At 36.1% G+C, this 144,179-nt stretch overlaps 2 protein-coding genes across 5 annotated transcripts in view; one reads left to right on the top strand and one right to left on the bottom strand.

Moving 5' to 3' along the window:
* LOC123560704 (signal transducer and activator of transcription 5B-like) overlaps nt 1-46,099 on the bottom strand; it is a 58,128-nt gene extending 12,029 nt beyond the window's left edge. For all 3 annotated transcript variants that reach the window (XR_008372804.1, XM_053553157.1, XM_053553158.1), the window contains exons 1-20: nt 45,970-46,099; nt 38,019-38,178; nt 37,565-37,715; nt 36,064-36,153; nt 34,828-34,923; nt 33,535-33,616; nt 33,143-33,276; nt 32,517-32,671; nt 31,629-31,802; nt 31,064-31,198; nt 30,385-30,520; nt 28,323-28,364; nt 26,911-26,991; nt 24,473-24,565; nt 23,363-23,557; nt 22,531-22,625; nt 19,685-19,827; nt 8,395-8,553; nt 7,904-7,973; nt 2,992-3,111 (exon numbers count right to left, since the gene is read on the bottom strand). Coding sequence is in view for 2 of the 3 variants with exons in the window: in XM_053553157.1 (XP_053409132.1) it covers nt 2,992-3,111; nt 7,904-7,973; nt 8,395-8,553; nt 19,685-19,827; nt 22,531-22,625; nt 23,363-23,557; nt 24,473-24,565; nt 26,911-26,991; nt 28,323-28,364; nt 30,385-30,520; nt 31,064-31,198; nt 31,629-31,802; nt 32,517-32,671; nt 33,143-33,276; nt 33,535-33,616; nt 34,828-34,923; nt 36,064-36,153; nt 37,565-37,715; nt 38,019-38,146 (2,279 nt within the window). In the remaining variant the exon portion in view is untranslated. The remainder of the gene's footprint in view (nt 1-2,991; nt 3,112-7,903; nt 7,974-8,394; nt 8,554-19,684; nt 19,828-22,530; nt 22,626-23,362; nt 23,558-24,472; nt 24,566-26,910; nt 26,992-28,322; nt 28,365-30,384; nt 30,521-31,063; nt 31,199-31,628; nt 31,803-32,516; nt 32,672-33,142; nt 33,277-33,534; nt 33,617-34,827; nt 34,924-36,063; nt 36,154-37,564; nt 37,716-38,018; nt 38,179-45,969) is intronic.
* A 31,394-nt stretch (nt 46,100-77,493) lies between these two features.
* LOC123561469 (uncharacterized) lies at nt 77,494-143,879 on the top strand. 2 transcript variants are annotated; one of them, XM_045353858.2, is made up of 47 exons: nt 77,494-78,048; nt 78,747-78,836; nt 79,451-79,604; nt 80,367-80,542; nt 81,194-81,327; nt 82,514-82,655; nt 85,473-85,602; nt 86,546-86,649; nt 87,626-87,750; nt 91,642-91,760; nt 92,011-92,105; nt 92,497-92,649; nt 96,993-97,117; nt 97,355-97,507; nt 97,778-97,993; nt 99,106-99,195; nt 99,873-99,953; nt 100,391-100,523; nt 112,511-112,614; nt 113,970-114,193; nt 114,928-115,073; nt 115,542-115,662; nt 115,917-116,062; nt 116,362-116,531; nt 116,769-116,944; nt 117,648-117,737; nt 118,979-119,138; nt 119,718-119,816; nt 120,564-120,735; nt 121,083-121,137; nt 121,769-121,923; nt 123,165-123,304; nt 123,924-124,069; nt 124,529-124,721; nt 125,730-125,882; nt 127,131-127,290; nt 128,018-128,139; nt 128,987-129,162; nt 130,375-130,456; nt 130,878-130,992; nt 131,370-131,516; nt 134,117-134,245; nt 135,957-136,085; nt 137,216-137,344; nt 138,281-138,463; nt 141,448-141,614; nt 143,331-143,879. In XM_045353858.2, exons 1-47 carry the CDS (start codon nt 77,811-77,813, stop codon nt 143,538-143,540), a joined length of 6,657 nt encoding a protein of 2,218 aa, XP_045209793.2. In that variant the 5' UTR covers nt 77,494-77,810; the 3' UTR covers nt 143,541-143,879. The 2 variants fall into 2 exon arrangements, with proteins under 2 accessions (XP_045209793.2, XP_045209794.2); XM_045353859.2 differs by lacking the exon at nt 77,494-78,048 and adding an exon at nt 78,135-78,308.
* The last annotated feature ends 300 nt before the right edge of the window (nt 143,880-144,179 follow it).

Raw genomic sequence — 144,179 nt, 5'->3', positions numbered from 1 at the left:
TTTCTCATGGCTGGCCTCAATTTCGATTACTCTGATGTATCAGGATGTATACAATATAAAGACTGAAGTTTTTACAAGATAAATTGTGCTGAGCCGATCAGAAATCGAGAATTCATCACTAAAACAGAAACATGTTTAGCTTTTGAAAAATGGCACAGTTTTTATAACAAATAGTTGCCATATTAAAATAAGAGTACTCATATTTTTTTGTGAGTTCCAGTCATTTCTGCTGACTATTGTGAATTTACCTGCAAGTGCAAAAGATCATGCCTGACTCGTGATAATCTATGTATGCAACTATGCAAGCCTTTGATGTTAAGGACATCTTAGCAATTCCTATATCATTGGAAATCATACATTAAAATATTGTAAATTAAAGATTTTGTACAGACACCTGATTACCCTTTGCTACACGTGAACTTGCATTGAATAGTAATTTAGTTTAAACCAAATATCAAATTTTCCCGTCACGCACCAGAAAATATATTCAAGGATTAAAATTGAAAAAAATGAAAGAAAAATTTCCTTGAAATTTCGAAGAACTTTTATGAATTGGAATGCCTAGTGAACACACATGAGATAACCGGCGTCCTACCCCATGGAAAAAATGCCCGCTGGAAATTTAACCAGATGATAAAATCGGTGTAAAGTTTTTCATTTACTTGAAACGAGCAATCTTGCAAATCAACTTGACAGTTTTGTCAAGGAATAAACATAGTTTACATTTACAATTTCTGGGCCGAAAACGATCGTTATGTTTCTAGAAATTCGCTAACAATTCCTTCAGTTTGAAAAATCGAACAAAAATCCAGTTCCGCTCAAATTGTTTTGTTTAAGAACAACCTGTGAAAACTTTTTATCATCTGGTTTAACAGATGTGTCCTTTTGAAACACTTGTTTGAAGTTTCCGGGTTTTACATTCCTTCTGAAAAAATATATTAGCCGTTAAATAGGTATGGTCGAAAAAAAAAAATGACTGTCGAAAACGGCCGCTAGTGCTGCCGCTGAACTCGGATGTTAACATTTATAGACTATCCATTAACTTCGATGATTCTGAATACCTTTGTATGTAAAAAGTATTACTGGCAGTGATTTGACGAAAACTTAATCATTTTTAAAAATGGGACTTTCATATCAAGAGGCTTTATGACTATATTCCTTCACACCCGGGCTGAGATTTAACCTAGTACACGCGTTCTCGCCATTTTTCCGCCATGCGAAAGCCAACGATATAGTTGTTTTTTTTTTGTTTTTTTTTTTGTTGGGCTTGCAGTCACACCGATACAATTCAGTACATATTGCGACTTTTCCAGCTTTGGGTGGTGAAGGAAAACCAGTACAGGTGCCTCCGGGCTACTACAGAAAGTACTTTCACCTCGGGTTTTGCAAGTGCAAATGATTGCTTCTAGTCGTCAGTCCTTTGAATATCGTTTGAAACATTCAGTATCTTTAATGATTCTGAAATGCCGGTTCTTGTTTTGAAAAAGTGTTCTTATTGCGTAGCTAGATAGGTGTATAATCTTATTTGCTCATACATAATTATTTAATTTCTCCTAATGTAAATCTGCTATTTTGTTTTATTCATAAATACCCTTTCAACAAATAGCAGTTTATTCATGGTCTATAACTGCAAGTTGTTGATGTATAGAGAACAATTGTTTCAAATCTAAATAAGCAGAACTTTGCAAAATGTTACATGACTGTTTTAAAGAATGGTGTTCCTTTATCAAATCAGTTATTTCTTAACATGCCAGCCACATGTAGCTTTAATCAACATATAACACGGTAGATCGGAACTCTTCTTGCTACGACCATACTTTAAAAATCAATACTTGAAAATCAGTCCATGCATGTAGAATCACAGCCCGGACAAGACACTACGGGCGGAAAGGAACTAAGCAATTTTTAGACCCTTAACCAAAAGGACAATGATAATGAAATCAACCAAAACTCGACATGACAATAAGGACCATACATAAAAGTACTGTTTACTGACTGTAAGTATACACATTGTACACAAATAAAAGACGAAAGAAATCGCAAAAACACAGATAGAGTAAACAGACACAAAATATACATGAAGAAGAGACACTTCGAGGCATATAACATGTCTACAAGACAGTGTTTTTACTTTCATACTGCTGTATTCTCGATATCCCACAGCTGACTTCAACGACTACCTATTGCAAATACAGCGGCCGTTTTCGACAGTCATATTTTTTCGACCATGCCTATTTAACGGCTAATATACTTTTTTCAGAAAGAACGTAGAACCCGGAAACTTCACACAGGTGTTCCGAAAGGACAATCTCTTAACCAGATGATAAAAGTTTTCACAGACTGTTCCTAAACAAACATTTTGCGCGAAACTTTGGATTTTTGTTCGATTTTTCAAACTGAAGAAATTGTTAGCGAATTTCTAAAAACATAACGATCGTTTTCGGCCCAGAAATTGTAAACGTAAGCTATGTCCATTCCTTGACAAAATTGTCAAGTTGATTTGCAAGAATTGGCTTCGTTTCAATAGAAATAAATGAAAAAACTTTACCTTCCGATTTACATCTGGGTTAAATTTCCAGCAAGATTTTTTGTCCAGCGGGCGTCAGGACAGCCGGTTATCCAGACTGTGTAATATTACCGAAACTCACAACATTTGTAAAATGGAAATTTAATCCTTATTTGAGCCGCGCCGTGAGAAAACCAACATAGTGGATTTTGCGACCAGCGTGGATCCAGACCAGCCTGCGCATCCGCGCAGTCTGGTCAGGATCCATGCTGTTCGCCAACAGTTTCTCTAATTGCAATAGGCTTTGAAAGCGAACAGCATGGATCCTGACCAGACTGCGCGGATGCCCACGCTGGTCTGGACCCATGCTGGTAGCAAATGCATTAGGTTAGTTTTCTCATAGCGCGGCTCATTTATTACTTTTCCATTCAACACTACTGGGTCAAAACAGAAACGTGTAAATCTAACCTATTACAGATACTTACGTTGCCTCCGCTTCTAGTGTCCCTGGTTGATTCGCATACGAAGGGCTAGAAACAGGTCCTGCGCACGCACCTGGGTTCTGTGGGTTGTTGAAATCAATCTCTCCCGGAGGCTGTGTAGACCTTATAAAACAGAACCTATTTTAGCGATTTCATTAAAACACTTCTTCGTTTTTTTTTTCTCTCACACGATTTTGTAAATAACAATAAAATCAACCATTTAAGTTGGCAGGTAAACTTTCAAATGGGGTCTTATATTTCGCCGAATTGAACTAAGCAATTTTAGCAGCTGAATACGAATTAGCTATGTATATTAACGTGTTTTAACGTAACTGTACTTGCAAGTTAAGTAATAATAAACAATGGTAAATCTTTTTTAAATCAAAAGTATTCTTCTTTGAATAATAAAACACTTCAAGCGAGGTCAGGGTACAGGTTAGTGTTACTCTAGTGATTTCTAATAGAAAAGTTGCACTCTGCTATCCCTGACCTGTAGCAGGAGTGAATTGTTCCTGACTTGTAATGGTCATGGATCATTGAACAGGGCGAAATCAGTTTTCTTTATTGCAAGGGCCAAGGCCGTGACTGTAAGTTCCCTATAGGTAGAAGTCCGCTTAGCTCAGTAGGGAGAGCGTTGGTCTACGGATCGCGAGGTCGCGAGTTCGATCCCCGGGAGGGGCGTATGTTTTCCGTGACGATTTGATAAAAGACATTACATGTCTAACATCATTCGTCCTCCACCTCTGGTAAATCATGTGGGAAAGTTGACAGTTACTTGCGGAGAACAGGTTTGTACTGGTACAGAATCCAGGAACACTGGTTAGATTAACTGCCCGCCGTTACATGACTGAAATAATGTTGAAAAACGGCCCAAAAAACAAACAAACAAAGGTAGAAGTATTTGAAGACCTCAAGTTTTTATTTCAAGTACTAGCGGCAAGGTCCTTTTACAAATAAGAAATATATATTAACAGTCTGAGCATATGTCAGGCCGAATATTACTTCTGGGAAATCAATTCAAAATCAGACCAACGTTTAGAAGATTGTTTACCCGCCCACTAGTAGGGAAATTTTGGATAAATAAAGAAAAAAAACATTCTTGGGAAAATATCAGCTAGGAAAATTTCGGTGAAATTGTCATGTAGGTTAAAGTTTACAAAAACAATTGTACACCTGCTGGTACAGTATTTTCACATGCAGATACTATTTGAGCCGTGCTATGAGAAAACCAACATAGTGCATTTGCGACCAGCATGGATCCAGACCAGCCTGCGCATCCGCGCAGTCTGGTCAGGATACATGCTGTCGCTTTCAAAGCCTATTGCAATTAGAGAAACCGTTAGCGAACAGCATGGATCCTGACCAGACAGCGCGGAAGCGCAGGCTGGTCTGGATGCATGGTGGTCGCAAAGCCACTATGTTGGTTTTCTCATGGCGCGGCTCATTTTATATCTGCAGGTACATTTCTGATTTTTACCTGACGGTACATTTTTAAACCTGCGTGTACAATTGTGGCACCGTTAAATGTGGCAACACCGCTAAATGTAAAAATTTGCCCACCGTTATATATCGCAACACCAATGCTAAATGTTGCACTTCCTATTTGACACTATGACATATATAATCAATACCTTGTGTATATTTCAAAATTTTATTTTACGTAATTAGTCTGAATCTTCAATAATAAAATAATGTGGTGTTAGTTTTAAGCCCGACGGAAGTCATACGCATACATTCTTGTATACTTTTTCGGGGGAAGAAGAATTAACATGTTTATGTTGTACATATAATTATCTTAATAATAAGTGTTGTTACGTAAAGAAACAAGAGGGCCTTGGAGGCCCTAGATCGCTAACCTGAGTTCCGAACTTTGCTTGAACAGTCACACAAGAAAAAATATCTATGAACTTATTTCGTAATAGGGCCAGTGTTTTAGAACAGAAATACTTTGAAGTTCTCCTAACTAAATATAATTTGGCAGTGGCGTTTTGTTTGTCGGGGTTCAGTACGGATGGGGAACGGGGTGAATGATGACACAGAAATCTAAGACACAAATACCAAGACAATTGATAGAAAATATATACATATATATTTCGAAGAGGGAGAGGGAGGGGGTTTATGTGTGTGTGTGTGTGTGTGGGAAGGGGGGTGGGGGGGGGGGGGCGGAGAAAGGGGAATAACGTGGGTAGGGAAATGAGACTAAGCCAGACAATTTTAAGAAACTAAAAGTAAAAAAAGTATCAAAACGCCCGCTTGTATCTGAAATAATGTACAGAGGGACACGTACGACCTTCCTCTGCCATTGAAGCTGGATAGTCGCCTTATGACTTTAAATGTAAACCTCCAACAAGGAAGTAGAACCAATGACAGATTACTAGAAAATCTTCGTTTTCTACAGCTACATTGGTACAAAACACCGTAACACTGTTTAGGTTAACTGGCTGCGGGTATATAATAAGTGGCACGGACAGGTTTAATTAAGTCTCTCATGTGCACCCCTTTATATGAACGTGCTTAACAAGATCGTGCAGTTCACACTGCTCGCATGTGCATCAAATTGTGACTGAATGTCTTTCAACCTATCAGGGTTCAATCCTTTGGTGGCAAGGCATTTTCAATGTCGCAATTCTTACATTTTCATATTACAAAAATATGTTTTGTAGCAGCTTTTACTGAAATGAAACAGACTGGGCTTGGCTGGGCTAGTTAAGGCTAAATATCTGATAGAAGCCACTCGCTTTTTATACGCCCGAAGGGACGTATAATATTATATGACTCCGGTGTCCGTCCGTCCGTTAGCAATTTTGTGTCCGCTCTGTAACTCTTGAACCCCTTGAAGGATTTCGAACACAAATGTTCACCATATCGAAACGACGTGCGGGACGCATGTTTTGGATGGCTTGCTTCAAGTTAAAGGTCACACTTAAGGGTCAAGGTCATATGACTTTGTTTCGTGTCCGCTCTGTAACACTTGCAATACTTGACGGATTTTAGAGAAACTTGGCACAATTCTTTACCACATCGAGACGACGTGCAGAGGTCATATTTTGGATGGCCCGCTTAAAGGTCAAGGTCACATTTTGGGGTCAAAGGTCATACCTTCGGGCGTATATTGCTCCGCATTGTGATGCTCTTGTTATCTCTTGTTATGTTTGGTATCGTGAAGGTAAGGTTTTTCGGCAACTGTCTAAAACAAATGTTATATTTTAGTAAAGTACAGTGGTATGTATAGGACGCACACTTATGTTGTTGTTTCACTTATCACGAGCAATCAAAATAAGATGTCGTGCGATCGAAATAAGGAGTCGCGAGCTCGAGATAAGATCTTGAACGCTCGAGATAAGATTACGTGTGATCGAGATAAGAAGTCTTGATCTCGAGATAAGAAGTCGTGCTCTCGAAAAAACAGTTGTCGTGCAATCGAGATTTGATGTCGTGAATTCGTGATTACATGTCATGCTCTCAAAACATGCCCATGACAGTATGACACGACAATGCGACACGACGCGCAACATTGATGTCACGTTGTCGCGTCGTATTTTTGCCCGTCGTATCGTGTGTCGAGCGTCGAACTCTTGAGCATCGATTTGTGTAACAGGCCCGGATCGCGACCAAGGTCGACCCCCACCCCCCGCCACACACACACCCTACAGTTGGCTGAAAAGTGACATATTCCCATCAAAGTTGCACCAAACTATTTTGAAATAATATTTTCTCAAAATTTAGACCCAAAACACACCAGAGGCCAACATTTCAAACCTATATTTCAGAATTTAGCAGGAGGAGAACCGCCTGACCCCTCTAAAATGAGCGGAGCATCCTTCCAGTACCGTAATTAAGACAAAAAATGCACCAGAGGCCACCATTTTATACCTGTATTTCACAATTTCCAAGAGGGAAAGCCCCCTGACACCCCCATCTAAAATCACAGGGGTATCCTCTCCCATACATCAAAATTTATAAGAAAAATGCACTAGAAGGAAGCATTTCATACCTGTATTTCAAAATGTTCCAGGGGGAGAGCGCCCGAACTCTCCTAAAATGAAGGGGAGTACCCCTCCAGTACCAAAAAAGCACCATAGGCCAACATTTCATACCTGTACATAGAAAACATCCCCTCCCTAATACGGATAGAGGACCCTCCCGTACCTACCGCACCTCACCGTCGACACCTTTGTTCTAAACTTGTGCCACCTCCCCACCAAACCCCCCACCCCGCATCCCCAATCAAGTATTTCTGGATCCCGGCCTTGTATTCTTCCAGGTCGACGCAAGACATGCAATACAACGCATATCTCATTAAGTTTAACATAGAAATACGTAATCCTGAAATAATTTTAGTACTGTAGCGAGTACCGAGTTAGTGCTCAAACCTTTTAAATATAAACTATGTAGGCGCGGATCATTGAAAAGGAAACGGCAGTCAGAACGTATTTCAGAATGCATACCATGTATGCAATTATGCATCACCCAATCTAATGAACAATTGGACATTAGCGTTGCGACATTAACGTCCACATTGACCAAATTCAATATTTAAATGCTAGAATTATTCCAGTCCATACCAAAATATCACGTATTAATTTTGTAATACATACAGTTTTATTTAGTTGTGATCCGCAAGATGACAACTTGCTTGAAACTTATAAGTAAATCTATAGTTACTCTATTACACATGAGTGATGCTTTGATATCATACTTGCAACAAATCTTAGGATAACGTGTTTGATTTCCAGCATCCATGCTTCAACTTCATATGGATACTTTACAACCACAACCAGAGGTTCTTACTTCTTATCAAATGTCCTAAACTTTTGTAATAAGACTGGTAGCATTAGGTATTGATCTCATTTCATGCACACATACAATTCATTACTACAACCCGTGTCCTTCTACTGTCTAAAGGTATACTTACGGTTGTTCATCAATAACAAATATGAGTTTAGTTTTAACGTAGCCTCCATTTTCCACTTTCTGTGAGCTACCTAAAAATAAAATTACACTTATGAAATCACGACAAACAGTATCCCCACAGTATATTTCAAAAATATAGCATCGCATAGTGCCATAATTATATTTGCGATTATTCCTAAACTTTGCTATTCTTTTTATTAGTATTGTGTTTTTTTGTTCACCGAAAGTTCTTGTACTGTTAAAACATGACAAACTGCATTCTAAGATAATACTGCACTTAACCAATTGTGACACACTACTGTTGAAATGAGCACATCAACTAGATATCAATTTAGACGGAATCAGGAAACAAGAAGTTTTAAGCAAATGGACTCACTATCAACTCTAAAACACTATCATCCAAACTAAACCATGCAAAACACTGGTTTGTTTGATCGACTTAAAGAGTGAACTATATAATTAAAAAAAAAAAAAAACAACAAAAAACAAAACCTATATCGGGTTTAGAAAAGTAGCTCTGGAAGGCGGTGTGTTTTGGAGTGTCCGGATACAGCGCCACTAAGGTAGTCAAATCCTTGATACGATCTGCTAAACCACGTAATGCAAAGTCTTTGGCACTTAGTGGTGCCAAATTCCATACCTGGCTCTCACCTTTAACAGCAAAACTTTGTTTTATAAATACATGTACTGATCTGACCAAAAGACCCCCTATCCCATTTATTAGTTTTCCAGTATCTTAATAAACGCTTAAAAGAATGATGTTGTTTTAAAGAAAATAGCGTTCATTTAGAACAATATATTGAAACATTGTGTACAGTGCACTGCAAGAATGCCGAACACCTTCCGGACCTGAGCTACTGACGGGTTATGACAGAAGCTTTTTTTCGAACTATTGATATAAAACAAATTAAATAATTTGTATTTATCAGTAAAACAATAAGAGAAATTTATTACGCCAACATAGAACAGAACAAAGAGAATTTTTTTCCTAGGCTGAGAATTATGTCCCTTATTTATATAATATTACATAAACGGCATTATTATCATTATACCGGATTTATATAGCTCCCTGTAGCCCAGAGCAGAGGTGTTCATTCTTTTCAGAACGGGAGGTTTTCAGTGAGGAGATCATACAACAGAAATCAGAACATAAATTATCTGAGCAAAACCAGCAACAACAACGGAATGATGTTTATGCCTGTACCAAGGAACTGGCTCATGGGGAACGGTGCATGGGCAAATCAATAGAACTTACATGAAAGTCAAGTTCTAAAAACTATCTGGTCGTTTTTATTACAACGACCTAGAGTCTGATCAAATTAGTTCAAGAAATGTTAATGTTTCATGTTGTTCTAGTTTAATCCATGAGGCCCTCTCAAACCGTTGTGATTATTGTACATTGTTTTGTAATAATCCATACATTTGTGAAAATACTTGCAGCGCTGGTTCCTTATTTACTGGACCCAGAACATTCATTTCATCTAGCAATGACAGTGATTGCACTACTAGTTTTTCCTATAATGATAACTCTTCTAGTTCTTCATACACTAATCAATTATGTTTGTTATTCAAATACTGGAAATATTTTCACCAGTAATTTTTCTTACATTGGTAATGATACTTGTATTCCAAATGTTGAAAATAATTTCACAAGTAATCTTTCTTACACTGGTAATGATATTTGTATTTCAAATGCTGACAACACTGGTAATGATACTTGTATTTCAAATGCTGAAAACACTGGAACTGATACCTGTATTTCAAATGCTGAAAATGATTTCACCAGTAATTTTTCTTACACTGGTAACGCTACTTGTATTTCAAATGCTGAAAATAAATTCACCAGTAATATTTCTTACACTGGTAATTATGATATTTGTATTTCAAATGCTGAAAACACTGGTAGTGATACTTGCATTTTAAATGCTGTAAACACTGGTAATGATACTTGTATTTCAAATGCTGAAAACACTGGTAATGATGCTTGTATCTTAAATGCTGAAAATAATTTCACCAGTAATTTTTCTTACACTGGTAATGCTACTTGTGTTTCAAATGCTGAAAACACTGGTAATGATGCTTGTATCTTAAATGCTGAAAATAATTTCACCAGTAATGTTTCTTACACTGGCAATGATATTTGTGTTTCAAATGCTGAAAATAATTTCACCAGTAATATTTCTTACAGTGGTAATGATACTTGTTTTTCAAATACTGAAAATAATTACACTAGTAGTTTAACATTTCCTGAAGACACTTGCACACCTGACTCTTTAGTGCCTGGTAAGGACTCTTGCTCTTCACATCCTGAAGATATTGATACTAATTGTATCTCATATACTGAAAATAATGATTCTACCTCTCACACTGTTACACATGTTGATGATAATGCATTTTCTTCACCTAATACAATTGGTCATACAGTTATACAACCAGAAATAGGTTCATGGTTTAAAGACAAAGGTTTAAATATTCTTCATTTGAATGTACACTATTTTTACCCCAAACTTGATGATGTCAGGATTCTAGTATCCCAGCAAAAAAATATTGATATTCTATGCTTTTGTGAAACATTTCTAAATAATACTTTTACTGCTGATGAGCTTTCTACTGACAACTATAAAATACTTCGCAGGGACCGGGGCTCAAATTGTGGTGGTTTAATTATCTATGTCACATATTCGTTACAATGTACACAAAGATATGATCTTGACCACACTTTTATTGTGACAATTTGGCTTGAAGTGAAACAGCCTAAACCTAAGTCCTTTCTACTCAATTATACTTATAGACCTCCCTCGTCTTCGTCTGAGTGGCTAAATAATTACTCTTGATCTCTTGAAAAAGGTTTTCTTGAACAAAAAGAATGCATTGCTCTTGGAGACTTTAACTTTGATTTGCTTAAGTGTCAAAATGTAACAAAAACCTGGATTGATATGATGGAGTCATTCAATTTTAAACAGTTAGTAACTAGTCCTACCATGATAACTGATCATTCGGCTACATTGATAGTTTTTTCAAATATGCCTAATAATGTATCCACTGTAAATGTTCCGGTTTATTCTATAAGCGATCACTACCCTGTATGTGTAACACGCAAACCGTCTTTTAATTTTGTAAATGGTCTTGTGCATAAGGTTATTAAGTATCGTTCCCTCAAACACTTCAATGAAACTGAATTCGTTACAGACTTATGTAAGCAGTCATGGTCTATTCTTGATGCATTCAATAACCAAGATGATGCTGTAGACCTTTTCATAGATATCTTTCTTTCCATTCTAAACAGACATGCACCGAATAAGAAAAAACGGGTCAAGAAACCTAACCAACCAAATTGGATCAACAAAAGCATTCTTGATGCTATTAAATCAAGAGACTATTTTCTTAAAAAACAAGACTCTGCAAGTTACAAGTTCTTGAGGGGAAAAGTTAAAACCTTAACATATAATGCTAAAAATCAGTACTATAATGACACAATAAGCAGTAACAAACAAAATCCTAAAGAGTTATGGAAAAATCTCCACGAATTGACAGGATTACATTCTCATGTTCAAAACAATGATATTGATGATGAAAAAGGTCAACCAATAACTAACCCGTTTTTGGCTGCTAATACATTCAATGCTTATTTCAGTTCTATTTGTAAACCCTCCCCAACTTCCATTGCAGGCAATAACCTTACTTCTTCCAAAATTAGGGTTAATACGCCTGACACACTGTTCAGAATTCCATCTGTAGATGTGTCATTTGTCGAAAGCCAACTAAAAAATCTAGACATAAAGAAGTCCACAGGTTATGATAACATAAGCCCAAAATTTTTAAAAGCAGCTGCTTCTGTCAATGCTCCGGTGCTCACTAAAATATATAACAATAGTATTGCTACCAACTCATTCCCACAGGCATTCAAAAAAGCCAAGGTTATCCTTATTCATAAAGAAAGGTCCTAAAAATGACAAACTTAATTATAGGCCAATTTCCATTCTTCCAACAACATCTTTGATACTTGAACGTCATGCTACCCTGCATTTAAGACAGTACCTTGAGTCGAATGATTTGCTGTATAGTCGTCATTCTGGTTTCAGAGTAAATCACTCCTGTCAAACAGCCCTTGCTAAACTCTTAGATGATTGGATCACAGCAATTGATAACAATGGAATAGTTGGGACTATATTTCTTGACTTGTCTAAGGCATTTGACTTACTAGATCATGACATCTTGGTACATAAATTAAATTCATACGGTTTGCATGATTCCACTGTTTCTTGGTTTTCATCTTATCTTCATGACAGGACTCAGCAAACCTTCATTTCTGGTGTATATTCAGATCCCAGCATAGTAACATCAGGTGTACCTCAAGGATCGGTGCTAGGGCCCTTGCTATTTTTAATATACATAAATGACCTTCCCTTATCGGTTTCATCGGCAGTCACAGATATTTTTGCAGACGATACAACCATATCAACATCAAACTCAAATCTTGAAAATGTGACTGAAACATTATCCAATATTAGTAAAAATGTTGATGCATGGTGTAAGACTAACGCAACGGAGATAAACTCTGAAAAAAAAACAAAGTAATGTATGTTGCATCAAAACATAAAGTCAAGCAAGTATATGACGAGCCCCCAGTTATTCATTTCAGAGATGAAACTCTAGACTGCAGTACGAAAGAAAAGTTACTCGGCGTTACTATTGAAAATGATTTGTCTTGGAATACACATGTTGATAATATTTTGAAAAAATGCAATTCACTTTTATACCTGTTGTCTCGCATCAAAGTATATCTTTCTGTACATATGAGGAAATTGTTCTATAACTCTTACACACTGCCTTACTTCGATTACTGTTGTGTAATATGCGGAAGCTGTTCTAATTCATTAGAAGACAAAATTGTTAAGTTTCAAAAAAGAGCAGCTCGCCTAATTCTTCATAAAGACTTCGATAACCCTTCTGCTGAATTATTTCGAGAATTAAACTGGATGACTTTTCCGGAGCGGGTAATATTTCAAAAAGCAGTTTTAATGTACAAAAGTCTAAACGATCAAGCACCTATTTACCTCAGAAATTTATTTACATTTAGCTGTGATATACATGACATACATGCTCGAACTTTGAGGTCAGATTCTAATTTGCAGCTTTACCTTCCTCGGCCGAAAACTGAACTATTTAAACAAAGTTTTACATATTCTGGTGCTACTATCTGGAATTCCTTACCAAATCATATAAAAAGAGCATCATCAGTAAAGCAATTCAAATTACTATACATAGCTTGGCACAACACACAATCATAATACTTAATATATATAATATTGCACTTCGTATAGTTACAGTATAAACACAATACTGGTATTAAATGCACTTGTCTGTCTTCTATATGTTACAATGTACCATGTAAATATTTTAGATCTGTATGTTATGTATTGTTTTGAGGGTCTCATGGAAGATTGATGTTGTTCGTCAAATGAGTTTTCCTCGTTAAATAAAGGCTTTATTATTATTATTTTCATGATAAACACATTCTAAGGCGCTTTACATATAACAAACGCAGCAATACAGGGCGTGAAATTCATCCTCTACAAGTACAGACACAGAGCGATCAGACCAGAGGGACATATTGAGATAAAGCGACCAGAACAGATAGGGAGACATCCTTTTTAGATACAGGCATGTCTGGCTAATTTGCAAATAAGACAATCTGGTTCTTTAACGTACATGGTGTATAGCACAGATACAAGCCAAGTCGTCTTTCCTAGGAGCCTCTTAACTCAAGAGCAACTCAGAAGTTGGATTTGAACCCCCGACCTCTTGATTGACAGTCAAACATGTTACCACTAGAACACCGACCCACCTCATAATCAAGATAGATAGATTAGATAAATAGATTTATTTCGGTAAGGGGTGCACATACATGGACATTTAAAAACACCATATTATTTATTTATTTATTTTTATGAGCAATACGATAATGACTGAAATGTAGAAATGCTGTTTAAGTGGAATAAAGATTAGACAATCAAATCTATTTGTATTAGGTCAGTATTCAAAATTTGGATGAAATAATTGAACCGCGCCATAAAAAAACCAACATAGTGCGTTTGCGAACAGCATGGATCCAGACAAGCCTGCGCAGACTAGTCAGGATCCAGGCTGTTCGCTAATGGTTTCTCTAGTTGCAATAGGCTTCGAAAGCGAACAGCATGGATCCTGACCTGACTGCGCAAACGCACTATGTTGGTTTTCTCAGCTCACTGACCCAGCAGTATGGCCACAAGTATTTGGTCCGAGAGCTCACACACTTTTATTGCAACAACTGAGGCCAAAAGAAGTTTATACTTTTTTGGAAACAGTATTTCACATCCTCCATGAAAACCCGTTTCTTAAGTGTCAAAGCCGTGCCTATCTATATTTTGTTCAGTTATGTTTGTGGTAGGGGAGGTAAAACTCACTTGTAAAAATATTAGGGGGTAGGGTAAAGTTAACGTCTACAAGTTGCTTCACTGTTTAATTACAGTAACTATCTTATTGTCAGTAAATGTATAATTGTCAAACGATGACAGCAATAAAAAAATCATCAAAAGGACTGACGGGCAAACTGGATATTCAAGGTCAAAGGTCAGATTTATGTTAAAATCACAAAAACTGGCACATTTGAAATTTATTTTTATTCTTAAAAAAATAGTTTGTTATCATAAGTCACTCATCTTTATTTATGTAATGTGTATATATCAGCCAAAATCAGAAATGCAAATTTTATTGCAAAAAGTCAAGGTCAACCCTGATAACTGAAGGTCAAAGTTCATTTTCATGCAAAAATGTGAAAATTATTATCTTAACGTTTTTTAATCTGTGTAATATGTCTTCACATTATTAGTCACTGAAGTTAATTCGTTTTAATTTTTGTATGTCAGGCAAAGTCACCAGTGCAGATGTAACCCCAAAACTGCCCAGAGTAAAGCTAATATCAAAGGCCAAAGGTCAAATTTGTGTGAAAAATTGAACAAATAGCTTCCTGTTTGAAATATAACAGATATGTTTTCATCATTATAAGTAAATGCTCGTGGTTTATTTTAATGTATATATGTCTTACAATGTCAATAAAGAAGATATCGTCTAAAGTATGACAAGTTCAAATGTAATATTAAAGGTCAAAGGTCATTTTCAAGTAAGAGAATGAAAAAATAGCTCTTTTACTTTTCTCTTTGTTGACAATATCCTGTCGATCTAGTCAATGGTATCTGTTCATTTTAATGTATAAATGTTAGGCGATCTCTGGTATGCACATATGATTTCAAAACATTCAAGTTCAACCATAATATGAAAGGTCAAAGGTCAAAAAGTGAGTAAAATGTTGCAATAATATCAGCTATTTGTAATAATTTTTATTGTTTAAATGTATTTGTTTTGTCATTTCAGTAACTAATCGTTGTTCATTTTACTGTATATATGTTAGACGATGTCATGGAAGAGAAAATAAGTCAAGGTCAAACCTGGTATTAAAGGTCAGGTGTCATTTTTGTGTAAAAGATCAAAATGTAGCATACTTACTCATTACTTTGTTCAAAAATAACTTTTTGTTATAACTCAATGTTAGAAATTTATTTAAATGTATACATGTCAAGCAAGGTCAGCAATGTAGGTTTTGTCCTAATAAGTCGAAGCCAGTCCTTTTTATCAAAGATCAAAGGTCAAATTTGTGTGAAAATTCAGAAAAACAGCACTTTTGTAAGGATTTTTCTTTATTGTTTTAGGGTATTTTTGTCAACACTAGTACCTGATCATTATTCATTTTAAAGTATATATAACAGGTGATAACAATCTTCCTTAATTATAAAAAATAGTCAATGTCACACCTGACATTAAAGGTCAAAGGAGAGCGTCTTCAAGAAACTTGCCATTATGAAAAATGGCTTGAAAAAGTTGGGGAGCAAATGAAAAGATCCTACGGCAAGTCTACACAGGCACCGAACGGCCCATAGCAGAGTAAGCATCCACCTCATGGGTAACTGCTTCCATAACCAGTAAAGATAAACTGGACAACGTTCAAAATTCAGGCCTGAGGATAAGTCTTTGAGCAATGTAAACAACTCCAATAAAGGAAATGAAAAAGACATCCAACCTTGAGCCATTAGAGACAAGACGAGAGTACAAAGCCCTTGGGCAGGCAGAGAAGGCAAAGAGACTACCATCACACCCACTCTATTCAAAACTCGAGAGCAGAACAAAGAACAGACTGAAACGACAGAGTCTCAACCATATCGTCAAAGGACTGCAGAAAGGAAAAGCAGAAGCACTGGACATAGAGGCAGAGCCGCTTGTGCCCGGTGAATGGGTCCCTAGACAATGTGCTCCAAAGATCAGATTGGAGGTGCCAGGAGTAGAAGAAAAGGGAAAACAACATCAGGTTCATCAACAATCTTTTACGCTAGACATGATCAATGACCCTATCCAGCATACTCTTGGATCCTAGCATATACCGATAGATCAGTGGAAAAAGCAGTTCAGAATGCTGGGAGTGGTGCCTACATCAAATTCTCTCACACTCTGTCATCCAGTCGGCAAGAGATTCTCCAACTTTAGAGCCGAGACGCAAGCCCCCATTTCGGCCACACCCAAACTGTATAAGCGAGGAGAAAAGGGACAAAATATTGTTTTCCTAACAGACTCCAAGTGAGCTCTTCAGGCTCTCTCGGCAGGTCCATCAGACATCTTAACGAGACAGCTGCTGGAAATGTGGGCATAGCCGAAAATGAAGCTGCGGGCGAACTTTGCAAAGGAAGCTTCATACAGAGAATCTCAGATTCTGCTAAAGAATAGAATTGCGTCAGACTAGAAGAACTTAAGTGATGGAGGCTACCTGCCAAATGATAACGGTCTGCACAAGCTAATCAGAGAAAGCCAAACAACTATCCTCCGTAAGGGCACTGGACACTGTGGCCTGAGAAAACATATGACGAAGCGGGGTGTTGCAAAGACACCAAAACGCCAGTGCGTATCAGAGGAACAAATACCATTCCACATCCTGCAGAGCGGTTTCTATCTGGAAGAAGTACGCCAGAAAGTTTGGCCCATAGACATCCCATAAGAGACCAAGCTGTGGGGAAATGCCATCGACCTGCAGAACCGGTGCAGTTCACTGCCGCATCTAGTGGCAAAGCCATGCCTATCTATATTTTGTTCTGGAAATTTGATGTAGGCACCACTCCCAGCATTCTGAACTGCTTTTTCCACTGATCCATCTGTATATGCTTGGATCCAAGAGTGTGCTGGATAGCGGTCATTGATCATTTCTAGCGCAAGAGATTGTTGGTGAGCCTGGTGTTGTTTTCCCTTTTCTTCTACTCCTGGCACAACCAATTTGATCTTTGGAGCAGATTGTCTAGGAACCCATTCATCGGGCACAAGCGGCTCTGCCTCTGCATCTAGTGCTGCTGCTTTTCCTTTCTGCAGTCCTTTGACGATATGGTTGAGACTCTGTCGTTTCAGTCTGTTCTCGGTTCTTCTCTCGAGTTTTGAGTGGAGTGGGTGTGATGGTAGTCTCTCTGCCTTCTCTGCCTGCACAAGGGCTTTGTACTCTCGTCTGATCTCTAATGGCTCAAGGTTGGCTGTCTTTTCCATTTCTTTTATTGGAGTTGTTTATCCTCAGGCCGAAATTTTGAACCTTGTCCAGTTTATCTTTACTGGTTTTGGAAGCAGTTACTCATGAGGTGGATGCGTGCTATGATATGGGCCGTACGGTGCCTGTGTAGACTTACCGTAGGATCTTTTCATTTGCTCCCCAACTTGTTCAAGCCTTTTCATAATGGCGAGTTTCTTGAAGACCCTCTCCCTTGACCTTTAATGTCAGGTTTGACCTTGACTAATTTTTCATTATCAAGAAAGAATGATATCATCTGTTATATATACTTTAAAATGAATAATGATCAGTTACTAGTGATGACAAAAATACCTAAAACAATAAAGAAAAATCATTACAAACATGCTGTTTTTGAGAATTTTCACACAAATTTGACATTTTAACCTTTGATAAAAGAGTTGGTTTTGACTAATTAGGAAGAAACCTACATAGCTGTCCTTGCTTGAAATGTATACATTAAAATAAATTGCTAAAAGTGAATTATAACAAGAAGCTATTTTTAAACAAAGAAATGAGTAAGTATGCTACATTTTGATCTTTTACACAAAAATGACCCCTGACCTTTAATACCAAGTTTGACCTTGACATACTTTCTCTTCCATGACATCGTCTGACATATATACAGTAAAATAAACAACGATCAGTTACCGAAATGACAAAACAAATACTTTTAAACAATAAAAATTATTACAAATATGTGATATTATTGCAACATTTTACTCACTTTTTGACCTTTGACCTTTCATATTATGGTTGAACTTGAATGTTTTGAAATTATTTGTGCATACCAGACATCGCCTAACATTTACATATTAAAATGAACTGATATTATGGACTAATATCGACAAGATATTGTTAACAAAGAGAAAAGTTAAAGAGCTTTTTTTTCATTCTTTTACTTGAAAATGACCTTTGACCCTTAATATTACATTTGAACTTGTCTGATTTTAGACGATATCTTTATTACTGGCATTGTGAGACATATATACATTAAAATAAATCACGAGCAGTTACTTATAATGATTAAAACATATCTGTTATATTTCAAACAGGAAGCTATTCATGCCATTTTTCACACTCATTTGACCTTTGACCCTTGATATAAGCTTTACTCTTGGCATTTCGGGGGCTACATCTGCACTGGTGACTTTGCCTGACATACAAACATTAAAACGAATTAACCTTATTGACTAATAAAGTGAAAACATATTAAACTGATTAGAAAAAGTTATGGCAATAATTTTCACATTTTTGCATGAAAATGAACTTTGACCTTCAATTATCAGGGTTGACCTTGACTTTTTGCAATAAAATTTGCATTTCTGATTTTGGCTGATATATACGCATTACATAAATAAAGATGAGTGACTTATGATAACAAACTATTTTTTAAGAATAAAAATAAATTTCAAATGTGCACAATTTTGTGATTTTAACATAAATCTGACCTTTGACCTTGAATATCCAGTTTGCCCGTCAGTCCTTTTTGATGAATTTCTTATTGCTGTCATTGTTGGACATATATAGATTTACTGACAATCAGATAATTACTGTAATTAATCAGTGAAAAAACTTGTAGACGTAAACTTTACCCTACCCCCTAATATTTTTACAAGTGAGTTTTACCTCCCCTATCACAAACATAAGTGAACAAAATATAGATAGGCACGGCTTTGACACTTAAGAAATGGGTTTTCATGGAGGAAATGAAATATTGTTTCCAAAAATGTATAAACTTCTTTTGGCCTCAGTTGTTGCAATAAAAGTCCGTCAGCTCTCGGACTAATTATCTTCAGTATCATATCCAGTAAATAATCAATTTGTAACTTATCATTTTCGAATTTATTATTTTGGAAATGAAATGATTTAACTTTTCAAACAAACACTGCATAAAAACAATATTTCACATTTTCACAAAGACTCTGGTCCTGATATGTGTGTCTTAAATAAAAAAATATATTCACTATAATACGCAGTTTTCTTTATATTTTCTTACATTGCACATGAAATAGAAATAAAACACAAATCATTAACGCATCAAGGAATATTCTACAAATGAAAAAATGCGTTCTTGATCTAAACCTCTCATTGAAATGGCGATAAAAATATCAGGCCAAAAAGCTATAAAAAAGAGATCTACACGCATACCTGGTTTGTCCGGGTGCTGTTTCACATAGGCTATAGTGAGCGCTCCTTCCGTACCGTCACTGAACCGTAACAAAAATGTCCCTATAGGCCGGGATAACAAGAGCTCGTTTGACTCGGTTTTATCCATGAACCCTATTATTGACCTAAAACAAGACTGCTACACTGTAACTAACAATCTGACACATTATTTTGCCAGTTAACAGATGTATATAAAATAGCTTCCCAACAACACAGAGTAAGTATAGACAAAACATGAACAGAAAATGAGGTTTTCAACACACTTGCCACTTCTCATGAAATAAATGTGATCTCTACTTAATGCTGCCTTGTAACTTCAAAATCGACCCCTTATATCTGGGATAATGGTCGTTTTCAGACTTTTAAAACCGTTTTACAAAATAAGGACAAGAATATAGTTTTGTAGGCATAAAACTACATAATTGAGCCGCACCATGTGAAAACCAACATAGTGGCTTCGCGACCAGCATGGATCCAGACCAGCATGCGCATCCGCGCAGTCTGGTCAGGATCCATGCAGTTCGCTTTCAAAGCCTATTGCAATTAGAGAAACCGATAGCGAACATCATGGATCCTGACCAGACTGTGCGGATGCGCATGCTGGTCTGGATCCATGCTGGTCGCAAAGCCACTATGTTGGTTTTCTCATGGCGCTGCTCATATCTTATTTTACCTAGATTAGTCCTATATGTGATGTATCACAACACCGGTTCTATGTTTCCAAAAGATTATTTTACTGATTTTATTAACTATCACAACAGCAATCTGTAAGTGCCATGTGGCGGCTGTAAAAAGTCTCATCGTACTTGGATTCAGTATTGTTATATTTCCGGTCCTTTAGGATCATGGAGTCCAATCAATATCAATGTAATTGAGTTCCACTTAAGCCGGTGCTATAGGGTGCGAGAGGTGTTGCACATTTCATTAACTCTCCTGGACAAACTCGATCAAACAGAGTCTGCTATTATTTTGCTTGGTTGTATTCTATGCTTCCAAAGGATCTTCTTGATAGATTTTATTGTAAATGAGACATTTTGTTACAAGCAAACATGTACTAGCTTCACTATAAAATAGTGAGTGATTCTTTATTTTATTGTCGATATATAGAAAGGGGTTTTCAAGACAATAAACTGACAAAACGCCTTTCAATGATTCGTACTGACGAATATGTAGAATTTGCTTTTATTGTAAAAAAAAGCATTATATTACGTCTAAAGCCGTAGCTAAATTTAGAAATGATAGCCAGTTTGCCAATGTTTATGGTTTTTTTTCATCTCCTCATTGAAACAGAAATATCTGATATTTAAAAATATGACCATCTAAAAATATCTTATTCGAAATGTGCAACTTCTATATTGACCGTTCTTCATTGATTAAGTTGGATTTCACCAATTATAGCCAATATCAAAAGTCTCCACAAGTAAATAAATTCAATAGAGTATAGTGTTGACCTGTTTTCAACATTTTGAAAGAGCTTTAACTACATGTGTATACTCTATCTTTTCTTTTTATTAAAATCAAAATTCAAGACCGGCCAAGATGCTAAGAGTGAAACAGATCAGAATATGTTCCTTATTATAAACTTACCCAAACCATTAGACCTAAAACTGTCCTGAAAAAAGCTAGTGTAAACAAACCCATGCAGCATTTTACCGTCAATATTTTCCAATGATTACCTTCAAAGCTGGTAATAACTGTTATAATGGTTTGGTTATATAAACCTACTGGAAGTCCCCACATAACATGTTTTTTTTAAGTTATGTTTAGGCTTGTGAGGTCTATGTATTATGTGATTTGTACATTGATATTGATTTCTAAAGTTACTCCCTTACATTGTTTGTAGCAATAAATATTACAATTTTATTTAACTTAAGTTACAACTGATGACAGCGGCCCATTACCTTACCATTTTTGCAGCGAAGTACCCCTGAACAGAAATGCTTTATAGCAAAGCATCAAAAACATGCTGGAAATGATGAAATGAAAAGAGTTGTTACAAATATCTGATACAAGTTTTAGCTTTATTGTTATTTCCCATTGTCTTATCAAATTTTGTGTATCTTTAGTTTAAAAGCTAAAACTTCATATTTGCAGTAACGACTCTTTTAAACCGTAAAATTACTTGAAATTGATGCGTTTTTAATTTTGAAGCAAGGAACTTTTTGGCGGAGCCTATGGACAACTTATAAAATAACTGTTTGGCATATTTCAACTATTAGTTGCCATACAAATCTAGTCTTTTAGATATTGCAAATAAATAAACCGTAATATTCACTATCTACCACATTCAGTTTTCAAGAGAACAATACCTTACAATTTTAAAGTTATCGTAAGATCAAACTTTTAAGACTGCCCGACAGACCGACCAACTGATATACAGACATACAAAATAACAACGAATAATTCAAATTAATTTAGATTAAGATTTAAATTGATCTGAACAAATCCTTTAAATGACACCAATTCGACCGACTTCGTTTTACAGTACTACCTCCATGGCAATTTATATATATGAGCCGCGCCATGAGAAAACCAACATAGTGGGTTTGCGACCAGCATGGATCCAGACCAGCCTGCGCATCCGCGCAGTCTGGTCAGGATCCATGCTGTTCGCTAACAGATTTCCTAATTGCAATAGGCTTTGAAAGCCAACAGCATGAATCCTGACCAGACTGCGTGGATGCGCAGGCTTGTCTGGATCCAGGCTGGTCGCAAACCCACTATTTTGGTTTTCTCATGGTGCGGCTCATATATGATCTTTCCTAACCAAAATGTGTTTATTTCTTAACTATAGATATTTTCACAGAAAGAAATCAGGCAATACGTACCCATCAGTCCATGGTCCCTGTAAATGTTCTTTCACAAGCTTGGCTATGGACCAAAACCATTCCCAAAATGTAAACTTTTTCCCTGGAAAAGGCTTCTGTAATGCGATGTTAAAGTGTTTTACAACAACAAGGCATTTCGCCTATTTGTTAAAGAGCAGAAGTAACGAATAGTTTTGCAGGCTTGTAAACATTAGGGTCACAAAGCAAGGCACTATGACAACATAATTTAGGAATACTATCACTCACTTCTACATAATACTAGCTCACATAATTCTTTTTTTAATAAAGTGTAAGAGTTTGAACAGGAGGGCCATAATTTTTAAAAATGTAAGCTATAGTTACTGACCCTATCATCTACGATCAACTCGTGATACCAAATTTTTAAGGAGTTTGAAAGTATTTGGTTTCTGAAACAGTAAACAATTTGTGATATCGACGCCCATTTTGATGTCGCCACTGGTGAAAACTCATTTTTCAAAAAGCTCGGCTGAGCTAAAAATCTATAACCATAAATGATACTTGCTTTATATTTAATCTATTTTCAATGGATGATGATCAACTGGCTTCGTAAATTTCATAGTCATTCATACGTTTGATGAACTTTCGTTCAATAATAATGACATAATTAACAATTAAGGTAAATATATAAACACTGATCTGTCATAAAAATATCACTTAGATGTACTTGATCCAAACACTAGCACTCTTATATCGAAGCTTTTGTTTTGCTTTTTTCACCGATATAGATTTATCATTTGCAAAACTGAGTCACAAGAGTAACAAGAATCACAGAGTTTAATCAGTCGAAATAAATAAAATCATTCATATCTACCTTGCTAAACTCTTCCCAGGTAACAACAGCGTTACTGAAATCCACTATACCACTTGTTCCAAACAATTTATTGCCGAGATATTTAAGATTGCTCTCACTAAGCCCTCGTCCTGTCATTGCACAGAATTTTGTCGACAACATGTTGGCCACACCAGACCACGGTACTCTGTTTGATACTTGGAAAGGTATTCTTCCCTACAAAAAATAATTAGCTAGATTACAACAAAGAAAATTTAAGACAACCAAAAGTTAAGTGACTATCTTTGCCAATCTTTCTTTACTAATACATCTTCATTCATAATAGATATGTTATAAACTTAGCTTTGTGACTGGAAATAATTTTTCTTCACACCTTGCTTATTTTCATAACACAAAACCTCGACCTATTTTCTTCACGTTAATTCCTTTTTTTCTCACTAGAATTATATTTTTGCACTTATTGTACAGTGTTTTATAATATATTTGTACTTTCTTCATAAAACGTATACAGTTTCTTCTTTTTGACTATGTTTTTTCACAAACTTTATACCTGATTATAAAATAATGTTGTAACACAGCTTGCAACACCCATTGATAAACGTAAATAATTTAATAATTGCCTTTTTGCAGAAAGTTTATACTTACAGGTGTTACTTTTCCCATGGCAATGCTGCCTGGCAAAATAAAACTGATGGGCTTCAAATGCAGATTATTAAAGATAAATTTACTGCTGTTGCCTGGCAACTACGTTTGTCTTACAGGTATGAAAAATATTGCCACTTTATATATAGAACTGATTATTCTAGATACATGTTGCTATTGCCAGACAACTAAATATTTTCTATTTCTGAAAACTGGTTATCATAGCGATGTTTTGAGTGGCAACTCTATACTTACAGATTCTGAGAACTGACCAACCCAGAGATATGACGCTATTTCCTGTCAACTGATTGTCCAAGATGTATGTTGCTATTGCAAGGTAACTGTATATTTAAGTGATTACAACGTATCACAGGGAAATTTTGCTGTTGCTTGACAACTGATTATACCAGAGATATACAGCAGTTGTCTGGCTAAATACTTCTACGTTCTAAGATATATGTTGCAGTTGCCTGGCAACTTCGCACTTACTTGTTCTGAAAACTGATTATCCCAGACGTACGTTGCTGTTGCCGCGCACTCCTGGTTCACATGTACTATAGCCACCACTGGCAATGACAGCGTCTGTAAAACAAACATAATTGCATGCTCTAATTCTTCAGTAATTTACTCAAGTGAGATGATACAAGTCAAGGTAAACCAGAGCTATCACTAAAGGTGATGAATGTACCCCCCCATGCACTGACACAGTACATTGCAATTTGACGCACACAAGATTGCATAATTATGTGGACTGTATGTATATAGACTGTATGTATACAGTATAGTAACAAAAAAAGTCCCATAACTATGCATAATATTTATATAAAAGAACGTAACATGCACCATGCACAACTAGGGTTGGTACTGATCACTTGTGTGAAGTTTCATTAAATTGTGTGCAAGGGTTCGGAAGATTAGGCGCGCACAAGATTGCATATACAGACTGTAAGTACATAATATGATAACAAGAAACAAAGTCCCATAACTCTGCAATTTTTATTGTTGAAAGAACCTAACATGCCTCATGCACAACTACTGTTGTTACTGATCACTTGTGTGAAGTTTCATTAAATTGTGTCAAGGGGATGAGGAGAGACGGTGCGCACAAGATTGTGCCTATGTATATAGTATAGTAACAAAAAATACAAAGTCCCGTAACTCTGCAAAAAAAATTTCTGAAAGAACCTAACATGCCCCATGCACAACTACTGTTGTTACTGATCTTGTGTGAAGTTTCATTAAATTGTGTCAAGGGGATGAGGAGAGATGGTGCACACAAGATTGTGTCTATGTATATAGTATAGTAACAAAAAACAAAGTCCCGTAACTCTGCAATTTTTTTTCTGAAAGAACCTAACATGCCCCATGCACAACTTCTGTTGTTACTGATCACTTGTGTGAAGTTTCATTAAATTGTGTCTAGGGGATGAGGAGAGATGGTGCGCAAAAGGTTGTGTCTATGCATATAGTATAGTAACAAAAAAACAAAGTCCCGTAACTCTGCATTTTTTTTTCTGAAAGAACTTAACATGCCCCATGTACAACTACCGTTGTTACTGATCACTTGTGTGAAGTTTCATTAAATTGTTTCAAGGGGATGAGGAGAGATGGTGCGCACAAGATTGTGTCTACGGGCAGACAGACAGGCAGACGGACAGACAGACAACCTGGAACAGTATACCCCTCCTTACAACTTTGTTGTCGGGGGATGCAAATATTTTATAGCAGTAGTCCTCCAGTTCCGGCCGCTCAGACATTATTTTGTTCAGCTAGAGAGGTGTTAGGGTGCAAATCAGATCTGCGTTTTCATGTGCACCTCATACAGTGAGGAATAGACATGAACTATGATTAAAACAACAGAACTTCTGTAGTATATGTGATAGACTTAGTTACTGCAAAACATAAGCATTTATTTGGGACATTTTGCGAATTGTGTCGTGAGGTCATTACACCAAAGAAGGTTTCAGTAAACCAGTAATATTCTGAATTCATGTGTGCTAAAACGTAAAACAGAAGATTTTATAATCCCACCCAAAAAGCCGTTCTTTTTTTTCAATTTGGAATAAACAAGTGTACAGTTTATCTAATAGAAAGCCGTCTCAAGCAAGTCCGTACTGATAACTCTGCCATTGCATGCAACTACACAAATATAGGGAAGCTGTTTGCTCAAAATCCGACTGATGTTTACTATCAAGCACTTTTAAAATGACACATTTTCACTTATCATGTTACTGTTGAAATGACAAATTCTCACTTACTAAGCACTGTTGAAATTACCAATTCTCACTTATCAAACTATAATTAAAGTACACTTTGAAACGTGATAAAGACTTGTTAGAAGTCATGTCAATATGGCCTATCAGTCGGACACCCCATAGATAAAATGAGCGTTTGTACGGTTGGGCTTTAAATAGATAGTACTTGCGTATAGATTTAACTTTTATATTTGCGTGCTTTGATAACATAGTTATCCGTTCCTAACAAATAAGAGACAAAATTTTGGTATTTGATATTTTATGATACTTATGATTATGCAATTATTTAGGGCCATTGAAGAAAAATATTACAGATAGTGGAACACAGGCTCTGGACCGTGTCTTTATTAGTGGAATGTTTAGAAGATATGTACAGGACACATATTAAAGGTTTAAATATTAGACATTTAGTTGCAATGACATAGCTGGAACATTGCTTTTGCAGGTCATCATATTTAATACATATCCTTCAATAAGTAACAGGGTCCTCCGAGGCCGAGTGGTTATGGTCCTCCGAGGCCGAGTGGTTATGGTCGCTGAGTTTTTTTCCACTTGATGTATTTTTATGAAGCTTCGGAATATTTTCCTTCTATCTTTCAAATTGTATAACATGTTTTCAAGGACCATTTTGACAAGAAGAAGAACAAAGCAATAAGCTTATTTTAAACTCACCCAGACATGAAACTGTAGCTCGTTACCACCTACACTGAAATTCGAAGAGAAACATATACAACCCTTCTCCTCTGCTACTCTCTGTAAAAGTAAAATAGTCATGACAAAAGTTGATTATCTGTTAAACATGCTCTGTATATTAAATGAAAATGTTTCATACAAAAAACGTAAAAGCAAAATATGCAATATTCTAGCTAAATAAAAATAGCGATAAACTAGAAGATGATTTTGTAGAAAAGCCCCCAATGCATAGTAGTAATAGTCAAGAAGCCAATAGGGGACACGATCAAAAGTCCAAGAGACACCGTTGGTTGGCTGAATAGGGATCATCTACTCGGCATGTCCAATCATCCCAAGAAGTTTCAACATTCTGGGCCTAGTGGTTCTCATGTTACGGATTGGAAACGGGTTTCCATGTTCTGGCCCCTGTTACCTTGACCTTTGACATCAATAAGGGTAATTTACTCTGCATGTCCAATCATCCTATGAAGTTTCGACATTCTGGGCCAAGTGGTTCTCAAGTTATTGATTGGAAAGGGTTTTTCCATGTTCAGGTCACTGATATCTTGACCTATGCTCAAGTGACCCCCAAAACAATAGGGGTCTTCCGCTTTGTAAGTACTATCACTCTATGCAGTTTAAAGGTTCTGGGTCAAATGGTTCTCAAGTTATTGATCAGGAATTGTTTTCCAACTTCTGGCACCTGTGACCTTGAACTTTGATAAAATGACCCCAAAATCAATAGGGTTATTTACTCTATATTTCCAATCATCTTATGAAGTTTCAGCATTATGGGTCAGGTGGTTCTCCAGTTATGGATCAGAAACCGTTTTCCATGTTCAGGCCCCTGTGACCTTGACCTTTGATCTAGTAACCTCCAAACACATAGGGGTCATCTACTTTGTAAGCCGTATCGGCCAATGAAGTTTGAAGGTTCTGGGTCAAATGGTTCTCCAGTTATTGATCGGAAACGGAGTGACTGGCGGATGGCCCCTGTGACCTTAACTTTTGACGGAGTAACCCCCAAAACGATAGGGGTCATCTATTCTGTAAGTCCTATCATCCATTTAAGTTTGAAAGTTCTGGATCCGATGGTTCTCAAGTTATTGATCGGAAATGGATTTCTATATTCTGGTCCCTTAACCTTGGCCTTTAACAGAGTGATCCCAAAATCAACAGGGGTTTTCTACTCTGCAAGTCAAATCATCCTAAGTTTCAACGTTCTGGGTCAAGCGGTTCTCAAGTTATTGAGATTATTCAGGCCCCTGTGACATCGACCTTTAGCAGAGTGACCCCAAAATCAATAGGGGTCATCAAAACAAGGATAACTATCCTACGTATTAAATTTAAAACACGTAGCCCCCCCCCCCCCCCCACTTACACCGTAATACAAAACTAATACTTGCACGTACTTCTGTCTTCTTTTTATCAGCTCGTTTGATACTTTGTAACGACTGAAAAAAAAATTGTATTTTTACATTTCTTGCATTTCTACAACAAACGATTTTATTAAGCATCATTTTAAAGGTCTTCGGGTGGTATTGGGTATTTTTGAATTTTGATAATAATTTAAATAATGTCGATTTATGGCCAAAATAATTTTCCCTGTGTAAATATCTGGTTCATAACAAAATTTAGACATTTTTTAAAGTTTACAAAATTGTTAAATTAAAATGTTGTTTTCATACTGTTAACTGAGATATCCTGAAAGTTTTATTACAATTTATCAACAAATTAAGTGTAAAAATTAAACCTAAAACATTTGGTGTCCAACTAAAGCTGAAATTCACAAGGTAAATAACCTGATGAAAATAGGTACTATAAAATTCAAAATTTATCAAGAAATTAAAAACAAGAGGACCATGATGGTCCTGAATCGCTCACCTGTCTCCACATGACCCAGTTTTGAACTGAGTATGACGTCGTTTTTTTCTATTATTTGACATAGTGACCTAGTTTTTGAGCTCATGTGACCCAGTTTTGAACTTGACCTAGATATCATCAAGATAAAACTTCTGACCAAGTTTCATGAAGATCCATTGAAAAATATGGCCTCTAGAGAGGTCACAAGGTTTTTCTATTATTTGAACTAATGGCCTAGTTTTTGCAGACACGTGACCCAGTTTTGAACTTGACCTAGATATAATCAAGGTAACATTCTCACCAATTTTCATGAAGATCTCATGAAAAATATGGCCTCTAGAGAGGTCACAAGGTTTTTCTATTTTTATACCTACTGACCTAGTTTTTGACCGCACATGACCCAGTTTCAAACTTTATCTAGATATCATCATGGTAAATATGGCCTCTAGAGAGGTCAAAAGGATTTTCTATTTTTAGACCTACTGACCTAGTTTTTGACCGCAGTTGACCCAGTTTCAAACTTGACCTAGATATTATCAAGATGAACATTTAGACCAACTTTCATACAGATCCAAAGAAAAATATGGCCTCTAGAGAGGTCACAAGGTTTTCCTATTATTTGACCTACTAACCTAGTTTTTGATGGCACGTGACCCAGTTTCAAACTTGACCTAGATATCATCAAGATGAACATTCTGACCAATTTTCATGAAGATCCATTCAAAAGTATGGCCTCTAGAAAGGTCACAAGGTTTTTTCAATTTTTAGACCTACTGACCTAGTTTTTGACCCAGATTCAAACTTGACCTAGATATCATCAAGATGAACACTCAGACCAATTTTCATACAGATCCCATCAAAAATATGGCCTCTAGAGAGGTCACAAGTTTTTTTTTTATTATTTGACCTACTGACCTAGTTTTTAATGGCACATGATCCAGTTTCAAACTTGATCTAGATATCATCAAGGTGAACATTCTGACTAACTTTCATGAAGATCCATTGAAAAATATGGCTTCTAGAGAGGTCATAAGGTTTTTCTATTTTTAGAAATACTGACCTAGTTTTGGAGCGCACGTGACCCAGTTTCGAACCTGACCTAGAGATCATCAAGATGAATATTCAGACCAACTTTCATAAAGATCCCGTGAAAAATGTGACCTCTAGAGTGGTCACAAGCAAATGTTTACGGACGGACGCACGCACGCACGCACGGACGGACGACGGACGCTGCGCGATCAGAAAAGCTCACCTTGTCACTTTGTGACATGTGATCTAAAAATAAAGAGCTCTTTTTCATCCCCTGGTGTTCTATTGTCTTATGTTTCATGAGACATAAAGAAAAAAAACTTGGACAGGACGGATCAATCAGTAGATATATGGATCCGTAAATAACATAACTTGCCATTGTTTCAGAAAAAGCGGATGATTATCCTTATCTCGAGACAAACTTCTAAATCTTTTTATATTTCTATTTATACAATGTCCAATATTTAATTATACCCATAAGAAATTTTTCAAAAGCTATTGAAGTTCATCGTCCTTTTCATCCAAATCGAACATATTTCATTCCAGTTTTTTATGATAAAATTTACTGTAATATATATCTACCATATTTCTAAATGTGACACTAAGCTGTCCAGAGTGCTTTTGATAGTCCATCTTCCCTTCATTGTTCAAAATATCTCCGAATTTCTGATCTAGTCTCACAGCCCCATTTTGTATTACATTTCTCGCTTGTTGTTCACTGTAAAAACATAATAGATGCTACATTATAAAAAGTGCAATCTGGATTCATTTATTCTAGATTATGCAAAAGCCTAAGATATTTTGTGTTGTTCGGGCAATTGTAAGTTTGTTTAGTTCAAAGGAAAAGTTCCAACTGATTGTGAGGACAGATTCCGTCCATCTTCTCTCTCCCCGCCCCCCCCCCCCCCCCCCCGCATACCAATCTACCGAACCGCATGCTGAGTGGGTGAAAAACAATGATTCCGTTTCTCCTTTCATTCGGAATCATTTTATTTTCATCCTCAACTATGGCGTATAAAAATCCATATGACAGCAGATAAAAAGTCTCGATACAAATAGTTGCAGTTTTGAGGTTTTACTTGTTAAGTAAGGTTTCATAAAACAAAGATGCATACATTGAAATATCACAAGGTAACATACCGTACCGAATATGGCTTCATGCAAGATCTCAGAAACAATTTGAAAGGACAATCATGAATATGGAATTATAATCGTAGATCCGGGGAAAAACACCTGTATCAAATTCATTTTGCAGGTATACCTGATAAACGTCGCTTGAACTCTGGGAGGAGTTAGGTGCAAACTCAGTTTCCCACCAACCAACAATCTAACTGTGGCTGTAAATCCCGTTTCTTTCTTCACCACTTGAGGTGGCTGATGTTCTACTATTAACGCACTGAAACAAATAATTCATCATTCATTGTAAGGTCAAGGCATGACACGCTTTTCTCTTTAGTGTAGGTTTTTTGAAAGGAAGCAATGCTAAGGTCAAAGATCCAGTTGGAGAAAAGCAACGTTCAAATCTTAAACATAAATAAAAAATACAACACGCAAAATTTAAGAATCCAGCAGCTCATTAACAGACTCCCTGCAATAAAAATGCAGAAACAAAATTGGTTGTTATGACAAGTACCTGGGTGGAACTATCGACCTTTCGCAAACCTTCAGAATGGTTGCTCATATAAAAATGCACTCACTGAACATATCAATAAAGGACAAGAAGTTGGATTTTGGCAACCTTAACTGCTCTGGCACAGAAGTATTCCTGCACCGATGTCCCATGTATTATAACAGTATTATCAAACGTATAGAGAAACTGTACACACTTGGTGACAAGGCGTTCAAGAAGAGCGGTAACAGTACGGTTCAATTCCGGTTGAAGATCTGTCACACCATCAGAAGCATCTACAGGTATAGGTATAGGCAGCTGTTGTCGCAGTAAGTCTACTTCGATTATCTGCATTCTGTTACGCCAGATAAGATCTGCTAATGACTCACACCTGAAGGTACAAAATATCTGGTAAAAAAATTGTAAAAAATACTTTAGTCTCTAGTTTTTGCATGTGCACTTGTATTGACAGTAACTTGATAAATGCATTCTGTAGTGTCAGTACTTCAAATATACTCTGAATTTTAAAATGAAGTGATTTCCTGAGCGTACACGTAAGAGTTTGCTCAACTATCTTGCTATATAACATAAATTTACATTGTAATTTGGACAAACATATTTCATTAGAGTGAAGCATTCATGAATCATGTTGAAGTCAATGTGATTAAAGTTATTTATTCTTCCTCTGTAATTTATCTTATTAAAAGTTTCTTACATAAATGAAGTTATTGCTAGTTACATACTGATACAGTGTACTTTTAACTGATAAGACGAATACACTGAATATAATTGGTTTTTGCTTTATCAACATTGCGTCCAGTATTTCAATACGTTCAATAGAAATATAATATACAGAGATGTTAACTGACATTCTTTTAAATTTCTGCTTAATACATTGAATCACCATATTACTAAAATAAGCTGTAAAATGTCGTTCAAGTACCAAGCAGTGTGCAGTGTATAACTGCAGCATGACTAAACAGCTGTTATCAACAACAAAACAAACCAAAAAATAGACTGTGTGCTCCACGTGCTTGACTTGACTAAATGCTCGTATGCACGCAAAAACACACGCCACACACGCACTCATACCAGCAAATATTACCATTTCTGAAGAACATCAATCATTGTTGTGTCAAATGATGCACCATTGTAAGACAGCTTCTGCTTTTGCTTCCATGCAATTAATTCATCAACAACAATTTGCTTCGTTATTGATTCTAATGTTGCCAATGTGTCTTTATGTTTTCTTGCTAATGCCTGAAGTAGAAAATTTTGAAGTGTAATTATTGATGAATGGTTCACTTGGTTATTTCAGTCTTTGTCTATAAGTTCCGAAAAAATGCAAACAATACTGTAGACTGATCAATGATTGTCTTATTGTTTTTTCGCATAGTTGTGGTAATAAGATTTATACGCGATGTGCACACATGTACTACGAGAGCCAAAAGCTGCCAAAATTTTTTAATTTGATGATATATTTTGTAAAACTGACGTTACTTCAGTTTATTGTCGAGCCTTTAAAATGGCATTTGCTAAAATGACTAGTGCTATGATGCAATGAATGAAGACCATAAAATTGAAGACACTTGTGTACAAATTGTGAGATGTTTGGTGGTGAAATTGCTGGCTAGCAGTTCAGCTTTGTAATTGCCAAGCATTGAAAAATGTCAATATTGGTCCGCGGCTCCAGACGGTAAGTAAATGTTTTCTTAAATAAATCAAACAAACAAGTCTTTGCTGAAGAATCTGTTGAGCTGAAGCAAGAAGCTGTCGATCCATTTCTTCTTTTTTCTGTTTTAATCCAGTCTCCATTTCAGTACGGTTTGCGCTTGTTGGTTGCTGCTGTACATGTGCAAGGCTTGCTATAAAAATAGTAACACAAACAAATTGCATTCAAAATATAGGAACGATGTAATGTAAAATCTTTCAATTTTGTAGGGATAACATTTCGTGGTTCAATCAAAAGAAGTACTTTAGTGGAAATAATTTAAAGGGTTTCATTTTTTCCAAGTGTTATTAATGGGAAGTCTATCAATCCGTTAACATTTATTTGCGTGAATTAATGCTACTACACAATCTCGATATCAGTTCTTTCACAGTATTGCACAAAACATACAAACCAGAGATTTTAGCTTGGTTTTGATGATCGATTACAAATTTCTCCTGTATAAGCTGCATGTGACGTAAATCGTGACCTGATTCCTGTAATGACAAACATAATGAAGAGAAAAAATACAGCCTAATTAACATTTGTTAAAAATTCTTTCAAGATTACATCAGCAATTTCTAATAAGATCTTTTAAATGTTCCTTCTTAAAACGTACTGCGAAATGTGATTACTACGGTGGCACAGAGGTGACATGCACTACTCTTTTTTTTCAACTGCACTTGTCTTTTTTATGTCGTTCCCACGAGAACCTAACTCGAGGGTACGACTTAGTATGTCGTGGTAACGAGTTACTAAGTCGTGGGAACGACATAAAAAAAAGAGAAGTGCAATTTAAAAAAAAGTATTGCATTGAAAAAAAAAGGAGTAGCGCAATAAAAAAAGTGCCCACGACATAGTTAGTCGTTCCCACGACATAGCTAACTCGTTCCCACGAGTTAGTAAGTCGTTCCCTCGACATAGCTAGCATGCATTACTCTTTCTTTATTGCACTATTCATTTTTTTTTAATTACACTACTTTTTTTTTATTGCGCTACTCCTTTTTTGTCAATACAATACTTCTTTTTTAAAATGCAGTTCTCTTTTTTCGTGTCGTTCCCACGACTTAGTAACTCGTTACCACGACATACTAAGTTGTTCCCTCGAGTTAGTATCTCGTGGGAACGACATAAAAAAAAAACAAGTGCAATTGAAAAAAAAAGAGTAGTGCATGTCACCTCTGTGCCACCGTAGATTACACCCTCTCGCGACTACATTTGGCTACTTTTAAAAATCTTGGTAGAGAGTTGCCCAAGGCACATTTTTAAAATTTAGACTGCACTTTCTGACAAGAATAGCTTTATAATTTCTAGTTATGTTTCTGACAAATCAGAATAATTTGAAAAATTTTAGTAGAAGACCATCTAATAAACAACTTTGTTAACGTATTACCTCGGTTTGGGCCAGTTGTTTGTGAGAAGAAGGATTTCAAACTTGCTAGGACAGGCAAAGTTTCATTTACTTTAACTAAGATCTCGTTTGAAGTGAACGGACGAACGCCGGACGATTGGCTGTCGCAATAGTTTACCTAAAACACCTTGTGGTTTAGAGAGTTAATGTAACTCACCTGGTGAAAATATTCTTTGCATATCACTTGACAGCACATCGATCAAAATAACAAGAATGTAAATATTGACAAATTAAGCAGTATAAATTAGTATTTTTTCAAAAAAATCCTTAATTTTTTTTTGAATACATGTGACCTACATTAGTTCTTGTATCGAGAAGATCCATGCATCCTTGTATTTCTTGTTTCGTCTTTTCAACTAGCTGTGCTTGCGACGTCATGCTCGGAGATGATAACTTAATAGAATAATACATGAAATCAACAACATAACATGCATATGAGACCATGATGTTTTAACCCTTAACCTGCTGGCGGCAAGTTATTCTGCCTTTGCGACCAGTGCAGACCAAGATCAGCCTGCACATCAGTGCAGTCTGATCATGGTCTGCACTGTTCGCTATTCAGTCAGTAAATTTTTAGTAAACACCCCTTCAAATGATAAATGGTACTGCCCAAATTGGAAGATGGACCAGTCCATAATAGAAATTTAGCATGGTAAGGGTTAATTAAACCATAATGACATAAAGTATTACATTGAATTAAAATATCATAACAATAATTGTATTCGAAGGAAAGACGCCCCCTTTCTATAAAATACATGACATTATCATTAACATTATTATTAATGATCAGTTGATGTACTAAACTTTGATATTGATTTGATTATGCGAAGTATATAACTGGGCCTCCGTGGCCGAGTGGTTAAGGTTGCTGACTTCAAATCACTTGCCCCTCATCGAAGTGGGTTCGAGCCTTACCCGGGGCATTGAATTCTTCATGTGAGGAAGCCATTCTGCTGGCTTACGGAAGGTCGGTGGTTCTACCCAGGTGCCCGCTCGTGATGAAATAATGCACTGAGGAGCACCTGGGGTCTTCCTCCACCATCAAAGCTGGAAAGTCGCCATATGACCTATAATTGTGTTGGTGCGACATTAAACCCAACAAAATAAATAAATTAGTACAACTGGTTTCTTATTTCAACATAATTTGAGCCGTGCCATGAGAAAACCAACATAGTGGATTTGAGACCAGCATCCACGCAGTCTGGTCAGGATCCATGCTGTTCGGTAACTGTTTCTCTAATTCCAATAGGCTTTGAAAGCGAACAGCATGGATCCTGACCAGTCTGGTCTGGATTCATGCTGGTCGCAAACCCACTATGTTGGTTTTCTCATGTCACGACTCATTTGTTCTTTCTTAAAACAAATGGTCTCTTAATGCAAGTGGTCTCTTAATAGGCGCGGTCCCTCGAGCAAATTTGATTGTATTTATGTATGCATAGGAAATATTCTTCGGGGATCCTTAGCAATCTTCACGCAGTTTATTGGTGATACCTTTATTCATATTATTTACCTATATTTAAGTTAACAACTCACAGTTTCTGAAGCTCTGACCAGGTTCTCCTCGTTGGCCAAACAGTTGCGAACAGCTCGTACAAGATTCATAGGCTGGTTACAGTAAGCATCCTGCAGTGACAAATAACTTTGAATTATAAAAAAATGGATTGTCTCAATTTTAAGCCTCTGCTAAGCTATGTTAATAAATTAGCCAATGACAGGTTTGAAACTGAAGACCAAACAATTATTACATTTGGACATTTTAGATAAACATTCATATTTTTCTATATGGTTTTGTCTGCTAACTTATGGGAGAAATCTATTGAAAAGTTGTAAAGGTTACCTGTTGGTCAACGCTGTATCCGAACTGCCGTAAGGGATGTACAATTCGTTCATGTAAGAAAGTTAATTATATGACTAGTTCTATTCTGGTGCCTATAACCATGCTTCAGAATAAATGCTTGGAGACATACCTAGGGTCTTCCTCAATTGTTCAAAAGAAGAAAGTCTACACGTGACTTAAAATGTGACGATGTGACCTAAACACACAAACGGTACGTTCGTTTATATTTACATCTGAATACAGTCAAGTGGAAAACTACAGGTCGCCTAACACGACTTAAATGAAAATGTCGCAGGCTTGGTTTGATTGAGCCTGCTCATGGTTGGTAATGGAAATGATTGTTACAATCCACGAGCTTTAACCCCGGCACAAATAAACATCTATATTATATATGTTACAAGGACCTGTAAACCCACCTTTTATCGTTCTAACAGGCGCATTATTCTAAAAATGACGTCATGTAAATGTCATCTGCTGCTACGATGCATTTGATTGATCAGAAATAACCAGTCATTCTTACTTATGTCATCTTGTGCATGGTTAGTCACTTGAACTTAAGTGCAATCAGTTGCCTAGATATAATAGCTGCGACCAATGAAATAATTTTAATATATATTTAGGGTGCAAAGTGTGCATGAATGGAAAAAAACGACGACTGTTCGACAGGGTTTCTATCCTTGCTGCACAAGCCTCGAGTTTCGTGACTTAATGCATAATGTGTAAATCAGCTGGACAAAACACAGGTTATATATATTAAATGTAGCATCTACTTTGGAGTTTGTTTATTTACGTCAAGTGTAGGCCTGATTCTTAGTTAGTCTCCAAGCTGCATACGAACCATTAAATCGTATTTTCTGTCTCAAACTAAATGTGTTCCCTAAACCCCAACTGAGGAAGGCGATGCCCGTTAATATAAAAAGAAAGGAACAATTTAGAAAAATCAGCAGATGTATACGTACGGCGGTGTACATCGAACTTTCAATGAAAAGCGAGGTATGGTCTACAGTTAAAATAATGAGTAAATATCATTTTTATTAATAATTCTTATGAATTAGATGTATACTTTACTTGCATTTTTGTGTACAGACTACACGGTATACAGTAAATTAGCGCACAAACATTCTGTGTGTAGTTGATATATATTACTTCCCTTAACTTGTTGAAAAGCGAAGCGTGACATAAATTCAAAATGGTTACTTTAAACAGCATGGCAACTTTCTGAAGGCTCGGTCTCAAATGAAACTCCAAGGTATTGTCGTTAGTTTTGGCCTCTATCAACTCCATCAGCTGAGCAAATAACCGGATGGCAACCTGTTCATGTTGGGGGTTTGTGTCATCTATATCTTTCCTTTAAATAAAAATAAAATGAAACAATTAAAACTTTAATTTTTTGATGCAAGTTAACATTTGTAGTCATGTTAACCAGGGCTATCCAAAGGGCGATACAAACACTTGTAAAGACACAGTTATATTTCCTTAGTGCCGTACTTATTCAATCAAAAATATATCTTTAAGCCTGTGCATATCTTCGAAATGAATTAGAAGTTGTTTCAAATCATCATACATGAAAAGAAATGTATGCGTTTTTATTATCTAGCGACAAAGGTTACAGGTGTGTTTCTTTTATCTATTGGCCACACAAAAATATTACCAAGGCTGGTCTTCAATCCACGCTGCAAAGTAATGCCTTACTTCCATAGGAAAGTATGGACTGTAGACACTCTGTACTTGACTCATAAACTCCTGTGGTAGCTGCTGGACCTTTGCCCAGAGTGCCATAGCTGAGCAAACAATCAACGTTTACCAACTAACTGAAGAAAAAGGAAACACACTAAAGTAGTAATTATACAGGCTTTGAATATGTGCGTTAACTACAAGACAAAGGTTTGGTCGATAAAAGAATAATCTGCAATGAAATTGGAGAGCTTTTTAACCTTTAGCCTGCTGGCGGCAATTGATTCTGCCTTTTCGAACAGGGCAGACCAAGATCAGCCTGCACGGATGTGCGATCATGGTCTGTACTGTTCGCTATTCAGTCAGTAATTTTTCAGTGAACATCTCTTTGAATAATAAGTGGTACTGCCAACATTGAAAGATGGAGCAGTCCATTATAGAAACAATTAGCAGGGTAAAGTTAAAAACATAATATAACTGCTGCATTCATTACAACTGCAAGAACAAACTAACTTGCTTTTCGTTAATCTTGCGTTGTACAGTGCCGACAATGAGGCTAGAAAAATAATTTCATATTCTATGGAACATACAATAGTAGGTAGTACCATTAAATCGAGGGGTTAGTGCCAGAACCAGCTATGTACCAAAATTTTAGGGTTTTTTTTTCTCTTTTAGGTATGATTTGGACGAAAAAATAATATTGAACTTTGGGATCTTGAGATTATGATTATGGCATGGTGAATGGAGACGGGGAGGTGGTAGTGTGATCCAGCGTCACTATATTTATATTATAAAATATGTTCGTGTTTATTTTTTCAATAGAAAATAGAACATTTTTTCAATAAATGTCAAATAGAAAACTATACATGTATTATATTTGAATGCCAAATAAATACATATTTGTTTACTATCATTATCTTATACCTTAGACTAGGTAATTCTAAGTTTTGCGTTTAGATTATGGCTCCAAATTGAATATATCAGTATCAGTCTTATTAAAAGATGATCTTGATAAATTGTTAAACAGCAAACATAATTCTGTTCTTGTACACAATGCATTGTTATATTTTGTCTAATTGTTATATATGTTTGTGATATAATACATCTGATTATTTTTGACAATAGTTTTAAAAGACACTGTCATTGTATCTGAAATCATTCGTCCTCCACCTCTGCTTCATGTGGGGAAGTTGGCAGTTATTTGCGGGGAACATGTTAATACTGGTACAGAATACATCTAGGAACACTGGTTAGGTTAACTGCCCGCCGTTACAAACCAAAAAAACAAAAAAAGACACTGTTTAAAATTTTATATCACTTTAACACCAGTTATTGTACATAATATTATACTAGTTTTGTTTGAAATGCATACCTATTTATTATAAATGTTATAAAAAAGATTAACTTATCATTATAATTTAACATACTTTATTCACACTCGCTGTTTTAAAGTATTTGTTGACCTTTATATGAATTGTTTTTATAACGTAGAACAGCTGATAAACGCAAAGCTAAAAGAAAAAGACATGTTCTGTTGTGTTATATATCTTTCATAATCGCGATAATATTATATCTAGTTGTTCTGTGTGATGTTTTAAATGAATATTTTGAGAGATAGTCAAACATTTCAAAAACAGAAGTGTATTGTTTTCAAATAAAAATAATAATAAATATTCTATTCTCTTGCAAATGAAAACAATAAAAATTTCAGAGACGAATTTATTTTTTAAAGAATACTTAAAGGGGATTTTTTTTTTTTTGCGTAGCAAATGAAAAATTTTCGGAGAGGAGTGTACATTAAAAAAGATAATGAAATTGAAAGAGGAATAAATTTTTCTCTATAGCAAATAAAAAAAAATACACAGAGGGGTGTATTTTTTAATTTCTAAAGTGCAATATATTTTTAGAGCTATAAAGATTTTCAGAGAAAAGTGTGTTTTTCTTGAAAATTCAAATAAGAATCTAGTCTGTTCTAAAACAGGTAAAAAGTCAGATACGGGTGTCTTTTTCTGAAGCAAACTGCATTTTTGTAAAGAACACTTTAATCACAATCGCTTTTACTTGTCTTGAGTAAAAGAGGAATAATATCAATACTATATATATGTGTACTATATATGAGCCGCGCCATGAGAAAACCAACATAGTGCGTTTGCGAACAGCATGGATCAAGACCAGCCTGCGCATCCGTGCAGGTTGACCAGGATCCATGCTGTTCGCTAACGGTTTCTCTAATTGCAATAGGCTTTGAAAGCGAACATCATGGATCCTGACCAAGCAAGTCGCAAACGCACTATGATGTTTTTTTTCATGGCGCGGCTCAATTATGTACTTTTTTGATAAAACAAATGATTAGATTTTCTGTTCCTCTCCTTAAGGAATAAAAGATTTATGTATGAAGTAAGAGTACAAAACTATATACCCCTTCCAGTCAATTAAAATACCTTTATGCATTAATGTACATCCGCAATTGTGCTGTTTTTTTAAACATTCCAATATAAATAAGGGTCATGTCAAAAGATTGAGTAAAAAAACCCATTTTTCTTGTTTATCTTGTGGTTAGTTATTTGATCAAGATACACCGAGATTTTGTACCCTGAGTACAGTTTTCATTGGTCGATGAAAAGGGGTTATCTTTTAAAAAGCAATCCTTGTTTACTTTTACGATTAACTTCCTTTGTAGGGTTAGGCTACGTATGAGCCTATTTTCACTGTCCTTAAATCAGTTCGTGTTGTGCTTTCAATCATATTCATAGTTCAGATCAGCATTGTGAGTATTTGGTACTTCAGGGTGCAATGTTGTATGCAATGTAAATCATACATTTCCTATATGTTGTTAGCAAATTAAGCAACCAAGTCTATAAATAAATATTTAAAAAGCATGTATGTATTTATTCATATATACTGACTTGTTTATATTTAACTGTTTTACACAGGGTATCAAATTAATCAATATAAAAACAAAGATACTGTTTTATTTTTAAAATCTACTAGTTAACATTTAGAGTTTGATTATCTACAACCGTATTATGAATAAAACAGCTATATTAATATTGTTAATATCTGACTTTTTCCATGTTGATAATTGCTCCCGGTCTCATCATCAGATATTTCAGGTAATGTATAGTCATCTATAATTCTTTCCAGTCAATATTTCCTGTTTTCGCTGCGAATTGAGTCGTCGCATGAATTGAATAATCTTCATCTTCCCCCAAACGTTTTGCAGTCCTCAAAATTTTCCCATGATAAGGATTTTTTTATGACATTTATGACAATTTTTTTTTAAATTTGTATTAACTTGTCTGAACAGTTTGACTTACTATGACTTATATTTTTCAAATGATCCATCTCCCAACTAAAACTGTTCTAAGTCCTGCCCACGTAATTTGTACTACATAACGCTTTGATATCATCCTCCAACATAGTGGCTTTGCGACCAGCACGGATCCAGACCAGCCTGCGCATCCGCGCAGTCTGGTCAGGATCCATGCTGTTCGCTTTCAAAACCTATTGCAATTAAAGAAACCGTTAGCGAAGCGCAGTCTGGTCTGGATCCATGCTGGTCGCAAAGCCATTATGTTGTTTTTTTTTCATGGCACGGTTCATATATACTACAGGAACAAGATAATGATGATAAACAAATATATATTTATTTGGCATTATACATGTATAGCTTTTTTTTATTGAACATTATGAAATATTCAAATATATACATTTTCTAAAAAAATATGTCCTGTCCTCATTTCTGTAGGAAATATAGCATGTCATATTTTCTATTGAAAAAATGAACATTTTATTGAATCATTATGTAAACAAAGTGACACTGTATTCCCCAAACCCAATTCATCAATGGTAATTCTAATATGTTTTACTCTGTTAAAACACCCTTACGCTAAAATGGCGTCACGTTAACGTATGGTGACGTTAATGTTTTCTTGCGACCAAGAAAGAGCGCTACTGTAGGGATAATACACGTTTTTTTTGTGTATTAACGTCTGCAGAAGCCCGCGGGATTGTTTGTGACCGAGACCGAAGGTCGAGGTCACAAACATATCCCAAGGGCTTCTGCAGGCGTTAATGCACAAAACAAACGTGTATTGTCGCTATTCTTGCATAAAAAAACATTACACGCTGACTAAATGCATTGTTTTCATATATGATGACTTGACGATTCCGGTACATTTTTTATTTACCATTCTTGTTGTTCTTGGAAACGGTAAACATGTTTTAAATATCCATAACCGGGGCACACATAACAACAACACTACTAAAAGCGTGATTTGAAGGTTTTTGAGCATCTTATTTTTATTTTTAGTTATTACAAACGTTACATTACACATAATTTTGCATATAACTTAAAAATTTGATAAACAGAAACACAATTATTTTAAGAATAACAACTTTACATTCGAATTATTTTGAGTACGAACAAACAGAGTACGGATGAGTACGAAGCTAGTGACTAGATTTCGAGGTTTATTATATGAATTCTGCGAACAATCAGATAAAAACAAACCGACTGATACTAACAAAAATCATTAATATAATACCTAAAAACGGGCAATAGCACAAGTTACACGCGATACTTATTTATTCACAGTTATTTACAATAACTGAACAGACGCTTTGTAAAGGGAGTAAACTCTAAGAGAAGCTAGAGCGTACATTGATGGGGGGCAGTACGTTTGGGGTTGGAAACTGATACAGCTAAAATACTATGGATTACATTGTATCTATAATGCTACAAGAAGAAGTTATTATGGAAGAAACAAGATGCAGATGCCAAATATCAGTCTGCGCAGAAATACATACATACGTCCCTGGCAAAGCATTTCAAAAATAAAAATCATGTATTAACAGCACGTGAATTGCCTTGTTTGCACATGATTTTTCTCCCGTTTGTACATGGGCGGATCCAGTGAAAAAAGTAGTTTTTATGCAAGAATATATTTTATCTACTGTTTTAAATTAATGGCATATTAGAATCGAAATATGCATTTATGCACTCGGGCGGTAATACGTCGTACAAAAAATTATTACGCCCGACGTACAACCGCTCATCGTGCATAAATAGTGTTAACACTCTTTTGCTAAAAATTATTTCTTAAATATATACACCAGTATACTTTGGGCGTTAATCTGCTATTCTTCACAAATTTTAAGATTGTAACAATTTCGACGTTTTTGTTTAAATTATTTCACATAGTCATTTTAGCAGGTTTTTGGCTTCCTAAGGACAGTATCTACTGCAGATAATAACGACAGATGATACTGAGTAAGGTTTGTCGTTATTACCAGCCGAGCTATGGTGTTGTATTGAAACCCGCTAGGATACCATGTTCTGGTTAACCTATGAAAAAGAAATATGTGTCAAAATGTAAAAATTTCAACAAACTGAAAATGTCGAATGGGTGGCGATCGAATGAATATAACTTAATTTATAAGTTAATAAAGTAGAACATATGACCATTAACTCTTATCTCGAGTACACTACTATCACTACATCTTATCTCGAGTACACTACTGTCACTACATCTTATCTCGAGTTTGCGCTCGACTTGTTATCTAGTGCGCACGACATGGTAATCTAGCTTAGGACATAATTGAACACATGAACAAATATCTGGATTTAATCACACTCCGAAATGTACAGTCTGGTTTTACCACTCATCTGAAAATTCAGTAGTGCTTTGTAAAGTTAAAAAAATCAACTAGAGGCTTACTAGTACATCAGATATATAAAAACAACAACAAACAAAAGCAAAAACAAAAATAAACAACAACAACAACAACCTTTAATCATATATTTTAAGTTATCTCTAGGAAACGTGCAAAGGTCATCAAATACCTCTAAAATACCGAGAGATTGAGAGAAAAATACTGAAAGAAAGAAAAGAAAGCAAATACAATACGATTTGAAGGTCATGTCAACACTTCCTTTTAATATTTAAGTGGGTTGAAAAAAAGTAAGCGTAGTCTCATGTATACACTTGTTGATCTAGTTGAGACTGAGTTATGTATTTCAAATACTGTTAAACCATTTACTTCACGTGTTTTATATGAAACTAGGACAAAGGTCCACGAATTATATGCGGCTTTGATTTCTAAAGTATTATGCTAACTCATGACTTAGATTATAGAGAGTTTCTTCACATACCAGAGTCTCCCCAACAAGTTTAGATTCACGAAGTCATGCTGCAGACATTGTTAACTGGGTAACAAAATGTTGATTCTACGAAAGCGTGAGAGTTCAACATAGTTATTACACATTAATACGTTATAGTTGTTTTACGGATATTATGACTATAGGGTATCTACTAGTACCAACTACTCATTCATGTATTCAGTTTGTTATGACATTAATTTATTTCTGGATATAGCAAACTCAATTTATGATATCCTTAATTTGTTTTTTAAATGATTACATGCATTAAAAGGTACCATATGAATTTATTATATCATTTAATCGGAAAGTAACTTATAATTGAGCCGCGCCATGAGTAAACCAACATAGTGCGTTTGCGACCAGCATGGATCCATTGGACTTCTTAACCCTTAGCCTGCTGGCGGCAGAAGATTCTGCCTTCGCGACCAGTGCAGACCAAGATCAGCCTGCACATCCGTGCAGTCTGATCATGGTCTGATTTGTTCGCTATTCAGTCAGTAAATTTTCAGTAAACTCCCCTTCGAATTATAAATGGTACTGCCCAAATTGAAAGATGGACCAGTCCATTATAGAAATTTAGCATGGTAAGGGTTAATTACTGATAACAGATTATAAAGAATCAATACTATGGCCATTGCAAAAATTATTCATACTCAAATTACATTTTAACCTATGTCTTGACCCAAAGAGAATTGATTCAAAATGACCATTTCGTTCATGTAGAAATGTCACGTTCATGTTAAATGCACATCCATATATTTAATTGGTTGTTTTTATAGTAAATACCACTGGCTTACTGTAGCTGTGTTGAAAATTAAATGTTATTCATTATATAGCTTTGACAGGGTATTTATTTTGTTCCTGACAGACTCCCCAGACTCTTTATCTACATTTAGCTCCTATGGAATTGTAACCAACATGTATGCATGTTTCATTGTATATCCATATGTTTAAGGATGTATACAGCAGGATGTTCATTTAAAAGAAAACATTATAAACTGGTTTTCTAGCTTAATAACATGAATTGGTCTAGTCTAGAATACATATAGCTAAAATTGCATATGTGATGACTTCTCGGATCTCTCTTAGTTTTTATCAACAACGATAACAAAATGCAAACATATGCTTAGTGTGCAAACAATAACTTATTCAGTTCGAGTCAGAATCAAAATAAAATGAAAGCTAAGACAAGTATTGCTAACGACATTTTGCCAAATAGTATTGAATGGGAAATAAATATACGTTTGCCTTAAAATCCTTATAGTGTTTTTTTCGGACTGACATACCAACATTTACCAGACTTCTACAGGCCACTGCCATATCGCTCAACATAGTACTAACTAGCAATAATAATACGAATATTCCGTATTTATTGTAGCTGTCAGATACTAAGACATGTATCCTATACACTGAGTCGACATAGAGATTATAGAATCAAATAAATGCAACACTAAATCAATATCTTCCTTTTTTCTGGATTGGTGTCAGAAACTGTTTTGTGGTTTCTAATATCAAATTCAACACCAGCATAATTACAGTCATCTTCTACATCTTATTTCGAAACATCTTTAAGGCATATTTTTACATACTCCACTGGAAACAACCGACTTCCATAAATCAAAAATAACAATGTCGTCCGTATACAATAAAGCATATTTTTAAGAGACTTATATTAAGGTTGTTAACACATCGGTAGCACTTCTGTAGATCCAATACCTGTAACTGTACAGCGAATATTTGATATAGTTAATAAAAATGCACATACCTTTAAATGTTATGTAACCAATGTCTGTTCTCCAACTAACAGACGCTAGAAAACAACTTGTGTTTTTATCGATCTTGCGCATAGTAGGTTACGAGGTCAAAGTACGTTTCTCAGTCTCATTTACAAACACGTAACAAAAATGCATACAAAAAATACGTGTAAAGCTAGATTTATTTACATAGAAAAATTTTGAAAGAATTATATTTTCAAAAGTTAGAAGTTTTATTTGCGTGCATAAAATGAATAGTAACAGTTAAGGTTTAAAAGAAATAGGTATGATAAGGTCAAAAAGTAGAGTTTTTTTTGCGAAAGAATCTCTCTCTCTCTCTCTCTCTCTCTCTCTCTATCTATCTATCTATGTCCGTCCGTCCGTCCGTCCGTCTATCTATTATCTATCTATTTACTTTGAAACTGAGGCCAGACATAATTATTTATCTGCCTGTCCCCCTCTCTTATTTTTTTCGTATATTGTGTACTACTTTAAACTGCTAACATACATTAACATGTTAATTTTATGTTTATATAAACTTTATGTAGTAATTGTTCTTATTTTAAATATAAAATTAGAATTTACTATACCTTTAAATCGTAGAATGTGTTTGTCATCTATATAGATAAAACTCATTAGGTGTTTTAGCATAATATAATAGAAAATCGCATTGGTTAAATTCTAATTTCGGTCAATAAACAACCAACCAAATGCCGGACAATGATCATGCGTCAAATAGCCGTTTTAGATCGAGTTGTTAGTAATAGATATTTAAAGGAACATCAAAATATTTGTTGCGGGAATGAAATATACGCCACGTGTGAATAACGTATTTTTAATCATCCAGTTATAACGTATCTACAACTAATACATTTCAACAAAACATCCTTTTTCTACTGAATTCTGTGCTATAATTAATTATTTCTCAGGAAATAGGCCTTTACATCGGAACTTACGTATGTAAAACGATGCACTTGCGCCAGAGAGCAATAATCTAAACTTGTTGGGGAGACTATGGTATTTGTAACTTCAGTAATAAGTAGTAATCTGATTTGAGTTCTGGGAAATGTTTATTTATAACATTACTCATGTAGCCGTCAAAATACTTTAACAAGAGACTCAATATGGCCTAAATCGCGCACTTGAAGAGGACATTGAGTATCGGTTTTTGTTCTAACTAGGTTTGGTGAAAGTCCTATAAACAATTCATTATAAAAAGTTAATAAAGGTTGTTTCTATATTTTGCTGTAACGCCCCAAAACCGATTAGCCTTACAAAGATTCTTCATGGTACGAAGTTGTTTTCTTTTGCTGCCAATTTAAGATCTGATGTCCCCTAAAAGGGACCAAGTAGAACCATCACTGTAATTAACAATGATACTACCAAGTTTGATGAAGATCAATCAAGCGGTTCATGAGAAAGAGGAATTTAAAGTTTTTTTTTCTATTTTAAGCTCTAGCGGTCTCTAAAAAGGGGCCAAGGTAACCCATTTGAATAAACTTAATAGAGATTCATGCCCGGATGCTTCTGACCAAGTTTGGTGTAATTCTAATCAGTAGTTTTAGAGAAGAAGATGTTCAAGAATTAGGACGCATGACGCCGGACTATCCACCTGTACTTATAGCCTACCCTGAAGAAAGTTCAGGTGAGCTAAAATATGTCAAGAAATTTTGCTTTATTTTATATCATCAACTAAAATAATATATATATAACATTTCCGTTATTCAATATTGTAACAATGTGTTTGTTTGTAAGCATATTTTAGTGATTTAATGGCCTGTATTGTAAACTGTTTTATACAGTAATGTCTTTAATGTTGCTATAACAATGTGCGCCTATCGAAGTTTTCTTTGACTTTGACCCTTTGTTCGAATGATTAACCCCTACTAATGTCTCACATTTCTGTTGCTTTATTTTCAAACTAAAATTGGTTTATCAGATGTGTCCTCAATACAGAAAGAAATAGGATGTATAGATAACATCATTAAGTTGTTTATCCGTTATAACTGGAAAGTAAATCATATACTTTCCTCATATTAAGTTTATGAGCTGTGCTATGAGAAAACCAAAATAGTGCGTTTGCGACCAGCATGGATCCAGACCAGCCTACGCATCCGCGCAGTCTGGTCAGGATTTATGCTGTTCGCTTTCAAAACCTATTGCAATTACAGAGATTAGCGAACAGCATGGATCCTGACCAGACTGCGCGGATGCGAAGACTGGACTGGGTCCATGCTAGTAGCAAATGCACTATGTTTGTTTTCTCATGGCGCGGCTCATATGATAACTATTTACTTGTATATTTAGAAACAGTAATTCAATTTTCAAATTAATGATAAACACGGGAACGGCGTGAGAAATTTATTTTTAAGTCCTCATAATTACCAACAAAAATATTTTTGTCAATCAAAGCAAAAGTCAAATCAAAAGGTTTATTGGCTGAAACATATACATGTCCGTCGCCAAGTCACATATTTGGCAGTTTAAGACTAACAAAACACAAACACACATATAGAAAAGTAAAGTATGACATAGGTATAGTATGAAAACAAAATAAAACTGATAAAACAAGAATTACAAGTTTACAAAATATAACTGTCAAAGATCTCAATTTGCGGAAGTTGCAAGAAAGATAAATCTGGCTAATTTAACCAGAATAATTTTATTGAAAGATTTCATTATATTCCTAAACTTTTTCATTTGACCATTTATGATAGTATCCATTCAACTGTAATTGCAAGGGAAGTAAACTAATAGATATATCTGCTTATAAGTTCTGGCTTAAGGCAAGAGTTGCCATTCTTCGCGGATCACAATTTTAAATTAGATATTAAAATTTCTGTTATTGATATCAACAAATTATCATAAATTTCACATTTGTAAAATCATTTTTGGTTAATTCAAGGAGTTAGAAATAAATTTCTAGACCATCGTTGAAAATTTTAGGGTCTATCTCTATATCTAGGTAAATACATTTAGTTCTCAGTTCGGAGTAATACGGAAAGAAAATGCTTTTATTGTATTACTAATCGATCTTTTGAGATCACTTGCCCCTCATCGATTTTGGGTTCGAGCCTCACTCGGGGCGTTGAATTCTTCATGTGAGGAAGCCATCCAGCTAGCTTACGGAAGGTCAGTGGTTTTACCCAGGTGCCCGCCCTTGATGAAAGAATGCACGGAGGTGCACCTGGGGTCTCCCTCCACTAGCAAAGCTGGAAAATCGCCAGATGACCTATAAGTGTGTCGGTGCGACGTTAGACCCAACAAAAACAAAACAAAAATATAGAGGATATTTGTTTGTTTTGAGTGAATATGGACTACCCGGTATATCTCACTGAGAAGTGAGAACATTTCAAATATTCTCACGAGCGCGTAGCGCGAGTGAAAATGTTAAAATTTTCTTACTTCGAGGTGAGATATATTCAATAATCACGAAAAACAAACAAATTCTCTTTTTATTCTATGCTCAGTTACATTGAGAAATGCATTTTGCAACTGTTTTAATCTCAGCGCGGGAAACAGACGCGCGTAAACAGACATGACGTCAGACGTGCTGTGACGTTATATAAAGACGCATGCAACATAAAGTTCCATTTTGTTTTATATTTTGCTGCATAACGGTATGAAATTCTCTTTAAGTAAAATAATTGGAATCGAGAAATATACTAGATCTATAAAGAACAAAGTGCGACTATAATTTTCATCCTGTTTTAAGCAAATAATTTATAATTCTTACACAATGTAATGAGGGGGCGGAGCTATATCTCTCACAGTGTGAAAATATAGATTTCATATTTTCACAGTGTGAGTGATGAGATATGAAAATATTTAACTGATAGAATACAGTATTTCATCAGTTAGCATAAAATAAAATTGTTATACCTATGCTCGCAAAAAAACGACAACTCTTGTCACAGACAGGTATTTATCAGGTATCAATACTGACGAAATTTTTTTTTAAGACGTACTATAACAACCTTAAGTGGTTAATTTATCATAAGATGTCGATTTAACTCTTGAACAGCCTCATCATATACAACTTTCAACTTTGCTAAATATATAAACAGACTGTATACATTGAGCTGCAACCACGATTTTACTATTGCGCAGTGGTCAACCCGTTACTTATAAATACTGACGGTTTTCGTTAAACAGGAAGTTGAATAATATCCAGATAGTAGGCCTATCGGACACTCCGTGCTCATAGAAACAAACAAGTCGAATAGTTTATCGCGACCAGAAATTTGTACAAACCGGACAGAAGTTGCGAAATTGTCATTTGTGCAGGAAAGAAGCGTTTACCATAATGTCCAGTACTGGACAGGTATAGTGACCATGCACGGACACAGCCAATTTTCTCAGAGGGGGTCCGATCCCCTGCCCCCCCCCCACCCTGGAAATTTTGAAATTTAGCACTTCATTTTTTGCATTCTGGGACAGTTTTATGGACTAACCTGTTAAATTTGGGAAAATGATAAAATCAAGCTTTCTTGAAGGTAAAATTCTTAGTTTCTTTTAGATAAATAATATGAATTATGTCGGGGTCGTATGTAGCAGCAGCCGCATATACTTTACATGCAGTCCTAATGTTGCCTTTTTCGAAAAACATTTTCTTTCCTTCTTGTCTTTTTTCCTTTTTTAAAGATGTTCCAGAGGGGGTCCGGACCCCCGGTCCCCCTCCCCCCTCTGGATCCGCGCATGGTGACATATCATGCTTTCTGTTTATGCAGGTAAACTTGTGTTTGGTTAAATTTCAACAGAGCACAATTGTCTGAACAGTGTACAAACTCATTACTGTTTTTTTCAGGCAAAAAAAGTGGTAGACAATGAAAGCAGTAACATTTTTATTATTACAACATAACTTGAGGATGAAAAAAAAAACGTGTTTTTTAAATGTTGCTCTTGAACAAGGGTGGCGGTTGAACTACTAAAACTACAACAACAGTTAATTCACAAAAATCGTACGGTATGTTTTATAATCAGTAGAAGCTAGTCGTATTTACGCTTATGAGACCTGTTTCATCCATAAGTAAAGAATTCACAGGTCCATCATGAAATATTTTCCCCAGCGCGCATATACTTTACCTATTCAATATGATCGCATCGGCCGCGATCAACAAGTGAACATGTGTCAGTCGGTAAAAAGAGAACTGGTTAGTTAATAGGCAATGGGATGCCTGTTTACAAGTAGCCTACGACACTGTACATCACAGTCGCAGATGTTTCTGACGTAGTACTCTCAAGACACTTGTCAAGGTTTGGGCAGATTTTGCTGAAAATAATCTTTCTTTCAAACTGATGTCTGGTCATATGAACATTAGAATATGAGTTTTTATTTCTAAAATATTTTAAAAATTCCAAATCAAGAAAAAATGATGATCGCATCGGGAATCGTACTCCTGACCGCCGTGGCAATAAAGACATTTTCCCGTCGTCGTAACCAATAGCGCTATAACAAAATTAGTAAATTATGATTTCATAATATAGATATTTATAATCAAGCGTTACAAAAAAGCTTTTTGATTTTCATAGTAAAAAATAGTAAAAATAGCAAATTCTCGTGTGTTTCCGTGACATATAGTTTGTCAGTAATTAAGCTTTAAAGCCATCTTAAGAAACATAGCATTTATTTCCAGATATCTAAAAATATATCTTTTGTTGTCGAACGATCTGGAGGCCAGTCCCTTTAAGGTCTAGGTGTATTTTATAACTCTTGAATAAAGTTTATCATTTTGTCAATCAGTTTTTTTTAACAAATTAGTGTGTAATAAAGTATATTTTGTAAGTATTTAATAACAATACATTTCATCATTTACATCAGCAATAAATAAACAAATAAGAAGAAAAAGCAGAAAAGCAGAAATCATCTCTCTCTCTCTCTCCCTCTCTCTCTCTCTCTCAATATATGTATAAATATATATTTAAAACCACTGTGACATATATTAATGTTATACATGTCTAAGTGTTTCAAACTGCGATTGCTTACACAATGTATTATTTCCGGAATCACTTTGTCATAAGTATCCAAATCATTTGCCTCGACACATCACTAAACTATCAATACATATTAAGTGCGCCGAAATAATTATTTAAACTTTAGTCAGATTTTTTTTTGAATTTGACTACTGAAATAATAAACGAAGCATCGTAGACAAGCACACATATATGCACATGTACTTCAGAACAAAATTGTTTTACTAAAGAGTCGTATATTACAGGCTATAGCAATGAGAAGATACATTGTAGTTTAGTCATATTTCGCTTTAAAGGTATACTAGACTCAAATTTCATTTTTGAAAACATTACCAACTCCTAATATATTTTATGTAAACACGAAATTAAGAAACAATACTATGCATAACTTCTAATATAGTACACACTTAATACATATATAAGTGTACGTATATTCATTTAAATTATTGACCGAACTGGAAGTTTTCCTAACAATCAACTGTTATTGCATGACATTTAATAACGAATATAGCTCTATATACACATATAGGAAAGAAATAGTAAAGTGTAATAAATTTGACGACGATTTTCTACATTTTAAGTAAATATTTAAAGGTAAATATCTAAGTGAAAGATGGGCACTTAAAATAAAACTTAAATGAAGTTCATATAAAATACACTGGAAAAAGTTTTTTTTGTAGTTTATGGCACCGTAGTAAAAGAGTTTGGTTCTGCCTTCATGACACATAGTGAGCAAACTGTGTTAATTTCTTTATATTTATTCTATGTAAAATGTGACCCTACAATTTTTGCCGGTTACTCTGTAGCTGTTTTGTTTGGTGCGAAGTATTCACAATTCCTTTGTAATAGGCCTAACTCATCTGTGTGTATATCAAATAGAGAAAAGAAGCCTTGTCCATCAAGTAACATTAAAACTGACGTTCATGTTCAGCAATGCCATGCCACGGATTATCGTATAACATACGGACCACGCGCGCATCTTTGAATTTTGTAACTAGATTATTTTTCAAAATCGATACACACATTTTCATCAATGCGCATGTCGATAGATTCGATATTTTTGATCAAAGGACGATCGTCTCTGTCTAATAAATTATCCTCCATCCCAAAAGGGACACTCATTCCTGAGGCACCAGTAAAACCATTTTCATAGACTGGCGGTTTTTCTTTCTGGGGAAGTCTTCTTTTTTCTTCTGTCGGTTTGGCTGAGCGACGGAGTGCAACTTCCGGTGCTATAAGAGGTTCCTGTGCACAGCTTTTGTTTTCATCCAAGCCAGTTTCAATGTTATCTACCTCTGTATTGTTCGGTTTTTCAAAAACTGCTTTGAGAATTCCCAGGGAAGATTCCTCTCCCTCTTTGCACATGCCAACAATGATTAATTCTCCTTTGATGATCGCGGATATCTGTAAACCGTGCTCCTCTTCAAGCAGTTCCTGACTCGTATAATGCTTATGTATGATGCGAAACACCGACTTGTTTATATCAGCTATCGAAACCCGTTTTGTGTCCATGTTAAAACTTGACTGCCCTGTCATGCACCCAGTTCCATGACTAAGACACAAAAAACGCAGCCTTGCGATGTTTATTTGTGTTAATGGGGTGTCTGGTATTCGAATATGTTTCACGATTGCCTGTATCTGGCTACGGTTAATTTCAACTGCCATTGGCTTAGTTTGAAGCTCCTCAGTCTCCTTAGCAGCATTTATCTGCATGTGCTCGCGATCTGCTAAAGCCAAAGGTTTATACGTTTCCGCAGAGTATATTCCAACAAACGCCATACCAGCTGACTTTTTGGCCAAAGAAAATGCTCGGAGAATCAGAGCACTTACATCAAACATTGTATACTCCATGTTTCAATAATGTCTGTCATGTGCAGATTTCGTTCTGATGTGCATTCAGTCTAAAATCCATACACTTTAGCTTTAACGGAAGTACTTTATTCTGTTATCCTGTTTTGTCAATTATCAACAATTAACCAGAAATCAATTTGAAACGGATGTAATACATGTAATTTTATTCGATAATTTTACAATCTGCTGTAAATATTGTTATGCTTCCTCCCGCCCCCACCCCCGCCGAAAGAGGAGTATATGGATATATATTTGGTTCAAGACGGTTGGTTGGAATGTCGGTCGATCAATAAGTAAACCAACAAATGAGAGATGCCCATTGTTGCAACATAAGTTCCTTCAACATTTTTACCAGTAAATGGTGCTCAGATCCTCTAGAACCGTGGGAAATGCAAAATATCTGCTCGGTACTATACTGAATTAATTAAATTCTACGTTGTAAAAAAGAATCTGAACGTGCAGAGCTACCATACAGAGATAGAATAAAATATACTTTCAAGTCGAAAAGAACTGTTGACCTATTAGTGCATTTTAGAATTTAGGAGACGAAAGATTATTTTCCAGTATCAAAACAATAAACAGTCAAGAGTGCATGCTGTATGCTGTCTTATTAAAACGTTATTGCAAAAAAACACGTCTATTTTGAAGTTTTGATCAGTATGTATACATCCGATACCGCTGGAAAAATGTCCAAGACGGTATAAGCACTGTCCTGCTGTAGACGTTTGCAAACGCATTAAATGTTCGTTTCCATGGTAAACATATATGTGCATATAGCAACGGTAATATCAGATGCCAAACTGAAGCAAGGAAACCATATCACGTCCATCACTGTATCAAACATGTAAAAGAGGTTTGAACCCACATGACCGGTAGACAGCTCAAACACCCGGAGTTGTGATTTTTGTTAAATAATGTATAGGGAAACTACTCACCTTAAGGTATTAGTAATTCTTCGTTCTGAAGCTCTTGGATGAAATTCTGTCTCAACTTTGGGTGTTGAAAGAAAATAGTGAGTGGAATAATATTTGGTCGATTATATACAATTCATACACATTGATCGGTGCAAAACAATCGCAATGGTAATGCCCGCATAATGTTAATTTTACCGAACACAAATAAATTTTATGAAGGTTTCAAATGGTCTAGTCCGTCATGATAAGTCAAAATTACAATTTTCAATACATAGCTTTTGGTACTTAAGACAAGAAGATGCAGACCTTTCAAACACATTGATTTTTTAATGCAAAATCATAAACTGTTCACGAACTTCTCGGAAATTTCATTGTTGTTTGATCACGCTGACGTCATTATCTTATAGGGTCATAATACTTCAATGCTACGCATATGTTAAAATACCGTGCCAATGGTAAAGTTTTTTTTTCAAGATGTAAAGCTAATGGCGAGGATCCGTACGGTGTATTCATTGTTAAGTCCGTCAAAGAATATTGTACATCTAGATATAGGTTATTTTCCTTCATAAATGCCGTCCAACATCGTGCCATCGGTTATGTTTCAATAGTGATGAAAATACAAACCGAACCCAGCTGTTATGGGTGAATTTGCTTGACTAGTAAGAGCTGACGCAATGGCCCAGTGGTAACACTGTCTGACTATGCAACAAGGGTTGATGAGTTCTAACCCCGTTCCTCTCACTGAACATAACTAACATTGAGATAAGAGTCCCATGTATTGATGCTTTCCACTTGGCACCATGGATGCTTCTGGAAATCGAGCGTCTTCTATATCTTGCACTATTATTCCACTCATATTACGTACAGTCATCTAGAGGAGTCGCCCATATGGGTTACCGGCTATAAATCAGCTAACATACAAACAAACAAATGCTTGGCTAGCCATCAACTATTTTTATTTGGGACCAAACGCCCCTTTTCACGGACTTGCACACTAGTGTATCATTACAGGTTCAATGTACACTGTCGTATAAACACATCTACGAATCTTTCTCTTTTCAGATCTGTCGCCTTACATGGTCAGTATGAAACTTATTTGTGATCATCATCGTCGTCGTTGTCGTAATAGTAGTGCTAGCAGAAGTAGTAGCAAAAGTAGGAGTTGTAGGAACAACAGTAGTAGGAGCAGTAGCAGCAGAGGTAGCATCAGTAGTAGCAGTAGCAGCAATAGTAGGAGCTGCAGTAGTAGCAGTGGTAGGAACAGTAGTAGCAGTAGTAGTAGCAGTAACAGTAGCAGCAACAGCAGTAGTAGTAGCAGCAGCAGAAGCAGTAAAAGCAGCAGTAGCAGCAGCAGTAGCTGCAGTAGTAGTAGCAGTATCAGCAGAAACGGTAGCAGCAGCAGTAGTAGTAGTAGTATTAGTAGTAGTAGCAGAACTTGTAGCAGAAGTAGCTGTAGTGGGAGCTGTAGTAGCAGTAGTAGAAGTAGCAGCAGCAGTAGCAGTAGTAGCAGTGGCAGCAGGAGCAGCAGTAGTAGTGGTAGTAGTAGTAGCAGAAGATGTAGCAGTACTAGCAGTAGCATAAGTAACAGCAGCAGTAGCAATAGCAACAGAAGCAGAAGAAACAGCAGTGCAGCAGTAGTAGGAGCAGCAGCAGTAGCAAAATATTAAAAACGATGGTGATGGTGATTATGCTGCTGCTCTGCTGATGAAGGTGGTGATGAACACGACGCATATGGTGGTGTTGATAGTTGTGATGATCGTTAGTAAATAACGATGATTATGGCGGTGGTTGTGGATGTTGTAGTGGTGGTTGTGATCATGCTGTGGCTGCTACTGTTGTTGCTACTGCTGATGATGATTGTAATGCCGGCGAATATATTAATGATGATTATGATGATAATGTTGTTGACGACGGTGGTGATAATGTAGTGTTCAATAATAATATTTACAACTTAATTCAATACTCAGACTTTGAAGAAATTCACAGCTTGTTTAATCTGAAGTTTAAACTTGATACCTCATTATTATGTTGCAAGACAAGTCTCTGATAGTGCCTTATATAGGGCTATATATACGGGGATACGCAGCATCTTGACGTATACAGCTTAAGGTGAGCTGTATTCAGTATAAGCTATATATGGTTTTATAGTCAACAAATAAAGCTCACATGTAAGCTGTATATACGGCGTAACAAGGCACCCTTGTAGGACCCCCAAATGTAAAAATGGTCACATATGTAAAAATGGTAACAAACGTAAAATAATTCTACCGTATATGTAAAAACTTTCTACAAATGTAAAACCGAGTTGTTACAAATGTAAAAACGTTGCTGGTGACATCTGTAATAAAAAAGCGTCACAAATGTAGAAACAAACTTTTGGTCACATATGTAAAATCAAATTCCTACAAATGTAAAACACAATTTTTGCAGTCATCCTTTGATTTCATCTGTATGAAATACAGACGACATCGTACTTGCGACCACCCCTGTTAAGTGATTTTTGTATTAAATGAGCGGTCAAAATCCATCCCAAACGTTTTCAGTACATAGTAGTTCAGTATCCAGACAGGTAAAATATTCGACAAAAGTATCTATTAAGCAACCGGGTACCAAATTCCCGCCAGGCATTTCTTCACCTCTGTAATTAGCGAGTACGTTTTGCACCTGCCTGAATGCAATTAACGTATGTAACATTCGACCTGACGATCTTTCGCAATTTGTGAAATATATATACATATATGTATCTTCATTATAAATACAATTACATTAACAGTTAAAATGACTTTTCTCTTCACTTGATTGGAATTCATTAAGAGACCATTTCATTAACTTCAAGTCTTAATGATTAAGAGACCGCTTTTTAGCAGTCCTTTAGGCGGTCTCTTTACACAATGTCGACTGTAGTTACGCCTTCATAGCCGGAGTGTTCTACACAATAATACGTGTTCCCGATGCGTGAGGGGTATATACGAGTAAAAACTATATATTATATATAGGCGCGCGTGTGTGTGTAGTAATGGGATTGTCCGTCCCTCAGTTTGTCTGTTCCTTCTGCAAAACAGAAACTATAGAAGGCTGAGTACAGGCAAATTGCTTTGGGGGAGGGGAATAAAGTATACATTTGTATTTGGTTCAAGCTGGAATCTTAAATCATCGAATATATAGACAGGTATTAGAATAATTGGCCTGCGGAAGATCACTTATAATCAGTTTAAAACATGTATGTATTATGTAGTCTTGCTCCTTTCAAGTTGAGAGTTTTGACGGGATAGAGTCGTAGATGTACATAACTTTGGATTTGTTAGAAATACCTAGCAAGTCTCAAATATTGTAATTACACATATACATTTATTTGTAAAAAGATAAATAAAACTTGATGTTTAATGACGTAGATTACCCGTGTCTGTAAGAAAAAAAATTAAGCATTTAAACTATTTTCAAATCACCAAGTCTGTAACGGTATGGTTTTGTAAATACGGAAACTTCGTGTAACCTGGTGTTACTAGTAGTATCTGTCTGACATTATTAAAATACCTGTCTGGCTAACTTCGCATAACACTGTAACATTGTCGCAAGATGGTAGCATACCGTTCAGTCTAACGGTACTGTAAGCTTATCACAGGTTTCTCGTTTTTATGTGTTAACGTTTATGGCAAGCCAATTGTCCTATAATTACGTGAACCCTAGTTCACGGTCGAAAAACTAGGATTAACGATCGATAAACTAGGTTTTTCGAACGTAAAACTAGGGTTTCCGAATACTAACCTATATTTTCAAGCGAAAACATAGGATAACGCCGTGAACCATAGTTCACGCTAATAAATGTAGGTTCACGATTGTTAACCCCAGTTCACGGTCGTAAACATAGGTTACCGTTCGTAAACTATGGTTTACGAGCGTGAACCGGGGTTTACGAGCGTAAACATAGGATAACGATTGTAAACATAGGATAACGACCGAAACTCATAGTTCAATCGAGAAACCTAGTTTATTAAACGTAAACCATGGTTTACGGTCGATATATTAGGATTATAAAATCAACAATGAATTTCTGCGTGAACATGGGTTTATGGCCATGAACCCATGTTTACGACCGTGAATCATAGTTTACGGACCTGAACCTATATTTTCAAGCGTGAACCTATGTTTACGAACGTGAACTTGGGTTCACGAGCGTGAACTTAGGTTTACGTTCGATAAACCAGGTTTTTCAAACGTAAAACCAGGTTTTTCAAATACTAACCTATTTTTTCGAGCGAAAACATAGGATAACATCGTAAACCATATTTCACGCTCGTAAACGTAGGTTCACGTTCGTAAGCCCAAGTTTACGGTCGTAAACATAGGATAACGACCGAAATTCATAGTTCAATCGAGAAACCTAGTTTATCGAACGTAAACCATGGTTTACGATTGATATACTAGGATTATGAAATCAACTATAAATTTCGGCTGTAAACCTATGTTTACGGTCGTGAACCTATATTTACGAGCGTGACCCTATGTTTACGGCCGTGAACTACAGTTTTACCTTCGTAAAACCGTGTTTATCGATTTGAAACAATACGAGCGTGAACTGGGGTTTACGAGCGTAAACATAGGATAACGACCGAAACACATAGTTCAATCGAGAAACCTAGTTTATCAAACGTAAACCATGGTTTACGGTCGATATATTAGGATTATAGAATCAACAATGAATTTCGGGCGTGAACATGGGTTTACGACCATGAACCATAGTTTACGGACCTGAACCTATATTTTCGAGTGTGAACCTATGTTTACGAACGTGAACTTGGGTTTACGAGCGTGAACTTAGGTTTACGTTCGATAAACCAGGTTTTGCAAACGTAAAACCAGGTTTTTCAAATACTAACCTATTTTTTCGAGCGAAAACATAGGATAACGTCGTAAACCATAGTTCACGCTCGTAAACGTAGGTTCACGTTCGTAAACCCAAGTTTACGGTCGTAAACATAGGATAACGACCGAAATTCATAGTTCAATCGAGAAACCTAGTTTATCGAACATAAACCTGGGTTCACGAGCGTAAACTATGGTTTAGGCCCCGTATCTGATGTTTTCATTCGAAAATATAGGTTAGTATTTGAAAAACCTAGTTTTACGTTCCAAAAACCTAGTTTATCGATCGTTAATCCTAGTTTTTCGACCGTGAACCGGGGTTCACGTAATTATTGGACAATTGGCTTGCCATAAACGTTATCAATCAGGTCTTTAAAGACCTGTTTTAACTCACTTCGCATGAGAAAAAGAAAATTGTCGCATAACAAAGATCATACGGTAGGCTAGTGGTCTATGGCGAAGCACGAAATTCTCGCTTTTTTGTGTTCTATTTCTGTGTACAAGCGTAGGAAAACAGGGACGGTATTCACAAAAGGGTTGAGACTTATAATTTGACTTAAGTCTTGACTAAGTCTCAAAATTTCGACTTAAGCTTGTCCATCTAAAGTGTTAGACAAAAAACTAAATCAAAATTTGAGCCGATTTTAGGACTAGTAGCTACCTGTTTTAAGTCAAACTTAAGTCAAAAATGGCTACCCCTTATGTTATTTTGCAAGGTCGAGTTCTACAAAGAACACCGGTATTTCGTCACAAGTTGAATCCTTTAGATTAGATGGGAAGACGGAACTTGTCAAGAGGTACAGACTTTGCCGATGTGCACTTATTGAAGTATGTGGCTTGTCGAATGTGGACGTTTTAAGGGCTTCAGCTAGGTTACACAGCTTACCTGTGTCATTTCAAATTCTATGTGGAATTCGGTTTTATGCCACCGGGGGCTTCCAAACGGTCATCTTCGATGTTAATAATAAAAACTAGGCATGTGACTGACATTACGCGAGCACTTGTAAGACTGGGCCACACGATACATTTTACGCAAATGATTTAGTGCCTTCCATCAAAATAATGTATAAAGTGTACAGACGAACACGAAATAGCCGAAACGCCTGAATAAAGTACATTTCATCAAGTATTCCTAAATGCACGTGAACAGTTTCAAATTAACAATGGTTCAGGCCGTGAGAAAATCAAACTAATGCGTTTTGGTAACATACATCGCAGTCTAATCTGCATACTTACTGTTCGATTATTGATCACAGATAACTTTATTCACTTTATAGCATAGTGCGCAACGAACTTACTGATATATGGTGGCCGATTTCTGCCAGTGTTGTTTTGTCGTTCTGGCGCCCCCGAAAGAACGAAAGGACAACGTTTTCATATTAGTCGTTGTTTTGTTCTGTCGTTCTGGCGCCCCAACAGAATGACGTTTTCATCTTTTGGCGTTATTATGTTCCCTTGTTCTGGTGCCCCAGCCAAAATGACAGGACGAAGAATGCAACGCGACAGAATGAAAGAACGACACTCATAAACGGCGTCCAAAAACGTCGTCTTGGCGTTCTATCGTTCTGTTGCCCCCGCCAGAATGACAGAACGAAACAACGGCAAAGGTGGAAGTATCGTTCTTGTGTTCTGGCGTAGAGAATACGCAGTGTTAGTAAACACATCTGAATGAAAGAAGCATGGATTCTGAAGGTAAATTATAGCGCCCGCGCCATAACGAAAAACGACGTTTTCACATTTGTCGTTGTCTCGTTCAGTCATTCTGTCGCCAGAACGCCAAGACGACGTTTTAGAGCGCCGTTTACAAGTGTCGTTCTTTCCTTTTGTCTTGTTTCATTCTTCGTTATATCGTTTTGGCGGTGGCGCCAGAACGAGGGAACGAATGAACGCCAAAAGATGAAAACGTCGTTCAGATGGGGGCGCCAGGACGACAGAACGAGACAACGCCAAATGTGAAAACGTCGTTCTTTCGTTCTGGCTGGGCGCAAGAACGACAGAACGACACTGGTAGAAATCAGCCACCATACTGATAATTATTATCTTTCTCTTTGCCACCATAATAAATATAATGACGTTTGTTTTTGAACTGCGAGGATCAAATGTACAGTCAAAGTCTGATAACTTCGCAATGATTATTTGGACGAGTCCAAACCAGATAGGTAATCGATTATTTGCATGATTTAAGTACGCATTTGTACGCAAGCGGGCTCGACAAAAATGTAAATACGTTTCGTTCGCCTATAATATATAGCAACTGATAAGTGATACAATACATGTAATGACTGTAAAGTGTAATGACGGGAGACGTCCGCATAGCTAAATTTTAACGTCTCGCGAAGTTCTAGTTACCCATGATCTTTGCGTAACATCTAACGAAAAAATAAAGTCATAAATATGCAAAAGGCCAACCACATGATCGAAAAGACATACATACCTTAAATATACACTTTCCAACTGCACGTGCACGAATATAGCGCGAAAATCTCTTTTCGCAACCTTTCAAGTGCTTCCTAATGTAAACGGGGTACACATATCCGTAACAAACACAGAGTCCATGTAAACATAAGTTGTATTTCACGCTTAAGAAGTACATATGTAGCATGATCCTCGTGGAGCTGTTTTCCGAAAAAAACATCAATTTCCGCTACCCCCAACCCCACTTTTCCCGCCCAAACAATTTACTTGTACTCGCCACTAGGAGCATTGTCTTCTATATTTTATGCAAAAGGAACATACAAACTGCGGGACGGACAAGCCCATTACTACACACACGCGCGCACACTACACATATCACTATGTAGACAACTCCGGCTATATGGTTTTTCTTTTAGAAAATAAATGGCGAAACTATTTCATATAGTAAATGAAATCACAAGGTGACTGCGAAAATTGTGTTTTACATTTGTAGGAGACTGTTTTTACATATGTGACCACAATTTTGTTTCTACATTTGTGACGCTTTTTTATTACATATGTCACCAGCAACGTTTTTACATTTGTAACAACTCGGTTTTACATTTGAAGGAAGTTTCTACATATACGGTAAAAATATTTTACGTTTGTTACCATTTTTACATATGTGACCATTTTTACATTTGGCGGTCCTACACACCCTACTAATCGACTCATCGCGATCTATCTTTTACGCAAAGCTTGAAGTCAATACTTTGAACGGTTACTAAGTTCTGCTCTGGACACGAAATATTTAGCTGAGGACAAATTTGACATTTGAGCTCCATTATTTGACCCTAACCTCTTGAAATATTGACCTAGTTTATATGCTCTGTATCACTGTCACCTACGTTTAAAGCTAATATCATAATTTAAATAATAATAATAATAATAGTAATAATAATGATAAATAATTAATAATAATAATATTAATAACAAATAATTTAAATAATAATAATAATAATAAAAGCCAAGTTTAAAGCTAATACCTTGAATGAGGTATGCTGCGGGCAAGATATAAGATGGACGGACTCACCCACCATCACATAATACGTTCGTTTTTCCAACACGGGCGTAAAGAAATGGATATTTATTATAAGAGACAATCTCCTAATGCAAAAGTATTGTTTCGTTTTACACATCCTTAACGAAGTCGTGTCAGATAATGTTTAACACTTTTGATTTTTGTAAATAAGGTAAATATGTTTCAATTTGTTTGTTTATTTTTATTATATGGGAGTACTAGAAGTTAAAAAGTTTACTTTCTATATGGTCGAGGTGGCTTAATTTGCAGATCTGTAATGTTGTTTTTATACAATAAATATTTCTAGCCACAATTAAAAACTGCTCATTTGTTTTTAACTATCATATATCCTTGTAATGACTATGCTTTGCGTATGTGATACGACCCACACAATAATTATTCTACCATATAAACGGCTGTTTACTTATGTTTAATACTGCATCATTCATAGAAGAGACTTAAAAATAATTTTAAAAAGTTTGTATGTTTTGTCCGCCATTCCTTTGTTCATACTATACCTCAGCTGACCTAAGTACATTTTTTTCTGTTTGAAAATTAAAGATGTTGTTAAGCATTTCTGTTTGTATGATATATAGATCTTTGAAGTAGAAACATATCCGGATGTATAATACATGCACGAATTACTAAATTGTCATTGAAGAGTTATCTTTCACTGATTTCACTTTCCAAATTAGGACCAAATGTTCCGGATATATTTTATTATTCCTTTTTAACATGAAGATTTTTTAAAGTGAAGAACGAAAATTATATCATTATAAAGTAGAGGTTTTCCTCTATGCTATCAAGTTCTCAACAGAAAGTAACATTGTAGTAACAGTTTACGGCATACAGTATTTTAATTCTAATGTTTTTTTTCTATATGTTACAATTTATTCACATCGAGTGCTGACTAGCAATGTGGGCGATTCATTTAGAAAGAAGGTATTACTTATGACTTGATCAAATCAATCTTCGTAAACCTATTTACTTTATTTATTAGTGGCTACATGTAACAGACTGAAAATATTACAGCTCTGACCGGGAATCCGGGACCTCTCACACCCAAGGCGGACACTTGCACGTCGCTATAAAAGCTAGCTCATTAGCAAGGAAGTATAAGTGCACCCTTATACTCTACCCTACAACAAACATATTTGTATTTACTTCCGTATGATGCAGTTATGCTTTTAATTATAAAAAGATGCAAAAACGTTTTACTTTTTCTTAAAACAAAAACAAAAATCCAGAGATATTTTGATCAGTTTTGACCGCAAGCATGCGTCTTTCCGTCGTTCTATAAGATCTTCAGAAAGCATCTTCCCTAAATACTTTACATGCTATTTTTCCCTTCGATTTATTATATCGTCCTTAACTGCAATATTGTACTGGAAACTACTGGTTCATATCACCGAGCAGTTATAATTCTGGACCAGAATGTTTACAGACTTTAAATTAAGATTAACATATATTTTGAGTTTGTATCAAATATCACAAAAGTTGTATTGTAATGGCGTTCAAAACAAAAGGGCCGCGATGACCCCAGACAGCTTACCTCAGATATACAGCTCTGTTCTGCCTCATAATGTTAGCAACACAATTTGGTAGTGACTACGAAAATTAGACGGACAGAATGTGTAGACACGATTAGTTCAGTATCATGGAATCGAATGCAATTGATGTCGTTTTTTTCCAACATAAGTGACCGGGGTTATTATTACAATACGAAGTGTAAAGGATAAAATGAGGTTAAGGTTACGAATGCCTTCCAAAAATGAAAGATGGGGGAAGATGTTCTTTAGTGCAGGTCGAAAAATCATCTTTGCCAAGTTTCATCAAATTCCTCCTAAGAAGGTAAAATTGAATTAAAGCCCGCAAACGAGATGGACAGTAGTGCGTCAATACAACATGCTATATTTTCACAAATGATGCATAGGCCAGGATTAGATGTTTCCATCACGCCCATGATTATGTAACATGAACACATAGTAATTATGAAACATGAAAAAGTTCTTTTTAGGTCTTTGTTGACCGAAACATAGATAAAACTATGTGGTTAAGGTTTTAAGTGATTTTGCTAGAAAAATGTACACATAAATATAAAAATGTTTAATCAATATAATTATTAATGCAATGTAGAGTATGTAGATTGCTCTAGATAAAACAACATCTAAATTATTTAAAAGATAAAAGTGCTATTCGATGACTAAAGATAAATCTAGTCTGAGCAGTTTGAAGGTAGAGGAATAGACGGATAGAATGACCTTGTTATTTATGTATGCATTAACATTTGATATGGTAAAAGTAACTAATTACGTAATATGTAAAATCCTGTGAACATAAATTGAACAACAGGTTACACTGGAAAATTAGAAGTAAAGCAGCAGAACCTATTTAATTTTAACTAATAATAAATGAATGTGATGACACTGTAGAAATCTTTCTAGTCTGGATATGCTTACTTGATCTCACGACATGTAGTGACAGTAGCAAAACTTAATATTTAAACTATTATCCCTCCTTTAAATCTTGGTAATACTTCTGTCATTTCAAAGTGCATCTTAGTAATGGCTACATAATATTAAATCAAATGAAGCAATATATAAAAAAAACATTTAACAAACAAAATTAAAAGCTGATTATTATACATAATAGTGAATCAAATTCAGACTTGAAATAATAGTGTATCAACACCAATCCGAATTTAATACATGTACATTTACAATGTTTATGAAGCGCAAAAATAGCATACGCAAAAAATAGCATACTTGATATACACAAGCTCACGCCGCCTTTAAGGACCTGCTCCAGTCCTACCTTTTAACCTAAAATTGTCACTGAAAAAGCATGAAAATTCTGACTATGAACTTTGAAATAAAGTGTGGAGCGTGGCCGTTAACTGTTACCTGTTGTAATCATGGGTTGCATACACACATAAGAATTTGAATAGCCGCGGAGCAGGTCTTTAATTAAGCCTATAGGACTTTCATCATAAATGAATCAGGATACTTTACATTTTGCTTAAAAGAAAGCCTTTCAAATAGGCTGGGGACAGCAACATCTTTCAAGCACTCCCTAGACTTTTTTCAGGTACCAAATTGTATGACAGGACCAAATGTGCATGGTAGATGTTGCTGCCATCTCATTAACGTTCATTGCTTTAATGTATTAAACATTTTATTTGATAAATAACTGTACACATAAAGACAATAACATGACTCCTTGAAATATACAGTTGTACCATGTTAAACGTAATAGATGAGCATCATTTTCCAGAAAGCATACATTATTTCCAAGAAAGCATAAATACATACACTGCATCTTCAACATTAGTTCCCAGAAAGTATACATTATTCTCTAGAAAGCATACATTATTTTCCAAAAAGCATACATTATTTTCGAGAAAGTATACATTAATACATTGCATCTGTTACATCATTTCTCAAGTAAAGTTACACTGATACCGGAAACGTCAATATTTTTCCATACACTGACGGCTGAATTTCATATCGGGTGCGTGACGTAATTCAGTGTGTGTTGTTGCACTATTTTTTCTATTTAGTTCAGTATTGCCAATCCTATTCAGGCTATTAACAAATTTATGATATTTAATTATATTATACGTGTAGATGCGTATGTAATAAAAAAGTTATCTTTGCATCGGGAAATATGCATCCGTTCTTCAGCGGATGAATATTGCGCTCCGAAAGTCGCGCAATATTTCCGCTGAAGAACTCGTGCATATTTCCCGATACAAACCTAATAACCTATAAATAGTGTCCAATTTGCTATGACAACACTAGCTGCCTATATTATACTGAACAGCAAAAGAAACTATCCAGTTTTATAACTGGGGTATTTTTTATTTAAAAAACTTTGATTCATAAAACACTTGTGTTTTTGATATCACATTACACTTGAAGAACTTCACGTGTAAAATTTTTAAAAATCAATCAACCGTGAAGTCAGTAGTCCCACAATAGCCGTTTTGCACGAAATTCACGTGCGCCTGTAATTAAAAATTTTCTTTGTGAAATTTTGTTGTCACTGGAAATATTGATAATTGGCTAACTCGAAAAACAGCATAAAGTTTAAAAAATACTGTTGGTTGCACCGCACGACTGAATCAAATTTAGCGCGAGCGCCCAATTGGGATGTTACAATACAACTGACGCGCCTAAGATATAGCCTTTCAAACGGTTATTGTGGGACTACTGACTTCACGGTTGATTGATTTTTAGAAAATTTATCACGTGAAGATCTTCAGGTGTAATTTTGGTATAAAGAAACAATTAAAATTTGAAAAAAATTATTTTTTATTTCAAAATATACCAGTTATACATCTGGATAGTTTCTTTTGCTGTTCAGTATATATACAGTTGTTGTTGTAAAATACTTTTAGTACATGCAGATACATAATAAAAAGATTTTTGCAACAGTGCCTTATTCTGAGAAGTTGCATCCGGCTCTCGTGGATTTTATCGTACCGGATCACACTCGGTGCCCGCACACCTCGGGTGATCCTGGACTGGCAAAGTCACCTGGAGCCAAACACAACATCCATGATGAGGCTACTGCTATGATTTATCTATTTTTAAAATAATGTATGGTTTCAATGACGTATATAATACTTTTCCAAATATGCACTAGCTTTAGTTGTCTTTTATCATCTTTCTAATGCTGTTCCTTCCTAAGACAATCAGCATTTTGTATTGTTATTTACTGTGTACATTTCTCATTTGTGAAAGACATGCGCATTTTCGTTGTGGGTTCGGCCTCCGCCTAGAAAGCTATTGGGTCATCCAGTCACAGTGCGGAAGGTTGATATCCGTATCAAAGTGAATGTAAGCGTTTGAGATAATGTCACAAATTGACATACGGGCCTTATTTTATCTGTATTGTAAATGCAGGTATTGCATCATCTTTTTGTAAATTTTTGAGTTATTGAGGTAAATGTCAGATTTCACGCATGAAATACCTCTCATGTTTTTCTGTATTTCATAACTTAAATTTCCATGTAAATTTCATTAAATTCTGTTCAGTAATAAGAAAGTTGATATTTTATAAACTTCAGTAATTTATGTTTTTATCCCCAAAACCACTATAATGGGCCTCAAATTGTCAATTTAAATTCGCGCCAAAGTAGTTAGATTCCCCGGCTATACCGTGAATCCCGTGAAAATGACAATAGTCGGAGTCCACGGCTTAGCCGTGAATCCCATGAAATTTAGTATTTGGCGGGACATTACCCTTTAAATAGACTGGACTAGATATGCCTTGCGCACACCACCTTACGACTTTATAGACGAATCTATGTCTGAATTATTTTCTTGCTAGAAATTTATGCTCGATCGAGGTAAGAAATTTATTTGTTAGATTTTTGTATGATTTTTGCATTATGATTTTTTTTGGGTAAATTTTTGGTCATTCTACAGAATTCTGTAACATTTACTTTTCGGCATATGATTTTAGCTAGTTTCGGTATGTCAGGATGATTTATTAAATTTTTCAGACTTTTGTAAATTATTTCGAAAGAGGAATCTAAAATGTTTCATTTATATAAGATGTAAAATTTGTACTGAAATTTGTAACATGATATTTATAAAGTACTTTGTTTCAAAAACTTATGTCAAACATTTCGTTATTATGGAACGCCATTACTGCATTGTATTGTTATGTATAAATTTATATGGCAAGTCTAGTGCCATGTTTGTAATATATTATTGTAATTTGTAATTGTGTGCCAGTCTATAGCACATCTAATTAATGTCCGTTGTAGTGTATGGCATTAGATATTATATGGATGCCAACTCTCATATAACGTTTGATTTACATTGAATTTTGTTAATTTGTAGTTGTAAATAATAGCTGCAGTTTATCATGTCCGTATCTATAATGTTTCATCATATACTTTTCATATCATTTCATACTTTAACTTTAGTCTTTTAAGTAAGTAATCTTTGTAATATGGAAGTAATAAGTGACGTATTTTAATCATGTGACGTTTGAACTTAGTAGCACATATGTTTTGTATAAGTAGCACGTATTATTTATGGGAGCCTACGGAGGTATGGTGTACCCAAAGGAGCAGTTTTATGCCCTGACTTTTTGTTTTGCTATGGTGCTTACCATATGTTATATATTTTAGCTTCTTCCGCCAGACGATTTTACCTGGTGATGTCATAACCCGGAAGTACAATGCCCGAGGTTCACTTGTCTTCACTCGCCTGGATGTGATATTCCCAGCGCAGAGCTTTCGTCCCATGGTTGTGCCGTAAACCGCAAAGACGATGATTTTTGTTATCCTCTGAAGTCAGCTCAGGGATGCAATCACCTACCACCATAGGGAGCCAATACGGAATCAACGTATTCACGGTTTAAAGGGACTGGATTTTGAGATATGTTTTGTTTGTGCTACTTAAAGTTCACAATTACATTAAAGACCTGTGTCACGTCAGATTAGAATGGACTATAAGAACTTTTGTATCTAGAGATACTGAACTTTCTTTTTTTTTCTTTCTTATAATCAGTTTTTTTTCTTTTCATATCTATTCATTGTTAATAATCATCTTATGTAAATAAATTTGTAAATATTGTAAAGGGTGTTGATTTGTTTTGATGGTTACTGTCGCCGATACGGCCTTTCCTGTCACAGATAATACCAATGGGACATTGGGGTATTTCTCTATCATATGAAGTTGCGATTCTACTTCCAACACACCTTGATAGCACATAAGGATAACATTTTGGTTGCATAATAAAACATTCACAATATTAGGGCAGACGTATTGAAGATCAAATTAAAGAGGAGAATGCAATACTTCAAAACATTTCCTGATACATTAAAAATTGCGAAAAATATGAAAATCTTATGAAATCGAAAAGAAAAGATATAGCCCATGAAATTAAATCGCAGCCATTTGTTAACAGTGTAGTCATCTTCTTTTTATAGTACGTACAAAACACGCAATTATGACAAAATTATGACAACTACAGTTAAATATAGGACTTAAATCAAGGTCTAGAGTTTGAAGCCCGCCTGCTTAGCTCAATAGGGAGAGCGCAGATCTACTGATCTTGGGGTCGTGAGTTCGAGCACTCGGCTAGGCATATGTTCTCCGTGACGATTTGATAAAAGACATTTTGTCTGAAATCATTCGTCCTCCACCTCTGATTCATGTGGGGAAATTTGCAGTTACTTGCGAAGAACAGGTTTATACTGGTACAGAATCCTTGAACACTGGTTAGGTTAACTGCCCGCCGTTACATATCTGAAATACCGTTGAAAAACGGCGTTAGACCTAAAACAAACAAAGGTGTAGAATTTAAGTGTGTGAAGTTGGCAAAAAGTTCGACATTGAACATTGGATAAGAAAACGACATTGGCCATTTAAAGCGTGAAGTTGGCGAGAAGTTAAACATTCGACATTGGACATTCGATTTTAGAACGAAATTGGACATTTGATACCAGAACGACATTGGACATGCGAACCCAGAACGACATTGGACATTCGAACCCAGAACAACATTGGACATTTGAACCCAGAAAGATACTGGACATTCAAAACAAACCAGAACGACACTGGACATTCAAACCCAGAACGACATTGGACATTCGATACCAGAACGACATTGGACATGCGGCCCAGAACGACATTCGAACCCAGAACGACATTGGACATTCGAATCCAAAACGACATTGGACATTCCATACCAGTACGACATTGGTCATTTGATTTGAGAAGGACCTTGGACATTTGATACCAGAACGACATTTGACATGCGAACCCAGAACGACATTGGACATTTGAACCTAGAACAACATTGGACATTCGAATCTAAAACGACATTGGACATTCGATACCAGAACGACATTGGACATTTGATTTCAGAACGATATTGGACATTCGAATCCAGAACAACATTTGACATTCGAACCCAGAACGACAGTGGACATTCGAATGTAAAAAGACATTGGACATTCGAAGCCAGAACTACATTCGATATTCGAATCAAGAAAGACATTGGATATTCGAACCCAGAACGACATTGGACATTCAAAAAAAGAACGACATTCAGATCCAGAACGGCATTGTACATTTCAGCCTAGAACGGCATTGGACATTCGAATCCAAAACGACACTGGACATTCGATACCAGAACGACAGTTGATTTCAGACGATATTGGACATTCAAGCCTCGAACGAAAACGGACATTCACAACCAAAACGAGACATCGGACATCCGAATCCAGAACGACATTAGACATTCGAAGCCAGAATTATATTTGACCTTCGAAATCAAAACGACATTTGACATTCGATACAAGAATGACATTGGACATTCGAACCCAGAACGACATTGGACATTTGAACCAAGAACGACATTGGACATTCGAATTCTAAACGACATTGGACATTCGAACCAAGAACGACATTGGACATTCGAACCCAGAACGGCATTGGTCATTCGATTCAATACGACATTGAACATTCGAACCTGGAACGACTTTGGACATTCGAATCTAGAACGACATTGGACATTTGAAGCTCGAACGAGATTGGACATTCGGTTCCACAACGGCATTAAACATTCGATACTAGAACGACATTGGACATTCTATTTCAGAACAACATTGGACATCCGAACCCAGAACGAAATTGGACATTCGAACCCAGTACGACATTGGACATTCGATACCAGAACGACATTGAACATTCGAAACTAGAACGACATTGGAACCTTGAACGACATTGAATATTCGAACCCAACACGACATTGGACATTCGATACCAAAACGACATTGGACTATCGAACCTAGAACGACATTGGACATGCGAACCAAGAACGACATTGGACATTCGAATCTAGAACGACATTGGACATTTGAAGTTAGAACGACATTGGACATTCGATACCACAACGACATTAAATATTCGATACTAGAACGACATTAGACATTCGATTTCAGAACGACATTGGACATCCGAACCCAGAACGACATTGGACATTCGAACCCAGTACGACATTGGACAATCGATACCAGAACGACATTGAACATTCAAAAATAGAACGACATTGGAACCTTAAATGACATTGAGCATTCGAACCCCAAACGACATTGGACATTCGATACCAGAACGACATTGGACTATCGAACCTAGAACGACATTGGACATTCGAACCCAGAACGACATTAGACATTCGAATCTAAAACGACATGGGACATCCGATACCAGAACGACATTAGACATTCGAACGTAAAATAACATAGGCCATTCGAACCCAAAATGACATTGGACATTCGAATCAAGAGCGAAATTGAACATTCGAATCCAAAACGAGATTGTACATTCCATACCAGAACAGCATTGGACATTCAAACCCAGAACGACATTGGACATTCGAACCCAGAACGGCATAGGACATTCCAACCAAGAACGTCATTGGACATTCAAACCCAGAACGACATTGGTCATTCGAATCCAGAGCGACATTGGACATTCGAATCCAAAAACGAGATTGTACATTCGATACCAGAACAGCATTTGACATTCGAACCTAGAACGACATTGGACATTCGAACCCGGAACGGCATAGGACATTCCAACCAAGAACGACATTGAACATTCGAATCTAGAACACATTGGTCATTCGATATTAGAACGACATTGGACATTCGAACCCAATACCACACCAGAACGACATTGAACATTGGAACCTAGAACGACATAAGACATTCGATACCTGAACAATATTTGACATTCGATTTCAGAACGACCTTAGACTTTCGAACCCAGAACGAGATTGGACATTCAAACCCAAAACGACATTGGACATTAGAAACTAGTACGACATTGGACATTTGAACCAAGAACGACATTGGACGTTCGAACCCAAACCGACATTGAACACTTGATAAAAGAACGACAACGGCATTGGACATTCCAACCAAGAACGACATTGGACATTCCAACCCAGAACGACATTGGAGATCCGATACTAGTACGACATTGGACATTCGAACGTAAAACGACATGGGACATTTGAACCCAAAGCGCCATTGGACATTCGAATCCAAAACGAGAGTGTACATTCGATACGAGAACGGCATTGGACATTTGAACCCGGAACGGCATTGGACATTCCAACCAAGAACGACATTGGACATTCGAACCAAGAACGACATTGGACATTCGAACCAAGAACGACATTGGACATTTGAACCCGGAACGGCATTGGACATTTGAACCCGGAACGGCATTGGACATTCCAACCAAGAACGGCATTGGACATTTGAACCAAGAACGACATTGGACATTTGAACCAAGAACGGCATTGGACATTTGAACCCGGAACGGCATTGGACATTCCAACCAAGAACGACATTGGACATTTGAACCAAGAACGACATTGGACATTTGAACCCGGAACGGCATTGGACATTCCAACCAAGAACGACATTGGACATTTGAACCCGGAACGGCATTGGACATTCCAACCAAGAACGACATTGGACATTTGAACCAAGAACGACATTGGACATTTGAACCCGGAACGGCATTGGACATTCCAACCAAGAACGACATTGGACATTTGAACCAAGAACGACATTGGACATTTGAACCCGGAACGGCATTGGACATTCCAACCAAGAACGACATTGGACATTTGAACCAAGAACGACATTGGACATTTGAACCAAGAACGACATTGGACATTTGAACCCGGAACGGCATTGGACATTCCAACCAAGAACGACATTGGACATTTGAACCAAGAACGACATTGGCCATTTGATATCAGAACGACATTGGACATTCGAACCCAGTAAGACACTAGAACGACATTGAACATTCGAACCTAGAACGACATTGGACATTCGATACCAGAACGACATCAAACATTCGATACCAGAACAATATTTGACATTTGATTTCAGAACGACATTGGACATTCGAACTCAGAACGAGATTGGACATTCGAAACCGAAACGACATTGGACATAAGAAACCAGCACGACATTGGACATTTGAACCCAGAACGACATTGGACACTTGATAGAAGAACGACAACGGCATTGGACATTCCATCCAAGAGCGACATTGGACATTCGAACCCAGAACGACATTGGTCATTCAATATCAGAACGACATTGGACATTCGAACCCAGTACGACACCAGAACCACATTGACATTTGACATTTGAACCCAGAACGACATTGGACATTCGATACCTGAACGACATTGAACATTCGAACCAGGAACGACATTAGTAGTCTTCCTTGGCACCGATTCCTGAAAGTCTGCGAGTCCTCCTGAAAGTGTCCCAAACTGTTTTTGAATCATTTAGAACGGTCTGCTGCACTTTCAGGAACCAGTGCTAAGGGAGAAAACATGGTCCCAATAGTTCTTGTTTCTATTTTAATCATTTAAATCGGTCTGTGACTCTTTCAGGAAGACTCGCAAACTTTTAGGAATCGGTACTAGCAAAGATAACATTAACCAAGTAGTATCTGTTTCTTTTTAATTCATTTATATCGGTCTGCGGCACTTTCAGGAACACTCACAGACCTCAAGGAACCGGTGCGCCTAGGGAGATAACACCATCCTAGTAGCCTCTGTATCATTTCCACCCATTAACAACGCTCTGTAACACTTTCAGGAGAACTCGTAGACTTTCATGAACTGGTGCCAAGGAAGATAACATCGTCCCAATAATCCTTGTTTCTTTTTCAATTATTTAGAATGGTCTGTGAAACTTTCAGGAGGACTCGAAGACTTTCAGGAACCGGTGCCTATAGAGGTAACACTAACCAAAAAGTCCCTGTTTCTTTTTTAATCATAAAACAACGGTCTTCAACACTTTCAGGAACACTCGTAGACCTTAAGGAATCGGTGCCAAAGGAGAAAGCACCGTCCCAGTTGCCCTGTATCTTTTCAACCCATTACCAACGGTCTGTGCCACTTTCAGGAGAACTCGAAGACTTTTAGGAAACGGTGTCAAGAGAGAAATGGTCAATGTTTCTTTTTAATCATTTTGAATGGTTTGCGACACTTTTAGGAGGACTCGCAGACTTTCAGGAATCGGTGCTAAGGGAGAAAACACGGACCCAGCAATCCCTGTGATCTTTCAAACCATTCAGAACGGTCTGTGACACTTTCAGGAGGACTCGCAGACTTTCAAGAAACGGTGCCAAGGGAGAAAACATTGTAACAATAGTGACGACATTGGGCATTCGAATCCAAAACGAAATTGGACATTCGTTGGACAATGTTTCTTTTTAATCAATTTGAATGGTTTGCGACACTTTCAGGAGGACTCGCAGACTTTCAGGAATCGGTGCCAAGGGATACTAATGTCGTTCTGAAAACACGGACCCAGCAATCCCTGTGCTCTTTCAAACCATTCAGAATGGCCTGTGACACTTTCAGATAGGCTCGCAGACTTCCAAGAATCGGCGCCAGGAGAAATAACACTATCATTGTAGTTCCTGTTACTTTTTAAATCATTTAAAACGGTCTGCGACACATTCAGGAGGACTCACAAACTTTCAGGAATCAGTCCCAAGGGAGACTTCTAATGTCGTTCTGGTTTCAAATGTCCAATTTCGTTCTTGTTTCGAATGTCCAATGTCGTTTAGGATTAGAATGTCCAATGTAGTTCTTGTTTCGAATGTCCAATGTCGTTCTGGATTCGAATGTCCAATGTCGCTATGGATTTAATGTCCCATGTCGTTTTGGATTCGAATGTCTAATGTCGGTCTGGGTTCAAATGTCCAATGTCGTTCTTTTATCAAGTGTCCAATGTCGGTTTGGGTTCGAAATATCTCCAATGTCGTTCTGGGTTCAAGTGTCCAATGTCGTGCTGCAATGGTTTTTAATGTCTAATGTCGTTTTTGGGTTCGAATGTCCAATGTCGTTCTAGGTTTGAATGTCCAATGTCATTTTGGATTCTAATGTCCAACGTCGTTCTAGGTACGAATGTCCAATGTCCTTCTGGTATGGAATGCCCAATGTCGTTCTGGCATAGAATGTCCAATGTCGTTTTGGATTTGAATGTCCAATGCCGTTCTGGTTTCGAATGTCCAATGTCGTTTTGGATTCGAATGTTCAATGTCGTTCTGAGTTCGAATGTCAAATGTTGTTCTGAGTTCGAATGTTTAATGTCGTTCTGGGTTCGAATGTCCAATGTCGTTTTGGATTCGAATGTCCAATGTCGTACTTGGTTGGAATGTCCAATGTCGTTCTGGTTTCGAATGTCCAATGTCGTTCTGGTATCAAATGTCCAATGTCGTTCTCTTATCCAATGTTCAATGTCAAATATCGAACTTCTTGCCATCTTCACACACTTGTAGAATTTGACAAATTTTCTTTCCACGTATTGAATGAAGTACTTCGTTATTTACCATATTTGCATTTTTGTAATATGCCAAAGTTAGAAAAAAACTGTTTGTCTCATATTTACTTACAATTTTCATTTTTCTTTCTTCACTTTTGTTTATATTTTACAAGGCTCTATAAACTCCCATAATTGATTATTTTTATACCTGCTTGAGACGATGTTAACAGCGTTATGTCTGTAATGTCACATTTTGGACAAATTTATACCGTTATAAAATCATTATTATCATCATTTAGATTGTAAGAAAAGATAGAGTTAGCAGTTCAATCAGGTTTTACATAAGAACGTGGATATTCTATTTTATACAAAGAGAGAAATACAATCAAACAAATATCATTGTAATTTGACAAATAATATAATGAATAAAATAAAGCAAATAAATTTCTTTATAGCATTATTTTCTTATAGTTGCGTAATGGAAAGTAACGTCCGTGAACACAATTAAAGTCATGACCTTTCAAAGACGCACAGTAACGTCGATATCGTCTGTCATACGGTATGCCAGATGGGTTGCCGGCATGGGTAAAATCACCGGAAAAGCCAGTATGACCTTCAAGAATAAAAATAATAGTACTTAACCAAACATCAATTACAGCTTATGACGTGGGAAGACCCATCAACAAGTACCAATGGATTTATTTTTAACCTTTAGCCTGCTAAATTTCTAAAATGGATTTGCCTATCATTCAATTTGGGCAGTACCATTTATTATTTGAAGGGGTGTTCACTGAAAATTTGCTGACTGAATAGGGAACAGTGCAGACCATGATCAGCATGATCTTGGCCTGCACTGGTCGCGAAGGCAGAGTCACTTACCTCCAGCTGGCTAAAGGTAAATAAGGCACCTGATAAAAAAACAACAATATAATCTGTAACATATTTCTGTTAAACTTTTTAAGTGTTTATTACGTGTCATATTTTAGCTCATCATTTCAAGCATATCTCGCATATAGGACCCTTTATCTCAGCAGTAACTGTTTGATACGGCGGTATATTTATTCATTGTATCATTGTTTATCAAGTTGAGATTAAAATTTTCGTCCCATCCATCATTTTATGCAAGCGCTTGTATAAGGGAATAATTAGTCTCACATCACTGAGTTACAATATTTTACTTAATGGCAATTAGTTTGTTTATGCTTTGAAATTATTTTTCTGCCTTAACTATGCATCAAATGCATGCGTAAACTGTGGCTTTTTCTTCTAATTTCTTGTGTTTTTGCGGTGAGAAACGTCTTACGTTTTTTGGGGAAAAATTATATTTACAGCAACTTAAGTTTACGTTAGACAGACTGTAAAAACCGTGACAGGAGGGACAATTAAAACACTTCAGCATCTATCAGTTGAAACGCGTGGGGACTGACGAAAATTAATATGGAGTTTGGGAGAATAAAATTTGTCGTAAAACGGCAGAAACGGTCAGATTTTTGTATACAGAATTATGTATATGTGTTAATTATAATCAGTTATTTTATTCACGTTGCTGATGGTTTCAAAGACTACCATACATGCTTGGATGTTAAAAAAGACTTGGGTAGCAAGGCGGCGGATGGCGAATATATTCTGTATTTACCTTCTTTAAAAACTGTCGGAATTACTGTTTATTGTCACAGTAAGTACATTTATCTTATCATATCAGTTACAGGTTTGTGGCGATAATTCGACAGTTAAAGATACAGGAAGGAATCATTCGGTGTAAAGATTCGATAATCTGTTGTCTCACCACCTATATTTGGTGATCTTTATTAGCTATATAGTCAAAACTGGACTAAAGACCACAGATGAACAAACTGGTTTTGTTTCCAGCTGAAGCACTAACTATGTGACCTCTGAACGAAAACCACCTGAACATTTAGACATAATCGCTCGACGGTATATGAGTATTAAAATCAGTTTCACAATAAAAATAACTAAATACAGAATAACTATAACAAACGTACAATAACATTAACTGACAACAAAATAACAGGAAAGATCATTATAATAAGAATAACGAAATACTAAATATGAATATTAAACATACAGTAAGAATAACGAGATATACAATAATAATTACAAAATATACAACATGAATACAGTATGAATGACAAGTTTAACAATCATAAACATACATTAATTAAGAACGAAATAGAGGAACTAAGATATAGTATAACATTTGTAAAATATACAATATCAATGATATGTTTTATGTATTTAGTTATGAAAAACACGTACATTAAGTATTAAGAATAACTATAACAATGTTTACAATATAAATAACAAAACATTGAAAACAATAGTGACTATACAATGCTTTAATCTCGTTTTCAGATCTCCAATCTCCAGATCTTGGTCCACAGTCCTACATCACTCTTCGTTCTGGACGAAGTTCGAATTTTGCCTCGTTTTATGAAAATGTTGGTAGGTACAATCTGATCTAATAATATCCATGGATTCTTAATGCTCATTTTTATTACACACGCGCACTTTGTAACTAAAAGCAAGGCTGTTCATTTGAAAGTAATAATGTAAGTAAATACTACGAACTCGGGGCAACAGTTTAAGGCCATTTTGTTATCACTCATCTATTGCATGAAACTGTTTATAATTTCAAATAAACGCTTGAACATGTTAAGTTTTACCAGACTTTGCGAATGTATCGTCTTAAACAGATCGTTGCAATTTATCATCTACGTTAGTACGCAAGCTCAGACGGGACATTTGAGTTTATTTTATTGTACCGTTTCCACTAGTCAATTTTCAACTTTCTTTTTCCGTTTTCTCACTCAATAAGAATATTTCGAAAAAAATCTATAGTATAAACACTGGACTCGAATGTCCCCTTTAAGCTTCCGTAGTTTTAGGTCAAATGCATGCTTTTGTCATGTTTCTAAAAAGAATAAAGGTACTGCTCATGTATGCATAGGGACGTTTATGTATGATGATCTCAAAATCTTCTAACTATTTTGTTCCTTTTTTGTCGCAGTCACAAATTGCGCGCGTTTTTAAATTTTAATCTTTTCTTTCTTTTTAAGGTGTAAAAGATTATTGTGCTGACGCGTATCCAAGGCAAGCGTACTCAGCCGGAGGCAGGACAGAATTCACTAAGATAGCTGTCAATATGTATGGTTTAAACATTGATCCGGGTGATTTTACGTTTGCTAACCATTCCAGTGTAAACAAGATAAGGTAAAACACAGTTAACTGATTTATGAACTTTTTTAAGATAAGATTACATAACATACAATGAAAAACAAATGTGTAATTTTTTTCTCGGCCATACTCCATAAATATCAGTTCATGCCCTCTCCGTATATTCGGAAGCGCTCAAAGACTTTGGTATACATAGGCACACTAATACTCTGCATAACATAGATACCAAAATCAAACAGTATTTTTATTGCAGCTGTCCCTGGGTAGACTAAATGTGTGTTCGCCACTGAGAGGTTATTACAATTTATGCTTGGAGATATGATACTATACGTGTTAAAATCACAAAAAAAGACATATAATTATTTTAGGTTATAAAATGCCAATACAAATGACATTATGCAAAGTCTAATCAAAACCACTATCTTTATTTTAAGCGACGTTCGTAAGAACAGCAAACACTGGGTAAATGACAATGCAGCCATATCTTTTCTATTTTATGATGTACAAATAGTATGATAAATTAAAATTAAATCTGACTAATAAATGGACACTGACGGGGGTTCTAAACCAGATCCTTGGCATGAGAAGTATTATACAAGGGAGGTCACTAATACAATACATTTGTACAGTTTCCCTTAGGTTTTGTTGTTTTGAGAGAGAGGGGTGGGTGGGGGTGTGTTGAGGGTCTTTTAAATATTCACCACGCCCGGAAACTGAAATCGTGATCTTTAGATTGATAAAAAAACCTTTGATACTGCCATATTTAAAGTAATTAACCTCTGATAGGCAACATTTCAGATATGGGTCAGCGGGAGATAACTGGACAAGTTCAGATTCTTGTTTTCCAATGGGGGCTTTCCAAGTTGATCTTACTGGCACACCGTTTACTGTGGTTTCAAACTCTGTATGGGAATGGGCGGGACGGCACGTGCGCGGGAATCTCACCTCGGGACACGCTCGCATTGACAATCATAGTAAGTAAATTTGCACACCTTCTTAATCATTTGTAGATTTCTGCTAGGAAATGCAATTTAATGATCAAAGCATTCATACTATAGTAAGTTGTGAATAGATAATTGTTTATTTTTCTTACGGGGTTAACGATATCTGATTAGTTAACACACATACATGTGCATAAATTCCACACTAGTAAGAACTTGTTTGGGCGTAAAAGACCTTACGTGAATCAGAGTTCAGACGCAAGGTAATCTTCAGTCAAATTATTTACATATTATACAGTCGCAACGGCGGGCAAGGGTCGAACTCACGACATCCAGACTGACAATTTTGTGAAGTCAATACTAAGCTGAGTAGGGAGGGGGTTGGTCTGCTAAATAATGCACCTGTCAATATTTTGCCCGCCCAGGGGGGCGGCGGGCTGACCCAGGGGAATTTGACATTTCAAAAATTTTGTTGTCTAAATCCCCACCCTAGAGACAACATTTTTTGTCTAAATCCCACCGTAGAGCCTGGTTGGTACATCAAATGTTTGTCAAATTCCCGCCTGTCGGGAATGGTCTTCTGTCTAAAGTCACGTGTATGCCCGCCGCTCCCCCGGGCGGGCAATATATTGACAGGTGCATAAGTATGTAGGTCAGCTAACTACTTAATACTTTTATTTCTAGCGTACATTGGATGTTTTGTTGACAAGCGTGATCGTCTGCTGCCGGGAGGCCGAGCAGATAATTCTAGAAACCAAACCGTACAGAACTGTATACGGCATTGCAAAGGTCTGAATTATGCATATGCAGGCGTCGAGGTACAATGTATTTCTAATGAATGTTTCTCATTGCAGAGTTGGTGCAGCCGTTCAGCGCATGCGCGGAATTATTATCAAATGGAACGCACGGCAAAAATACTCATTTTCTTGCATGTCCGCACGCATTTAGTGTATAATGTGCATAATATAGTGACTAAAGGTTAGGGTTAGAATCACCATGGTTACAAAATATATACATTTAAGGTATTTTTGTTCAAATTTAGTTAATCCGGTATATACCGGAGTCTGTAATATATCACGGGCGCACCAACTCTGTATTTAGTCACAGCCATTTCTAATAAAGTCTTCACATTTCTTCAGCCAGAAATTATAAATTTACAGTGCAAGAAAACTTTGTTGGGATTTTCCTTAGTGTTTATTCAGAAACTGTACAGTTACTTATCAACTATATTTCGTTTCCTAGATTTTTATCATGTCAGGGAAAACGAGAGAGCATTATGACGTCAGTTATGACGTCAAATTGCCGCATGGCGTCCGATACATTACTCCTCGTGTAAATGAAGTCCAGTTCAATTCCTACGCATCTGAACTCTAAACCGTAGTATATTAGACAATAAACCACTCGAAGGCCTTGATTATTTGTTAAATCAAAGTGAAAAATGGCAAGTTACTGTTTGATAAACTGATTTCGTGACAGCGTTTTTCAGATTTTTTTTTCACATTAGTATTAGATACCATTTTTAGTTTCAAAGACTTATTGATTTTTTCTTATTTAATAACTAAAAGAATGTTTTAGCACAAGTTTAGACTTTCTGAATCTTTGGTGCAGAAATGCTGATCTTTTTTCCAGACTTTGATGTTCGGCATTAACCACACAATTGTAATTGCCATCAATGACTGCAAACTGGGCTGTTAATGTTAAATTCGTGAGAGAAAAACAGAGATAACTGAAAAGTTATTATACTGGTCTTCTGGCTACATTACAAAGTTGTTAAATCCCAATTCTGCTGTCAGCTGCGAAAGTGAACACAAAAGTAGTGTCACGGAATATGTAAATATGTAAATGTGACAATGACACAAATGTTTCAAAGATTTCTAAGAATGTAGGCTTAAAGAATTCAAATTAATGTAGTCAAAAATACATAATTGAGGTGGAAGATGTATAATAATTAAGACAGTATTATGTTTTTAAATTAATCACTTATTTAAATTAATTGTTTTCAAGTATGGTGTTGAATGTCATTGCGGTAACGATTACGGAAGGTACGGTACACGGCCGGTATCGGAGAACAACTGTAACAAAAAATGTAGCGGAAACCCGCATCAGATATGCGGAGGAACTTGGTTCGTAAGCGTGTATTCTACAGGTAAAAATTATGTATGATATTTGCAATAATTAATCTAATGTTCCTACTTGAAAACCTCCCTTGTTTCGCTCTTGTTCTAAGCCTGAAATGTAGACTTTGACTTTAATCTGGTTTTGGCTCGTATTTATCAGCGTTCTAATATTATGCTTACAGTTCATTTTCAGCTCACCTGAGTAATGCTCAGGTCAGTTATTGTGATCGCTCGATGTCCGTCGTCCGTCGTCTGTCGTCTGTCAACATTTAGTTTGTGTTCGAATATAGTTATCTGGGGTCAAAAACAAGGCCACCCAGTCAAATCAAAGAAAAACCTTATGTATGCAATAGTGACTGTATTTTACAGAGAATATTCATGAAATTTGATCAGAATGTTTTTCTTGATAAAAACTAGGTCGAGTTTGAATATGGGTCATCTGGGGTCAAAAACTAGGTCACAGAGTTAAATCAAAGAAAAACTTTGTGAATGCAATAGAGGCTACATTTAGGCAAGATGTTCGTAATGAAAATGTTTGCTTTGATGAAATCTAGGTCAAAGTCAAATATGGGTCATAATGGGTCAAAAACTAGGTCACCTGGTCAAATCAATGAATAAACTTGTGTATGCAATTAGAGCTGCATTTTTTACTGGATCTTCATGAAATTTGATCAGAATATCTGTTTTGAAATCTAGGTCGAGTTCAAATATGGGTCATCTGGGGTCAATGATTAGGTCACCCAGTAAAATCAAAGAAAACATTTTTGAATGCAATAGGGGCTACATTTTAGGCAGCATGTTCATGATGAAAATGTTTCCTTTGATGAAAATTAGGTCAAGTCACATATGGGTCATGTTGGGTCAAAAACTAGGTCAGCTGGTCAAATCAAAGAACAACCTTGTGTATACAATAGGGGCTGCATTTTTCAGTGGATCTTCATGAAATTTGATCAGAATGTTGTCTTGATGAAAGCTAGGTCGAGTTCAAATATGGGTCATGTTGGGTCAAAAACTAGGTCACCTGGTCAAATCAAAGAAATACTTTGCCTATGCAAAAGGGGTCGCATTTTAAGCAGGATTTCCATTAAATTTGATCAAGCTATTCTCAGGTGAGCGACCTAGGACCATTTGGTCCTCTTGTTTATATTTTGTTCATCTTTATACTTATATTTATTAAAATGATGTAAAACTGAATATTTTTAATGAATCTTATCAATATCAGTAAAAAGTTCTGGATTAATGCAGAGCTCTATTTTTATTTATCTTCCAATATTTAAAAAAAAAATCTTTACAGAAAGTATAGACTTGTGCAAAATAATAGTCTTTTCTCAGAAAAGTTACATACAGCCCACGCTCTGAAAGCCTTAAAATGTCACTTTAAATCTCGTAACGCTTTTCAAAGACAACAGAAAATTAATTGAGCCGTGCCATGAGAAAACCAACATAGTGGGTTTGCGACCAGCATGGATCCAGACCAGCCTGCGCATCCGCGCAGTCTGGTCAGGATCCATGCTGTTCGCTAATAGTTTCTCCAATTCCAATAGGCTTTAAAAGCGAACAGCATGGATCCTGACCAGACTGCGCGGATGCGCAGGCTGGTCTGGATCCATGCTGGTCGCATACCCACTATGTTGGTTTTCCCATGGCACGGCTCAATTATTGTCTTATCTTTAATTACGGTTAATACGCACATTTAAAAATGAATACTGTTTATATTTTATAAAACGTGTCATACAAGTGCGCAATTTATCAAAAGTTTGTATTCTGTCACGGTTTCAAGTTTTATATTTACGTTTGATGAAACGATATGAGATATAAAAACACATGACCGCCGGTTGGCTTGATTAACGCTTTTGTTCAGTCATATGCATCGTGTAATAAATGTACTTTTAACGATGTATCAAACAGGGATTTATTCTGCGATGTTTAATGCTGGTAGTTGCAAAACTTTTGAGAAACAATGAAATATTAAGCACAAAAAGGGAACGAAATTCAATTAAAACTATATTTGAGACAATGGTATGTATGGGCGGCGGTTACTGCCAAAATTAGTAAATATACAATCCATTCATAAACAAGTCAGTCAGTGCAGTGCATTTCAACGCCGTCTAGTTTAAAACTCCATCCCGTCCAATAAATTTGCATTCAACGCATTGTATTTTGAATCTATTTAAACATGGAACGATGCATTGAAAAACTTGTTGCGATGCACCGTACTATGAAATCATACAACAAAACATGATACCATGCAGCTCAATGTGAAGCCATTTAACACAACATGATTACATGCAGTGTAAAATGAAATGATTTATTACATCTTGACATATTTACTAATTTTGGCGGTAACCGCCGCCCATAGGTATGCACTTCCTCTAATTACGGTCTAACACTGTGACAACTTTTCTACAAATTCGTATCAATATTTGCAAAGTTATTCTCTAGATAAAATTTGGAGATATCCGAAATAACGTATAGTAGACAGAGTTACCGTTCATGTACGCTGCACTTTCTCTCATTAGTTTCTATATATATTTTCTGTTATATTTACAATTACATTTTCAGGAAAAAATGACAAAATATATTTAGAAAGGGAGATTATTAAATCAAATTATTTAAGCGGGGTTTATATTTCTTGCGTCTTTGTCTAACATTAGAATAAAATCATGAATTGCAAAGTACAACAAAGAAATTATTCGAAAAGTATTACAGATGCAGTTATGGCTTCTGCGCACATTGCCAGCTATCATTATGACAAGACATGTTTACATAAAGTTTCTTTGATATACTGTTGTCAGACTCAGAACCAATTGTGCTATGGTTACTATCTTTTAAAAACCAATTTTCAGCTATTCCACAAAGGATAACGGGACACTGTGGAGGTTTTCCAGGCCAGTGTTACCCAGCTACAACCGACATCTTTAAACAAGAAAACTTACAAGTGGATCTGATGCATAATCAACACATTTGTGTCAAAAGGTCAAGGTCATTTTTGTCAACATTTCATGTCTGAAACATTCAGTGCTATAACATAGTTTATGGCAAACAATTTACACAAATGAAGGCTTGCTGAGTTGTCTATAACTAACGAATGCATGCCTAAAATATTGATGAATACGGGCCCAAATGGTTCTAGAATATGAGACTAGGCTCAGAGTGCGTTCTTGACAGCGATCAATTTCAAAAGTATGCATTGACTTGACTAACCCAATGTTTAAGTATGAGCTATTTCTGTACCATGGGGATACGTCTTAGATTATATTTAATAAGATTATGTTTATCACAGTTGTCATACTTAACATGAGCCATGTGTGTTAGTTTAAGTTTTAAGTACTGTTCTGACAACGCGTCAAAACAAAAGTAAAACGTTTGATTAATTGAAGTTAGAAGTTTCAATAGGTCCAAGCCCGTTCAGTGTTTGTCCTTGAGTTACGTTTCGGAAACCGATGACTGTGTCGTTAAACATATATTTCAGTACTGGAGAAGTACGCTTCTAGTTTAATCCAAGAGTCAGTCTGTAGGCGAAAGCTCCGGAAGAAAACCGAGTACAGTTGTTTGTGTATCCAATCCTCAGACACACTTTACTTTACTTAGAGTTGTTATCATTTTCAGTCATTGAGTCCATTAAATGTTCTGTAAAGTAGATCTTTCTGTATTGGGTGTTGCACATTTTCATTACCTCCCACGCAGATACATAGTCAATCCGAGCCTGCAATTGATTGATTGGTTGATTAATTAATTAATTTATTAATTAATTAATTGATGATTGGTTGCCGTTCTATGCTTCCAAAGAATTTTCGTACAGATTATATTAGCAATACAAACATATTTTACTTTGCTGTTTCTTATTTCCAAAATACACTTGAAACCGATTATGTCCATTATTCAGTAACCAATAACGAATTCGAATTTTCTATTCTAGTAACCCTTGCCAGAACGAAGGACGGTGTTTAGCTGTAGACGCAGATAAGTTCAAATGTTTATGCTATAAAGGATACTCTGGGACAAATTGCGAAATTGTGAAATGTAAGTAAATCATTTGCTTTCAATTCCGAGTCTGTCCATACTATTTTTTTCATCATATGCTACAGCTGATTAGTATTGAAAGACATGCAGAACCGTAATATTTGCTGTGCAAAAAACCTGAAAATCTATACTAAGCCATAATATTTGATTTGGAAAACATGACAAACGTACCATTTGCTTTGGAAAACATGCCAGCCCGTAATAGCTGTATCTTAAAACAGTTCAAACCTATGCCAAACAGTAAGTTTTACTGTCATAACTGGAAAACATGCTAAACTAATTGGTTTGTTTTGGAAAGTGTGTCTAACAGTATAAACAGACATTAGTCACTGATTTTCCCACGCATGTGTTTGGTATTCATCCTCGAGTAAAAAAGTACCCTGTTCCGTCCAGACCGTTATGAATGTAACGCACTGGCTAGAAGCAAAAATATATTCACAATTTGTATCGAGTTTGTATCCTTCTGTCAAAAGGAAAACATCATCACACCATACTTCCTTATACCTGTAACGCATACGAAACATTTTCATTAATCGGCGTGGTTGTAAATGTTTAACAGTTAAGGTTTCCTATTGTTCAAATATAGAAGTTTGCTTAACTTTTACTTCAACTCCGTATTATCAAAGTGCATAAGTTTCACATTTCAGTACTGGATATAAATTGAAATAGTTTCCATTGGCGTTTCATCCAGATGGTCAATAATCTTTAAAAAAAAATGAGCCGTGCCATGAGAAAACCAACATAGTGGGTTTGCGACCAGCATGGATTCAGGCCAGCCTGCGCTTCCATGCTGTTCGCTTTTAAAGCCTATTGGAATTGGAGAATTTGTTAGCGAACAGCATGGATCCTGACCAGACTGCGCGCATGTTGGTTTTCTCATGGCGCGGCTCAAATAGAGTTTGAAAGGACTTCAATCACGTGTATAATGTTCCTGTTTCCGTGTTTACAACTTATGAGCTGACCTTCACTTTTCTAGCGGAAATTATTGACGACGGTCGAACATGTCCCGCCGGCTACCAAGCGGAAACATGCATGTGTTACGAGCCTAAATGTAACGGTGCCAAGTTTGAGGGTGATACATGTGTAACATCTACTGGACATGTAAGCCTATTCGTTGTTTCCTTCATGTTTACCACAAATTAGACTCTCCGATCCGCAACTTTCGGAAACTCAGTTATTTTCCTAGTAAAGTTTCATTAATTCATCTTAATTTTCAATACTTCCAACACAAGGAGGAATTGTTCTCACGTGTGATTTTCTGAAAATATTTTCATTTGTCTAAGTTGTAACTATGTCAAATTAAGTTTGGGCCATTTTAATCACAGGTTTTAAAAATATATTTTTGATACAGTCACTCTCCTATCCGATTTCTTTATTTTTTAAAAAAGCATATATAGAGTATAACATTATTTTTGATTTATTGTTAGCCCGATCATTCGAAGAATAGTAAAAGCTAATCTACTCACATGGCGTCGGCATCGCCGTCGCCATACGTTGGTTAAAGTTTTGCGAGCGATCTCATGAGTAACCATAGCATAATTGAAACTTTACCCGAGGCTTCCTAGCCATTAAACATATTGAAATAACTATATTTAATTCAAATTATGTTCCATTTTCAACTTGGAAAATTTGGTTCCACTTTTTCATGCCACCAATTATCAGCCTGTATCTCAGTAACATCTACATATATCAGATTGAAACTTTACAAAATGCTTCTCTGTCATCAGACATATTGCAATTATCATGTTAGATAACTTCTGCTTTCTCAGTAATCACCAACGTCTCTCTTGTTTTAAATTAATTCAAATTATTGCCCTTGATTGACTTTGAAAATTTTGCCGAGGCTGAGGGGTGAAATCCACGCTGGAGTAGTAAATCCCGCTTGATTTCGTAAGTTGCAATATTCTTATACAAATACAAATACAAATACATGGCATTTATATAGCGCAAAAATTATAAAATATTCTATTGCGCTTTACAATTACATAACACACATTTAACATATATACATACAAAATATGAACAGGATTCTAGAACTTAGATTTAAAGATTTTGATATGTGTAAATACTATTTTACACCACTTCTGATATTTTGTATTTTAACAAGACTACACTCATTGTTCATGAAACTGCCTTTATAAATGTGTTTTCAGTTTTGATCTAAAGCCGGCTTCAGACTGAATGTTTTTCAGATAGCTAGGCAGATCGTTCCGCCATTTGGGACGAACGACTGCCATAGATCTGTCTGCTAATTTTGTTCGCCATCTAGGGATGTTAAAGTTAGTGTCACTTTGTGAGCGAAGTCTGTATCGTTGTCGAGTAGGTACAAACATTTCCCTCAGATATACTTGAGCTGTACCATTAATGACACTGAAGACTATTACTAAAACTTTCAACATGACTCTAGCCTTAACTGGAAGCCAGTGTAATTCTTTCAGAAGTTCGGTACTTGGTTTTTCATAGGAAGCATTCTTGACTACTCTAGCGGCATGATTTTGGATTTGCTGTAGTTTATTTGATTTGGTAGGCTGGAATTTCTGTAAATAAACTGTTGCAGAAGTCAATGTGAGGATGAACCAATCCATGCACTAATGATTCAGTTGACTTGTGTGTGAGTATAGCTTTTTGATGTTTCCTTCTGCTTCTCCAATCTTGTTCTGGTAGTACTCAGCCTTGGCCCTAGAAAGTTCAGCACTATATACATTTCTTACACCACTATACACTTTCTTTGAAAGGTCAGCTTTGTCATTCATAAAGATTTTTTCTATTGATCGTTTGTATTGTTTCAGCTGTTTTAGGTATCCAGAGTACCAAGGAACTGTAGGTCTACAGAGAATAGTTCTTTCCTTTAGAGGGGCATGTTTCTGAACAATGTCGGAGGTGATTCTAGTGAACTCAGACACAAGATCATTGACATTGGACGCGTTCACTACAGTGTTATTTAATTGACCGAATTCTGATTGTAATATGTCACTGGATACAGATTTCCAATTGCGAGATTTGATTTCTTTCCTGATCAAGGGAGGGCGACACTGTTCAATGTTACAACTAACAAAGCAGTGGTCAGAGATGTAATAGTCTGGCAAAGGTTCTGAGACATTCACATGTTTGTCTTCTAGCTTTGTGATGATCAGGTCAAGAATATGACCACCAAAATGAGTAGGAGCATTGACATGTTGAACCAGTCCCAAAGATCTCAAACACTGCTGAAATTGTTTTGTGTAGCAGTCTGACTTATTATCCATGTGGATGTTAAAGTCACCTAACAGCACCAGAGACTCGGATCTTGTCGTTATTTGTTCAAGAAACTCAGTGAATTCTGTCATAAACATAGCCTGAGTTACTGGGTGTCTCTCCGAATATGGCGGTCTATATATACCAAAGATGTAGAGGATGAATGACTGACTACGTACTTTCCATTCAGCACATTCAAAGGACTGAAAGGTTTCTGCTGGGCATCTTGACACTTTGAGATTGTTTCTGTATAACAGGGCAAGTCCTCCACCTTTAGTAAAGGTTTTACGGTCGGGTCTCGGGACATCATCAAAGCAGTAACCATCCTGAGACAATCCCCCCCCCCCCCGACAACGTCATCACCGTCCGGCTGTAGCCAAGTTTCAGTGATCACACAGAGGTCTATACCCTCCTCTAATATGTGCTGGAGAAGGTCAGCAGACTTTCCTCGCATAGACCTTATGTTCACAGTTGAAAGTTTCAGTTGTTTATTTCTTTGGGCATTCAATAAAAATGAATGATCTAGTTTAATTTGGATCAAATTTGAACGTTCCTGTCGTTTCTTTCTGTGTGCGTTTGTTATAAATGTATAACCTAGTTTAATTTGGGTCGAATTTGTCAAATGAATATGAGCTTTAGATTTAATCCTTGGGCGACCAGCTCGTCAAAAGATTATACTTTTTCAACATAGCTAAAGTTTCTTTATTCGGTATTGTATACCTCCTAGGCACATCTCTATAATCCAGTAATTGGTCTCTAATGTATTGTCTACCTGACATGGATTAGCCATAATTTCGAGTGAGATGTTGTTCACCAAAACTGACTGAAATTATTGAAACGTTACTCCAATATTTGTCAAATTACGATTGTTTTACATCAAAGTTATTCGTAAATCCAATGATAATTCCACAAAATAAATTCTGCAGTATGTTGGTCACCAGTTTATTAAAAACTGAGCAAAAAATCCAATCTCTAGATTCACTGGTTTTTGCAAAATAATCCAATTTTGCAGAGCAAAATAAAATTCTATTTCATGTATAAAAACAAACACTCAATTATTTCTTTAAACGACGAAAACAAGTGTCAGATATTAAAGTAAAAAGCAAAGAAAAAGTAACCAGAGCAAGCCAAATTGCCAGATTTGGAAAATAAAGCCGGAAAAAGAAATGCTGATCACATAACTTAACTTAGTTTAATACTTACATGTCTTCTCCATTCTACAAGATTTTTTTCCCTTTCCATTCATGTATGCTAAATTTCATAAACTGAGTGAATAAGAAACTTAATTTTGCTGACGAAATTGTTATATATAGGTCTCTTTCAGCATGTCATTATGGAATAATGGAATATTATATCTTAAATGCATTTGTTGTACACATGTACATATATTTTGTATATACTGTTCTCGTATTTGTATTTAATTGTATTGTATGATTCATATGCTCTTCGTCATTGGAGGAAATAAAGAAATATATATATATATATATATATATATATATATATATATATATATATATATATATATATATATATATATATATATATATATATATATACGTTACTTTGAGACACTATATGCATTGCATCTTTTATTGTCGTTTATTTTTCTCACTCGGGCTAAACTTGATGAAAAATGGTAGTATTAAATAAGTTCAGAATACGGACATTTTCTCATTTAAGGAGGAATATCTGCAACATGATAATTAGAATGCACAGGATATTCTGTATCCTTATATTGTTGTTTCTTTAATACTGTAGTCACAAGTGATATGCCGTCCCGGAGATCCCGGTCACGTGATATTATTCAATGTGGACAATTTAGGAACAGTTCGGTGTCCGGTGGGGGCTGTAGCGGTCGGCTGTAGTTACTGGACAACGTAATTGATTTATTTAGAATATTTCACATACAATATTGGTCAAACTCTGGACGTTATTCTTAGAAATAATGACATAATTATAGACACTTTCTAAATTAATAGTTTTGATAAACACTGTATTTGTAGATCTATTTTAAGTTCGCACTTCCATTTCCTTCTAAAGTCTTTAATTTTTTTAACACACATTCTTATAATTCGCCACCTAGAAAAAGTCGAAACTGTACTAAAAAGGGACTGTCATCCATTTCAGGTACGCTGCAGGAGTAGTACACGGTCAGAGTTTAATGGACGGCGGCATATGTGGTATATCCAACAATACCGTATGGGTTCAAGCAAGATGTAAACGTATGATTTATTTGAAGCTTTTTTTATATGTGCTGATTATTTCTTATACAAAGCTTAATATGAAATGTATGTAAGACTTGGCTATAATCTTAAGACTTCCCTATACTGAAGCTTATTTACATGTTTTACTCATACGTTCGCAAAACTATCAAAGATTAAAACCCATATAAATAGCACATGTACTGGCCAAATATTTTCCCCTACGTCATATAATTAGAGTTTTATAATTTGATAGACGGGAAAAATTTGGTCCGGCAGCTGTGATAGATACGAAATGAAGTTGATATGCTAGCTTTTAAGTTCACCTAGGACCCTTACATCACGATCGCGTCCAGCGGGTACCTGGTCTGAAATCCAGTTCGTAACATAATGAACATTTGATTGCTTTTAGAGTATATGTGTGGATGCAAGAACGGCGGGCATTGTAACAAGGTGACTGGAGAATGCGAGTGTCCACCTTCGTACTACGGAGCCAAGTGTGAAACCTTTGACTACTGTTCCTATTACGAGGATGTACATAATCACACAGCTTGTGATGTTGGGGGTAACTTTTTTCTCTTAATTATTTCTGCTTTTAAGGACATTCTATGAAATTGACTATTTTTCGACATTTTTTGTTTTTGTTTTACATTAATTCATCATACGTTGCTCCATCAGATGTTAAAAGTTCTAGTATAAAACCTTTTTTCCATGATTTATTTCAGAATAAACAATAACCCGTCTTTTCGCTAGGGCTTTTTTCATGGGTTTAGTCAAGTTATTAGTTCAAGCACGTGAATAAAGCCCATCCCGCTTCAACTTGATGAATATGCGGTAATGATAATAGAATCATCCAAGACTCATGAGGGAACAGTGGTGGGAGTTATTTTTGTCTTGCTGTAACCTGAATAAAATGAGTGCATTTCATCAGATAAATATAACGGATTATGATTGGCTCTTTTTTTACTAAGGGGAATTATTATTTGTATGATAAAAGTTTGAATTATAAATGATCTCTCAAGTAATTAATATATCAGTTTGCAAAATGAAGTTAGAGCTAGTTGTAAAGTTAGTTAGTAGAAATATCAGTTCTGTCCAGCCTTCCAGGAATGTGGGGCCGAAGGCTTTAATTCATAGAATTCATTTTCCCTTATTTTCCGGAGTAAATATATACAACTGAAGAGATTTAATTCCTTATTTACGAATGAAATAGCATAAAATATGTTTCTTTTAGGGATGCTCTAAGCCTCTTTAAGCTTTCTCCAAGCTTGCTTATATAATCTATCTGTTCTTGAATTATAAGCTTAGATGAAAATGGATGTGGGAAAATAATTTATTTGTCTCTATCTCCTTTTTCTAAAAGTTAAGGAAACAATATGATACGTTTTGTGGATTTTTTGAATTAATGATGAGAGAGTTGGATCTACATAAAGACAACGATAGATTTTTACCCCCCCCCCCCCCCCCCCCCCCCCAAACAAAAAAATATTCTAATAAACGTGGTATCAGGTTAATGCTTAAATCTTTTTTTCACCATTTTGAAATGCAAGATATCGTTTTCCTTCAGAAATAGGAGAAAAATATATTAATTTGAAATCATTTGTAACCTGTCACTGCACATAGTAACCTTAACAATTTCAGACTTGGAAAGGTCACTTTTAGAACATTATCAATTATATGTGTTTAAGTGGTAATTTTTCCATTGTCAGCTGCAGTTAGACTTTAAACAAGAAATGGTAATATTAGGTGAATGGTCTATTTGCCACAGTTGGGTACAGTAATACCAGGTGAATTATTCAGTATTTGCTTTCGTCACATCATGAACTGGTAATATTATATTAGATGAACCATCAGGGGTGTGGTAACGTTAAGTGAAATTTCAGTATTTACTACCGTAACATTACACCCTGACCGGGTAATGGTAACATTAAGTAAATTGTCCAGTTTTTACTACCATAAAACCATGATCGGGTAATGATGATATTAAGTGAATTGTCCAGAATTTACTACCGTAACACTTTGACTGGGTAATGGTAACATTAAGTGAATTGTCCAGGTTTTACTACCGTAACACTATGAACGTGTAATGGTAAATTGTCCAGTATTTACTACCATAAAAACATGATTGGGTAATGGTAAAGTTAAGTGAATTGCCCAGTATTTACTGCCGTTACACTGTGACCGGATAATGGTATTATTAATATAAGCTGAATCGTCCAGTGCACCATGAACGGGTAAAGGTAGATTTAGGTGAACTGTCCAGTATTTACTATTGTAACACAATGAATGGGCAGTATGGTAACGTCACCCGAATTGTCCAATAATTATTTCCTCAACACCATGAGTAGGTGACGATAAAATTAGGTGAATTGTACAGAAATTGCAACCGTATAGCCATGAAAGGTAATTGTAAGATTTAGTGAATTGTCCAGTACATTGTATTTATTACCGCAACACCATGAACGGGTAATATTTATTTTATACCCCCATCACACCAAGCTCGTTTTCAGTACGTTCTAAAAAATGTAGCCGAACGGGCTCAAACTGTGTGGCAACGGAACAAACGTAGAAGCGACGTTCTACAGTCTGTCTAAGAACTTTATGGACTGGCTCGGACGGGGTTGAACGGGAATGGTGCTCCAGAACGTTGAGCCTACTCAAAAATTTCTGCCGATCATTCCGTCCTACAGTTAGACGGACTGGCAACGTATTTAAAACGAGAAGGACGTACTAAGAACTGAACCGCCGTACTTCGATCGTACTAGAGACGTGGTATGACGAAATGCGATCGGGCGTCAATTTAAGTTTTGTGTGCACACCGACCGGTTCCGTTTGTAGCTCGTTTTATCCGTTCACAGAAAGATTTAACTCGACCGCATTACATCCTTCGTGCGTCGTTATTCCGTCTGAATACGATCAAAATAGAATACTAAGTTTGCAATACGTTTCTAAACAATTCTAAGAGATTGCAATACGTTCTCGGTACGCTCCGCACGTTTTTAGTACGTTTATTCACAGTTCCTACAACGTCGATCCCGTCTGCAGTACAATTACACAAGTTAGGGTATAAATACATGCCGTTGCCGTACAGGTTCAAGATTTGGACATAAGGTTGTCATGGTAATTTTCCAAATGTATTTGGTAAAATTATAAAACGTTTTATTAAAAGAGGTTACGACCCAACTGTTTTGAGACATACCGCATGTTTAGTACTAAGTTCAACCCGTTTACATTTGGACACTACGCTTCCCTCTTTGACTGTGTCTGACGGAAGAGGGGGAGGACTCTTTGATAAGCAGTTTTTAAATCCTACCAGGACTGAACTGTTTTGATATCTGTCTTCTGGCCTGTTTCGTCGGGCCCTTAAGTGTGTTTCTCTTGTTGCTCTGTCTTCTGAAAAGGCATTGAGTACATACGTTTTTGGTTCTAAAGGTTAGCTTTTTATATATTTATACACGAGCATTTTTGTGTTTTACATGCCATTTGTTTCCATAACGTGTGTTAGAGATTCACCTGGAGGGGATTACTTTTATTTACACTGTCCCGTGTCTTTGGAACATGGTGGGGGTAAGAGTGAGGTTGGGTGCGCACCATAAACTGGTTTAAGCTCCCAGTGGTGTTTTTGCCACTGACCGTTCCAAGGCGGTGCCCCACTGTGTTCCTTTGTTTGTTCGTTTTGTCCTCGTGTGTTGGCTTTGTGTGTGTGCGCGTGTGTGTGTGTGTGTGTGTTTGTGGTGTGCACGTCTGCGTGCTGTAGGTTTCGTTTTGGGGAGGCTGCGATTTTGGTACGTGGCATTCCCTGTTTGATATTTGTCTTTGTTTTTTAGCCAAGTTTATGCCTTTGCTTTTTTCTTCTTTGGTTTCTTAATCGGTCCTCCTTCATCCTCGGACTTTGAGACAGAGTCGTCAAAAGGTGCAGGGAATAAATCACGACGCTCATCCTCTCGACTTTCACGTTCAGGAGCTGACTCAATAGACTCTGTATCGGCTTCTGTGAGACATTGGTCTTTTACAGCTTTAACACTTTACACACCGTCTCTGTTTGGCTTCACTTTTCTTTGTATTCATATTGATACTTGCCTATTGCTGTGGATTTTTTTGTGTCTTGAGAGGTTGAAGAGACAAACAAGAATGAGAACTGGGCGAAACGTGGTGGCTTTTAATACCCATCGGGCCAGAACGTGATTGCAATTTACGTTCTGAACGTACTAGGGAGAGATGAGGACGTAATCAGAACGAGTTAAACTGTCTGTGAACGAGTTGGTCGAGTTAACAACTAGTTAGAACGTATTTCGACGTACTCGGAACGAAGTAGGACTAGTTACGAACTTCTTTAATCTGACTACAGACGGAATTGGACTGCCTACAAACGGTGTCCACATGAGGTGAACGGGCATTTTTTTCCGAACTGAACTTACTGTAAACGGACTTCCAACGGGATAAAGACGCGATGGACGTATCGAGAACTGTTTCAGAACTAACTACGATCGCATTATGGATATTTTCCGGCCAAAGACCAAACGTTCTAGCCAGATCGCAGCCCGTTTTACAATATTTTAGGACGGGTTGGGACTTTTTGAGAACTAGTTTGGTGTGATGGGGCTTAAACCGATACTTTACTACCTTCTGTACACACGTCACTTTTATAGTACTCACTTATATGTATGGATTTTTGAGATAAACTATTTTTCGCCTAAAATGTGTAGGTTAGTCCCTTTAATAGCAATCTATTTTTATTATCTAAGATAACAAATATTGACAGTAATATTCAATTTTACTGAAAATTTACAGTCCCATTCTGTATCTGCATCTACACCAAGACACATTTCATAAAATCTTTTGGTCGAGCAATTCTTATTTTCTCTGAAGAATTGAATGTGAAATTCCTTTAAACTTTGTATTGTATAGGTGTATGTACCCCTATGTATAAAGAAGTTATGAACACGATCGGTGGGGATAAAGCCGGGGACACGTGCATTTTCCCGTTTGACTATGGAAACTATACTTTCAACACATGCGTCGAGGACAACAGTGTATGTTGATTAATGTCTCTGTATTTTACGATACAAAGATAGTATTAAAATGCAAATAGACAGAAATGGTCTAAAACCAGTTTCTTCAAATATACAGTAAACTTGACTTTCTTCAACAAACACCTATACTGTTTTCTTTTCGATCTTATAGTAACCGTTTGAAATTCATGGTTCTTGGTAATCGTATTTTCATTAAAGTTGAAATGAATATCTAAAATATACATACATTGTTAAAAGGTCGGGCCTCCGTTTGCCTGTGCAGGGGAATTTGCTTTGTCGGAAAACTTCAAAAGCGGACCAACATACATTGACTTGGGACCTTGGAGCCCGGGTCCTCGGTATACGGTAGCTGCGTGGGTCAGGCCGGATCATATTGATACAATGAGGCAGGTACAGTAAATATAAGTATCCATGTTCTTTATTCATTTTTTCATGTAGATACAGGCAGTTTATGTTGTTATTCGTTTATACATTTCAATTTTAACAAAGACCGTAATAAAATATCTAGACTAAGTGCTAAGGTTTGTTTATATTTGATATTGCCATTGAAACAAAATGGCTGCTACTTTGGCTGATTTAAGCGGTAAAGAAAATAAAAGGCAAATAAAAAATAAAATAAAATGCAAGAATTATTATACTTTCTTCTTCTTAATTTGACAGACTATTGTTGGTGGAGCATCCGACTGCAATGATTTCGGTTTCAACTTCAATTCAGGGACATTCAGGGGATATCTCAAGTTATCAAAGGAATGTACACGTGACTTGGATGCTGGAAAACCATTGGCAACAATCGGCACGTGGTACATGGTCGCTGTCACCAGCAATGCTTCTCATGCAAAAATATATCTGAATGGGCAATTTAAAGAAATTAATACGGTAGGTAGATGTAATTACTGGCTGATTCGTAGCGGTATGTGTTAATAATGATTATTTTAACCTTTACCTTGCTTAATTTTTAATACAGACTGGTCCATCATCCAGTTTGGGCAGTAATATTTATTATTCAAAGAGGTGTTAACTGAAAAATTATTGACTGAATAGCGGCCCGTGCAGACATTGATCTGCCTGCATGGATGGTGTGCACTGGCCTCAAAGGCAGAATCACTTGCCGGTTGCAGGCTAAAGGTTAAATCATCTACCACTTCTAATTTGAAGAAATGTTTAATGGAATATTATATAAAAACACAAGCCAGCGAGGATGATATGGTGTATTACCAATGTGAGAATATACACCGAAAGTGATATAATTTTTCGAAGGTTGACAATATCCCATATCATCCAAGCAGGTCTGCGTTATTTCTTTTATTATACCGAAAAATCAAATTTTGAGATATTTTCCAAACGAAAATTTAGAACTAAGAATCTTCAATTGCAACTTCTTCGAATTAGTTTTAGTTGGAATGTTTATAAGCGTCTCAGTCGTCTGATCAACTCATTGGAACGCTTGACGGGACAGGATTTTGAAAATGAAAAGCCCACGGGTTGTTATTAAGAAGGCGTTAGACATCTTTAGATACTCCCAACAATCAATCTCTGATCATAACTGGGAGGTCGGGGCAGTTGTTAAAAGCATGTTGCTATGTTACATGATACATGATATTCATGTTGTTAAAAGAGTGAGAGCAGTAATATACACAGCTTGTTAAAAATAAAAACAGGATGATGACATTAGTACATATACGAATCTAGGTCAGATGTGAAGCACTGAAGGTTCACACTGTCCTTGATGTTATAAGGTAAGACTTACAAATAACTGATATCAAAAAAGCACTTTGTTGACCGCGGTAGCATCTGTGGTATACGCGAGCGAATATACATGGGTCAGAAAGGCACTTTATTTTCACCAACTGTTTTTTCCTATGTGTATACATATTAAAAATATTGAAACCGAGATAATCCAGACTTTTCACGACATTATATTGTTTACAGTACACAAGGCTTGCAATAATAAAAACATATTTGTAACATGTCTTTTTTTCTAACAACAGGTGTTGTTGAACCATATACCTACTACTGCTGGGTTCTGGATTGGTTCGGCTGTCTGTTGTCCCGCCGACTATTTCCGAGGAATGATTAAGGTTTGTTAAAACTTTTTACACCTTAATACATGTATTATACTAGGTTTGCTGCACTTTTGTTAATAGCAAAATGAAATTCCTAACCTTGTGTTGCAGTTTTTACATCTTTTTACTTAGTTGTAAATCAAACTGTTCTGGTGTTTTCTAACATTGACGGGTCCAGAATGCCTTCAATTTTGTTTACATTCAAGAAATAGAAATAGTCAAAATTCTAACGTACTTGTCTCGAAAATCCCATTTCCCGTCCTAGCATAAGTACATGAATTTACTCCAATTAAAATGAATAACACATACCAAGACCAGTCTTTTTTATGTTGAAATACATTTCATCCAAAGGCGCAAATGCATATTCGATCTATAAGACACAGAGATAGGATATGTTTGTGCATGCAACATTTACTTAAACATTAAAATGATAATGGCTTTATTTCATTTCATATATAATTTATATTAAAATACATTCAACAAGATTTTAATTAATACCTCGCACAATTATAATTTGCAAGAACAGATTAACGCAATGGACTTCGGATAGCTGCATTAACTTATAATTCTGAACTCACTATATTGACTATAATAACTTGTAAAGCTCAAATTACCGTATTATCTGGTTATTGTGGGTTAAAAATATATATGACTTGAATATGATATATTCTTTTACTCCTATGTGATTTCAGAATGTCAAAGTATGGAATCGAGAACTAACGAATGAAGAAATAAACCGTTCCATGTACAACATTGGTACACAAAACTCAACGGTAAGTTGTTTATAGACAGCCTTTATAACTCTGAATGATCCGTTCCTTTTGAATAAAGATTGAAACTGCAGAATACGCCAAAAGACTTGTCAATTTTGTGTATCTTGCTGCCTAAAAGCATAAATTTTTCGCGAACATTTAATGAAATGATGCGCTTATTTTAATTTAACATGAGAACGCGAAAAATGAAAATGCCAAGTTTAAAATTTTACGTTTTTGCGTTTTGAACTAATATGACACCATATTTGAATACAAATTAGAAATATACAATACATATATCAAACCCACCACCGTAGATTCAACATAATAAGATATAAATACCTATACTCGAGCGTACCTTATCTAAAGTAGAACTTCACTGTCTCACATGAGTTAAATATTTACATATTTAACAGCCATGTAAGAGACATATTTTAATAATTTGACATATTAATCAGACTGAAGCCCTGAATGACGGTTTAGTTGGCCACTGGGAGCTGGGTGACACAACCCTGCCAGCGTGTTCAGGAGGTCTAGAAGTGGATCACGGTGGAGACGACTGGATCTTAAAAGACACGGAGATTATCAGTGGTCAGTAGCTAGAATATTTTGTTGGTTGAAAGCTAAACAGTTCTAAGAGATTTTATGAGTATTCACCTACACATGTTAATTTACTAGAAATGAAATCATACGTTTTAGTAGACTATCTTCTGAAAGAAAATGCACCTTTTGTAATAATGATGTAGGTGATGAATTTCTCTCTTTTTATACGCCAAAAATTTGTTAATGAAGGAAAAAAATGTTCCGGTGTTTGAAACGATATTTCTATGTTAATCCAAACTTTTTCTTATACATTGGAAGAATTGTTTTCTAGCACAAATATAACTGTAATGAACAAACTTAGTATATTTGTTGGCGTAATTATTAAGAACTTTTTACGCTAATATTTTTATTGGAAAATTGGTAGACTTATATACTTTACAAATACAAAAGGTCTACATTATCGCCGTTCAATATGCTTTGTAGTATATTTTAGTTAAGTTGGTCTGCAGTTCGCAGTTCGCAGTTCGCGTTTCGAATTGCGAACTGCAAACTGGTCTGCAGTTCGCAGTTCGCAGTTCGCGATTCGAATAGCGAACTGCAAACTGGTCTGCAGTTCGCAATTCGAATTGCGAACAGTAAACTGGTCTGCACTTTACGATTCAAATGTCAACGTGCAGTCTGATCAACAATGTCCTGCACATTGCAGACAAGAATGCATTTCACAGTTGGTCTCAGTTCTCGTTTCGAACTGCGAACTGCAAACTGGTCTGCAGTTTGCGATTCGTGCTGCGAACTGCAAACTAGTCTGCAGTTTACGATTCAAATTTCAAAATGTGCAGTCTGATCAGCACTGCCCGGCAAATTGTAGACAAGAATGCATTTCACATTTGGTCTGAAGTTAGCAGTTTGCATTTCGAATTGCGAACTGCAAACTGGTCTGCAGTTCGCAATTCGAATTGCAAACTGTAAACTGGTCTGCGCTTTACCATTCAAATGTCAACGTGCAGTCTGATCAACACTGTCCTGCGCATTGCAGACAAGAATGCATTTCACAGTTGGTCTGCAGTTCGCGTTTCGAATTGCGAACTGCAAACTGGTCTGCAGTTCGCGATTCAAATTCGAACTGCAAACTGGTCTGCAGTTTGAGATTCATATTGCGAACTGTAAACTGGGCTGCAGTTTACAATTCAAATTTCAAAGTGCAGTCTGATCAGCACTGTCCAGCGCATTGCGGACAAGAATGCATTTCATAATTAGTCTGCAGTTTGCATTTCGCGTTTCCAACTACGAACTGCAAACTGGTCCGCAGTTCGCGTTCCGAATTGCAAACTGCAATCTTGTCTGCTGATTACAATAAAAATTTCAAAGTGCAGTCTGATCAGCACTTTCTTACGCATTGCAGACAAGAATCCATTTCACAGTTGGTCTATAGTTCGCAGGTTGTGTTTCCAGTTGCGAACTGCAAACTGGTCTGCAGTTCGCAGTTCGCGTTTCGAATTGCGAACTGGTCTGCAGTTCGCAGTTCGCGATTCGAATTGCGAACTGCAAACTGGTCTGCAGTTCGCGAATTGAATTCGAACTGCAAACTGGTCTGCAGGTCGGGATTCGTGTTGCAAACTGTAAACTGGGCTACAATTTACGATTCAAATTTCAAAGTCAAGTCAAGTTTATTTGCAAATCGCAGTTATCTGCCTTTGGCAATATACAATTATGAATATGGCAAACATACAATTCGTACAATATAAAGTAGTTTTAAAGCGTTAACAAAAAAATTCATACGTTACATCATGTAGTTAACATATCAAGCGTTTTGTAACAACTCAGCTCTACGGCTAAAAGCAAATTTCAAGAATTTACATAGATTGTATACTTGCTTTTTCTTAGAGTTTGACATAACTCGAACAAATTTGTCAACAGTTGGAAAAGCTGATGGTATCTTATGAAGAATTCTTAAATCTCTATATACTGGACAACATAACAAGAAATGAAATTCATTTTCAACAAAATTCTGTGAACATAATTTACAAAGTCTATCTTGTCTATCCAAACCACTATATCTACCAACTTCAATTTCTAAAGAATGCGAACACAATCTAAAACGAGATAACTCTTTACATAATTTATTGTTCCCTACATTATCTAAATATTTCTCGAAACAAAAAACATCTTTGTATTTTCTGTATAAATCAAGTTTCGACATATTATTAATAGAGTCGTGCCATTTCTGTACGAACTGGTCACGCAGACGTTGCTTAAATAGTGCTGTGTAGTTAATATTATTGTCGAAATGCTCCATAACATCTGCATATCCTAAGTTATTAATAAGGTTATGAATATTAGTAGCCCAGCAATTACCTCTTACATTATTTAGCTGATCAATATAATTGTTGAAAGTTCAGTGTGATCAGCTAACTAATACAGATGGATAACTCTAGTTACCCTAAACGGTGTTATTTTATGCTAAAATCTTTAGATAACGTAGGTAGAATCACCTGGGCTACTCAGGTCAAACACTTGTTATTTTTGTATGGTTTGGTTATGTTTGTGTTTCACATGATGTTGGAAATATTGACTACTTCGTTAGTATTTTTCGTCAAAGATTGTCATAAACAAAACTGGAAAGAGTCTATCGAAGAATCAAGTAGATGTCACCATTATAAACATTTTAAAACTTTATTAAATACAGAACGTTACCTTACAATAAATTTGCCATTTAAATACAGACTAGCAATGTCAAAATTTCGTTGTTCAAGCCATAAGCTGCATGTTGAAACTGGTAGGCACAACAATACACCTTTTGAATCTCGTATCTTCGTATCTGCCAATTTTGTTATAATAGAAGTAACACTAGTATTGTTGAATGTGAATATCATGCTTTTTTTTCAATGTGAGAAATTTAGTGAGATCCGTAATCAGTATCTTCTTAATTGGTATTCATCTAACAGAAGTATACAAAGTTTTTATAACATACTTAGCTCTGAAAATGAAAAGGTGTTATATCTAACAGCATTTATCTTGAGAAACTTTTAAATAATGTTTGACCTGTTAAATGTGATATTCAGCAGCCTATGTTTACTAGTCGACTGTGTGCTGAACCTATGAATATGTACTTTAACTTATCCGATTGTATATGTATACATTTTGTGGGATCACAACTGTTTATATATTTACTTATTATATATTATGTAGTGTATTTTGGGCCGGAGGCCTTTGTTACATTTCATAAACTTTTGACTTGACTTGACTTGACTGTCCAGCGCATTGCGGACAAGAATGCATTTCATAATTAGTCTGCAGTTCGCATTTCGCGTTTCCAACTGCGAACTGCAAACTGGTCCGCAGTTCGCGTTCCGAATTGCAAACTGCAATCTTGTCGGCTGATTACAATAAAAATTTCAAAGTGCAGTCTGATCAGCACTTTCTTGCGCATTTCACAGTTGGTCTATAGTTCGCAGTTCGTGTTTCGAATTACGAACTGCAAACTGGTCTGCAGTTCGCAGTTCGAGTTTCGAATTGCGAACTGCAAACTGGTCTGCAGTTCGCAGTTCGCAGTTCGCGATTCGAATTGCGAACTGCAAACTGGTCTGCAGTTCGCGATTCGAATTCGAACTGCAAACTGGTCTGCAGTTCGGGATTCGTATTGCAAACTGTAAACTGGGCTACAATTTACGATTCAAATTTCAAAGTGCAGTCTGATCAGCACTGTCCAGCGCATTGCGGACAAGAATGCTTTTCATAATTAGTCTGCAGTTCGCATTTCGCGTTTCCAACTGCGAACTGCAAACTGGTCCGCAGTTCGCGTTCCAAATTGCAAACTGCAATCTTGTCTGCTGATTACAATAACAATTTCAAAGTGCAGTCTGATCAGCACTTTCTTGCGCATTGCAGACAAGCATGCATTTCACAGTTGGTCTATAGTTCTCAGTTTGTGTTTCAAATTGCGAACTGCAAACTGGTCCGCTGTTCGCAGTTCGCCTTTCGAATTGCGAACTGCAAACTGGCCTGCAGTTCGCAGTTCGCAGTTCGCGATTCGAATTGCGAACTGCAAACTGGTCTGCAGTTCGCGATTCAAATTCGAACTGAAAACTGGTCTACAGTTCGAGATTCGTATTGAGAACTGTACACTGTGCTGCAGTTTACGATTCTAATTTCAAAGTGCAGTCTGATCAGCACTGTCCAGCAAAATGTAGACAAGAATGCATTTCACAGTTGGTCTGCAGTTTGCAGTTCTCAGTTCACGTTTTCAAATGCGATCTGCAAACTGGAAAAGTAAAGAAGAAATAAAAAATCTTGAAATGGAGCTTCTCAATCTTGCAGAATTTTTTCCAATGAATTTAGTAACATTTTTATGGAGGAGGCGCCCATATCAATTACCGGTGACGAATATAGATAAGCTTAAATATAAACAATGAAAACATGTAGAAGTTATAGCATGTTTGTCACGGGATGTAACATTTCATGTTCTTTAAACTTAATAGTGACGTACGCCGCGCATAGCGGGGAAACTAATACTTTTCCCTGGCGGTATCGTCTGCTGTTTAATTGAATTGGATATCCTCGGCAATGAACGTGTTATTACGAATATTAACGGAGATGTCCGAGGCACTTCATCATTGCCCGTACAGTCTTTGTGAATTCTTGTCATGTAGGTTACATTCTACCAATTCAATTCCTTATTTATTTCATATTAATAACAAAACATTCAGACCTCATTTTCAGCACTTTAGAGCATTTCAATGATATGAAAACCATATATGGTCATTTAGTATAACATGTCTTCTTATCAAAAATAGAAAAATATTGACATGTTTTATGTTGTATATAAGAAAAATAATCTGTTCTGAGAAACATCACCCTCTAAAAATGCCCCCATGAAAACAGCCGTTTAGCAATTACGCGTAGGTAGACATTTTTCGCAAAGAATAAAACTTATTCCAGGAAATTTACAATGAAAATGGTCTAGATCTATTCTCAATACAATAAGCAATAAACATAAGCCAAAAATTTAACTGTCACCTCCTCATGTCACTCATTATACCAGACTTCATCCATAGCATGGAACTACATTTTGGACTACTTCACACGTAACACTGAGTAGTCACTTCCGGTTTGGTGTAATCCGTCCTGTAAGACCAATCTTCTTGGTTTGTTTTATGAGTATAAAGGAGAGCTAGAATGAGAGAAAGAAATTCACTGGTGTTCTCTTAGTACCTTTTACTGCCAAATTCCTTCTACGCTCAGAGTAGTTAATGTACTCTTACGAGCAATACAGAAAAATTCATAGAAAACTGAATTAAAATCATTTATAATTCTTATGATTACTTCAATTAATTCACCAGTCGGTGTGGCAAGGAATATTTTGAAATATCTTTAATATTGTAGTTTGTATTTCTTTACAGAGCGCGTGAATTTTTTTTTTTTTTTTTGTTTTTTTTTGTGAAAACTTTGTATTATTTTATCTTTATTTTATCAGTTGATATATATTGTGACATGTTTCAATGTAAAGACATTTACACCTATTATAAGGTCTACAGCCAAGTATGGCCTAATGTAACTCTTGAATGGCTTAAAGCCCAACTCGTTTACTGTCATGATGTTATAACATTTTTTCTTATGGAATGTTTTTAACTCAAATACATTTCTATTGTATTTAGGACTTATTAAAAGGTCATAAAACACATGAACTGACATATAAAAAATAAAATAAAAAAATCTTGTGCAGCTTTTGCAGTAGTGCGTTGTTCCTGTAAAATAATCCAGCTTTACATTGTGTGATTTCTATTACAGTACATGTGTGTATATCATTTCAGTTTTAAACAAAAATTATATTGCCCTTTGTAAATAAAATCAACGAAAGATTAATTGTAAGATTAATTAAAGAACTGTTTCATTTGACGGAATTTGCCCGGATATTGAAGTAACTAGCCGGAATGTTCAAGTCACTGTCAGCCCACTCAAAAATGCTCATCTCACGTCTGACTATAGCTCACCTGACTTTGGATTATTTCTGACATATAAAATATTCAGATTGTAACCTACAGGTCAATGCAAGCTTGACATATCTGCGTCGAAGCCTGTATTGATTGTCCAGTCAGAGAGAGAGGCTAATTTTGCGATGAACTGCACCTGAGACGGGCTAATTTTGCCATGAACTTTACCTATTTCTAACTTTCTGAAACAGAACAATTTGATAAATAGTAACGAATATTAACGAAAGTAGTCCACACACAAGCAAAGTACGCAGTCGTATTCTGACAGTGTTTAAAGCGAAATATACTTGACCTATTGTACAAAATATTCATAGATAGTGTCATATAAAGAAGAAAGTCCGTATAATCTCGTCCCTGGCAAAACCAGCATATTACATACATCTGCTAATAAAATACCAACATTTAACACCATTCTTGCCGCCGCCTTCGGATATGTCCAAAGGTAGCACTGGAATGGCTCATCGACAGACCCGTTTTATTGTCTTGGTATTATAATGAAATATGACATAAGAAATCTGCAAACGGTCAGTACTAGAGCCTGGGCTTTGATCTTGGCTTAGAAACATTACTTTATAAATCTTGTTTGGTTTAATGTAAGTGGGGCTTTGATATGTGCAGGTGTCTAATACTTTTAGAGATTTTATCTATTTGTGCCATTGATAAGTAATTTGAATTAAATTGTCCATAACTAATTGGAACGACGACATTTTTTGTCGCAGTCGCAATTATGCACTCGGCACTAAGACCTGCATGATTGGTCAACATACCTTAAATGGTCGTAAGAAGAGAGTTGTGTTGTTTGTCTGTGCAAACTGTAACCAATCAAAGTGTTTAAATGATCAAATGGGGCTAAAGTGATTGAATATATGTCTCGCAATTTTCTTTAAAAATATATGGACATTAAACAATAAATGTCAAATGATTTAGTTGTCTCCTTTATTTGTTTTAATGTCATTTTTTACCAGTTCCAAATGATCGCTAATCAAAGTTCAATGCATTATTCACAATTTTAATTGTAAACCGCATATACATTATGACAGAGAATGTTTAAATTCCAGTGATTAATCCTTTTTTGTATTGTATTAAAACCCGCTAACTTCAGGCCGTCTTTACGTATCTTTAGAGAACATCAATTTTTCCTACAACAACTTTTCAGAAAAGCTCTGTTACAAATGATAATAACAAGAAAATGGGGGTTGGATATTCCTATTAAAATGCCTGCCAGTTGTGGTCTGCTACCCTTAAAATAGCGCATATTTGCTCTAGTCCGCACAATAAACATTTACTTCCAGTTTCGATCTGCAAAACTTGCCATGTGGGGTGTATGAAAATGTGAACTGTCTCATTCCATGTAGAATGTATTCCAGTAGTGCAAACGTGTGATTTATTAAAGCACTCGTTCTACACGAATGTGCCCAAATAAAATGGGTAAATTAGGTACCATTTATTATGGACTGCTATCGAATATACCACGAACATTTTAATATAACATATAATGTATATGACTCTGATTAGAGTAATTTGAAATTATTATTATTATACCATGTTTATATATAGTCCTTTTCATGATAAGCCCGTTTAAAGGCGTTTTACATAGCACAAACGCAGCCACTCTGGTCGCGAACGATCTCACCAGATGAAGAGCGAGATCCCTCAGAGCAGATGGAGAGAAATCGTGTATTTAGATACAGACTCTTTGTGGAAAGACAGACTGGTGCTTTGATATACCTTGTGCATAGCAATGACACTTTAGAAGCCTTCTTTTAGTAGAAGAACCGGTACAGGTCGCTTAGTCAGACCAGCTTACAGTTTACAATTTCGATTCGGATAAAGTGACTGCAGCTGAGGGACCATAACCTCTTTTAAGCAAAAACTTACTAAGTACGAAATTCTAGGCCTAAGAGTATAATGTTCCAATATACTTTAAAATTTATTTTAAATATTGAACTGCAGACCAGTTTGCAGTTCGCAATTCGAATCGTGAACTGCGAACTGCAGACCAGTTTGCAGTTCGCAATTCGAATTATGAACTACGAATTTCGAACTGCGAACTGAGAACTGCAGATCAGTTTGCAGTTCGCAATTTGAATTATGAACTACGAATTGCGAACTGCGAACTGAGAACTGCAGACCAGTTTGCAATTCGTAGTTTGAATCGAAAACTAGGAGCCGCAGACTTGCCGGCACTTTGCAGTTCTAATGAAGAGGGAGGAAGTGCAGACCATTAACATTAATGAGCCGTGCCATGAGAAAACCAACATAGTGGGTGTGCGACTAGCATGGATCCAGACCAGCCTGCGCATCCGCGCAGTCTGGTCAGGATCCATGCTGTTCGCTTTTAAAGCCTACTGCAATTAGAGAAACCATTAGCGAATAGCATGGATCCTGACCTGATTGCGCGGATGCGCAAGCTGGTCTGGATCCATGCTGGTCGCAAACCCACTAAGTTGATTTTTTCATGGCACGGCTCAAAATGTTATATTTAGCAAACACTGACCTATTACATTAAAATATAAGAGTAACCTTCAAATTCACTTTCATTTTGAATCTTGAATTGCAAACCAGTTTCAGTTCGAATTCGAATCGCGAACTGCAGACCAGTTTGCAGATCGCAATTCGAAACGCGAACTGCAAACTGCAGACTAGTTTGCAGTTCGCAATTCGAATCGCGAACTGCAGACCAGTTTGCAGTTCGCAATTCGAAACACAAACTTCGAACTATAGACCAACTGTGAAATGCGCAAGAAAGTGCTGCTCAGACTGCACTTTGAAATTTTTATTGTAATCAGCCGACAAGATTGCAGTTTGCAATTTGGAACGCAAACTGCGGACCAGTTTGCAGTTCGCAGGTGGAAACGCGAAATGCGAACTGCAGACTAATTATGAAATGCATTCTTGCCCGCAATGCGCTGGACAGTGCTGATCAGACTGCTCTTTGAAATTTGATTCGTAAATTGTAGCCCAGTTTACAGTTTGCAATACGAATCCCGAACTGAAGAGCAGTTTGCAGTTCGAATTCGAATCGCGAACTGCAGACCAGTTTGCAGTTCGCAATTCGAATCGCGAACTGCGAACTGCGAACTGCAGACCAGTTTGCAGTTCGCAATTCGAAACGCGAACTGCGAACTGCAGACCAGTTTGCAGATCGCAATTGGAAACACAAACTGAGAACTATAGACCAACTGTGAAATGCATTCTTGTCTGCAATGCGCAAGAAAGTGCTGATCAGACTGCACTTTGAAATTTTTATTGTAATCAGCAGACAAGATTGCAGTTTGCAATTTGGAACGCGAACTGCGGACCAGTTTGAAGATCGCAGTTTGAAACGCGAAATGCGAACTGCAGACTAATTATGAAAAGCATTCTTGTCTGCAATGAGCTGGAAAGTGCTGATCAGACTGCACTTTGAAATTTGAATCGTAAATTGTGTCCGAGTTTACAATTCGAAATACGAATCCCGAACTGCAGACCAGTTTGCAGTTCGCAATTCAGATCGCGAACTGCGAACTGCAGACCAGTTTGCAGTTCGCAATTCGAAACGCGAACTGCGAACTACAGACCAGTTTGCAGTTCACAATTGGAAACACAAACTGCAAACTATAGACCAACTGTGAAATGCATTCTTGTCTGCAATGCGCAAGAAAGTGCTGATCTGACTGCACTTTGAAATTTTTATTGTAATCAGCAGACAAGATTGCAGTTTGCAATTTGGAACGCGAACCGCGGACCAGTTCGAAGTTGGAAACGCGAAATGAGAACTGCAGACTAATTATCAAATGCATTCTGGTCCGCAATGCGCTGGACAGTGCTGATCAGACTGCACTTTGAAATTTGAATCGTAAACTGCAGATTAGTTTGCAGTTCGCAACACAAATCGCGAACTGCAGACCAGTTTGCAGTTCGCAGTTCAAAACGCGAACTGCAGACCAACTGTGAAATGCATTTTTGTCTGCAATGCGCAGGACAGTGTTGATCAGACTGCACGTTGAAATTTGAATCGTAAACTGCAGACTAGTTTGCAGTTCGCAACACGAATCGCGAACTGCAGACCAGTTTGCAGTTCGCAATTTGAAACGCGAACTGCAGACCAACCGTGAAATGCATTCTTGTCTGCAATGCGCAGGACAGTGTAGATCAGACTGCACGTTGACATTTGAATCGTAAAGTGCAGACCAGTTTACAGTTTGCAATTCGAATCGCGAACTGCAGACCAGTTTGCAGTTCGCAATTCGCAATTCGAATCGCGAACTGCGAACTGCGAACTGCAGACCAGTTTGCAGTTCGCAATTCGAAACGCGAACTGCGAACTGCGAACTGCAGACCAACTTAACTGATATTTGTAGTATTACATACATGTATCAGACTGCTAAATATATTATGTTTGTCGTTCTCCATTGACCTGCAGTTTGTTAATATGATATGCCGCCATCCATTATTCACTGTATAAGTACGGAAATGATGCTTATGTTGTTTACTTGATGTAAACCTAAGTTGGAAAATAAAGTTTGAAAGATAGTACAGACAAAACTGTGTAACGTTTTGATTAAAATTCATGCCTTAAGTAATTAAGCGGTTTGTCAGAGGTCACTCTAGTAGCCTCGGTTGTTTTACTGTTATATCACATTGGTATTATTGGTGATTTCATTGTCATGTCACTCTGGTAACCTCGGTGATTTTACTGTTATATCACATTGGTATCATTGGTGATTTCATTGTCATGTCACTCCGGTGACATGGGTGATTTTACTGTTATATCACATTGGTATTATTGGTGATTTCATTGTCATGTCACTCCGGTGACCTCGGTGGTTTGACTGTTATATCACATTGGTATTTTTGGTGATTTCATTGTCATGTCACTCCGGTAACCTCGATGGTTTTACTGTTATATTACATTGGTGTTATAAGTGATTTTTTTGTCATGTCACTCCGGTAACCTCGGTGGTTTCACTGTTATATCATGTTATGTCACTCCGGTAACCTCCGTGGTTTCACTGTTATACCACATTGGTATTACTGGTGATTTCATTGCCATGTCACTCCGGTAACCTCGGTGGTGTCACTGTTATATCACGTTGGTATTAATGGGGATTTCATTGTCATGTCACTCCGGTAACCTCGGTGGTGTCACTGTTATATCACGTTGTTATTATCGGTGATTTCATTGTCATGTCACTCCGGTAACCTCGGTGGTGTCACTGTTATATCACGTTGTTATTATCGGTGATTTCATTGTCATGCCACTCCGGTAACCTCGGTGGTGTCACTGTTATATCACGTTGGTATTATCGGTGATTTCATTGTCATGTCACTCCGGTAACCTCGTGGTCCGTTAACACGTGGTAAGCGTGATTTCATGTCAGTCACTCGACCGTGGTGTACTTTAACACGTTGTAATCGTATTTCATTGTCATGTCACTCCGGTAACCTCGGTGGTGTCACTGTTATATCACGTTGTTATTATCGGTGATTTCATTGTCATGTCACTCCGGTAACCTCGGTGGTGTCACTGTTATATCACTATTATCGGTGATTTCATTGCCATGTCACTCCGGTAACCTCGGTGGTGTCACTGTTATATCACGTTGTTATTATCGGTGATTTCATTGCCATGTCACTCCGGTAACCTCGATGGTGTCACTGTTATATCACGTTGGTATTATCGGTGATTTCATTGTCATGTCACTCCGGTAACCTCGGTGGTGTCACTGTTATATCACATTGTTATTATCGGTGATTTCATTGTCATGTCACTCCGGTAACCTCGGTGGTGTCACTGTTATATCACGTTGGTATTATCGGTGATTTCATTGTCATGTCACTCCGGTAACCTCGGTGGTGTCACTGTTATATCACATTGTTATTATTGGTGATTTGATTGTCATGTCACTCCGGTAGCCTCGGTGGTGTCACTGTTATATCACATTGTTATTATCGGTGATTTCATTGTCACGTCACTCCGGTTTCCAAACAATTTCAGGAAATATTTTTGAATATTTGTAACGTTTCTTTCCATTTTCTGGCAACAAGTGTTTTTTATTGCAGGTATCCACTGTAATGTAAGCCGGTTCGTTATACCAAAAGGTGTCACTGTCCTAGTGTCACGGTACAACGGTTCTACCGGAGGAGTGTTTGACGTGACAGCACAGGTTTGCGTTTACTTTCTTGACGTTTGTGTAAGTTATGAGTTAGGTCCATGTTTCGGAAAAAAAATTGAACATCACCAAATCTTAGAAAGAAAGTATTGTTTTACAAGAAAATTAAATAGCATATGAATCATGTATAGTATTCTACAAAACCTTAGTCAATTTACTCATATATGCATTGAATTCTGGAAGAAGGGGCCACGCTTCTGGACAATTCAGCGCCTTTAAAAAGCTCACCATTTTAAAAAGCTTGTACATGTCTTCGTTTTGATGCTTTTGCAACAATGTACCAGAGTTTAAACTTAACATAATTAGGTAAAACATCTTTTTTGACAATTGTTTACATTTATTTCTTTACAAACAAATGGCATTCTTTTTAAAGGGGGACAACTCCTTTAGAATATTTGAAGTATCCATTTCTATGGGACAGAACAGTAAAACATGTATTGGACAGATAAACTGTTTGTCAAGATGCTGTTCGTTTACTAATAATTTCTGTTGTTTTGTGATATACTGCTAAACCTTAAAGTTTATTTATATTAGCAAGCGGAACTCAATATTTTCGACTCATATAGAATAAGGATTCTCATTTTAGAGTATTTGAGGATAGGTCTGGTATATTTATGCTCAATATGTAAAGCACCAACAAGGGAACTCACATCTGAAAAAATGATGGGAGATGAAAAATTATGAAAAGGAGATTAGATTGAATGTTCGACTACATTTGCAAAACCGTATTATGCACACTTGTACCAAGTAGAGGACTTTACGTAATGTGTATGGAGATGTAACTGGTTGACATCAGTAAACTTTTCTGAAGTCAACTGTGTAAACAAACAGATATAATACCGTTTAACCGTACCAATCACTTTACGAAGGTTTGATCAATTTCTAGATGTAATATTGCGTGCATTTAATTAGGTGCGTGAGATTTCTGAAAAGAAATAAACTTTCAGTTTTATGACATTTTCGTATTGGTTAGTGTTTATTAGTATGCATTTATGAACTTAAATCGGTCAATAGTATGGTTAATGGACATTTGAAGACCTGTGACAGGCTTCCCGTAAGCAGGGAATTTTTATACAATGTATTTAAACCTTTTGGTAAAGGGGGTTACCCCTAGCTGCTAGGCTTGGATAAAAATTGCTGATGGGTAAAAACGTTCTATTTTCTTTGGCCACCTTTGTCTTTTATAGTCATATCTAAATTCAGTTTGGTTTTATCTGTTTATAATATTCAGATTCATAGCTTTATATACTTTTCAAATACAATGAAAAGATATAAGCCTTTGAAAACTTTAGCGAATGAAATTTTGCAAACGTTATAAATCCATGTTACACAAATATCTCAATTTACAGGAAGTTCAAATTGATGGTTATTTAGACGCGGTAGGTGCCGGATTCAGAGGTGCAGCAACTTCAAATGTGTCGGGTATTGGTGGAACGCAAGGCGAGACTTACAGCGGTGCCGGCAAGATATCCATTCAGCAGAATAATGGTGGTGGCGGTGGAGGTTCCGGGGGAAACACGTTAAAAGATGGCACGGGACGATCAGGAGGGGGAGGGGGATATGGAAGTGCTGGGTATGTTGAAAATGAGACATGGAAACATCTTTTGATATATGGGGTGATGTAAAACAGGTAAACTACGTAAGTTTGCGTTGATTCACAGTTTTTTCTTCTTATTTTAAATCTACAAAATTCTTACCAAAAAACACAAATTACATCTCCATAGAAGTACTTCCACGTAAAAACAGTCCTTTCTTTGCTGGTACACATGTAATATGTAATCAAGTAATACACGTGACTAACGCAGTTCATACCTTTTCTCATATTTCACAGACTATACAAGTTTTCATTTAAAAACATACTCACTAAGGTAGAAACCTGTTATGACAGTCGGCAATTACCGTACAATTACGTATTCTTTTATTCTATTCGGCACTATTTGGCACTCTTCGGCCGTAACTGAAATTTGTTTCCATGTTTCAACAACGCCACTTTTCCATTCACGGGTTTAGTAATATGTAATCCGCGGAGCGTGTTCAGCCAGAGAGTCGCCTCAATTAAGAAAGAATAATTTTAACGTCAGAGGTTATTTCTAAGGTCACGGAGTTTGATTGGCCAGTTTGTAATGATAACAGTTTTCGAGGTCAATTGCTCAGTCAAGTGTGACTTACCAATTCTAAGTGTTCCTTCTAGAAGGAACCATAACTGACGTACGAAAAACAGGTTATTACTTCCAAAGATAGAGTAAGTAATGTATTGGGAATGGGTACGTAAAGTAAATCGACTGTTAACATTACTCTCGACTTCAGATTCGGGGGCATCAAAGTTGTAGGAGACAGGATTGGTCTTGGATCAGGTGGACGTATGTATGGAGATACAGATCTTAACACACTGTACAGGGGCTCTGGTGGAGGCAGTGGCGGAAATGCAAAAGACCTTACTACAAATCCACCTGGTTGGTTGTTTTAAAAGCTATGTATGTTTCTGACTCAAGAAAAGCATACAAATATGATGATATGTCTAAAATTCTGTCTTACGACTGAGTATATGAAATATAGAAAATTTGCGTAGTGTAAACGCGAGATTTAAACGTCATAAACTAGCTAAAAACAGTTGCCTCCATATCTTGCTAAGTGACAGTTTTATGACGGTGCCCATTTGTATGCAGCTATTGAGTGATATGTTTGATCTTTTGTGCTTATGGTTTATGCTTATGGTATTTCCTTTCACATTGCGTATATTAACGTTGTATTGTTGTTTCGTGTTAACATATATAAGTAACAAGTTAAAGCGTAGCAAAAGAACTACTTGTCCTATAACTTCCAGTAAGATATGATAAATCTGAGGTATAAAATACTAAATGTATTGAAATCGACGTAACTGAATCGAATGTTCTATAAAACATTTTGTAACGTAAATACAGGCGGACACGGTGGCAACGGGGGTGGAGCTGTGAAAATTATTGCCGAGAGATCGATTGTCATCACCGGTGTGATTTCAGTAGCAGGGGAAAATGGACAAGGTGACATACCTGCCGGAAGTGGGTATGCATGTTTCCTTACCATATCTGTCAGAAATGCATATAAATTGTTTTTGCACTGATTAATACTAACGAACCTTAATTTTGAATTGATTTGAAATTGTATTTAAGAACTGTTGACGCGAGCTTTTAATATTTAACTTTGCAGTCTTCTTTTGGTTATAACAGATGTTTGACTCGGACAGCTATGTATCTTTATTTGGCAAGTCCATCAAATTGTGATTACGTGTATCGTTTACATAATATGCGTTATTTTAGATGTATGGGATGTCCAGATTCCTGCGATTTGAAGAGCCCTGTCCGTTGCCTTGGTAATAGTACTACTGCTTGCTGGGATATGTCAGGACCCGGGGGTGGAGGTAGCGGAGGTAGCATATACCTGTCTGCCAAACTTGTTGACATTGGTAAGAATAATATGACATATGTGCCAACGTTTTGTTGTTTCTCAAGTTCTTGCTTATGTTTCACTTTTGACTAAATCTGGTATATATTTTCTATAACAGAGGCTATATTATAATCGTTTCTGATCTACTAGAAAGTGAATGTTCGAAAACTTCGATGGGACTGTCATTTATATGAGTGTAGAAAACGTGTCTCCTTTTTTGTTCCCTGAACTATCATATGTTTTTTCGGACTATGACTTTCTACACAATTAGATTACACGCGAAAGGTTAGTGGAGTTTCTTGTGACTTTGCTTTGTAGGTTATCAGAAGTTATGGGCGATGGGCGGTGATGGAGGAACCGGTGGCAGCCATTGCTGTGGTGGTATGGGTGGGATGGGGCGTATCAGAATCGACTCCCTTATTTTGAAGGGGATTGTGGGCGATAACCACGGTGTCGTTAAGACATCGACATTGCAGGATCAATTTGTGGTAAACCATTTCAATAAATATTATTTTATGTAACTTGCTAAAACTAAGGAATTCTTTTGCTTTTGAAAAGTATTTGCTATGGAGAGATCTGCAAGTTTGTTTAACTTGTAATAATAGTAATTAAAAAAAAATTTAAACCCGTCTTGATTTTCAATATTATTTCAACAAATTGTGTCACATGACTTGTTTATACCAATCAAATGCAATGGGACAAACTATTTTTAAATTACTTTAAAGGATCACAGTCAGTCTGGACAGAAGCAGATTGATTACAGAAACACGGTATATGGGAACGAAGTATTCCGAGGGTGTTTCCGCGATGTTCCGACCAACCGTACTCTAGCTTTTGCCATACCTAGCACATCTGTCACCAGATCTAAAATGACGCCGGACTATTGTAAACAACTCTGCAGGTCTGTAATTTTTATAAGTTTTGAAACAACTTTCCGTTCGCTATAGCATTTATATACAGTTGTAATCTAAAATCTTTTTATTATTAAATCTATATTTATAGTCATTTCCATTTGTCTAGATGTAGTCACATGATCAATGATAAAAACATGTATTGACCTCCAGCTGTGACGTCATAATGGGTTGGCGTAAAAACAAAGCGATGTCGTACACAATTTACTACGTAACATGACCTAAGGCTGCAGATATTTGTATTTAATGTTTATACTTATAAACAGACTGGATTTAATAATAGAACGATTGTTGCCTTTTAGGTTCGGTCGATATGTAGATTTATCGACCTGATAAAAGCAATATCAACCTCTGATATCAAAAACTGCGCCCTTGGTTGCTTTTATCAGGTCGATAAATTCACATATCGACCTCATCAAAAGGCATTAATTGTATAATATCAACATCTTTTAAAGAAAACGATAATAACATGGTTCTCAGAAAATTAAAAAATCGTTTTTGTTTTAACTGTAAAATGGAAATCCAATTAATTTGTATCATAGTAGAAAAGACGGCATTTCAAAACCAGTGCTGATTTTTTTTTTCTTTTATCAGACATTATAGTTCCAAAATAGATAATTTCGATAATTTGAGATTATATATGCCGTCAGCCATAATGTCAGATTTTATTACAATACTATTTTCTTATTGCAGGCAAAGAAACTATAAATATTCTGGTACAGAGGGAACCAATCAATGTTACTGTGACAACCATTTAGATATGAGTAAAAAAGTTCATGATAGGTACAGAATTACATTGATTTGAGTTTAACAGTAAATATTCTCACTGTTTTCTCTAGTGGACTCGGGGTTGCCAGCATTAACAAGTATATGGCACCTGTTGCTTTTAGAGTCAATAAGTCAAAGGTCAAGTAGAGCGAAAGGTCAAGGTCACAGGGGCTTGAACCTTGAAAACGGCTTCCGTCCAATAACTTGATAACCATTTGACGCAGAACATTTGTATTTATTTATTCATTGTTTGACTTATGAAGTAGATGACCACTGCTGTGCATGGGGTCAGTAGATCAAAGGTCAAGGTCATACGGACCTGAAAATTGAAAACTATTTATGCTCGGTACCTTAAGAATCACATGGCCATGAACCTTCAAACTTGAGAGAACGATTGGGCCTAATAAAGCAGAAGACCCTTGCTGTTTGTGTTGTTCGTGGGGTCAGTAAGTCAAAGGTCAAGGACACGGGGTTCTGACCCTTGAAAACCTTTACTACTCAATAACTCGAGAACCACCTGACCCAGTATCTTCAAATTTGATAGCATGGGCTTCTGAAGTTAATGACCACTTTTGTTTTGGGGTTAGTAGGTCAAAGGTCAAGGTAAAAGTGATCACAGGACTGAAAATGGGACAACCCATCAAGGGGGTATACGTGTATTACAAACAGCTCTTGTGTCATATTAATTTTAAAGAACGTTTAAGGCTTAGATAATGCTATGAATTTCCATATTGTCAATGCTTTTACCAGTAGAACAGGGGGAGAAAATTCTCGTATAACCGCAAAATAAGGAACATGTTTGTTGTCATGAGATATTATAAAATATTAGATAAATCTGCTGTCCGTGTTTAATCTTTATGTAGAAATAAATGAGCCGGGCTATGAGAATACCAACACAGTGGCTTTGCGACCACCATGGATCCAGACCAGACTGCGCATCCATGCTATTCGCGTTCAAAGCCTATTGCAATTAGAGAAACCATTAGCGAACAACATGGATCCTGACCAGACTGCGCGGATGCGCAGGCTGGTCTGGATCCATGCTGGTCGTAAAGCCACTATGTTGTTTTTCTCATGGCACGGCTCATATGTTATGTTTAACAACAAATCGGTTTTATTTTCAATAACAAGTATGATATGTTACAATCCAGGATTACAAACATTCAGGAACTGTTATTTTTAACATTCAGAATTATTGTAACAGTCAGTCAAGAATAGTCATAAATTAATACCAGCTTGAAACTCTTATTTTTTAGTGAATGTGGATTAGCCTGTCAGGGTAATCCATTGTGGACTTGTGGTGGCACTAACAGGTTACAAGTATTTGGTCCTCCGCCGGGAGCACCAGCTGTTGGACACAATGTTTTATCAAAATGTCTGCCGTGGTGTGTTACCGCCGACGCTGGTACTGACAATGTAAGATACCAAAGATGTTTTCTTAAGTTACGAAATGGATGTATTATAAATTATGCCAAAGGCGTATTACATGTCCTTCCAAAGATGTATTAAAAGTTGAACAAATGTACAAAAAAATTTATCATAAGATGTGACAAAGATTTGTCATAAATTATGACAAAGATATGCAATAAAGTATGTCAAAATATGTCTTTAACTGAGCCATTGATGTACCAAAGATACGTGATATACTACAACAAAGATATATAACATATTGTGTCAAACATATCTATGATATGTTGTGCAGAGATATATCATTAATTGTGCTAAACATATATAGCAAGTTATTCCAAAGTTCTGTAATAAGTTTTGCTGAAGATCTGTAATATTAGAGCTGTGCTCAAGTTTTCATGAAAGCCTGTTCCAAATATTCACATTAAATGGTTTAAACAACATATCATCAGTCGAGCTAAAGATTAAGTGATACAAAGTACACATGTACAAAGAAGTTCTATATTTTGTGCCAGTGGCCTTATATAAGCTGTGCAGAAGATTTACAATAATCAAATTCATCTAGAAAATATTTTGTTTTTCCTTTAGCCTAAATGGGGACAGTGCATCAACAAGCCACCTAGTGTGACAAGCTGGGATGTGAAGTGTGAATGTAGTCCAGGAAAAACTGGACCAAATTGTGATCAGGTAAGTCAAACGCTGTAGGTCAATTGAAAGTCCCGACAAGTCAACAAATTTACATATTGACCTACACATAAGTAAACCATTGTTATATTATATACAAATTGTGATAACGACGCAAAATGTACCCGTGCGTGCTGTACTCTTGGCCAGTCAAATGCACGTGTTTCAGCAGGGTATGGTATAATTCATAGTGCAACAGATTTTTATTTTGATGCTAGTGTAGAAATTGTTGACAGTTATGAAATGAAAATAAAACTGCAAAAGAGAAAGTGGGTTTATAAAACTCGTAAACCATATTAGGGATAGTAACATTTGCATACACATACGCTTTCAGTCCGGTTGTTGTTTCGTGTTTATTGTTATCGATGCAGAATTTCTGATGAATTTTTGTATAGGTTCAATTTTTTTTCTGAGATTTTATGCATGGTTATTTATAAACGTTCAGATTTTACATCTCGTAGACGTTAATATACCTATAAATGTATGCCAAAGCAATTTTTATAACATACCAAAACTTACGAGTGTAATATATTTGGAAAAGTCTGTACATTCTACAACCTGAAGATTTTTCCTCACATTTTCAGTCAGTACATGTGTTTTATAATTAAAATTTGCTTAGCACAATCTAGTTTTCTTTGCTTTTTAATTTTACCAAATTTTATAAACAGATGAAATAACTTTCTCTATTGCGACAAAATGTCATAATTTAAGAAAACATGCTCCCAAAAGTATTTATGCTTACTGTTCCAGCAATGTCCAGCGTGGACTTATGGGACATCTTGCAGGAGAAACTGCACGTGTAACCAGAGCAACACTGCCATGTGTGACCCAAGTAACGGTGTATGCGCATGCAAACCAGGTTTCCAGGGAAACAGTTGCCAAAACAAATGCCCGGATGGTTACTATGGAGAAGGCTGTACTCGTAAGTATTAATTAATACGTTTAGCAACACGTTGATATGATATTATATTACGCTGTTATGAATATCAGGGGAAACAAGATATCGCAGGTACGGGAAGCCCTTTAATATGTATAATTATTTCCATTAAATAAGCAATATAAAATATTTTCGCAAAATAAAAGAAAATTATAGCAACAAATTCAATGTATTGCTAAAATTACAGCATGAAGTTAATTATAATTTTCAAATGTAAACTGGTTGCTGTACAAGTAATGCCTGCATGGCGGTGTTTTCCTTCACATGATAAAGTATTAAAAGCTTCTAAAGTTTCTAGCACGAGGTGCACGTGTATTTTATTTATTTTGCAGATGCATGTAATTGTTCAAGTAACTCTATTTGCGACCCAGCGACAGGAAATTGTGTGTAGGTGCCATCTGTTGTTATTTATTTCATATCAGTTTCGTCAGACGTAACTGCAGTTTGTATGTTTTACATTAAGTTTATAAACGTATTTTTTAACTTTCCTATAACATATAGTAAAGGTTTAATTTACATGCAATTTACTGAGAATTGTGATAAATCAAGTAATTCTTAAGCGTAAACTTCATTATAAAACTGACTTGTGTAAGGTTGAACTTTGTTTGAACGATTATGATGATTCAAAGTTCTCCTGAAACATTCATAAAATAGGGCTAAAATAATTCCTTTTTGTTCCTAAAGATCCTTTTTCTGAAAATTTACACTTAAATAAATACGTTTTGTCTGGTCTTAAATATGGAGCATTTCTTATAACTTAAATACAGTATTTTTAAAATAGGAATTAACGTTGAATAATTTTTTAATTAAAATATTTTATTAATTTGTTTATGTAAAATGTTCGTTTTTACACACAGCCACGTGTTACAATCTGCTCAGTTAATATAGAGATATTATTATTTTTGTGCAGAAGTTTGTTAAAGGACAAATTTGGGAATCTGCTGTTGTAGGAATGCAAACAAATCCATACTTCTAGCGAGTATGCAGGATGGTATTGATGACCTCGGGTATCTTTCAGGTGTAAGCAAGGTTGGATGGGGCCGCATTGTAATTTCCCATGTCCGAAGAATACATTTGGCGTTAACTGTTCACAAACGTGTACTTCTAGATGTAACCATGGAACATGTAACCCTGTGGATGGCACATGTCAGTGCTATCCTGGATACGAACTTCGTACGTAACAATATATTAATGACACAAAGTTTTCTCTTGACTTTTTTAACATTATTTAAAAGACTCTGATTGCAAGACTGGTATAAGAACTTTCTTAAAATTTCAAAGTACAGTGTTTTTTTTTTATTAGTTTTGAATTTACTTAAAAAAAAAACGAGTTTTATTAACCCTCCCCCATCCCACCCCTACTCTTGTGGAAAACAATACGTTTTCACTTTTGCTATTTATGTCTGGGCGACTAGTCTGAAATAACTATCAGGAAAATATTTTTGTAAAAAAGGCTAATAAGTTAGTGTCCCTGTGTCTAGCAAGCAAGTTTGTAGAAACTGTGTCATAAGGTGGTATTTCCGGATTTGTCTACAGACACATTAGAAGAATATACGCCATGAATAAAACTTGTAAAATGTATTGCATATAATTATTAATTATATCCGTAAAGTATAAAAAGGTGTTCCTGAATAAAAAAAAACCCATATAGTTACAGTCAAAACCTGTTTGCTTGAACTTTACTGTCATTTCAAGAGATGGATTCGGATATTTAAGGCTGACCACAACTAAAAATCCGGCTGATCTTTATTTCATATACAATCCACTTACTTTATAATGATTTTTCGACATTTTCTGGCATATCAGATTTGCAGAGACTTATATTCCTATAAAGAACTATATCGCTATTTTAGAAAAACAAAAAGAAAAGGGGGGTGTTAACTTTTAAATAAGAAAACTAGAGTTCGTTAAATACAACTCGCTGAATTTACTCCTTTTCGCTTCTTTCAGTTTCTCTTTTCGAGATATCAGATTCTGTCGCCACTATTTTTACCCAGCATGCGATAGGGACATGCCGATTTCGACAGAATGCTAAGTGGTATATACTGAAACACAATAGAGTAAAAGAAATCACGAAGGGTACGAGGAAAGGGAGAAAGATTAGCACTATTTATATTTGGACTACTTGTGATTAGACCAGCGGAGGCTTACATTTGATTTGATAGTGATCTGCCTATAATTAATACTTTTCAGATAGAAATTACCTCTGATTTGATGATATGAAAATGCACCCAAACGTTTGGTCATGTGTCTGGAGGTCACATGAATCCTGCTGTTTCATTAGCAATGGCGGTTGCCATGGGAATTACACCTTCCTGTACTACCCTTTGTACAGTAACACATTGTGTTGTTGGCATTGTGACTGCCTTTTGTCAAAAGTTAAACTTTAAAAATGGCATTTCATATAATTTTAGCGTTTTGCGCCCAGCAGTGTGACCCTTACAATTACGGTCAGGATTGCTTACAGCGCTGTGACTGCACGGGCCAAAAATGTGACCCAATATCAGGGCGTTGTCACTGTGATGACGGGTACCAGGGGACAAAATGTGACATGGTAAACATCTTAAACTATTAGAAATCCTAACCTGATGATAGAATCAACAAAATATGTACTTTCGTAGTGTAACTTAATTTATCGGTCAATGGTTTATTTAGTTAACAAATCTGTATAATGTATAAGAGCTACAGCTTTATTGTATTTAATTATTATTTATATTCCATTTTACGTAGAAATACTTCATATGCAGTGGATTTCGTTAAGATAAGTGAAACACATGATATTTCTTTGTCTAAACATAATGTATCATAAGTTGTTTGTATTCAGAAAAAGTTTTCCTTCGACGAATATTCGGATTTATGACGAAATACAAACTCGCAGATGCTTTACCGTGTTAACAAAACTCACAACCTGGTCAAATTTTATTGCTGAACAAATTTCATATACAAATGTATCGATGAAATTTCGTAGAAATAAAGAAAAATCTTTATAGACCATAAACTTTCTATTTAAACAGTTTTGTCTTGAGATTCTAGGATTATAATTTGTTCGAGACTCTACCTTTGAGATTCTAAACACACCTGAACTTCAGAACATGCACACGTAAATATTAAGTTGCAGTACACTATTTATTACGCATTTATGCCAAAATAATCTGGGGCTATTCCATTTTCAGGAGTGTCCATTCGGAACGTATGGAACAAACTGTGCCTCGAAATGTGATTGTAAAAATGGCGCTGGTTGTGATCACGTGACGGGAGAATGTCACTGTGCACCTGGATTCATGAGGGAGAAATGCGAAGCGGCGTGTTCCGCTGGGCAGTAAGTCTGTTCTGCTAAACACTTGTTTTTTTCTGTATAAATACGCGTATACATTTTTATTGTTTAGTATACAAATGCAATACATGTAAATTAAAGACGATACCAGATCATACCATTCATACCTTTAGAGTTAATTCAACAACATCAAAAATACAGTAAAAAAACACAAAACAATATGATTTTATAGGTCACGACGTATAACAATACCTCTGTTCATGTAGGTGATTTTGTCAGTCAACTGCCAAGGTCAAGTCGGCGGTGATACAGAAGCTAAGCACACTGAGACAGCCGTCATCAAAAATTGAAATACTGGTGCTGTTAAATCCAAACAGACATTCAAACAAACAAACACAAACTAACAATTTATTCTTTGAATATACGACGGGCCCTGAGTAATCGTAATTCACTTTTATTGTTTTGTTTGGCGATATTTACGTTACATTTCATATTTCTACACAGATTTGGTGATCATTGTGCCTACACGTGCGCGTGCAATGCCAGTCAGACAGCTGCATGTGACGGTGCCACAGGAAAGTGCGCGTGTAAACCAGGCTATTATGGGAGCAAGTGTGGACTCCAGTGTGGCAGAGGTTATTACGGACCTCAATGCTCACTGAAATGTGCTTGCAGAAATGGTGCAACATGTGACCCTGTAAATATAACAAATCTTTTTAATGGTTTCTGTTTACGAAAATATTTTTATTTCTTGAACCAAGATTTATACATATATTATTGTATAAAGTTCATTTCATGTACACTTCATCGCAACGAATTGGCAAAGAGTTTTTTTTCTAAATTAACCCGACATGTTTCACCTTAATTTAAACTTTCCTATATAAGTTGTAACATAGTTATGATAATGACCTGAAAATAAATTGAAATACTAGTATCGATGAATTATATCTGCTCTTTCTATAGAGGATATATATACACACACATTTTAAACAAACATTTTATAATCGTATACGGTTTTAAAACCAAGTATTAATTATTACTATACAGAAGTCTTTTCATATTGAATTAACTAGACTTGAGTAAAGTAATAAAATGCGCGACCGGCCAAGCAGTTTATCAATGTCATTCAACGAGTTAAAAAAATCCCATGTGGAAAGAAACAAATGTAATATTCTTTTTATCACTTGTAAGCTTTTCCTGCTGAAACATCAAAATGTCTTCTTTCTTTACCAGTTCTATACTAAGTAAATTCGACCAAGGTCTCCTATACTAAAAACGACGCCAACGTCAAAGCTTTATTAGACAAGTGTACTACCAAATTTATCTAATGGTTTTATTCTACTCCCGCGACGTCAAACATGTGATAAAAGTTTATATGAGCCGTGCCGCGAGAAAACCAACATAGTGGGTATGCGACCAGCAAGGATCCAGACCAGCCTGCGCATCCGCGCAGTCTGGTCAGGATCCATGTTGTTCGCTAACAGTTTCTGTAATTGTAATAGGCTTTGAAAGCGAACAGCATGGATCCTGACCAGACTGCGCGGATGCGCAGGCTGGTCTGGATCCTTGCTGGCCGCATACCCACTATGTTGGTTTTCTCATGGCGCGGCTCATATGCTTTTTACGTTTCTTTCTGTCTATCTATCCAATGAATACATTTCCAAGAACTGTCAATGTATACTAATATATTGTTATTTTCATTCAGGTCACTGGGCAATGCAGTTGTGCACCGGGCTTTGTTGGGAACCAATGCGAGACACCTTGCCAACCTGGTCACTATGGCAACAAGTGTCTATTGTCGTGTGACATTAGCTGCAACAGGCAGTGTAATATTGTAGACGGCTCTTGCACTTGTTCAGTATGTTGTTTCCTCCTTGTGTTTTGCAATCATTTATTTCTAATAATCTGGTATTATGCCAGGTAAGTGTGAGGTTGACAGGTCATGCCGTAATCACATTATTTCTTTATTTCCAGAGGAATAATTGCTCCATATTGATATCTCGATTTTGGACATGGCATTTGTTTGTTCTATGTAACTCATGCCACCTTAATTGTGTATTTTTTTTAAATTAAAATAAAATTACACCTTGTTCATGTATGATTTAGCAAGTGAATCAATAAGAACACCGCTTTACATCCAATGTGGTTTCTTTCGGTTGATTATTGCTGGAGTTCTATATTCTCTTTAAAAATATCTACATATTAGCTTAGAGTGTGACATATATGAGCCGCACCATGAGAAAACCAACATAGTGCATTTGCGACTAACATGGATCCTGACCAGACTGCGCGGATGCGCAGGCTGGTCTGGATCCATGATGTTCGCTAACAGTTTCTCTAATTGCAATACGCTTTGATAGCGAACAGCATGGATCCTGACCAGACTGCGCGGATGCGGTCACAAAACGTTGTGTCAGACTTTCATTTTTTTACTCCTTGAATGATGCTTTTCAAATGGCTTGGCACATGTTTATCATAATACGGTAACATTTAAAACACACATTTCGTTAAGATCAAAGGCCAACCAAGTAGCTTCATCTACTCTATATCTTTAGCCTTGATGAAGGATTTTCAAAATGCTTTGCGCAGACAATGAACAGGGCTCATTTTTCAGTCATTTCATATGATATGGCCATATATTACGCAACAATTTACCTTCGTTTAAATGAAGTTGTATGAAGAGACTTTAACCCTTTCCAAAGCAATCTCATGTTTTACTTTTACCTTTTAAAGCATTAGAAAAGAAAGAAAAATGAAAAATTCACACAGATTTTATATCTAAAAGATTAATACTTCGACATATATATATATATATATATATATATTAGAAGTAGCGTTTAGACTTTATAAATTTTGTTTATTGTTTATTGTTTGACGGCTTTTCGTAATTTCTAAAAGATAAATTTTCAGACAAAACATGTTTTGCATTTAGCGTGCATAAACAAAAATATTGCTGAATGAAAATATGACTTCTAATAAATTAGTTATAAAATTAATATGAAAAGCCTCAAATGTAGCCTTGCCATGTACATTATCATTAATACCGCATAGTATACATGTAATAATGAAACAATTTTTACAACCATAACTTATATTTTTTTATCAGAGCGGTCTTGTCTGTCCCTGTCCAGTAAATACCGCCGGCAAAACTACTAAGTGCAACAAAACTTGTTCATGCGTTAATGGTCAGTGTCAGCCGGACAGTGCCACGTGCAAATGTTATTCGGGATGGAAAGGAACTGCATGTGATATACCCTGTGATAAAGGTTTGTGTATTATCAGACTAGTACATTATTGTTGTAGAACAGCTTGGAAATCATTATAAGAGCAGTTGGTAAGTAATGAGTATGTCATGAATTGTTCAGATGAATAACATATTAACTCGAGTACGTCTGCTCAACTCCCTGTGTATAAAGGAATTTTTTGGCATGACTTGGCACAGACCAGCACAGTTTTAAGCTATCTGTTCAGTTCCTCTTGTAAAATTTCATGAAATTTGCATGAATTGCTGATATAAATGTGTTTAAACGTACTTGAAATAACTTGGGTTTAGATAATAACATTAACAATCGGGTAATTTCTTTGATTAGTTTTGATTGACCTGGACCTAATGTGTTAATCTATAAAGAAAACAATATGAAGATTGTACCTTCCCTGTCGGACCCTTCAACCCCGTAACGTGTTGTGGTATGATATAGAACACACGTTCTAACACGAAAGTTTATTTGCGTCCTCTCTCAGAGCCTGGAACAGTGTTTCTTTTGAGTATGGCAGTTTTATTCTAATATGTGTATAGTATAAATACATTAAATAACAAGATGGACAAGCCCCCTTGTGACACTGAAACTTTTGGTTTAAACAATATTTATTTTCTAAATATGTATCATACAAACATTTATTAATGTGATAGGACTTTTAACACAAGTACAAGCACACATATATTGTATTAACGTAAATTTTACCTTACATTTTACGACTCGTTTCTGAAACTAGGCACGTATGGTCAAGTTTGTGGCAGGACATGTAATTGCGTTCATGGAAGTTGTGACCAAGCAACCGGAAGTTGTATCTGTGACAGCGGATACAGCGGCCCCAAGTGTGATATACCTTGTAAGGTAAGCTTTAATCAGATAGTTTTTAATCATATTTTTAGAGGGACTTTGAACTGTCAATATGAAATTAAGTGGATATATTACATTTTTTTTGGCCCCTTTAACGGGAAACACACAATCTAAAAGATTACTATAGCTGTATGAAGTACAGTATTAATTTTCAGTTATAAGAATAACTGGTGTCTGACGCTAAACAAATATGTTTTTACAGTCTGCCTTGGGTAAAGTAACCAACAAAAGGACTGAGGTACTGTGAAGTAAGTCAATTTCCTGGGTGTACAATTTTGTGGTCTCGACGAAAATGGCGTGAACACATTTTCTGAATTTCAAATTCTAGAGCTACGTTACTTTGGAATGTTTTATTTTCGTTCATATCAAATTGCATAGATTGACCAAACCACGAAATCCGCGACAATTAATTTCTCCACAAATATTTATGATTTCATAGTATATTAAAAGATGGTGTCTTATATATTTGGCGAAAACTATTTGTTGTGTTTTCGTGTATATCATAGATTTTTCGAGAACTAGTTCTTAAATGAATTTTACAGAGCCTGAAATAACAAAATCAGTTAAGCTAACAACAAATCCATGTATATTTGAGCCGTGCCATGAGAAAACCAACATAGTGGGTGTGCGACCAGCATGGATCCAGACCAGCCTGCGCATCCGCGCAGTCTGGTCAGGCTCCATGCTGTTCGCTTTTAAAGCCTATTGGAATTGGAGAAACTGTTAGCGAACAGCATGGATCCTGACCTGACTGCGCGGATGCGCAGGCTGGTCTGGATCCATGCTGGTCGCCAAGCCATTATGTTGGTTTTCTCATGGCGCGGCTCATTTTATTTTCCAGAATAGCACATTTGGTGCCGGCTGTAAGTTTCATTGCCCAGATTGCGGGTCGTTTTCATTGCCTGGTTGTGATGTTGGCACGGGAGCTTGTAAGTGTAGGGCAGGATACTTTGGTCCAAAATGCTATAGGCCATGCCCTCCGGGAACATACGGACTTAACTGCTCTAACACGTGCAGGTTATTTTTTAAAATTTATTTATTTCTAAAAGTAATTCAAAACCGTTTTGTATGTTTGTAACGCATTCACAAATATGGAAATATAATGATCCGGTGATGAGTACATTGTCAGTTATAACTAAGGTGATCACGGAAGAATTTAAAATGAACTGCACAATAAATACCGGGACTTATGCGACACAATTTTACATAATGTATTGGTTCACATATGCGAGTATTTGCTTGAACCTATTTTTGTGCTGTAATAGATATTTTTTTTTATAAATTACTCAGTATGTTTCGCCTTGCCTTTCTTGGGAAGGGTAAGCGGCTCCATTGAGGCCGCTGACTTCAAATTACTTTTGTTTCACCGCTTATCATTCAAAATCTCGCTTAGCGTATAGAGTTATTTCGTGTTAGGAGGCCTCAAGTTGACTTGTAAAAGGGGAACCTTTGTTCTTTCTCCAGCATAAAAAGCTGGGAAAATCCAATGTAAACTATGAGAGGGTTTGGCGTTAAACACAAGCAAATAAACCTTCCTTTCTCTGTTGTATACTTGTTTACACCCCCACATCTACTAATCCATCTGTCATCAGATAGAGTCCTCATCAAATACAGTACACGAGAATTTGATTTGTTAGAAAGTTCTTGCTTAATTATCGATCAAAGGAAAATTAAGTGTCTAAGTTACAAGTAATGAGATTTAATTTGTTTTGTTTATCTCTACATTTATTTGTCCGCAATGTCAGACTAGAAAATTAACCGTAAAGCCATTGTCGTGCATATGGGCCTTGCTAGCACTATTTTCAAAATAATGCTTTTCTTTAGAAAAGCGGTCTTTATGTAATACACTAGAATCCCGCTGCAAGGATCATCAGTGTATCTTAATAGCGCTGTTTTTTGACAAATGTTTACGCAATGGTTCAGAGGACTTTGATACTTTAAGTATTAGCATTAAAACATCATTTGACCTTTAACCTGCTGGCGGCAAGTAATTCCGCCTTTGCGACCAATGCAGACCAAGATCATCCTACACATCCGTGAAGGTCAATCATGGTCTGCATTGTTAGCTATTCAGTCAGTAAATTTTCAGTGAACATCCCTTCGACAAGTTTATTATAGAAATTTAAAATAAATATTTGCTTTTCTGTCAGAATTTAAACTGTATCTGTTGTACATCTTGTGTACTGTAATAGAATGAATTTTGTTTATATCATGAAAACTATGTTTCAGCTGTCAGAATGGTCATTGTGATCACGTGACTGGAACATGTTTGTGTAATGCCGGGTATCAAGGAAATCGGTGTCAAAATACCGTAAGATTGTTTCACACACTTTCACAGAGTGATGTGATTTATGTTGTAATGTTTTATACATATTACTTCGTATATAATCATGATAAATATAATAAAATGATGATTGACTTGTTTTAAGTACCAACCCATGTTTTGAAAAAAATCTTCTTTATTTAGTCAAAAGGACATAATTGTGTTATGTGAATTTTTAGTACCTTTTTGCACGTCTATTTCAAAATTTAATCTTTTTTTAAACCCAGACTTCGCTTTCACTTTCTCATTCCAAAACCTCAGATTGCTACATGATCAATTTACTGAGACATTTTGTAGCGAAGTAAAGAACATGCAGCGAGAATTTAATTATTTTTGTATAGATTATTAAAATTATGCAATATTACTACGTCAATATATGTTGATATTCATTTACTTTCTGTTATTTTAGTGTCCTGCTGGTCGTTATGGTTTGAATTGTTCAAAGACTTGCGACTGTGGCCCGCATGGCAGTAGTTGTTCTCCAGTTGAGGGCCTTTGTGTGTGTAAACCTGGATTTACTGGAGGTAGCAAAGATTCTACTGAAGGACCTGTTTCTTATAAATCATAAACATAAAAATTATGAAATATTTCTATATCTGACACTTTATTGGTTTGCGTTATTTTTGCATTCAACATACTAGTGAAATAAATGGGCATGATATTACTTGGATGAAAGGTAACGTAAACAAAAATGTGCATATGCACTATACTTCATAATATTTTGATAGGTCCAGCTTTGGGCAGTTTACAAAACAAAACTACATAGTTTTATATTGACTCCATTCAAGTACTTTCCAGAAATTAATCAATACACGGAAATTCTGAATTGTTAATTTGTCACCATTTAACGCGAGGTTATACTATCTTAAGTCATTTAACCTCTCACATGAATATGTTACAGTGAAATGCCGACATAGTTGTCCAGTTGGTTTCTTTGGACAAAACTGCACACAGAGTTGCACATGTGATCTCATGGCCGGTATATGTAGTCCTGTCGATGGCACGTGTTTGTGTAACTCGGGATACTATGGGAAGTACTGCGACGCAGGTAAAACTTGTCTAGAACATATAATTTTATTACCTGCGGCCTGGAATGCAACAAGTAGTATAGCACATGGGGACTGGGTGATTTCACGTGACTTTTTACCGATATGCGATTGGCTTATCGCATTTATGGAACGCCGTTTTTGCAATATAGCTAGCACTCTACATGATATATAGAGAAATGATTGTAACCTGAATTCCTCATTCATTATTTCATATAATTTATTCAAACTTTCAGCAATGATCAATATTGATACCTTGTTGTGCAAGGGTTTTTATGTTAATTGCTCTTCAATTTCCTAGATTAGGCCTAAAAAAATCTTTGTTTCCGGTAACATGCTAAAACAGATTAGGGTAGGTAGGTCAGAATTTTTTTTTTTTTGGAATTTCTTTTTATTAAGGCAGACTTTTCGGAAATTATTTTTGTGTCAAAAAATGACTACAAATAAGGGGGTTATGCCTTTAGAGCATCAGTAAGTTGATTTCTAACATCACTCACCATGTTTAAAGCATAATAAGTGCAGTTTTGCAACTTTTTGTTAAAAAGTTGAAAAAAAAAATTCTCCAATGCCATAAAAACATTTAGGGTCGGGCCAAAAATTTAGGGTAGGTTGGAATACCGGAAACGAACAATTTGTTTTACGTCTTATGGTCCCGTGTTGTCAAGCAAGTCCAGGTGAAGGCATGAATCACATTTGTGAAAGCTCTAGTAAAGTATTTCAATAGTCAAGGAATGCGACCAGTTGAGCTAAAAGTTATGTTATACATGAAAGGGAAATATAGTTATTTTTGCTCAAAAAAATAACTTTCAGAATTAAGAAATACATAGTTCATATATCTACTTGTAAATCATGTAGAATGGAGTAACATTTCTTACATTAAAGCGTAATGACATAATAAAAAACAAAATAAGTACGCTATTCACCCATAAGTTACTATCAAGAAATTCTGGTCTGTATAACTTCTGGCCGCAGGAAACCTTTCGACTTGTACTAATTGTTGTGAGGAATATTCGAGATGATACGTTTTCGAGAAATTTCAGCAGCACGGTATTTTCAAAAGATTTATGTTCATGAAAATTGCCAACAGTAATAAAAACTATGCGAATTTAAGGCATTCGCGAATATTTGCCAACATTCTTCGTATTATTTGGAAATAGTTTAGAATAGTTTAAAGTCCGCGAATATGAAAACAATTCGTGAATATTTGCCGACAGTACGTGAGAGAATGTTCGCCAGCAGCACGCGAATTCAAAACAAAATGAATATTTATAAGTGATATCTTAAAAACGTAAAAGTAATTTTATAGCGAGATTTCTTGGCAACTCAACTATGTCTACTAACTATGAAATTGCGAATTAAAAGTAACGCGGCAATAACGAATCTTACTAGTATTCTGAAAATAGAATGTCACATAAAAATCTTTCCTTTTTTATTGTTGATATTAACTTATATCTAAATACGATATACGATAACGATTATTTGTTTCTATGCCTTTTTCGTTGACTCGCTTGTTTAAGTAATATTATGTTATACCTCATGTTGTCATGTATTGTGACCTGTGAGAAATAAATAAATTGAAATTGTAAATGCAAAGTAGGATTGTTTTCATAAACTGTGGACAAGAGTAAATAATTCGCTGTACTAAACTGTGAACGAGAGTAAATAATTCTCAGTACTAAACTGTGAACGACGAGCGTAGATAATTCGCAGTACTAAACTGTAAACGAGAGTAAATAAAACTGTGAACGTGAGTAAATAATTCTCAGTACTAAACTGTGAACGCGAGTAAATAATTCGCAGTACTAAACTGTGAACGACGAGCGTAGATAATTCGCAGTACTAAACTGTAAACGAGAGTAAATAAAACTGTGAACGTGAGTAAATAATTCTCAGTACTAAACTGCGAACGCGAGTAAATAATTCGCAGTACTAAACTGTGAACGAGAGTGAATAACTCTCAGTACTAAACTGTGAACGAGAGTAAATAACTCTTAGTACTAAACTGTGAGCGAGAGTAAATAATTCTCAGTACTAAACTGTGAGCGAGAGTAAATAATTCGCAGTACTAAACTGTGAACGAGACGGAATGATTGACAGTGTAGTTGCTGAACTATTACTGTAATTGCCCTATTGCCCTATCATAGATATTTTCTAAAGCTTCGCTGCGCGGTAAGCTCTTTGGAAGAACATTGGTCGGCGACTGGTCTCTGTAGCTCTGGAAATTTTGTTTAAAGTCTTGAGTGTTACTGTTCATGTGGAAAAGTTGAAAAAAAAATAACTTTTTATGGCAATTTAAAAATCCAGATTGTAGGAAGTGTAAGCAAATAAAGAATGTACAATTAGATGTATTGCCTTAGATTTGTTAGTAAGGTGCCATATTCCGCATGACTCGGGCAAAGTCACATAAAATGATATCTGAAGATGATAGAGAGAAATCGCTACACGAGAAATGATAATACGGTTATATAGAACACGGCTGTTAATTGTTTCTCATTGGCGTTATGCCATTTTCAACCTGATATTGCGTAAGGTATTGTCATTCTTTCTATTTAAAGGATATAGCTATTTTATAATCATGTTATTGCGTTGTCTTTCAATTCAGTTTGCGGGCCAGGCTTTTGGGGCAAAGGGTGTGCGCAACAGTGTGAGTGTAATGGCCGTGGTACATGTAATCCTTTCAACGGACAGTGTGATTGTGTTGCCGGCTATAAAGGGACTAGATGCGAAACACGTACGTAGTTTACACTTGTCACTGTTCTGAATAAACAATGTTACAGTGCCTATAGCAAATTGTTACATTATGTCATTTGTGCTATGCCACGTAGTCAATATCAAACAAAGTCATTAGTGTTAAATAAAAGTCTGCATTGCCATAGTTTGCCATCAGTGAATCAGTGTCGTAATACGTCATCACTGATCACGTCTTTAGTGTAGTATTACGTCACCACGGATACATCACGTCTTTAGTGTAGTATTACGTCACCACGGATACATCACGTCTTTAGTGTAGTATTACGTCATCACTGATATATTACGTCTTTAGTGTTGTATTACGTCACCACGGATACATTATTATTATTATTATTATTATACCTGATTTATATAGCGCCCTTTTCATGATCAATTTCACGTTCAAAGGCGCTTTACATAGTTCAAATGCAGCCACACAGGGCGCATAATTCATCCTCTACTAGTACAGACACAGAGCGATCTGACCAGAGGGACAGAGTGAGACAAAGCCCCCACGACAGAGAGATCAGAAATCAGATACAGGCTTGTCCGGCTAACTTAGCCTAGCTCGTTTCGAATAGACAGCCTGGTTCTTTAACGTGCCCAGTGTATAGCACTGATACACGCAAGGATCACATCACGTCTTTAGTGTCGTATTACGTCATCACTGATACCTCACGTCTTTAATGTGTCGTATAACGTCATCACTGATACATCACGACTTTAGTGTCATATTACGTCATCACTGATACATCACGACTTTAGTGTCATATTACGTCATCACTGATACATCACGTCTTTAATGTGTCGTATAACGTCATCACTGATACATCACGTCTTGAGTATCGTATTACGTCATCACTGATACATCACGACTTAAGTGTCGTATTACGTCATCACTGATACATCACGTCTTTAGTGTCATATTACGTCATCACTGATACATCACGTCTTTGATGTCATATTATGTCATCATTGATACGTCTCGTCTTTAATGTCATATTATGTCATCATTGATACGTCTCGTCTTTAGTGTCATATTACGTCAGTATCATGTTATGTCAACACTGTTACATCACGTCTTTAGTGTAGTTGTGCGCCATCACGGATACATCACGTCTTTAGTGTCGTATTATGTCATTACTGATATGTCACGACTTTAGTGTCATATTACGTAATTACTGATGCATCACGTTTTAAGTGTCATATTACATCATCACTGATACGTCACGTCTTTAGTGTCGTATTATGTCATCACTGATATATCGCGACTTTAGTGTCGATATATGTCACCACTGATACATTACGTTTAAAGTGTTGTATTGCGTCATCACTGATATATCACGTCTTTAGTGTCGTAAAACGTCATCATGGATATATAGTGTCGTATTTCTTTAACTCCGATATCTCAGATCTTTAGTGACATATTACGTCAGTATCATATTACGTTCATTACTAATACATCACGTCTTTAGTGTCATATTACGTCATCACTGATACATCACGACTTTAGTGTCATATTACGTCACCACTGATGCATCACGTCTTAAGTGCCATATTACGTCACAGTCATATTACGTCATCATTGATAAATCACGTCTATAGAATCAATTTACGTTAACACTGTCACAACATGTCATCATTGTCATAGTGCGTCAACGAGGGCCATTGTGATTGACATTAAAGAGAATGCCATTTTTTTATTTTTGCAGAATGTGATCAGGATATCTACTGGGGAAAAAACTGTGCCAACCCTTGCTCTTGTAACGGTGCGCATTGTGATCATAGGGACGGGACGTGCCGGTGTCCGCCGGGAAAAATAGGTCACCAGTGCGAAAAAGGCAGGAAGCATAATTTTCCAAAAATAAATTGTTTTCTAATGTATAAAATTATATTTAAGACGATTTCCATTTTGTATGTTTTGAGCAGTTCATCAGTTTTAAATCGTAAGATTTATCTTTATAGGGAATTTTGAAAAGTGGTATTGATAATTTTTAAGGTTAAAAGAAAAACTATGTATACGGTTTTTAAACAGAAGTTATTCTCTTTAAAATTAAATTGACGACCTGTCCCTATTATGTATTACAAGAGATAGTTATGCTCTGGATCTACGGATCTTTTTTAACCTATGAAATAATTTTGGTCAAAAATTAATTTTTATATTAAAAATGGGCATTTTCATTAAGTTTCTTCGGTATCTGTTAGCAGTTATGGTACATTTTTAGAACATGCAAGAATCGATCTTTTTTTATTCGATATATGTTGTGTAACATTATGACAAATGGTTCTGAAATTAGATATTTATATATTTCAAACGTAACACCACAGAACCTCAATATGATTCGCAATATTTGGTGTTACGTCAATGACGTATATTTTTATCGTTTAGGAATGATTTGATTGAGGTTTACGCACGAATTAAATTCCAGGCAAATTCATCAAAAGTAAACTAGAAATCCTCCTTCAGGTTGCAAAATTATAGATACCTCAGAAATCTCAGATTTCTTTTGATTAACTGAAATTCATAACATATTAATAACGGTGTTAAACTATTCCGTTAACATATAAGTTGAGTTGTTTAGGTGGCTGGTTTCCAATATTTTACTCTGAATTCCTTGGGTCTGAAACCCTTGTTTAGATGTAGAATTATTTCATTTGAAAAGTCATCCAGTTTGTGTAAGGGAGGTTGGCGGTTCTATCACTGAAATGCCAGGCTGAGCACCTGGTATCTTCTTTCATTATGAACAATAACAATTGTAAAATTTAATAGTATACTGAAAGTCTGTTTCGATTTATTGATGCATGTGTAATCAAATAATTTCTTGTAAAGAGGCCATTCATGGTTGTTCTTGCAAAGGTATTTGTCTAGTATTTAATTTTTGACAAATAGAGGCAAAACCATTCAATTCAATTAGTGAAACATGTGTTCATACTCTTTCGCACTAAAGAAACATCTTTGTCTTTATTTAAGGATGTAACCTTGGCTATTTCGGTTTCCAGTGCGCTCAGATATGTGGTTGTAAACATGATTCCAAATGTGACCCTGTAACAGGAGCCTGCCGATGCCAGCCAGGCTGGTCAGGGCAGTTCTGTGATAAAGGTATGCCATGATACATTTGACATCTTACAAGTGCACTGTCAATAGTCAAAACTATTCCGAAACTTCATCCAAAGGACGAAGGACAAATTTTTTGACTATTGACCGACAAGCCATTCAGTCAGTGGACATCATAAACAGATTCAGATGTATTTTTTCCCTCAAGTCTTGACTTCAGCTCCAAAAATCTAATGTGAAACTATAGACTGACCAACGACGTAAACTATGGGCCTGCGATTTATGTATTTAGTCATGTCATGTGTACTTTAGTTTTTACAACAGTCACCCTTTGTGTATATGGTTAGATGGAGAAACATGGTTCTATTTGTCTGTCGGCTAAATGAGAAAGGTAGCCAATCGTTGTATGTTCTGCGATAAACAACGGTTGACGCAAGGACCGTTAAAAGAACACAATAAAGACAAATTTCCACCGAACTTCTGGTTCACTACTATTCGACTGAAGTTAAGCATCATTTGAGCGAAATATTAGACTGAAAATAACAGTAACTTCTTGTAGTTGTTTGTCTGTTTTCTTAACGCTCATCTTTCAGACGTTTCAATAAATATGGAATTTTACAATACGAAACTTAACCATGACTCGATAATTTTATTATACCTGAAAATTGTCTTTTAGAATCTTAAGATGCCATAACTGAACACGATTTCTCCATTTGAAAGCAATGTTTTTATTATACATATATTGAGGTTCAATAAACTTCATTAAACGAGTGGCAGATTCTTTTGCAATATTTGAATAAGAATGATATGACAGTTAAACAATTTAAGGATAACCATATACTTCAAAGTGTTTCTTGTCATATATTTGATATTTTTTATCGAATCGACAAAGTTTTGCTAAGAGGAAAATGAAATTTACATCTGTCTTGTTTTACGAAAATCATAGGTTAGTTGTTACTAACACATTTGCCATTTATTCAGCATGTCCCGATGGTTACTATGGGGTAGACTGTGCGGATATATGCCCTGATTGCTGGAATGGTGGGTCATGTGACACATTTGCTGGCACCTGTGTATGTATGACGGGATACACAGGACAGTATTGCAATACATCTTTTCTTACCGGAAACCAGCAACCAGAATCTCAGTCTCAAACACTAAAAGGTAAATGTGTATATTTGTCTGTTTTTAACTGATTGTAATTTTGAAATATCATTACTTTCCAATTGCTCTAGCATGTCTGCATATAACTATCTTTACTGGCTCATTTCATCTCAGAAAGCATAGTGATAATTTTATTATTTACTATTATTGTTATGCAGTGGTACTATTGGTAGTTTGTCGTAGCGACAACGGCAATGGTAGAAGCAGCTCGAGTGCTAGAGGGCGGTATGTAGTGGTAGTGATGGTAGTAATACTAATACATTTTATAGTACGAAAGAGGGGGGTGTGGGGAGGGGTTCGGGTTTTAGGGAGGTTAAAAGATCGGTATTGACGTTTTATACATTTCATGATTTCATGGCCTATAATGAATACAAACTGAAAAAAAATAGCTTTCCTGTAATCTTAATCTAGTAAATTTTAACGTTTAAGCATTTAGAGCAGAAATACTGCAATCATCGTCACGTCGATATATTTTGCAGTGTGCCTTGATATAAAACGATATATTTTTCCGAACTTTGAAGATACATCGTAGGAAATGCGTCAGTTCAAAACCAAACACATGTATCATACATGCAAGAAGTGAATAGTTGTCACTTGCAGTCTTCAAATTGTTTTCAGTTTTCAAGTGTATTAGGTCAAATAGCATATATCGGAACTTTTGGACGTCTCTTATAGTTTCGGAAGTTGTAGAAACCGTAGTAGCAGTAGATGATCGTAGTGATGTTGCTCAAGAAATGAAATATTTGTTTTTAGAGTTCATGCGAAATGAACGTCAGCGATCAATCCTCTTCTGTCGTTCATTTCGTATGAATTTCGAAAAACGATTGATTCATTTCTGTAATTGTAATAGAGGTGAGTAATTCATGCGGTTGCAGTAGCATTTGTAATGGAAAAGACCGGTGTAGGAACAGTAGTAATTGTAATGGAGACACCGTAAAAGGGACAGTAGAAATGTAAGACATTAGTCGGGACAGAAGTAAGTGCAATCTGACTGAAGTACATCTTCTATTACGCTACGCATAGAATCTGAGAACGACTTATTCATAGCCTCGTTCTGACGACCCTTTCGCTAGCCAATCAGAGCTTAACTTACAACATTTTGCAAATCTACCTGTAGCCTTGACTTTTGATATTTACAATTCTTATGTCGTAATGTGTCAGATAGCCGGTTAGCTCAGTCGGTAGGCCATTTACTTTGTACGCGAGGGTTCCCGGGTTCGAGCCCTGGAATGACTGCACATTTTTCTTACACTTTGACATTCGAACAAGTCGTCTGATTGGTTAAAACAAAAAATAGCAATACTGGAAATCCAAAATATACAGAAGACGTATGTGAATGGGTCGTTCTCAGATCTTTGTTTAGAAGATCAAGTACTTAAGTCAGATTGGAAGGAAGTGTTACAGGGAAAACCGTAGTAAAGTCTGTAGTAATTGTAATAGGGAAGACCGTAGTAGGAACAGGTAATTGAAACGGTGAAGACCGAAGTAAGGGGCAGTAGTAGGGCTTAAGTTATTGTAATGGAGATGAGAATAACATGTAGTTGCACTAATAATTGTAGTGGTGAAGACTGTAGCAGGGTCATTAGTCAGTTTAATGGGGGAAGAGTAGTACATGTAGTAGGGCTTTAGTAATTGTAATGGAGATGAGAATAACATGTAGTTGCACTTATAATTAGTTAGTGTAATGGGGAAGAGTAGTACATGTAGTTGCACTTATAGTTGTAGTGGTGTAGACTGTAGTAGTTGCACTAGTTATTGTAACGGAAAAGACCGTAGTAATGACAGCAGTAATTGTAACGGAGAAGACCGTGGTAATGACAGCAGTAATTGTAACGGAGAAGACCGTGGTAATGACAGCAGTAATTGTAACGGAGAAGACCGTGGTAGGGCATTAGTAAGTGTAACAGGGAAGACCGTAGTAGGGCAGTAGTAATTGTAACGGAAAAGACCGTGGTATGAGCAGTAGTAAGTGAAAGACGTGGTAAAGGGGAGTAAGTAAGGAGCGTATAGGCAGTAGAATTGTAACGGAGAAGACCGTGGTAGGGGCATTAGTAAGTGTAATAGGGAAGACCGTAGTAATGGCAGCAGTAATTGTAACGGAGAAGACCGTGGTAGGGGCATTAGTAAGTGTAATAGGGAAGACCGTAGTAGGGCAGTAGTAATTGTGATGTTGAAGACCGTAGATGTGTTAGTAGTAACTGTAACGGAGAATAACGTAGTACGGGCAGTAGTTATTGTAATGAGGAAGACCGTAGTAGGGGTAGTAGTAATTGTAATATGGAATAACGTAGTACAGGCAGTAGTAATTGTATTGAGGAAGACCATAGTAGGGGTAGTAGTAATTGTAATGGGGAATAACGTAGTAGGGGTAGTAGTAATTGTGATGTTGAGTTTCGTAATAGGGGCACTAGCAACTGTAATGTGGAGGACCATAGTAGGGCTGTAGTAACTGATTGCAATGAAGATTGGTAGTATATGAAATTGCTGTAGTAATTGTAATGGAGAAGAACTTAGTAGCGACTGTAGTAATTGTGATGGGGAAAACCATAACATGGGCATCAGTACTTGTTATGTTGAAGACCGTGATAGGGCAGTAGTAATTGTAATGGAGATGTGAGCTTACAGTAGTAATTGTAATTTAGAAGACCATAGAAAGGCTATACTAATTATAGATGGGAATACGGTGGTAGGGACAGTTAAGTAATTGTAATGGTATTGACTAGTTATTGCAGTTGCAGTAGTAACTGTAAGAGGGAGAAGACTGTAGTAGGGAAGTTATTTATTGCAATGGAGCAGACCGCAGTAGTGGGTTGCCTTAGTAGTTGTAAATGAGATGGCCTTGGTAGTGGCAGCAGTATATGTAGCTGCAGTTCACTGAAGTAAATACATATGGCCTTATCTGTAAAATAAATGTTACATTTATTATCATTATTACTTCTACAATTAAAGATCAATAATTTGATGAGACATTGCTTATTTTACAGTTTCGTCATCTGGAGTGCAGTTTACTGTCTCACAATTTGTCGGATTTATGGCCGGGTTTGTTTTCCTGCTGATTTTTGTGTCCGTAATGGCTGTACTCGTTTCCCGCAGATGTTCTGCAGGCCGATTTGGAGGGACACAGGGCGTTGTCAAATTTAAAGGCGAGGAAGTATGTATGCATAAACTTCTAGCTACTATTGTATTACCTTAATTACGTTTAACATTAAACTTTGCATTTAAAAGTTCACATTAAATTTTCTATTTATGATTGTATTAATTTTCAAGAGACTAGCACATTATTATTATTATTATTATTATTATTATTATACCAGCTTTATATAGCGCCCTTTTCATGATAAACACAAGACAAGACAAGACAAGACAAATATTTATTAAGACTTGCACATCGACATCGTCTAAACACATGAAAGCTTTGCATGTATTTGGTCACAGAATAATGAATATATAATTATAACAGTTAGTTATCATATTAACACAGTCGTGTGCCTAGAATTTTAATGAAATGTTAAGGTTTCGATGGAGGCCTTGAGAAACAAAAATCAAACAACACCAAATCATAGAAAGAAAGAGTTGTTTGACATGAAAATTGAACAGCATGTAAAAAATGTATATTATTTTACGAAACAAGTGTCAGTATACCGATATAAACATTGAATTCCGGAAAAGGGCTGCCTAAAGGGGCTCCACTTCCGGACAGTTAAACGCCTTTAAAAACTCACCATTTTCAAAGAACAGTTACACATGTTCGTTTTGATGCATTTGCAATAGCGTGCGAGTGGTGAAATTTTAAGTACAAATGACATTCATTTTCAAAGGGAAACAACTTTTTCCGATTATTTTAAGTAATCTTTGAGAAAAAGTCGTCTCCCTTTGAAAATGAATGCCATTTGTAAAGAAAAAAAGATAAACAATTGCTGAAAACTATGTTCCACCTTGTTACGTGAAATTTCACCACTCGCACGCTATTGCAAATGCATCAAAACAAACATGTGTAACAGTTCTTTGAAAATGGTGAGTTTTTCAAGGCGTTTAACTGTCCGGAAGTGGAGCCCCTTAAGGCAGCCCTTTTCCGGAAGTCAATGTTTATATCAGTATACTGACACTTGTTTCGTAAAGTAATATACATGTTTTACATGCTGTTCAATTTTCATGTCAAATAACTGTTTCTTTCTATGATTTGGTGTTGTTTGATTTTTGTTTCTCAAGGCCTCCATCGAAACCTTAAGATAAACAATTATTATACTGTAACACATCAATAATTTCTATGGAGGATAACTACTTATAGTTATGTTACAATATTAAGACAATTATTTCTTAAAATCAATGATTCTTTAACAAAGTTTGCTAATGTAATAAGATCTATCAGTTGTATTTAACAGAAGGTCGGTTGTAAAAGCATTGCTTTAAACATCATCCTGTACTGTAGTACAGACACAGAGCGATCTGACCATAGGGACAGAGTGAGATAAAGCCCCCAGAACAGATAGAGAGAAATCCTTTTTTAGATACAGGCCTGTCCGGCTAACTTAGCCTAGCTATTTTGCGATAGACAGTCTGGTTCTTTAACCTGCCCGGATACACACGAAGCCGTCTTTCCTGGAAATAACCAATACAGGCCTCTTAGTTAGGTGGGAGACACTCAAAAGGATCTCAGAAATTTCCAGTGCCTGGACCGGGATTCGAACCCCGGACTTCTGGATTGACAGTCAGGCATGTTACCACTAGACCACCGGCCCACATGGGAAAATAGGATTGCTTTCCACATCTCTGGCAAATCACGGTGATAATGCAAGACTGAATGTTGTTATTAGATGAAATTATGTTCAGATGACTATCTTAGTATCATAAATTTTTATTTTTTCAGCTGGATATAAATATTTCACCTGGTACCAGTAACGGGTCTGGTGGAGTTTCAAATACAGGATTTGTGAATCCTGTTCATGAAGCCGGCTTCAACGAGGTTGAATTGGATAGTAAAAGTGTGACATCAGACGCCACGAGCGGCGTCGCTTCGGCAATGGTTGATTCCGATGGTGATGACGATGACAACTTTTTCAAAGACAGCAATGCGTAGTAACTGTCTTTAAATAGTTTTGTTTGGAAAAAAAGTACTGGTCATATACTCAGTGAGAATGGATTTGTTATAATATTACAAATGATGTCACGTTATCTTTACATTATTGTCTTTACTTTAGACTATGGCATAGAACTTTGTACATACCGCAGTGCAATTACAATGCAAAAGTGTAATTATTTAGTCACTCGCTTTTATAATTAAAACAAAACGTGTAGTATTCGTTTATTGCACGATGTCCAGTTATATCTTATGTTATAATACTATGTTATACATGAAACTCCTATGTAAAACAAAATGTACTATTGCTCAATAAATTGCCAAATTAGGCGTAACTTATGCATTGTCATACTGATGTTTTAATAATGTAAGGATAACGCATGTTTTTTTTTCGTGTTAGGAATCAAATCATTTAATGCTTGGTTTGCTCTAAAATGTTATTAAATATCGAACACGAAATGTATAGATCTCCGTAATGATCAGAGTAGTCAGTTGGCAATTCACAAGCGAATAAGCAACTGTCTACTGGTAGGCAGTTGGTTGACAGAAAATCATTTTTTCATTTTTTTTCAGACGCACATTCAATTCAATCCTTGATTAGTTCTTAAATAATAAAACTTAACACTTTAGATAATGTTC

This window comes from Mercenaria mercenaria, chromosome 10 (assembly GCF_021730395.1).
Source record: "Mercenaria mercenaria strain notata chromosome 10, MADL_Memer_1, whole genome shotgun sequence".
NCBI lineage: Eukaryota > Metazoa > Mollusca > Bivalvia > Venerida > Veneridae > Mercenaria > Mercenaria mercenaria.
The sequence above is the reverse complement of the archived record's forward strand: the minus strand, read 5'-3'. Positions and strand labels throughout refer to the sequence as shown.

What these genes read in the sequence shown, in the direction of transcription:
- LOC123561469 (XM_045353858.2), top strand. Translation starts at nt 77,811, where the DNA reads ATGGAGTTTGGGAGAATAAAATTTGTCGTAAAACGGCAGAAACGGTCA. An exon ending in TTGGTACACAAAACTCAACG is followed by an intron (nt 99,954 to 100,390) that starts GTAAGTTGTTTA and finishes CATATTAATCAG; the next exon opens with ACTGAAGCCCTGAATGACGG. An exon ending in TGCCAAACTTGTTGACATTG is followed by an intron (nt 116,063 to 116,361) that starts GTAAGAATAATA and finishes TTTGCTTTGTAG; the next exon opens with GTTATCAGAAGTTATGGGCG.